Below are 144,179 nucleotides of genomic sequence, written 5' to 3'. Positions count from 1 at the left end.
CATCTGACCTTATTAAACTTGGATTCTATATTTAAAAATATTGCATTTACTTATTATTTATTTATTTAGTGTGTGTGTGTGTGTATGTATTGGAATGTAGAGGTCAGAGGACAACTTGTAGAAGCCGAGCTGCTTCTACCATGTAGATCCTGAGGATTGAACTTACATTGGCAGGCTTGTCAGCAAATATCTTTATTCCCCGAGCCATCTCACTTGTCCTTAAACTTGTATTCTAATGGGATGTTATTAGAGAATTACATTTTATGGTATGTCAAACAGCAATTACTTTTATGAAGAAGAAGAAAACCATAGATGATATGGATTGCGGCAATTTTAAATGTAGTGGTCTCCAAGAACTTCTCTCAGAAGTAACATACGTATAAATTACAAGAGTTGATGGACTATGTCTTGAGGAAGACTCTATACCAGGAGAACAAGTGAAAATATAATGTTTGTTTTCTATTGGAGAAAGGCTTTGTGGTTAAAGAGTAGATGAGGTCCAAATGTTGAGGAGGGAGTAAGTCTTTGTAAAGATTAAGTTTTTCTCGGAGACACTGTAGGACTTTGCATAGATGAATGCTACGGTGAATTGCTTTGGACATTGAATTTAAAATAGACTTTACATTTGGCATGGGAGAACATATCTATAAGCAACCCCAGCATTTGGCAGGTAGTGGGAAGAGGATCAGTTTTCGGTGCCATCATCAGGGACATAGCAAGTTCAAGGTCAGGCTGGACTACAGGAGAACCCGTCCCAAAAACTAACAAACAAGTAAACAAATGACCAAACAGTGTAAGCAGGCAGAGTAGAATTAAGTAGATCAATCAAATGTTTCCTGCAATTTTGTGAGTGGCAGTGGAAATAGATTCTCTGTATATTTTAAAGTTGTTTCTGAGAAGAAATAAAGAAGTAATTGATTAGTAAAAGGCTAATGGAAAGTTTTGTGCTAAGGAGCAGGACTAAGGTCATTCATTACCTCTAGGTAATGTACCTATAGGTACTTTGCATATTGATCTCACTAAATCTTGGCAATAGCTCCACAAATGATTTATTGTTCCTATTTTAGAGATGAAAAGACTAAGGCTGTGAATCATTCCTTTACTTATTGTATCCTGAGGCACACTGGTCTTCGTGATAGTTGAGATAATGTGTTAGGACAGATGAACATGGAGGACCTTAAGAAGTCCTATAACAGGGCATGGTGACTCATGCCTGTAATCCCAGCACTTGGAAGGCTGAAGTGGAAGATTGCTACAAGTTTAAGGCCAGTCTGAACTTTATAATGAGTTCAGGCCAGCCTGGGCTACAGAGTAAGGCCCTATCAAAAAATGGAGGAGGGGTTATGGTGGAAAGGGGAAAGAGGACAGAAAAGAGCTAGAGAGAAGACTTGAGAAGGCAAGATTTTAAGGGACCAAACAACAGAACTATGATTGAAAACCAGGTCTGTTGACTGTCATATCAGAATAATTCTTTTCACTAAAAAGGTATTATTTTTACACATATACTCTCCTGTGTCTAAACCATCTCCACAATCAGCAAGTTGTGGAAATGAAAACAAGTTCTACTTCTATTTCACAAGACTTAGCTGCAATACTGACCACCTCCCTAAAGCCTCAAGGAGTAATCCTTCTCTCAGAAAGTTCTCTTCCTTTTTTTTGAGTCCCATTAGAGACTCCTGTTCCTAAATGACTGTTTGGTGTGCTTCAGAGTTATATGAACTCTTATCTGACTCTTTTTGGGATCTGAGCACTTAGACCATGGGATGATGTGTGTGAGTTCAGTAGAAAAGAGCACACTCTACTTGGCAGTTTGGGAAAATATTTATACACTGAATCAGTAAAGAACCTTTGGATGGTGAAAGGACCTTTGGATTGTGGATTGGAAACCTCAGTGACCCAATGACCTAGCTACAGGGACTAGGGGCAGGGGTGGTAAGTATACTGCCCAGTGTTTGCCAGCACTCTACTTCAGGACTCTCCAGGCTCTACCCCTCTCCCTCTCCCCCATCCCCCCCCCCATGTGTTTTGGAAAAGGGGAAACAAGGGATTTAGTGTATTTAAAAGCAACTTTTGATTTCTTTCTTTTTTTAAAATTTAAGTCAAATAATTTATTAGCACATAGAAACCTCCAGAAAAATATTGCTTTGCGGTCTGTTGGGAAGGAGCAAAAGCAGTGTGTGTACTTGGTCAGTGTCTTCAGTGTGCACTTCTAAATCCCAGCCCAGGGGTGTAGCCCCCGTTTTCTTTCTGTCCTGGAACTCACTCTATAGACCAGGTTGGCCTCAAACTCAGAAATCCTCCACCTGCCTCTGCCTCCCAAGTGCTGGGATCAAAGGTGTGCGCGCCACCACTGCCCACCTAGCCCTCATTTTCATAGCTACAGAATATGGTATTGCATCAGATGGGTGGGGTGGCCCTGCTACTCATTTTCTTTCTTTCTTTTTTTGAAAGGTAACTATATAAATTTTATTTTAATTAAAAACACACATCAAAGCAACCATTGATTTGGAGAAAAATAAAACAATGTATTTTAAAGGTTAACTATATACATTTTATTTTAATATATTTTAAAACACACACGTATGAGTAAACAGCATACAGACCAAGCTTTAAAGAATCATTTAATGTGTTGGCAGAACTGGCACAGAGAAGGAATAAATAATAGTGCTTTTGGGAAGAGTAGTGATGAATTGGGTCGGCAAGAAAGCCTCCTTGTGGACACAATTACAGAGATAACCTGTAGATGTGCAAAGTTGCTGAGTCTATGACAGAAATGGCCCAACCCACCCAGATAGCCTGTCTCTTTTTTTGTTGTTTTTTTGTTTTTTGTTTTTCTGTTTTTTTTCGAGACAGGGTTTCTCTGTGTAGCTCTGGCTGTCCTGGAACTCACTCTGTAGACCAGGCTGGCCTCGAACTCAGAAATCCACTTGCCTCTGCCTCCCAAGTGCTGGGATTAAAGTCGTGCGCCACCACCGCCCCGCCCACTCAGCCTCTCTATTTGGTTATCATCTACAGGGAATAGACTAGGCCTAGTGACAGTAAGCACAGGGATGGGAGACTGGAGAAAAACTGAGCAGGTCAGACAAGCATGTGTCATATACACCTCAGAGATTGCACTACAGAAACAACTGCTACTCTTTGGCAGTTGTCCTATTCCTGTCTAAGTTAGGTGCAGTTAACAGAACCTACCCAAGGCTGTTTGAAACATGTGAACTGATGAAAACGTATTAAGTCACCCCTGCCCCCTGTATACGGCAGTCTAGGCACAGAAAGCCACGGGTGGCTAACTGGGCAAAGATTCTCAGGACTGGATGTTGGTTGAATTGAGGATTCGAGAAGTCTGCTACTCATTTTCAACACTGAAGCTCAAGTCATTCCACGGTTTTCACTTTAATAGAACTCAAGAAGGTGGTGAGCTCTCAGGTGTCTAAATATACCCTTTACCCAAAGGAACCTTTGGTCCCCACTTCCCTGGTCTGCGGAGGAGGAAGGGCAGGCCAGGCAGGCAGGCATGAGGCACAAACAAGTCTTTATTGGGTTCACACTAGGAGTCCATTGGTCTTGAGGATCTCTGTGAATTTGCAGATTTTCTTCTTCACATTCTTTTCTGCCTAGTTCCATAGCCTCAAGAGCTGCTGCTTCTTCTGATAGTGGATCTTGGCCTTTTCCTTCTGTTTCTCCTCCAGAGTGCCTGTCACTGCCTGGTACTTCGACCCATGAGCCAGACGCCCCAGATAAGCAAACTTTCTGGTAGGCTTCAGCCGCACAACCTTGAGGGCGGCAGGGGTCACCATCCGCTTTTTCTTGTCAAAGAGTGGAGGGATCCCATCCAACACCTTGAGGCGTTCCAGGGCAGCCTGGCCTCTCTTGGTCTTGTGGGGCAGCATGTACAGTACAGTGTGCCAAAGAATGTGGCTTGGGCTTGGAAGTGGTAGGGGCCTCCAGAGGGTTTGGCATTCATCCACTTTCTGAGAAAGGCCAGATACTTTAACTTGTTTCTGTAGAAATTTCCAGAAATGTTGATGCCCTCACATCATACAACCACCACCTTCCAGCCCAGCAGTACCTGCTTGGACACAATGGCCACCAGGCTGCCCAGAAGATAGCCTTGGCCATCCAATACTAGAACTTGCCCCTTCACCATCTTCAGCAGCCGCCCGGGAAAGCTTGATTTCTTTCTTTAAACTATTAACCAGAGAGGCAGATTTAGTGCATGGAGTGAAATTTTCAGAAACATGGGTGGAATGGGGCCTCAAACCCTGATGACTCTCACTGTGGAGGTTAACTTTAAGGCCTGAAGGATATATTAAATGTGAAACTATTGATGGACCATGGGGATCATGATGGAACATGGCTAAACCTTTTAATGCTTAGGAGACTTTCATCACTTGGTAAACATTTTCTAAACCTAGATCAGTTGCTAGAACACTTCAGAGAATTTTCTATTCTATCTTATTGCTCACTATCTTCTCCACCTCACTGGCTTAGACTGAGACAAGGTTTGAGCCTTTGCCAAGGGATTTGAAGAGTAGAATGGTCCCTTCATTTTATAGAGCTATGTTGTCAGTCATAGGGTCCTTCCAGTCTTGAGTAGAGCACAGAGTTTAGAGCTTAAGTCCATCTCTCTTTGCTGGAATGGTAACTGAGGCTGAGAATAGAGCAGGGACTAACACAAGGCACACACTAGCAAACAACCCATGTTACTTGGAAAGCCAAGCATAGTTCACTACGGATCTCCATAAGGTACTCCACTTCTCTCAGCTTCAGTTTTCTTCTTTCTTTTCTTTGTTTTTTACTTTGCAACTTTCAAAAGTTGTTTTATTTAGGCATTTGTTGGACAGAACAACTCAAGAGACTGTAATAAGGGCTGTGCCTGCAATAGGATGAAACTATTTTGGCACAGGAAGGTTGATATATTGGGTGAAGTTTTGGAGCTTCACCTTTGTAATATAAACTTACCTATCTATGTTTGACTTGCACCTTTGTGATTGAGCGTCTTCAGGAAGGGATTACCATTCTTATTGAGCATAAAGAAAAAAAAAAAACCAAGTGTTTCTATTTAGTATTATATCCTGGGAACAAGTCCTTGAGTTAGTCAATTTCAAGGCTGATTCTTGGAGTAGATAAGTTAGCCAGGCTGCGCCTTGCTCCTTTCTCCATGCTGCGTATCTCTCCTCACTCTTGGCCTCGCTTCTCCATGGAACCTTGGCAAACCGAATCCTAGGGTTTCTTGGGTACAGCTTTCTCTTTGCATTTGCCTTTATGTTTCAATGCTGACTTATTAGGGAGCCTTATGAAAATCAAAGTTATCGCGGGGCGGTGGTGGCGTACGCCTTTAATCCCAGCACTTGGGAGGCAGAGGCAGGCGGATTTCTGAGTTCAAGGCCAGCCTGGTCTACAGAGTGAGTTCCAGGATAGCTAGGACTACACAGAGAAACCCTGTCTTGAAAAAACCAAAAAAAAAAAAAAAAAAAAAAAAAGAAAGAAAATCAAAGTTATCTTTCTTCTTCCTAGAAAAACGTTTCAGAAATTTAGTCCATTATCATCACGAGGGGTGGAGTGGGGGGAACATGCAGGCAGACAGTGCAGGAGAAGGAACTGAGAGTCCTACATCTTGATCTACAGGCAGCAGAAAGAGACAATCAGCTTCAGTTTTCAATATTATAAACGGGAGGTTTCCTCAGCAGATGCTGAGACCCACAGCCAAACATTAAGGCAAAGAGAGGGCCTTAATTAGAGGTCTCCACTGGGTCACTCTGGGAACCCTGAAGAAGAGGGGGAGGAAGAATTGTAGGAGCCAAGGGGTGGTCAAGGATACTGGGAGAACACAGCCCACAGAATCAACTAAGCAGAGCTCATAGGGGCTCACAGAGACTGAAGCAACAACTGAGAAGCCTTCATGGGTCTATCTCTGCAAATATGTTATGGCTGTTAACTTTGTGTTTTTGTGGGACTCCTAACTGGGAGTTGGACTGTCCCTGACTCTTGCATACTTGTGGGACCCTTTCCCTCCTATGGGATTGCTTCTCTTAGCCCTGATATGAGTTTTTGTGTCTTGTTTTATTGTGACTTGTTATGCTGTGTTCAGGTGATATCCCTGGGGGAGAGTTACTCTTTTCTGAAGGGAAACAGGAGGAATGGATGTGGGGGGAAGGGGAGACAAGGGAGGGGAAATGGCGATTGGGTGATTGGGTGTAGTATATGAGAGAAGAATAGAAAAAATGCTCTCTATAGCGATGTTGAGTAGATTCCAAAGTTGGGTGGATTCAGTGTACCTACAGTGTGTTCAGCATTTAAATAGCTATTATGCCTGCCATTCACAGAGTGGCTAGGAATGCAAAGCCTGGGCTCAGTGAATGGAATGCCTGCTAATTGGTTGAAAGCAGTTTGAACATCTCTGCCTGATGACTCTGTGTTCAAGCTTTTGCACTACAATCTACCTACCATTTTCATTTTTCTCCTTGAGCTTCTTGGTGCCTTGATGTAGGTAGTGCTCACCTGAACTTCATCTTCTGACAATCTTTATCATTCTGATGAACATTTGCACTTCCTGGAAAGAATCCTTGAGAGAATTAGAACCACTAAGTGTTGGTCAAAGCAAGACTAAGGTATGTTTTTTTTTAAATTTTTATTTTTTTTATTAATCATTTTGTTTAGATTTCAAATGATATCCCCCTTCCTGGTTACCCCTCCACAACTTCCCCATCCCATTCCCCGTCTCTCCCTTCCCCTTTGCCTCTTTGTTGGTGCTCTACCACCCACTCACCTACTACTGCTCAGCGGTGGCTCTAGCATCCCCCTACGTGGGGCATCAAACCTCCACAGGACCAAGGGCCTCCCCTCCCATTGATGTCAGATAGGGCCATCCTCTGATACATATGTATCTGGAGTCATGGATCCCTCCATGTGTACTCTTTGGTTGGTGATTTAGTCTCTGGGAGATCTGGATGGTCCAGTTAGTTGATACTGTTCTTCCTATGGGGTTGCAAGTCCTCTCCTCTTCCTTCAGTTCTTTCCCTAGCTCTTCCATTGGGGTCCTAGGGCTCATTCCAATGGTTGTCTGTGAGCATCTGCATCTGTATTGGTCAGGTGCTGGTAGAGCCTCTCAGGGAACAGCTATACCAGGCTCCTGTCAACAAGTGCTTCTTGGCATCACCAATAGTGTCTGGGTCTGATGTCTGCAGATGGGATGGATCCCTAGGTGGGTCAGTCTCTGAATGGCCTTTCCTTCAGTCTCTTGTTCCATTTTTTTTGTCTCTGTCTTTCCTTTGGACAGGAACATTTCTGGGTTGAAGTTTTTGAGATGGGTGGGTGACCCCATCCCTTAACTGGGGGCCATGCCTATCTACTGGAGGTGGTCTCTACAGGTCCCATTTCCCCTTTGTTGCATATTTTGGCTAAAGTCATCCTCATTGGATCCTGGGAGCCTCTCACTTTCCTGACTTCTAGGATGTTCTAGTGGCTACCCCAGTTCCCCATCACCCACTGCTACATATTTCTTTTCCATTTCCTGACCATCTGTACTTTTCTCCTGTCCCTTCCAATACCTGATCCTGCCTCCTCTTTTCCCTCCCCCTCCTCTCTCTTCCCCAGGTCACTCCCTCCCTCTACCTCCCTTGATTATTTTGTTCCCCCTTCTAAGTAGGACTGAAGCATCCACACTTTGGTCTTCCTTCTTGAACTTCATATGGTCTGTAAGTTGAATCCTGGGTATTCTGAGCTTTTTTCTTAATATCCACTTATCAGTGAGTACATACCATGTGTGTTCTTTTGTGATTGGGTTACCTCACTCAGGATGATATTTTTTAGTTCCATCCATTTGCCTAAGAATTTCTCGAATTCACTGTTTTAATAGCTGAGTAGTACTCCATTGTGTAAATGTACCACATTTTCTGTATCCATTCCTCTGTTGAAGGACATCTGGGTTCTTTCCAGCTTCTGGCTATTATAAATAAGGCTGCTATGAACATAGTGGAGCCTGTGTCCTTGTTATATGTTGTAGCATCTTTTGGGTATATGCCCAGGAGTGGTATAGCTGGGTCTTTAGGTAAAACTATTTCCAATTTTCAGAGGAAAATTGGAAATTTTCCAATGCCAGATTGATTTCCAAAATGGTTTTACCAGCTTACAGTTCCACCAGCAATGGAGAAGTGTTCTTTCTCCACATCCTCACCAGCATTTGCTGTCACCTGTGTTTTGGACATTGGCTCTTCTGACTGGTGTGAGGTGGAATCTCAGGGTTGTTTTGATTTGCATTTCCCTGATGACTAAGGATGTTGAACATTTCTTTAGGTGCTTCTTGGCCATTTGAGATTCCTCTGTTGTGAATTCCCTGTTTACCTCTATACCCCATTTTTTAAATAGGGTTATTTTTGGTTGTCTAGAGTCTAATTTCTTGAGTTCTTTGATTATTTTAGATATTAGCCCTTTATCAGATGTAAGGTTGGTAAAGATCTTTTCCCAACCTGTGGGTTGCTGTTTTGTCCTATTGACAGTGTCCTTTGCTTTACAGAAGCGTCACAATTTTATGAGGTCCCATTTGTCAATTCTTGATCTTAGAGCATAAACCATTGGTGTCCTGTTCAGGAAATTTTCCTCTATGCCCATGTGTTTGAGGCTCTTTCCCACTTTCTTTTCTATTAGATTCAGCATATCTGGTTTTATGTGGAGGTCCTTGATCTACTTGGACTTGAGCTTTATACAAGGAGATAAGAATGGATCAATTTGCATTCTTTTACATGCTGACAACCAATTGAACCAGCACCTTTTGTTGAAAATGCTGTCCTTTTTCAACTGGATGGTTTTGGCTTCTTTGTCAAAGATCAAATGACCCTAGGTATGTGGGTTCATTTCTGGGTCTTCAATTCTATTCCATTGCTCTTTCTGCCTGTCTCTGTACCAATACCATGCAGGGTTTTTTTTTTTTTTTTTTTTTTTTTTTTTTTTTTTTTTTTTTTTTTTTATCACTATTGCTCTGTAGTACAGTTTGAGGTCAGGGATGGTGATTCCCTCAGAAGTTCTTTTATTGTTGAATATAGTTCTCACTACCCTGTATCCAGATGAATTTAAGAATTGCTGTTTCTGTCTCTGTGAAGAATTGAGTTGGAAGTTGATGGGGATTGCATTGAATCTGTAGATTGCTTTTGGCAAGATGGCCATTTTTACTATATTAATCCTGCCAATCCACTAGCATGGGAGATCTTTCCATCTTTTGAGGTCTTCTTCAATTTCTTTCTTCAGAGACTTGAAATTCTTGTCATATAGATCACAGCAAGTTATTTTATATTACTTGTGACTATTGAGAAGGGTGTTCTTTTCCTAATTCTTTTTGTTTTTCAAGACAGGGTTACTCTGTGTAGTCCTGGCTGTCCTGGATCTCACTCTGTAGACCAGGCTAGTCTCGAACTCAGAAATCTGCTTGCCTCTGCCTCCCAAGTGCTGGGATTAAAGGCGTGCGCCACCACTGCCTGGCACTGTTTTCCTAATTCTTTTATAGCCCATTTATCCTTTGAGTAGAGGAAGGCTACTGATTTGTTTGAGTTAATTTTATATCTAACCACTTTGCTGAAGTTGTTTATCAGCTATAGTTCTCTGGTGGAATGTTTGAGATCACTTAAGAATACTATATCATCTGTAAATAGTGATATCTTAACTTCAATTTGTATCCCTTTGATCTTTGTTGTCTAATCACGCTGGCTAGAACTTCAGGAACTATATTGAATACTGAGAAAGTGGGCAGCCTCGTCTTGTCCCTGATTTTAGTGGGATTGCTTCAAGTTTCTTTCCATTTAGTTTTGATGTTGGCTACTGGTTTACTGTATATTCCTTTTGCTATGTTTAGGTATGGGCCTGGAATTCCTGATCTCTCTAATACTTTTAGCATGAAGGGGTGTTGTATTTTGTCAAAGGCCTTTTCAGCATCTAATGAGATGATCATGTGGGTTTTTTCTTTGAGTTTGTTTATATAGTGGATTATGTTGATGGATTTTCATATATTTAACCATCCCTGCATCCCTGGGATGAACCCTACTTGATCATGGTGAATGACTGTTTTGATGTGTTCTTGAATTCGGTTTGTGACAATTTTATTGAGTATTTTTGCACTGATATCTATAAGGGGAATTGGTCTTTAATAGAGGGATCTTAAGTGATAACCTGAGAGGATAGAAATGGTTAACTCTAAAATAAAAAGAAAAATGTAGGTCCTGGCTGGTTGCTGGAGGAACAGAATCAAAAGCCCAGTTCACAGAACATGTAGGTATTCCTGGTCAGAACTTAAGCATTTGTTTCTGCAAATTTCCATCAGGTGCATCAAAAATTAAAGACATTGAATGGTTTTCAGCCCTGTTTTACAGGCTAGTAAAGGGAAAGGGGTAGGACTGTAAACTCAGTGAGATCTGGTAACTGTCCTAAGGTAAAAAAGAAGAGAGAGGGGGAGAGGGGAGAGGGGAGAGGGGAGAGGGGAGAGGGGAGAGGGGAGAGGGGAGAGGGGAGAGGGGAGAGGGGAGAGGGGAGAGGGGAGAGGGGAGAGGGGAGAGGGGAGAGGGGAGAGATCGATCCAGCACAAAGCAGCTGCTCAATCACCCTTTAGTCTTATGGCAGTGTTAATGCCTGTCCTGGGATTGGGACTCGGAAAATATAAGTTAGGTACTATGGCCATATTTGTTGAAGACAGTGTGAGAAGGAAAAGTTGCAAGACTGTAATAGAAAAGATCAGTTCTGAAGATGAACATGCCAATTTACTGCAAGGTTGAGAAGGTACTGATGTGGGAACAAAATGACCAATGTAGAACCCCTCTCACAACTTCAGCCATCAACATTTCACACTGTAGTGGTACATCACTGAAACTATAGTTTTAGAGTTTGTTTTTGATACCTATATTGTGTGAGTGTTTTCCAATATATGATGCATATCAACTGATATAGGATTATATAGAATATTTTCACTGCTCTAATGGTCTAACTTTTGCCTGTTTATCCTTATTTATCTCTATCCCTTAGCAACTATCAATCTTTTAAATTAATTCTGTTTGGACTTTACTAAAATGGCATATAGTCAGAATTATATAATACATAGCATTTTCAGATCATCTTTCATTAAATAATACATGCTAAAGTTTTACCATGTCTCTCAAGGCTTTGTACCTCATTTCTTTTTAGCAGTAAATAATATTTCATTATTTGAATATGCTGTAGTATATTTATCCAGCTGCCCACTAAAGGACACCTTGACAATTACAGGTGAAGCAGCTATATCCATAAGAAACTTTTTGTGTAGACAAAAGTTTTCAGTGCATTTTAGCAAATATCAGGAAACACAACTGGTGGCTTTGTGCGACAATAAACTGCCATAGTATCTTCAAAAGTGTCTCTACTGTTTTTCTTTCCTCTAGCAACATATGGGAATTACAGGTAGGTGTTCTACATCCCTGCCATTATTTGATGTGGTGTTGTCAATGCTCTAAAATTTGGTCATTGTAAGTCCATAATAATATATGATGTTGAACTTGGTTTTTTGCCATGTATCTACCTTTTTCAGTGAGTTGTTCAACAGTGTTGCTCATATTAAAACTAGATTGTTTTCTTATTGTTGAGCTAAAAATTACAGTTATTTATTTGTGCATTGTGGAGAGGGTATGCCGTGGCATATGTGTGAAAGCTAGATAACAACATGGAGGAATCGGTTGTCTTCTTCCACCATGTAGGTCTTAGGGCTCCAACTCACTCAGGGCTTTAGACTTGGCAGCACATATGTGTAATTGCTGAGCCATTTCATTTGCCCTCATTGTGGAGGTTTAAGAGATGACTGTTGCATGTTTTTAATAACAGCTTTTACTGCATATGCATTTTCTAGTTTTAATCTTGGTTTGTGTCTTGTCTTCATATTCTCTTGACATTATTTTCTACATCATGTAAGTTTTAATGTTCAGCTTATTAAAATATTCATTATGTCTATCATGTTCCTGATACTGTATCTCAAATATTGCCACCTTACCCAAGTTCATTTAAGTTTTTTCCTTGTTGTCTTTAGATGTTTTATAGTTTTATACTCAGGTGTTTGTCTAAGCTATTTTTTATAATCCAGTTCTGCCTTGGTCACTATAGATTTCTGTGAATTCTTGATGTCATCTAGTGCCAATATTCCAAGTTTCTTTTTCTCTTGCAATGCAGATATTTTGGGCTATAGGGCTACACCCTGAAAAACTTCATGAATTGAAAGTATTATACACTGAAGATATATTTGAAACAACTAACCTGTTGAAAATGATAGCTTACCCATCTTAAACATACCAAGAATACTTTCTATAGCCTATAGTCAGACAAAACGATTCCATACAAGTCCTACATATTAGACTTGCATGTAATTTATTGAAAAGATTAAAATTCAAAGTTTGAAGTATCAAAGTTTGTACTATGGTCTAGTTGAAAAATCACATCAATTTAGTTGTTTTTATGCTCTGGTTCTTCCCTTTAGATTAAGAAAGTATTTAATTTCTTTTTTATTTGGCAGGAAACCACATTTAGGAAACTTTAGATATTTTAAAGAGAACTTGGACATTTACAAAGTTGAAAGTTTAAAATCTGTGGGACTTTTTAAAATTACTCTGTATCTTGTTGTTGCTGTGATAAAACACCACGACTAAGACAATTTATAGAAGAAGGAGCTAATTTGGGCTTACAGTTCCAGAGGGATGAGAGTCCATCATGGTAGGGAAGTGGCAAGTCTGGAGGCTGGAGTAGGAAGCTGAGAGCTCATGTTTTGAACTGCAAGCACAAAGCAGAAATAGGAAACAAAAATAGCATGAATCTTTAAACTTTCAAGAGCTGTATCTATTGACACACTCCATCCAGCAAGGCCATACCTCTCAAACTTCCCAAACAGAACCATCAATTGAAGACCAAGTTTCAAATGTATGAGACCATGGGTGCCATTTCTCATTCAAACTACCACACACTACATTTTATATTATAATATTAACATGAGATTTGGAGGGAGGAAAATAAAAAGTTAAGAAAGAAAGGGAAGTTTATGGTTTAATCATGATATATCTGTATGCCAAGTTGATAAAGGATCAATGTTGCTTATTTTTAGAAAATTGACATATACTATAGTTATCTGAGAAGACAGAACCTTAATTAAAGAATTACCTTCCTGGGTGGTGGTGACGCACGCCTTTAATCCCAGTACTGGGAGGCAGAGGCAGGAGGATTTCTGAGTTCGAGGCTAGCCTAGTCTACAGAGTGAGTTCCAGGACAGCCAGGGCTACACAGAGAAACCCTGTCTCAAAAAACCAAAAAAAAAAAAAAAAAAAAAAAAAAAAAAAAAAAAAAAAAAAAAATTACCTTCATCAGATTGGCCAATGGGCACGTATTTTGTATATTTTCTTGATTAATGATTGACATGGGATGGCCCAGCCTACTGTAGCTGTATCACCCCTGGTCAGATTGTCCTGGGTTGCGTAATAAACCAAGCTGAACAAACCATAAAAAGCAAGCCAGTAGGTGGCATTCCTCCATGATCTCTGCTTCAGCTTCTATCTTGCATTCTTTCTTGCCTTGGCTTATTCTTTCTTTCTTTCTTTCTTTCTTTCTTTCTTTCTTTCTTTCTTTCTTAAGATTTTATTTATTTATTTTATGTATATGACGAGTACACTGTAGCTGTCTTCAGACACAGCAGAAGATGACCATGGATCCCATTACAGATGGTTGTAAGCCACCATGTGGTTGCTGGGAATTGAACTTAGGACCTTTCAAAGAGCAGTCAGTGCTCTTAACCACTGAGCCATCTCTCCAGCCCTTGCCTTGCCTGCCTTTCTTTCTTTCTTTCTTTCTTTCTTTCTTTTTTTTTTTGGTTTTTCAAGACAGGGTTTCTCTGTGTAGCCCTGGCTGTCCTGGAACTCACTCTGTAGACCAGGCTGGCTTCGAACTCAGAAATCCGCCTGCCTCTGCCTCCCGAGTGCTGGGATTAAAGGTGTGCGCCACCACCGCCCTGCTTGGCTTTCATATAAGAAGCAATAAACCTTTTCCTCCCATGTTGCTTCTGGTCATAGTGTTTGCCATAACAGAAACCTAACTACAATAGTAACCAAATAATAGCAATGTCCTGTGTTTTTTTTTTTTTTTTTTTTTTTTTTTTTTGGTCCCCCTAGGGCCTCCCTTACCAATAATTAGTAAAGGGATGTTCTGTTCTTGGCACTGAAATTTCATTTAATGATTCATATCATTTGGGAGCAGTACTATCTTCCCATGGAGGGTATTTCTGCTAAAAATGTGTTTTAATAGTATATTGTATTTTAAATCAGTATACTGTTTTCTCTCTCTCTCTCTCTCTCTCTCTCTCTCTCTCTCTCTCTCTCTCTCTCTCTCTCTCTCTCTGTGTGTGTGTGTGTTTGTAGCTAGGTTCAGTTATGAAGAGGGAACCTCAGCTAAGCAAATGTGTCCATAAGATCTAGTCAATGGTTGACTTAGGATTTTACTGCTATGAACAGACAACATGAGCAAGGCAACTCTTATAAGGACATTTAATTGGGGCTGGCTCACGGTTTCAGAGGTTTAGTCTGTTATCATCATGGCAGTTAGCACGGCAGCATCCAGGCAGGCATGGTGCAGGAGAAGCTGTCTTTTTTTGTTTTGTTTTTTTTGTTTGTTTTTCGAGACAGGGTTTCTCTGTGTAGCCCTGGCTGTCCTGGAACTCACTCTGTAGACCAGGCTGGCCTTGAACCTTGAACTCAGAAATCTGCCTGCCTCTGCCTCCCAAGTGCTGGGATTAAAGGTATGCACTGCCACCACCCGGCCGGGCGGTGGTGATGCACGCCCGGCCGTTAATGTGGCTTAGATCAGCATCACTCTGTTAATCTATAGTTATTATCCATTTGTAGTTCTTGTTCTGAGAACTTTTGGTTTAGTTTCATAGCCTGCTTTTTAATTGGGTTGTTTCTTCTCATGATTTTTAGATTTCCTCCTAACAGATGGCTAGGTGGCCATCTTCAATTTGATTGACAATTTCCTTTGCTGTATAGAAGCCTTTAAATTTCATGACTTACCTTGTCAACTGTTAGACTTTGTTAACAATGAGAGTCCTGTTCAGAAGTCCTTGATTACATCTCTAAGTTGAAACATTTCACCTAATTTTTGTCCTAGCAGTTTCATAGTATTAGATAATATTGAGATCCTTGATCCACTTGGAGTTGAGTTTTGTGTAATATGAATGACAAACATCCAATTTCTTTTTTCTGCATGTTGAGACCCAGAATTCCTAACACTATTTGTTAAAGAGTTGTCTTCTATGATGTGTATTTTTGGTATCTTTGTCAAAGATCATGTTGCTGTAATTGGGTAGACTTTGTATTTGGGTATTCTAGTCCATTGATCTATGAGTTCCCGTTTGTGTCTGCACCATGATGTTATTATTATTATTGTGGCTCTAACATATGATTAGAAATCAGACAAAGTGATACCTCTTGAAGTACTGTTTTTATTGAAGATTGCTTTGAACATCTCACAGCTGCTTTAGCAGAAGCTGCAGACCCAGAGTAGAGACAGGATTGAACTCCAGATTAGTTTCACAAGCAAGTGTGAAGTTCCACATCTCTTACTTCACAGAAACTGCAGACACATGATAGGGACTGGATCTGATTCAGAGTAAAGCCCGTAGATAAATGGGGTGTTCTACAACTCACAGTAAAAGCTTCAGACCCAGCCAGGAGGCTCACACCTACACAGAGGAAGATAAGAGATAGTCTCTAGCCCTAAATACCAATCCCAAAGAGGGCAGATACCTCAACCCCTACTACAATTTTGTCTTTCCCCTGAACATTGCAGAAACCATCACTAATAGAAAAAAAGAGAGCTGGACTTTAAAAGAACAAATACAGAATTATGAAAGGAAGGAAGAAAAAACATGAAAAAACAAGATAGCATGTTTTTCAAAAAATGACTAGTCCTATAGAAATGGCTCCTAACAATAACAATTTGGAAAAAAAGTTTCAGAATAATTAAATTTAAAAGAATAATTGAAGTAGTCTGAAAAATGTAAAGAACGCATAAATGGACCCCAAGAGAACAGAACCAAAGCTGAATGAAATAGAGAAGTAAATTCAAAATAGAAAACTTGAGTTCAGTAAAAAGAAATTGTTGAAGGAAAAACAAACTCAAATGATGGGTAGAAATAAAAAACTCAATAAGCCAAAATAAATGCTCAGTGGAAAGCCTCCCCAACAGAATGGATTGTGTGGAAAATAGAGCTGGAATATAAAGTACAGGAATTAGATCATTTATTAAAGATAAATGAGGAGGGGCTAGAGAGATGGCTGGGAGGGTAACACTGACTGCTCTTCTAGATGTTCTGAGTTCAATTCCCAGCAACCACAGGGTGGCTCACAACCATCTGTAATGGGATTTAATGCCCTCTTCTGTGTCTGAAGACAGTGACAGTGTACTCACATAATTAAATAAATCTTTTTTAAAAAATCAATGAGGAATTATAAAAATATGAATAGAAAGAACATGTGAAAGTTCTGGGACACCATGAGAAGACAGATCTTTGAATTATGCTCATAGAAAGAAGAACTCTGCAACAAAGGCATAGAGAAATTTTCAATAAAATCATAGAAGGAAATTTCCCAAACCTAGAGAAAGAGATGCTCAGACAAGTTCTAAAGAAGCCACAGAAGAGTAGATAGATAGGACCAGAAAAACAACTTTCCATGACATGTTAATAGTTAAAAACACAGACAAAAGAATATATTGAAAATTGAAAGAGGGAAAAGTTAAATAACTTAAAAATCAGAATGACTCTTGATTAGTCAGCAGAAACGTTGAAAGCCAGAAAGACCTGGAAAGATGTATACAAAGATCTGAAAGCCCACAACTGCCAAACTGTGCTGAATTGAAGGATAAATAAAAAGTGTCCATGATAAAGATAGACTAAAGGAATTTATGCTTACTAAGCCAACTGTGCAGAGGATACTGGATAGAATATGTCAATCTATAGGGAAGGATAGCCACAAAAAGTTGCCACAGGAATAAGTAAACAAAACCAGGACAATCGAAAGAGATTTAAGAAAACCCCACAAAACCAACAAAATGTCAGGAATCAAGACAAAACTGTCAATCGTAACTCTTAATATTAATGGTCTCATTTCTCCAAATACAAAGATATAGACAAGAAGATTGAATTAAAAACCAGGATCCATTAGGCTGGATGCACATGGTGCAGTCTTTAATCAGGAGGAAGAGACTCATAGATCACTGAGTTCAAGGCCAGCCTGGTCTATAGAACAATTTGAAGGGTTACACGGAGAAACCTTTTCTCCAAAACCAACCAACCAAGTAACCAAACAAAGAAAAAAACAACTTAGGATCTATCTTTTTGATACTGCTAAGAAACACATCTCAGCACCAATTATTGCCACCACTGTAACTTCAAAGAATGAAAAATGATATTGTAAGCAGAAGTCCTGTTCCACAGAAGGGGATTTCATGCCTGGTACTGTAATTCTGGTCAAAACCCTATGCTTAAGGAGGTCATAGGCTCTGAGTAGAATCTTTTTTGTTGTTGTTGTTATTTTTGCTAAATTGTTATGCTGTCAAAATACCTTCTAAATATTTCTGTTTATACCCATAGACCCTTGCTGATTGATTTTTAAAATGATTTATTTATTTTATGTATATGAGTACACCATTGCTCTCTTCAGACACACCAGAAGAGGGCATCAGACCCTATTGCAGATGGTTGTGAGCCACCATGTGGTTGCTAGGAATTGAACTCAGGACCTCTGGAACAGCAGTAGGTGCTCTTAACCACTGAGCCATATCTCCAGCCCGATTGCTGATTGATTTTAAGGTTGGCCAGAGAAGCTTTTTTTTTTTTTTTTTTTTTTTAGCAGACAGCAGCCAATTGCAAGAGGCATAATTGGTCAAAGTACTGTGAATAAAAGACCGAGTGCTCAGCCATAAAGAGGACCATCTATTCCTTTGGTTATGGTTTTTTTTTGCCATCATATAAAAGTCAAGATTAGTTTTTCTATGTCTGAGAAGACTGTCTGTGAAATTTTGATTGGTATTGTAGTGAATTTATAGATTGCTTTTGGTAAGATGGCCATTTTCACAAGATTAATTGTTCCAATATGTGAGCATAGAAGGTCTTTCCAGCTTCTGGTGTCTTCCTAAAAGTTCTTTTTTTCTGTGTCTTCATGTTTTCACTGTCAAGGTCTTTCTTTCCCTTGATTAGGTTTATTCTTAAGTGTTTTACTTTTGGATTGAAATTGTTTTCCTGATTTCATTTTCAGTTCATTTGTCATTAGCATATAAAAAAGCTTATGTGTTTTTAATTTGGTATCCTACCACCACTTTAATGAAAACAGCTCTAAGAGATGTTTTTGGTGGAGTCTCAGGTCTCTTATGTTAAAACCACTTAGGGGTGTCTTCTTTTCCTACTCATATTCCTTTTATTTCTTCCTCTGCTATTGTTCTAGCTGACTTTAAGCACTATAATGAATAGGAGTTGAGAGAGTAGGCACTGTTGTCTTGTTCTTGATCTTAATGGGAATGCTTTGAATTTTTTTTTTTTTTTTTTTGCCATTTAGCATGTTGGCACTCATTGTATACAGCCTTTATTATATTGAGGGATGATTTCCTTCTATTCCTCATATCTCTATGATTTTTTTGTTCAGTATTTTTGTATAATCAATTTTTTAACATGAAGAAATGCTGAATTTTGTCAAATGCCTTTTCTGCATTCACTTAGATGATCACATGATTTCTGTCTATGTGCCGAGTAACATTTATTAATTTTACTAAAATATATTGAGCTATTTCTACATTTCTGTTATGAAGCCAACTTGGTTGACTTAGATGATCTTTTGGTGTGCATTTTGCATCTATGATATCAGAGATACAGGTCAACCAACAATCAACAATTTTCCATTTTTCCTTTTCTGGATATGGGATGATTATCATTTTCTGGTTTTACTGTCAAAATAATCCTGGCTTCATAAAAAGACTACTCAAATGCTTTAGACTATAGGTGGCATTTCAAAGTATTATAGGATCTTGCATGCTCACAGCTGACCTTGAATTTGTTTTGTAGTTGAATATGACCTGTTGTCTCTACCTCCTAACTGCTGGTATCACAGTTATGCGTTAGCATGTCTGATTTTATGTGGTGCTGAGGATTGAACCACAGGGCTCATGCATGTTAAGCAAGCATACTACCAACTGATCTATAGCCACAACTCTTGATTTATATTTGTTAGTTTAAAGGTACTAGAGACTACATCCAGGATCACACAGAGAATAGGTATATAGTCTTCTACTGAGCTATGTCCTTATTCCCTAATTTTTAATCAAGGACAGATATCACATGATAATCTCAATAGATGCAGAAAGTCTTTGACAAAATCCAATATCCTTTCATGAGAAAAGATCAGTGGAAATCAGTAATGGAAGAAACGAATTTCAGTATAATAAAAGCAAATCTATATAGTCAACATTATACTAATTGGGGAAAACTGAAGCATTTTCATTAAAATAAGGAATAAGATGAACATATTCACCTTCTTCAATATGCATCTTAAATATATTTTATTCAATATAGTGCCTGAAGTCTTAACTAAAGCAATGAGAGAAGAAAATAATGGAGATACAGATAGGAAAGGAAGAAGTGAAAGTATCCTTATTTGCAGTGATATGATTCTATACATAACATCACACCAGAAAACTCTTAGATCTGACAACTACTTTCAGTAAAGTGGCAGGATACAAAATCAACACACAAAAGTCACTAAAATTCAAATAACACGCATGTCGAGAGTTAAAGCAAGAAAACAACCCTATTTGCAGTTGTCTTAAAAATATCTGGGGAGCTAAAGAAATGGTGTAATGAGTAGGAGCACTGGTAAGTAAGATAAGGAACAAAGTTTAAATCCTTAGAAACTATATTTAAAGAAGCAAACAAACCATCGCTGTTAGGGGCAGAGACAGGAGATTCACTGGGATTTGCTGGTTACCAGCCTAGTGACAGGCTTAATTTGAGACCCTGTTTCAAAGAAATGGGTGGATGGTGATAGAAGCCAAACTACTCTAGATTGTCAAAGTGACCCTGAACATAATGTTGTAGATACTGAGAAGGCTAAGCTCATTCCAAGACAGGCTTCCAATTGGCAGTTAAGGAGACTAGGCCTAAATCTTTGCTTCCAAGAACTGGGTAATTCCAGCCAAGCCCAGGCCTCAGAAGCTGCCCTGCCACCTGGCCTGAGGCAAGGACAATGAGTCAGCAGCAGTTTCCAGACCTCTCCTGCAAGTTTCCAGCCCCAACACCCCAGTAATGGAATGTCTGTAGAGATAGACCCAACAGATTAACATAGAGGCCACCTACCCCAGAATTCTCTAATGTGCTTTAAATCAGTCTTGCAAGCTCACTTGGGTATCTCTATTCTGGTAATGGGAGACCCCAGCATGCTGGATTTCTGCAAAATAAAGCATTCTTTGCGCCAGGCAGTGGTGGCCCACGCCTTTAATCCCAGCACTTGGGAGGCAGAGGCAGGCGGATTTCTGAGTTTGAGGCCGGCCTGGTCTACAGAGTGCGTTCCAGGATAGCCAGAGCTACACAGAGAAACCCTGTCTCCGTAAAAAACAAAACAAAAAACATTCTTTGCATTTGAGACTTCGGTATCATTCTTTGGTGAATCATGAACCCTTACAATATTATATACCAAACCTGATTTCAAGTTAAACTGTACAGCTAGGGGACCATACATGCCAATGGTACAAAAACCAGACAGGTAGATAAATGGAATAAGCCCACAGAAATACAGCCAACTATTAAAAGGGTGTAAAAAATACATTGAAAAAAGTCAGTTTCTTTACCAAAAGATGCTGGGAGAACTGGATAAGCATATAAAGGAGAATGAAGCTAGAGCTTTAGCTCCTAGTCTATAGGAAAATCAACTCCAAGTCATCAGAGTCTGTAATGGAATAAACTCTGAGACGCTCATGAGAAAAAGCAGAGGGAATATTTTAATATATAAGCACAAGCAAGGACTCCTCCTGAATACTTTACTTGCTCGGAAAATAAGCCTAAAAATTGACAGATCGGATTCAATGAAATTAAGAAAGTTCTGTTCCACAAAGGAAACAATTGAGTGAAAGGCAGCCCGAAGAATGGGAGAAATTCCTTGCCAGCTATGCCTCCAAAAGAGGAATCCAGTAACTCAATGAAATAAGCAGATAGTTCTCAAAGTACAAATGGATAATAAATATAGAAAAGTGTTTAATTTTACTAGCTGTGATAGTTAATATTGATTGTTGATATGACAAGACCTAAAATCATCATGGAAACTAAGCCCCTGGGCATGTCTCTGAAGGGTTATCTAGATTAGGTTAACTGAGATGGGAAGATCCAAGCAAGCCATGGAAGGCTTTGGAGACTAGGGTCCTGGATGCATAAATTGGAGAAAGATAGCTAGATTGGGTGTGACTAGCTGTCTCACGCTCTTCCTGTCATGCTTTCCTCAATCTATTTCCTCAATATGTGGGCCAAAATAAATCCTTTAAACTGTTTCTGTCAGAGCAACAATAAAAGCAAGGAACTCAATAGTCACCGGGAAATGCAAATTACTATTACATTGAGATTCCATCGAATTTGAATCACAGTGCATCAGCCGGGTGTGGTGGTGCATGCCTTTCATTTCATCACTCTGGAGGCAGAGGAAGGCAGATATCTCAGGTCCCCTCAGGCCAGCCTGCTCTACAAAGCTGAGTTCCTTGACAGCCCAGGGCTGCCTAGAGACACCTTGTCCCAAACCACTCCCACTCTCTGCCCCCCCCCCCCCAAAAGAAAAATAAACAAGTAACAAGGTATGCTGATATAGAAGTAGACAAAAGGGAACTCACACAGTGGAAGAAAAAGAGGAGTTGGGTGCTTGAGGACTGTTGTGGGGTTGGGTTGGGGGGGTCACTAGTAATACTTATAAAGTCAAGGTTTTTTTCTATTTCCCCCAAACATGATATGCGTGTATGTGTGTGTATGGGGGAGGGCACTACAAGCATTTATAAAGCTGTGGATGTGAGAACTGCAATTTGTTTATTCCTCCTCCCCCACAAGACATGGTTTCACTATGTCTCACTGGCTGCCCCAGAACAGTCTGTAGACCAGGTAGGGTTTGAACCCAGGAGATCACCTGACTCTGCTTTCTAAGTGCTGGGATTAAAGGCGTGAGCCATCACCTCTCAGCAAGAGCCAGAAGTATTAAGCTCACAGAGTCTAGCCTCCTTGAAAGAAAAAATAACTGCCACTGAACATGACTTGCCTTGTGGTGTGAAATGAATTAGTAACAGGAATAAAACCCAAAATCTCCATCTTAGAGTCCAAGACCTTCCTGCCTTTTTTTCCATACTATCTTCCTTCACAGTAGGCTACATCTGGCCCTGCTTTGAGACCCCATCTGGAGGTAGGAAATAGGCTGAATGAAATGTAAAATACTTTGTGAATTTTGAGATTCATGGATCTTATGAAGGAATGCAAAGCAAATAGCACAAACTCTGAGTGATACTGTGCTGATCTGTTTTTTCTCAACTTGACATTAGTTAATTGTTATCTGGGAAGAGAGAACCTCAATCCAGAAAAATGCCTCCATCAGATTGGCCTGTAAGCAAATCTGATTGGGGCCATTTTCTTGCTTAATGATTGATACAGGCGTGTCCAGCTCACTGTGGGTCATGCAACCCCTGGGTAATATTAAAAAGCAAACTGAGGCCAGGCGGTGGTGGCTCACGCCTTTAATCCCAGCACTTGGGAGGCAGAGGCAGAGGCAGGCGGATTTCTGAGTTCGAGGCCAGCCTGGTCTACAGAGTGAGTTCCAGGACAGCCAAGGCTATACAGAGAAACCCTGTCTCGAAAAACCAAAAAAAAAAAAAAAAAAAAAACCCAAACTGAGTAAGTAAACAAGCCAGTGGGCAGAGAGCTCCTCATGGCCTCTGATTCAGTTCCTGCCTTGAGTTTTTGCTCTGACTTTTCATGATGGACTGTATGCTGTAAAGTTAAAACAAATCCTCTCTAAATTCCTTTTGGTCTTGTTGTTTATCATAGCAATAGAAAAACTAGAGCAGATACTCTGAAAGCTCTGGTGTAGTTCTGGATGCTATAATTACCAAAGAAATAAGTATAGCAATAAGTACATCATTATTCATGAGTTATACGACCTGAGTCCTTATGACTGCAGTTTCCAGCAGCTCAGGTCTGGAGAGTGCTTGACCATGAAGATAGGGGTGTTGGTCTCTCGGCTGCTGCTTTGATGATCCATGCTGCAGAGTGCTTGGTCTCTTGGCTGCAGAGGAGGCCTGAACGGAGGATCACGCTAGCCAGTCATGGCTACCAGTGTGATGAAGTGCTCTGGCCGGGGTCTCCTCTTTTATGCTTGAATTGGGGTTACTTCTGACATATACGGCAGATAACCAGATGTGTCTGGTGATCTGTGGGCTATGACTTCATTGCAGGTGGACTTTTGGTTATCATAATACTTTAAAGCATGTCCAAACTTGTTTTCTGTACTTGTCCAGACTTGTTTTCTTTCCTATTACAATATGGAGTCAGCTCTGTTAAGGACCTGCTCCTTACAAAGATCATACCCAGGTCATCAGGTTTGGTAACAATTACCTTTACTGCCTGAACCATGTCACCAGCCCCCGTGCATGTTTTTGAAAGGAACAAGCTCCTGAACTATGGCTATTGCCCAAATATTCAGGGGAAGCATATAAATTTTTTGAACAATAATTGTTCTCTTATTGGGAATTTATTCAAGTTAATGAAGAGAATTTGTTTTAAGGTAAGACAAATGTGCCATAGTATTTAGCTACATCTTCCATAAAGTCAAGTTGCTATATATTTATCATTTGTTGATCAGAAAACTAGATAATCTGTTGTATATGTAGAATTCTTAGTAGGCTGTAGAGGATTCATAAGACATCTTCACATGAGACCTTACCTTTGCTTTTGTGAATCTCTGGCTTTCAGAAAGGTACATGATTATTTTGAAATGGTACCAAATTGCTGTAGTTATAAGCTTATCTACTTCAGTCCCTGAAACCAGCTTCTTAAACATTGTCTGTCTAATTCCTATTATTTACACACTAATATTTTCTGTTTGGGATGTCTTTTCCCCTTTCACTTACTGAAAGCCAACGCCTTCATTAATAACACCTCACATACAAAAGTTACCTATTAATTGATTACTGAGTCAATAGAAAATGTTCTTATAAAGTCCCAAGGATCAAAATATCTGGCCTGGTTATTCTTCAACACAATCCATGTAGTCATTGTGTTTTTTAAATGTCTTACACATTTTATTCTGCCATCATCTTTTAAAAACTAAAAATGCACATATTTACATTTATCAGTGCTCTTCTCTTTAAATATTTTTTCACTTCTATCCCCCAGGCTCTGGTTTCCATAGTATCCATTTTCCATGAGAGTATAAGAGGTTCTGTGTCAGACACTGGCTGGGCTGACTCACCGTTAGTTGCATAATTTCTTCTAGGACTTTTGTAACAGATACAATACACATAAACAGGACATCTTTTGTTTGTTTTTTTCTTTTTTCTTTTAAAAATAAGCATATTTCTAGGTTCTCACATTTTCTTTGAATATACTGCACAACATTTTATTATTAAGAAGGTATTATGTCTAAGGCAAAAAATGTTTTGTTGTGTTTGTCTCTACTCAGGAGGTGCTAACCATGGGTGCCTTGCCCACAGTATTCTTTACTAAAATAAATATTATTTTCTAAAAGATGTACTTGTTGTCTGTGTGGCTATCATCAAAGAGGACAGAACAGATGAGCTCCTAGGATCCAAGTTTGAAATGAAAACAAATTGTTTCTAAAATGTCCAGTTTTTATGTAACATGCCCATTGTTGAAAAGATTCTTCCAAATAATACCAAAAAGACTCCTCAGTGACTGTCTCCGTGAGAGAACTGAGATAGTGTTAATCTCAAAGATGGGAGAAGAAAACCACTGACCTAAATCATCGTGGCCAAGTTAAAGCAAGCAATTCATTAAAGCCTTTAAATTCATGTATACAGGCTGCCTCTCTCCTAAGGAGGGGTTCAAGAGGTCAACGTTGGATGTGTAAGGTTAGATAAAGGTGGGCATAGCCCAATTCTTGAGAAACAAAGGTTTAATTATAAACAGGAGCAAAGTTAGTTTGGCTTTACTATAAGATGGCTTTTAAGCCTAAGCAGGCTGGTTCTTCAGTAGTATTTTTCAATTTTCCAGAAACTCAAAGGCTGCCTGCAGCATACTTCTTCCCTTTCCCTCAGAGAAAATTGGATGCCTGCTGACATCTTGTATGATTTAGGTTTGTTGGCACAACTGCAATAAAATATTACAGCATCTGCTGTGATCTATAGTCCTTTTTTTCTTCAGATTCATCTAAAAGATTAATAATAATTCCCCAATAAGCTCCTCCAAAATAAAAAAAAAATCTATTCTGTGAGAAACATTGTAAGAATTATGGTTGACAAGTGCTACCCAATGTGCATGTCCTTGAGGAAGTGGGATTGCCTTGCCCATAGTTATGTGAGCATTGCCTGCTGCTTTATTGATATACAGATGATCATAGATTCTGCATGCATCTGGAGTGAGGGATGAATCAGCTTCCTTTGGTGGGAGTGTTGTTGATGTGCTTTTTAAAGCACTTTTGCATAGTACATCTTGAAAAAGATGTTCTTCTGCTATGTCAGCTGCCACATCCTCTGTCAAACTCTCTGCTGTGCTGAAAACTCAAATAATTGCCAGTCTATGAATTCAACTATCTGTAGACACAACCATTTTCTCTGCTAAATCCAGTGTTCTTCTCCAACTGATACTTCGTGTGGTGACAGTTATTGCTATGCTGATTCTCAACTTGCTAGAAAAGTCCTTGTCTACTTCATAGTCATACTTTAGTCATTTATCTCAATATGCTGACAATTGTTTATACCCATGGTTTTACTTCATGAAATCATACCTTTACACTTCTAAAAAAATATTTTATTTTTTGAAATTAAAATATAATGACATCATTTTCCCCCTTCCATTTCCTCCCTCCACTTCCTTCCGTGTAACCTTTTGATCTCTCTCAAATTTATGGCTTCTTTTTTAATTGTGTTTTATAACATAACGTAAATATATAAACTCAATCTTCTCAGTATATATCATGTTACTTGTATATATATAGTTTCAGGACTAACCATTTAGTATTGGATAACCAACTGGGGGCTCTTCCCTGGAGAAGACAATTTCTCTTGCTCTCAGCATTTCTTAGTTGTATATAGACCTCTGCCATCCTTGTTCAGGTCTTATTTAAGTAATTGTGCTGATGAGACTTCATGGGTGTAGTTGCTTCTTGACATTTCTAAGAAACACAGTCACACAGCGAACTTTGTTTCTGTGATTCTTACCTCCCTTCTGCTCACCCCCTTTTGCTATGATCTCTAAGCCTCAGGCACAGGAATTGTGTTATGGATAGACTGGTTGGGGCTGGGCATTAGACAATCACTTGTTCTCTGAAGTTTGATTAGTTGTGATTTTCTGTAATGGTCTCCTGTTACAAAGAGATATTTCCTTGATTAGGGGTGGGATCTATACTTATATGTGGATATAAGGTTAAATATAAAGTAGTTAAGGATTATGCTGGTTTAGTAAAGTATTGGTTATAGATTCTCCTCCAAGATCCATGACTTCATTAGTCCCAGATAGTTGGTTGGTTCAATACCAACCATGATTTATTTCCCTTTTGCTGAGCAGGTCTTAAGTCTAAATAGAGAGCTGTTGATTACTACCAAGGTAGGTGTCCTGCTGTTGCACCTGTAGGATTATTGTGCAATGCTGGTCATTGTTGTAGTTCACAGACATCACAGATAGGTAGTCCTCCCTTCTTTCCTCCCTTGGAAGTTTTCATGGCACCTACTAGTACTATAAATGCCTCAGGGAGGCTTTCAGGTCACATTCAGTTCTGATCTTCTGTGTCTTATGTCTGACTTATATGGTAGCTACAGCAATGTAGACTCACCTTTGATCTCTGGGAGGAAATCAAAGGCAACAACAATAGCTTATAATGTTTTTGGAGTCTTTAGGACAACTCTGACCAACAACTCAAATGGAGGCTTCTCATGCTTGTTGGGTTGTTTTTTTGTTTTTGTTTTTTTGTTAGTCTATGGCTCTTGGGTGAACCATTGTTAGTATGGAAGGGAAAGTAAATAAACAATATATAAATGTATATGTATGTATTATTTGTAATTTTAAGTAACTAAATAATGATTCTCAATGACTTTTTCAGACACCCTTATAGTTATTTCACCCTCCTTCTGTAACTTTAATTTTTTTCAAATCTTATTTTAAATGATGTTTTTTAACCATCCCTTGTAGCCCATCACCCACCAGAGGTAGTGGAAAAGAAAGGAGACAAAAAAAGTGGACCTGTTTGGAAAGGTTCTTTGGAGCAACTCCACTCTGTGTTGTCTGGAAATGTGCTGTTCAGATTACAGGTTAGGAGTGGCAGCTCCATCCACTTCCAAACACCTCACGGATACACTAGTACTCTAGTTCAGTAGAGTTGGGATAGCATCCACTAGTCATAGTGGTGGCACAACCTAGCAGAGACAGCCAGGCCTCAACCTTGGCTGGAGTCAGCAGGAGGGACCTGGAGGAACACTAGGAGAAGTTCTCAGCTGTGCCTCTCTCAGGGTAGTGAAGGTCAGGGAAGACTTGAAGCACACGGGCATTGCACAGCTAGCTCTATAAGCTTCTTCATGTGTTTGCCCCAGCAAAACACTGTCCAACCAACTTTCCAAAGAACACTTAAGTTTCCACTCCACCCTTCTATATTTATCATCCTCCCTTTCCCTAATTAAAGCCCCCTCATTTTCCCTGAATAACTTATATACTGCTATTTCCCTCTATTGCCCCCCTAACATGACCCCCCTTTCCTTTCCTGTTTTCTGTAGTTACTCCAGTTTGTATACTAACATCTGGCAATTTGTAGCTAGGAAGTATTGTCTTCTTTTGTCTCTTCTGGTTAGTTTTAGTCTGAAATCGATTTTGTCAGATATTAGAATAGCAGTTCCTTTCTTTCCTGGTCCCATTCGATTGGAGTGCTTTTGTCCACCTTTTCACTCAAAAGTAGCATCTATCTTTTTTTTTAAACACCAAATTTGAGAGTATCTTTATTTGAGGCTTTCAAGTCCCTAGAGTTGCAAACAATCCATTAGGGTTATAGCACTTAGTTAAGGCAGTGCAAATAAATTAAGACAAATAGTGGTGAAATGTGATGAAGAATAAGCACAGAAGTGTGACCGGATTTGACATGGATCTTTGATCCAGTGACATTTAACGAAAAACCAGTCTCTGAAAATATGAGTGAATGTGTGGAGATGTATGGATGGAGATTAGATACTCTTATTTGAACAATTACTGACTGAAGCAAGGCACATTGTGCTTATCGTTTCTCTTTTTTTATTGGATATTTAACATCTATCTTTGAAGCTAAGATTTGTTTCATTTAGAGAACAAATAAACAGATATTGTTGCTTAATCCATCTATCTAGTCTGTCTCTTGATTGGAGAATTGAGGCCATTAATATTTAAAGGTATTATTGGAAGGTGTATGTTGATTGTAGTCATTTTGTTGTTGACTTTTGGTGTTGTGTTTTTAGGGTACAGTGTAATTATGGCTTTATCTGTTTTCTTTCTATAATATTTTGGCTGTGCTTATTTCTCTCTTCATCCAGATGTATCGCTCCTGTATTTTCCTTAGTTTTGGTCTGCTGGATATGATTTTTTTTCGAGACAGGGTTTCTCTGTATAGCTTTGGCTGTCCTGGAACTCACTCTGTAGACCAGGCTGGCCTCGAACTCAGAAATCCGCCTGCCTCTGCCTCTGCCTCCCAAGTGCTGGGATTAAAGGCGTGTGCCACCACCGCCCAGCGTGGATATGATTTTTTTAGAGGCTGTTTTTATATCATGGAAAGTTCTTTCTCCTTCACCTATGTCAGATAGTCTTATTTGGTACAGTAGTCTAGATTGACAGTTGTAGTCTTTTAGGACTTGGAGTGCTTTGCTTCAGACTCTTGGTTTTCAACGGTGCTACTGAGAAATCAGCTGTTGTTTTTATGGACTTTCTTTTATATGTGACATGAGTTTTTTTCTTTTGAAGTTTTCCATACTCTTTCTCTGTTCTGTATACTTAGTGATTTAACTATGATAATACTGTGGGATTTTCTATTCTGAACTTGTCTATTTAGTGTTCTGTGTATTTCTTGTATCTGCATGAATATGCCTTTCCTTATTTTGGGGAAGTTTTCTTTGATGATCATGTTGATGATATGGTCTATGTCATTGACCTATTGACCTGGGTTCTTCTTCCTCATATATGCTTATAATTTGAAGGTTTGTTCTTTCATTGTGTCCTATGTTTCCAGAATATTCCTTTCCTGTATTTTAAAAAGTCTTTTTTTTTTTTCATATTATTTGCTTATTTGGTCTAGATCCTAAACTTTATCTTCAAGTCCTGATCTCTGTCTTCTGCTTGATTCATTCAACTTATAAGGCTTTCCTTTGAGTTTCTTTTTTGTTTGTTTGTTTGTTTTTTGTTTTGTTTTTTCGAGACAGGGTTTCTCTGTGTAGTCCTGGCTGTCCTGAAACTCACTTTGTAGACCAGGCTGGCCTCGAACTCAGAAATCCACCTGCCTCTGCCTCCCAAATGCTGGGATTAAAGTCGTACGCCACAACCGCCCGGCTCCTTTGAGTTTCCAAGTTGGGTTAACAGGTTTCTCAATTCTATCTTCATTTCAGCTTGGCTGCTTTTCAATGTTTCTATCTCTTTATTAAATTCTGTTTTCAAATTCTAGACTACTTTTGCCATTTTATTCAGTCTCATGTTTGTGCTTTCTTAGTCATAACTCAGGCATTTTTTTTTAAGTTTATAGAGCTATTTCTTTGTATCCTTTTTAAACTCTTTGACTTCTTTGAAGCTTATGATTATCCTTTTAAAATTGTGTCCTTGGGTTTATCTGGTTAGTTCTCATTGGGGAACATGGGACATATAGGACTAGTAAATTTTGGTGTGTATATGTATATAAATACTGCCTTGATCTTTGATATTGATTGTATTTTTGTGATGAGATCTGAACACACAGAATTTTTTTTTTTTAGTTCTGTGTCTGAAATGGACAGAGCAGTTTGGGGCAAAGCAGAGAATATGTGAGCCGAGTTGGTTCTAAAGGTTATATAGAGATTAAGTGGAAGGAAGTCAAGTGGAAGGAAGTCAGATGAACACAGGGGACTGAGTTGGCAAGCAATGTGAATCATGGTCTTAGCCTGGAGTTTGGGGTGGATCTGGAGAATGAGGAGAGTTTGTGGAGAGGAGAATCTGTTGGATTTACCAGGTCAGACCCTGGTGTAAGATATGCAGGACCTGGCTTGACAAATTGTGTGTGTCACACGAGGGACCTTTAGATAGGGACCAGCACAATCAGGATGGCCAGACTAGGCCAGGGCACTGATGTAGGATCTTGGCTAAATCTAGGGGTTTGAGGAGGCTATGTGGATGGGAGAAAGGATAAGGGAGACACACCTGGCTAGACCCTGGCACAAAATGCACAAGGTCTGGCTGAATGGAAAGATTAAATATGATGTACAAAGTACCATAGATTGGAGAGAGTTGGGTTCAAATATGTATGTGTATGTGTGTTTGCCACATATATATGGTATATATACTGTGTATAGAGTACTTTCAAATCTCATTGTTTACCATATATATAGTATATATGGTATATATATATGCCTGCCATATATGGAATTTATATAATATATATACACTAAATATATAATAAATCATGTATATTATATATGGTAAACAATGAGGAGATCTGAAAGTATTTTACCATAAGGTTTTGGGTAAGTAAGGAGACATGTAGACATATCTACTAGCATAGCTTGAATTACTTCAAGCCAAAAGAAGTATAGTTTTTGTTGATTGGTATCTCAAATATTTTGTATTTTATTGTAAAGAACATTGATTTCCCTTGCTTATTGAAGATAACATATTTGTTTCCTTGCAATTCAGTAGGTGGCTATTATAGGTGACTCACTGTTTCAGCTCTTGTTTTTTGTTTTCCTTTTTCTTTCATGAGTCATCTTTCTCTTCAAGCTAGAATATACTTTAACGTCCTTAATAAATAGACCCTACTGTTCCTTGGAGACTCTGTTCCTCTATTGTTTAAAATGAAAATAAACAACTTGTATGGAATAATTAACTGATTAGTGAAATTCTATTTACATCCTGCAAAGTAACAGAGTGCCCCTGTTTATAGTTATTTCCACAATTCTAATTAGTGTCTTTTTAAAAATTAGACTTGGATTAGAAGCTTCATTTTGCCACTCATTTGCCAAATATTTTTCTTTTATTGGATATTTTCTTTATTTACATTTCAAATGTTATCCCCTTTCCAGGTCTTCCCTCTGGAAACCCATTATCCCATCCCCCCTCCCCCTGGCTCTCCACCACCCACCCATCCACTCCTGCCTTCCCGCCCTGGCATTCCCCTACACTGGGGCATTGAACCTCCTGAGACCCAAGGCCTGCTCCTCCCACTGATGTCCAAAAAGGCCATTCTCTGCCACATATGCGGCCAGAGTCATGGGTCCCTCCATGTGTACTCTTTGGTTGATGGCCCAGTCCCCAGGAGCTCTGGGGGGTCTGGCTGGTTGACTCTGTTGCTCCCTCCATGGGGCTACAAACCCTCTCAGATCCTTCAGTACTTTCTCTAAATCCTCCATTGAGGACCCCATGCTCAGTCCTTTGGTTGGCTATGAGCATCAGCCTCTGTATTTGTCAGGCTGTGGCAGAGCCTCTCAGCAGACAGCTCTATCAGGCTCCTGTCAGCATGCACCTCTTGGTATTCACAATAGTGTCTGGGTTTGGTTGACTGTATATAAGATGGATCCCTAGGTGGGGCAGTCTCTGGATGGCCTTTCCTCCAGTCTCTGCTCCACACTTTGTCTCTGTATTTGATCCCGTGAGTATTTTGTTCTCCCTTCTAAGAAGAACAGAAGCATCCACACTTTGGTCTTCCTTCTGCATGAGCTTCACGTGGTCTGTGAGTTGTATCTTGGGTATTGTGAGCTTTGGGGCTAATATCCACTTATCAGTGAATGCATATCATGTGTGTTCTTTTGTGATTGGGTTACCTCACTCAGGATGATATTTTCTAGTTCCATCCATTTGCCTGTGTTGCCAAATATTTATTGACTGTTCTTTTAGGATTCTCTCTATTGGACTTGAGAGATAAGACAGAACCCATGCTTTCAAGGAGTCACAGGTCCAATGTGAACTAATTTGTAGTTAATTACAAACAACAAGAAATATTTGTAATTAATGCCATAATCACTGTGACAGCTGGGTGTAAGGTGCTGTGAAAGTTAACAGGGACAAAGTAGCTAACTTTGACTATGGACAAAGTATAGGAATAGTTAGTGGGTGGCTGTGTGATGAGGAAAATGAAGGAAAGGATGGAGAAATAGTGAAAGGTGGGGGATGCTTTGCCAAACATGACATCCATACTAAATGTCAGACAGAGAAATTGAGAAAAGAAATCCCTGGTAGAGAAGTTATGTGAAAAGATACAAATCATGGTTCATCTTTGAACTCAGTGACTGCTTTGAGCTCATAGACAACAACACGTTTAATCACACCCCTCTTCCACCATTTCCTTCCCCTCACTTGGTAAGGATTGTTGAGCTACAGTTATGGACATAAAAACTTGGGGTAGGAGTGGTTGTGTATGCCTGAAATCCCAGCACTTGAGTGCCTTAGGCAGAAGTATCTTGAGTTCAAGGCATGCCTGGGATATAAAGTGAGACCTTTGAGGGAAAGGGGGAAAAAGAGGGTGAAGGAGGGGGAGAGATACATATATACATATATACATACATACATACATACACACACACACACACACACAGACAAACAGACAGGTAGATGGAGAGGTGTTCATATTTAAGATTAAAGTTCAGAGCTGGAAGCCAGGAAGTTGTGGAACACACCTTTATTTTATTTATTTATTTATTTATTCATTTATTTGTTTGTTTATTTTTTGGTTTTTCGAGACAGGGTTTCTCTGTGTAGTCCTGGCTGTCCTGGAACTCACTCTGTAGACCAGGCTGGCCTGGAACTCAGAAATCCACCTGCCTCTACCTCCCAAGTGCTGGGATTAAAGGCTTGCGCCACCACTGCCCGGCATTTTACTTTGTATTTACATTGTATTTTACTCATTCACCCTCTTTCCACTTCTCCCCTTTACTCTTCCTAGATCCTCTCTACCCTGCAACTTTGTGTCCTTTTTAAAGATAATACACTGACTCTGATTTGTACAACCAATCTATTCCATGGTGTAGGACCATTAACTGGGAAATGGTCACTCTACAAGGAGCTACTCCTTAAAGGAAAACTGAGTCTCCCTCCCCTAGAAGCTATCAACTATCCATAGCTCCTCAGTTAGTTATGTGGGCTTGTGAAAACCTCCCCTTTATATACTACAATGTTGACTGGCTTCATCCTGGCCACACAACCATAGCTACATGTGAGTTAATGATTACAGCAGTTCTGTCATGTTATTTCCCTTGGTCCTCCCCAACTTCTGTCTTTTACAGTCTTTTCAAAATTATATCTTGTCTATATTATTTGTGTGTGAGTAATATATGGCCAGAAGATTTTCTTTTTTTCAAGGCTAAACACTATTTCATTGTGATATATGTGTGTGTGTATGATATTGTTGTATATACTTTTACATATTTATACATATACATGTTAACTTTCAGACTATTTTTGTTCTTTAACAATTTCATGCATGCATAATCTGTATCTTGATCCAATGAACTCCTAAGTCCCTCATGACTCCTCCTAGGCACCCTCCAACAATTCCCCCTCCTACCTTCATGTGATCTTCTTTAAAATTAGTTTTTCATCATATTTGTTTGTTTGTTTATTATTTAGTGTGTATGTATTCAGGTAAGCAGGCTCATGCATGGACGTGTCTAAGTATGCATGTGGAGGTCAGAGAACAGCTTGCTGGATTTGGTTCTCTCTTTCCACAGTGCAAGTCCCTGGGATTGAACTCAGGTTGTCAGGATTGACAGCAGATGCCTTTACCAGCTGAGCCATCCTACCAGCCCACCTCCTTTTCCCTTCCTAAAAGTTATCTCTTGACTGGAAGAGAGCATTCCATAGTATTCCTCCTTGTTTTCTGGTTCTTAAATTCTTTCTCTTCCTTTTTTGAGACATTCCCTGACTCTTAAAAAGCAGGTTGACATAGATGTCTCATTTAGGGCTGAGCTTTCAACAGTCATTTGTTCTCAGTCTCTTGTCTCAGAAGTTAATGTCTACATTAACTACTGCCAACTGCAGAAAGAAGCTTCTCTGGCTAAAGTTTAGAGCTACATTAATTTGTGGAGTGCATTGCAGGCACAGCTATGCTGAGCTATGCTGAGCTATGCTGAGCTATGCTGAAAGGTGATATTCTCAGAGCCCACTGGCAGGTTCCACAGGATCCTGTATGCAGGAGAGGTGAGTAAGAGCCACTATTCTCTGCAGCTTGTGTTCTTGGGGTTGTGTGCTCAGAGGTCTCCTTCAACTTATTCAGGCTGTCGGAAGAACATAATTCCCATGGCTACAGAACTCCTGAAGGCTACATCTCCATTTATATATTTTTTCTTTTCTTTTTTTTCTTTTTCTTTTCTTTCTTTCTTTCTTTCTTCTTCTTCTTCTTCTTCTTCTTCTTTTTTTTTTTTTTTTTTTGGTTTTTTGAGACAGGGTTTCTCTGTGTAGCCCTGGCTGTCCTGGAACTCACTCTGTAGACTAGGCTGGCCTTGAACTCAGAAATCCACCTGCCTCTGCCTCCCAAGTGCTGGGATTGAATCCATTTATATTTCTTTTCTACTTATCTATGGACATTTAGGTTTATTCCCTATGTTGGCTATAGGAACTACTATATCCAGATATTGCTTGGGGATACAGATTTCATACTTTGGCAATATATAACAAGAAGTACAAAGGCTAGACTATACAGTAGTTTTATTTATATTTTTAAAGAACCCCCTCATACTGTTTGACCCAGTGGCTGTATTTTTCTTGAAGTTTGTTTTATTTATATTTTAAAAGAACATCCTCATACTGTTTGACCTAGTGGCTATATTTTTTTTGAATGTTTTTGGGTTTTGAAACAAGATCTCACTATGCGACCCTGACTAACCTGGAACTCACTATACAGACCAGGCTGGCTTCAAACTCACAGAGACCCACCTTTTTTCTGCCTCTTTAATGCTACAATTAAAGGTGTGTGCCACCATACCTGGCTCATAATGGCTATTAAAAATTAAATTTTTTAATAGCTCCAGAATCTCTTGAGTGACTTTTTAGTTCTGTTTACCTCCTATTGGCCGTTCTTAGTCCCCTTTCTTCCTAACAAGTCCTCCTACTTTCATGTTTTTCTGTGTGTGCAAGTGACTCACACAGCTTAGTTAGTTATCCTGACTATTTTAACTTACACTCCCCTCAACACTGGGTAAATGTTGTCTTTTCTCCAAATCCTCTGTAATACTTACCCTTTACGTTTTTTATAATAACGTAACATGTTGTGAGTTCTCACCTGCATTGCTCTGATGTGTGTCATTTTAACAGAAAGGTTTATTAGGATATTTTCCAGTTTTTAGTTTACTTTATTTTGTTTTATAAAGATGATTATTTGGGGGCAGTTGTGAGGTAGTTATATGATTATTGATCTATATACTATCTGTGATGGTTTGTATATGCTCGACCCAGGGCACTATTTGGAGGTATGGCCTTGTTGGAGAAGGTGTGTCACTGTGGGCCTGGGCTTTAGGACCCTCAACCTAGCTGTCTGGAAGACAGTCTTCCACTAGCAGCCTTCAGATGAAGATAGATGTAGAATTCTTAGCTCCTCCTGCAGCATGCCTGCCTGGATGCTGCCATGTTCCCACCTTGATGATAATGGACTGAACCTCTGAATCTGTAAGCCAGACCCAATTAAATGTTCTTGTAGGAGTTGCTTTGGTCATGGTGTCTGTTCACAGTGAATAAAACCCAAACTAAGACATTATCTATAAATGTAAAATTCATTGCATGTAGGTGAAATATAGGATACTATACAAAAGAGCACTTAAATGCATATTATTTTATTTCCATAGATTGATTGGGTAATATAATTTGATACATATACAAAACATGTAATGATAAAATCATGGTAATTAGCATATTACTTTCCTCACTATTATTTTTGTTTGGAGTCTGTGAGCTCCTATCATTCAGTTTTTCATAAACTGTATAACATGTTATTGTGAGCTGTTTTTGTAAAGTTCTGGAACTTTAGGGACTAAACCACCAACCTAGGAGTACACATGGAGGGACCCATGGCTCCAGCTGCATATGTAGCAGAGGATGGCCTTGTCAGGCATCAATGGGAGGAGAGGTCCTTGTTCCTGTGAAGGCTGATGCCCCAGTGTAGGGAAATTTGAGGATGGGAAGGCAAGAGTGGATGGCTGGGTGGGGGAACACCCTCATATAAGCAGGGGGAGGGGGATGGAATAGGGGGTTTTGTGGAGGGGGGAAACCGGGGAGGGGAACAACATTTGCAATATAAATAAAGTATCCAATAAAAAATGAACATTAGAACATAATAAATTTATCTTCCCATCTTTGAGTATCCATTATCCAACCTCCCATTAGCCTCACTAACTTCTTCCTCCTTGGTCTCTAATAATAACAAATCTATATTCCAATTAACTGTAAAATATTCATATGAGAGAACATGTTATTCTGATTTATTTCACTTGATGTAATATCTTCCAATTGCATCTATTTAGCCACAAATAATAGAATATCATCTTTTATGATTAAATTACATTTTATTGTATTGGTGCATACCTCTTTTTCTTTATTTATTTGTTCATGGGCATCTGGGATATATATATATATTTTTTTTTGTTTGTTTTTTTTTTTTTGTTTTTCGAGGCAGGGTATCTCTGTATAGCCTTGGCTGTCCTGGAACTCACTTGGTAGACCAGGCTGGCTTCAGACTCAGAAATCCGCCTGCCTCTGCCTCCCAAGTGCTGGGATTAAAGGCGTGCGCCACCACAGCCCGGCTTCATATTTTATTTATTGTGAATAGTACTGTAACAAAATGGAAATGAAGGTATCTTTCAGATACAGTAATATCATTTAAATTGGATGTATACTCAGAGTGATATAGCTAGATCATGTAATACATCTATTTTTAGGTATACTGGTATACTGCTTTATATTTCTTTTAAAAATGCCTAGGAGTTTTCTTGCCAGCATCTATTTTTTTTTTTTCATGAAAATAGTGTTTTGAGCATATACCTGTAATCCCAGAAGTAAGGAAGCTGAGCCAGGAGGATTACAAATTTGAAGCCAATCTGGGCAATATAGTGAATTCCAGCCCAGCTTGGGTTATGTGTATCATGACCCTGTCTTGAAAAACAAACAAACAGCCTCCCTCAAATGCCACAAAAAACACCAGCATAAAGTCGAGGATAGAGACACACATCTACAATTCCAGCATTTGGGAGATATTGAGGCAGGAGGATTAAAGACTCTAACTTATCTTTGGCTATATGTAGCAAGTTCAAGACCAACCTGAGCTACCCCAGAACCTGTCTCAAAAACAATTAAAAATGATATTAACTATGATGGAATTGATAATGTGACAGAATGTCATTGTACCTTTGGTTCACCTCTAAACACTTTCATGCATTTATTGGCTATTTTTATCTCTTCTTTTGATGATTTGCCCAATATAAATGTCACCAATTGATTTTCTTTGGGTTATTTTGTTAAAAACCCATCTTCTGATGCTCTCTGTGTTAATTCTCTGTGCACAGGCTTTCTCCATTTCCACAGTTGTGTTTTCACAGCACCAGTGCCTTGGTTTGCTGTGTAGACACTCTTACCATCTTATTTGCCATTTTTTTTCCGCTCTGTGTTCTGTGCTTTGGCATCCCATCCAGAAGGCTGTTCCATCACATCTATTGAGATCATGCTTTTCAGTGGTAGTTTCAGATCTTATGTTAAAATATTCTATTCATTTGTGTTGATTTTTGGTATGGAGAAAAGGGGTCAGGTTTTAGTCTGCTTGCTATACATGAATCAATAACAAGTTGAAATCTTTGTTAAAGATCAGTTGGTTATAAATGCAGTTATTCCTAGGTTCTTTATTCCATTCAATTGGTCTATGTATCTATTTATACACCAATGGCATGCTTTACTTATGGTTACTATAATTTTAAATATATAAAACTTGATACTTTTAAACTTTGTTGTCGTTTTCTTTAAGGTTACTTTGGCTATTTTGGGACTTTCTGCTTCTATATGAATTTTAAGATTATCCTTCTAGCTCTGAACAGTATCATTAGTGTTTTGATGGTGATTGCATTGAATTTGTAAAATTTTTGGATAATATGGACATTTTAAAAATAATAATGTATCTGGTTTATCTTTATATATATTACTTCATTAGAATGTTGTACTATTGCTTTGCTTTTGATCTGGGGCCTCTCTATGGGTCTCAGGAGAGTTTTGAACTTGTGATTTTTCTGGGTTGTACATGAACATGAGGATGGGAACTATGTGGTAATTAAAGATGCTCATCTTATGGTAATCAGGAAGCAAAGAAATAGGAAGTGCCATAGCCTTCTTCAACGTACATCCCCAGTAACCCAATACTTCCTAGTAGATTCTCCTTAGTGTATTCTATTACCTTCTAATAGTTCCACAAGGAGAATTAAGTCTTTAATACGTGAGTCTTAGGGGCAGGAGTGATTCTAGATGGGAAACTACAATACTTTGCTTCTGGCTCCCAAAGGCTCACATCCATGTCATATTCATATTTCAAGGTGTATTTAGTCCGTCTCCAAGAATCCTCGGAGTCTTAAAACATCCCAACATTGCTCAATGGACCAAATCCCAAGTCTCATCTGAAACTCAAAGTAAGCTCTTAGCTGTGAGTGCATGCAAAAATCAAAAGACAAAATGTGCACTTCAAGAAGCAATGGCATAGAGCAGACATTCCCATTCCAAGAGAGGAACAGGAAAATATAAAAGATCAGGCCAAACAAAATCAAAATGTGCAGGCCAATTAGTGAATCCTAAGTGTATTCACCCACATGTATTCAAATATTGACACCTGGCCCATGCTGAGAATAGGGTTGGGCAGTTCCACTATAGCCTTGCTAGGTGTAGTTCATATGACTATCTTTTCCAGTCAGTTTCATGTGCTTCCTTTAGACAGCTGCCCATGCCGCTGACATCTCTTTTCTTTCAGGGGTCTCTGCTGATGCTATGGCTTTACCTTCACATCTCCACATACTACCTTTTCAATGGGCTGCTTGTGGCACCTTTAACCCTGCCACACACTGCCTGACCTCCTTAAAGGGAGACTCACCAGCCTTTCATTGTCAAATATCATACTAGTTGTGGGCTCATTTCTTGTTTGCTTGATTTGTTGAGTTGTATTTTTTTTTTATCCTTGAAAGGACAATGAATCCCGTCCAGAGGCTTTTTTTTTTTGCATTATTTAAGATCATCAAGTAGCTCTGTGTTCATCAGCTTCTTCTCTTACTTTTCTAGATGCAGCCAGTAGAAAGCTAATCTCACTATAATCATTACTTTTGGAAAGATATTTTAAGAGATCATTACATAGGCATCCAGATCTTGCCTTTTATTAATATTTGACTAAATATTAATAAAAGGCAATATATTGTATATCTCTATTGCTTCATCATGGCATGGATGCTCTATTACCCCTTTTAGCACTGAGATTAGTAAATTCCAGAAAAAAATAAAACCAGAACCAACTCAGGAAATAGCATCAAAATTCAGAAGTAATTTTTTGAGGCTGGCACTGCAGGCCACGAGGGCAATTTCTTTCTCTTTGGGGAAACCTCAATGTTTTCTTTAAGGCCTCATTAGACAAACACACACAACCCCCCCCCACACACACCCATACACCCACACCCCTGTATCCCCCACCCACCACAAACCCTGAAATCTACAAAACAATGCAAACAATGCTTAAATAAATCTAAATGACACAAATAAGTAAACAGAGAAGTGACATGTATCCATGGATTGAAAGACCAATACTAGCTTGCTTGCTGGTCTCCGTGCCTTGTGACACGCAGTGGCAGGGCTTTAGGTTTTGTTGCTGAGCGCCACCCCCAACCCCCCTGCGGCGAGGTGAGGTTGTCAGGGCAACCAATGCGGAGCACCAGAGTGCGGCAGCCAAGCTGTAATGTCTGCTCTACTGCAGCGCTCTCAGCCTTCAAACAGTACCTCAGGGCGAGCCTTGCAGATCAACCACTGTCAGCATTCTCTGAAAATCTAGTAACAATGATGTACGATTGTAGCTGGAATGTTATCCCCTCCCAACAACAGTGTACTTTGCAATGTGGCAAGAAACATCTGGCTGAAACAGTTGAAGTCCACATCTGCTTGCGAAATTCTCAATAGGTGCTGGTGTCTGTGAAGTACCCGAGTTAGACAGGGAAGATCTATGCTCCTGCAGATTAGTCACCACCGACAATCTTGTTTTGCGTTAGGAAAATGAGGTGTTCTGTCTTTCCGAAGATACTTCATTGTGGCTGTCTGCGTTTGTCAGTGTGAAACTCGCTGCTCCAATCTTATTATCCTTGTTTGCTTTAGTCTACCAAGCTGTGACCTACAGGTGCCAGCTGTGGAAGACCCTGGCTTGTACTTCCTCTTATTAGAAGCTTCAAGGGCACAATCCTGTGTGAGAGGCCAGCACAGCACCTTGATGGTCTCCTGTCACGAAACCTTCACAAGACAGTGAATGATAGTGGGGGAATTCTTAGAGTTATTACAGCTGGCAGGGGTTCCTGTGCTTCATGAATTCGTGGAAAGAATTGCAGTGGTTTCATTTACATTATTCAGGAAGGCAGTGCTTTGTTATGGAAACCTCCATTTTTGGTTTTAGAGACTTGCAGATAATATAGGGAGATGATAACAGAAGAAATTGGGGTTCTTAGTCTCCTTAATAAAAGCATTTAAGGTAAACTCCAATGTAAGCTCAAGGACAGTTTTATTAGAGTCCAAAAAAAAAAAAAAAAAATCCATGTCAGGCAAGCCGGAAATGGCAGCAGCTGCCCAGAGGAGAAGGCAAGAGAGAAGGGAAAAAGCCACGTCATTGAGGTTGTTATGGAGGTTAGTCAGACACACGGTGGGGAGCGGAGGTTTAGAGAAAGAGTGACGTGATGAGGCCCAAATGTCAGAAAAGAAGAGTACTTAGCTTTTGGCCAGCATCTGAAAGAGACAGAAAAAAAAGAAAAAGCAGAAGCTGTACCTGAAGGTCGCCAGACCCAGTGGAATGTCATGGTGGCCAATAGGGGTTGCTCTGAGGGAAGGAGCTGGGAATTCTGGGAAGAAAAAATACAGTGGTTCATTAAAGAAAAAATTATTTTGCTTATTTCTTTAGCATGCCTTAAGATAAGCCCAGCTTCCCAGGAATGGCTCTCATTTGGGTAATTGAGCCAGCACAACTGGGATTTTATATCTCTACCCAGGCCAGAGAGTCTATTCTTTCGACCAGAATAAGTTTTCTCTTAACGGGAGTTTACAGATGTTCTAACAGTCTGTCTGTGAGCAATATGCCTTAGTGAAGGAGAGAGGCCTCTTCAGTGACATTGTCTTTGGGAATGTTGTCACTTAAATGCTCCTGCAAAATTATTGAATGTCTGTAGAGGGGCTGTGGAAACCACCAGCTTTGGTTTGTTGCTGAAAACAGATGAGGTCTGTCACGTACACTCAGAAGTTGTAATCAGTAGAGTTCCTCAAAGTGTGGGACCAATTTGTGGTGGGAAAGTGCATGCTGAACTGGGCAGTGATCAGAACTGGAAGGTGACAGGAACTGGAGTATTCCAAACTGGCTTACCCTGCCTTTGTAGGAGGGCCAGAGCAAATTTCCAGGGCCTTTGTTTGCTGGCTGGCAGACAACTCAGAGAGATTAAAGGGCAATCAAGATGAAGTCTGTAAGCATAGGCATTTGGATGGTAGTCTTTAGGTCCTAAAAGACACCAGGATAGTCCCATGGCTATGTGAAAAGCCTCCGGGAGGCTGTGAGACAGTATCACAGTATCATTCCCTCAGTACTTGCCAGAGAGACACTAAGCAATCCGTGTGAAGTGAAGGAACTGAGTGGCAGTTCTTATCAGCGTGGAGAAAGATAACAGTGCTTCTAAGCAGAATTGTTTAAAGATGGGGGGGGGGGAAGCTTGATAACAATCTCTGTGTAAATCCAAAACAAACAAACAACACCCCTCCCCAAGATTTGGCAGTAGAACAAGTGGACTTTCAAGAGAGTTCTCAGCTGACAACTTCATCTGTAACTTGTGTGGCTCTTTTTGATCTTTGCACAAATCTCCTTCCTAAAAACAACTGATCTGTAGTAGAAACAGTTTTTCTTTGTATATTAGAAGATAGTTTAATAAATAAATAAATAAATAAAAATAAGCATTCTATTAAAAAAAAAAGATAGTTTAAAAATAGCAAATTGTTTCATAACAGGAAAAGTGTTTCTAGGTCCTGATCCATTGTTGGTAATTAGTAATTCATCAGTATCAGTTTTGTTAAAATTTGAACTAGTTACAAAATTCAGACTAGTAACCCAGGATCATTACAAAAAGATTTACTTACTTTTATGTGTTTATATTTTCTTTGGCTGTATTTGGCATTGGTTACATTGGGACTAAAGTTACAGGCATCTGTGAACCACCATGTGGATGCTGGGAAACAAAGACCAGTAGACTTGCAAGAGCAACAAGAACTCTTAACCACTGAGCCATCTGTTTAATTTTTCTTACCTGGCTTGTCAAATTGCTCTTCATCCTTAATTATGATAGTTACAGACCAAAAAAATTTCATACAATGCTGTGTGGTCACACACGCTTGCCACTTTCGCCAAAGTTTGGGGTTTCTAGAAATAATGTCAGACTTTGTAAATATTTGGGATGAAGCGGCACTTGTCCATGAAAAGGAATCAATATAACCCTCATTTTTGGACCATGGCTTTTAAAGACATTAATTTTTTTTTTTTTTTTTTTTTTTGTTTTTCGAGACAGGGTTTCTCTGTATAGCCCTGGCTATCCTGGAACTCACTCTGTAGACCAGGCTGGCCTCAAACTCAGAAATCCTCCTGCCTCTGCCTCCCAAGTGCTGGGATTGAAGGCGTGCTCCACCACTGCCCCGCTAAAGACAGTAATTTAAGTAGGAGACTGATATCTATGGCTTTTTCTTATCTTTTTTCTTTTACCATTTAGTAAAGCCTGACTGTAGGTTATAGTTTTAGCATTCCTATTAAACATTAATTGCTGTGAGAATGGACAAAAGTAAACACTTTATCAGGATTTTACTGCCACGAGGAAGGATATTTCTAAATCATTGACACTTGGAAAAAATTAATTCTGCTTTCCTCCTCTGTTTATATAGTACAATAAATCCCAGCTTATATTCTTCTATGGAAGATATACTCTTATACATGTGTGTGTAGAAATGATAGAGCTGTAACTAGAGGGACAGCATGAGATTAATTTTTAAGTACTCTAAAATTATATATTTACTACACCTGAGAAGACAGAAAATAGTGTATATGTTACACATTATAAAGGACTTGTCTAAGTTTAATGGAAAATTCTCAGAATCATATTAGTTAAGTTTTTGAAACAGCAGTGTCAGAGAATTCCATTAATAACTAGCCCATAAAAATAGGCAGATATTTTTATACAGATATGTATGCAAATTTTTGATTTGACTAGCTTATACTTACTAAAATCTTTACATAATGAAATGCAATGATGAAGTATAAGAACAAACATGTGAAGGGAGAGAATGTTCTGGGGTTAAGAACATTTCCTCCTAAATCACAGGGGCTGGAGTTTGTGGAACAAGCCTGCTATTCTGTAAACACCTGGGTTTTTTGGTTTGTTTTGGTTTTCTTGGTTTTCCAAGACAGGATTTCTCTGTGTAGCCTTGGCTGTCCTGGAACTTACTTTGTAGACCAGGCTAGATTCAAACTTACAGAGATCTGTCTGCCTCTGTCTCCCAAGTATTGGGACTAAAGATGTGTGCCACCCACCCCACTAAAAACCTGTAAATCCATCTGCAGTGCCCTCTCTGGCCCTGTCCATGCACACTAGCACAACATGTGAGCGTATACTCACACAGACACATTCATACCTATACATAAATAAAATGAATCTTAAGAAAGACAGAGACCGGCTCGGGGAGGTGGTGCTAGAGTTAGGGATGGCAATGTTTAAGAGCACTGATTGCTCTTCGAGAGGACCAGGGTTCAATTCCCAGCAACCACAGTGCTCCATTGTTCCTTAACTCCACTTTCAGTGGGATCTGGTGCCCTCTTCTGGCCTTTACAGGCACCATGCACACATCTATTTTAAAGACAAACATGCAAGAAAAATACCCAGACACATAAAAATAAATAAAATATCAAAGAAGTTCAAAGACCAAAAGATCACTACTGGCCAAAGCGTCTATTGTGGTAATTATAGATAGACCTAGAAGTGGCCTTTTCCCAACTAAATGTACATTCTTCCTTAACATATAAGAAAAGTAAAATCTCACAGAGTAGTAGAATTTTTTTCAATAACTTTTACCAGTGGCTGTTATTATAACATTAATAAATGAACTTTACATTTCACGGAATAAAACTATAATGACTGTAGGTTATTTTTTGTTTCAATTTCTCAGCTGGGTAATTAAGACACACCTGAAAACAAAGGGTTATTTTTGTTGTACCTCCTCCCACAGCAGATTGCTTTTCCATTTTTAAGTGAACCTACATACTCAAAATGAATTTATCATGGCATTGTCATACATGTGTTGTTATACTTTGTTTTCATCAATTCCCTTCCCCATCTGCCTCCCACACTCCCTGCCTCTCCTTAGTCTATAACTTCTTTCTTAGTGTCCACATCTGCTTTTATGTCACATATATTTCATTACTTTCTATTTTCCTCCTTCTTTCTCCCTCTCTTAAGTCTGCTTCCTCTCCTCTCACAGTCTCTTTTCTACTTTTCTAAAACACACACACACACACACACACAGAGAGAGAGAGAGAGAGAGAGAGAGAGAGAGAGAGAAGGAGACAGAGAGACAGAGGCATTCTACATATGAGATAAACATGCAGTATTTGTGTTTCTACCTGTGGCTTATTTTGCTTACATAATGATCTGTAGTTCAATCCATTTTCCTGAAAAAGTCATGATTTTGTTTTTTTTCAATGCTGAATTGAATCCCATTTTAAACCACATTTTTTTTTCATCTATTTATGTGTTGATGGCAGTCTAGGTTGATTCTATTTTCTAGCTATTGTGAAGAGAGCATCAATGAATATGCATATGGAAATATCTTTGGTAGGCTCTAGAGTTGTTTGCATACATGCCCAGGAGTGATATAGCTTACTCATGTGGAAGTTCTATTTTTTAGGGTTTTTTTCCCCCCAGAAAACTTCACACTGTCTTTCATAGTAGCTGCTTTATATTTCTACTGACAGTGTATAAGGGTTCCTCTTTCCCTGTGTCTTTGCCAGCATTTGTTGTTACTTCTTTTCTTTTTCTTTCTCCTCTCCCTCTTCCTCTTTTTTCTCCACCTTGTTTTTAAGTGGGAGAGACTTGATTATATTTGTTTTTGTTTTGTTTTGTTTTGTTTTGTTTTTTTGGTTTTTCGAGACAGGGTTTCTCTGTATAGCCCTGGCTGTCCTGGAACTCATTCTGTAGACCAGGCTGGCCTCGAACTCAGAAATCCGCCTGCCTCTGCCTCCCAAGTGCTGGGATTAGAGGCGTGCACCACTACCGCCCGGCCTTGATTATATTTGTAAGCCTTTAGGAATAAAGCAGCTAAGAGTGGAAAACAAAGGACTAAAAAAGAAGAGAAGCAAGACTTTCTCTTTTTCCTTCATCTATCTATCTATCTATCTATCTATCTATCTATCTATCTATCTATCTATCTATCTTTGTAGTACTGAGGATTAAATACCAAGCCTCATGCATGCTAGGCAATCTTTTTACCACCAGGCTACATCCTCAGCCCATGTCATTTGTTTTCTTGCTTACAGCCACTTTGACTGGGATGCGATGGCATCTTAAGGGAGTTTTCATTTAGAATTCCCTGATGGCCAAGGATGTTAAATTTTTTTCAAATATTTATTGACTCGTTGTATTTCTTCTTTTGATATTTATCTAACATTAGGTTGCTTTTAAAGTAAAATTAAAATATACTCGTCATTTAGACTCACTGATATTTATATGTATACATATATGTGTGTGTATCTGTATATCTGCAGCCTATTTATCCTGTTTTTTTTAATCTTTTATCCCCTTGTCTTGAAACATAAGAGGTATTGATTATATCATTGAATTTAAGTGTATTAATATGTATTACTTCAGAATAGTTAATTTATAAGATGAAAGGAGATGTGTAAATATCAGACGAATTCCTCTTTTAGAGAAGGAATTAGTGCATGTTTCATTGTTCAAGATGGGTCCTCCTGTTAGGAGAAGTTATCCTATTATTGACGTTGAGATTAAGTGTTTTTAAGGTGGTCTAAGTAATTACCCCAGATGAGAGACAGACCAAAGTTCAATTTCACCTTCACTGGAACCTAGTTTAGTGAAACCATTGGCTTTATTGGGCTTTCTCATGGAAATTAGTGTGGTGATCTCTGAGAAGCTGTGTTGTGGAGGTCTGACCTTAACTAACCCTTGACTTCCTGTGTATAGTAAAGATCTCCCAAGAGCACCTGCAGCTTGGGAAGGAAGTAAATAGCTGGAATGCCAAGGGAGGTCTTTCTCGGTGAATGTCAATAGCCCCCATTACCATTACTATGGCATCTTTTTATACTCAGAGGAAAAAAACACTATGCACACACTCAAATGGCTAGAATGTTAATCTGAGAATTTTTCCTTCAGAAGCATGAAGCATGAAGCGAGGACTAAACTCATTCATCCAGTTGAAGACTTAATTTGATGGAAAGCCTGATTCTCAATGACTAGAGAAAATAGCTTCTATCTGACAGGTTCAAACTAGGTTATTGATTATTCTTCCAGCATTAGTTAAATCTTACTGCATTAGCTAGGAAAGAGTCAAAGTTGTAAGTATAAGGATGGCTTGCTGAAGCTTTATGTTCTTAATTAATTTGTGGACCTGGAGAGATGGCTCAGTGGTTAAGAGCACTTTCTGCTCTTTCTTCCTCTTAGCACCTTCTTTTCTAAGAAGAGAGAGGACTTGGGTTTGGTTCTTTGCACCCACACTGGTTGATGATGAATTCCTGACTTCCTGTAACTCCTGCTCCAGGGATCCAACAATTCTGGTCCCACAGGCACATACACATACATACACAGAATTTAAAAAAATACTTTTTTGGGACTGGAGAGATGGCTCAGTGGTTAAGAGCACTTGCTGCTCTTTCAGAGGTCCTGAGTTCAATTCTTAGCAACCTCATGGTGGCTCACAACCATCTGTAATGGGATCTGATGCCCTCTTCTGGCCTGCAGGCATATGTGCAGGCAGGAGGCACTGTACACAATAAATAAATCTTAAAAAAAAAATTCTTAAAAAAACAAGTGTATACTGCATGAGTTCAGTTCCTAGAATCCATTTTGGGAGGAATACAAATATAGTTATTATAGAGACTATTACAGAAGTTCTCTAATGTAGCCGCCCGCGGCCACAAGTCAACTGGATTCACCTGAAAGGGGGACTGGGAATGAAGGGGGAAGGAGGGCGAGAAGAGATGAGGCCAAGACAAAGTTCTCTGATCAAGGCCCAAAGCTTTAATGTTCAGCTCTCAATTTAAAGGGGAAGACCCAACCCACAACCCCTCCTGGTTCCAGATGGGTGGGATAGTCCATAGTCCATTCCAAGTCACGCCGGGAGATGTCTCAAGGCAAGCCCAGGGGCAGTTCTGCTTCTGTGTTCCGGGCAGCCAAGGTGGGTAACTCCACCTAGATCCCGTCACTTGACCTTGTTGTGGTAACCAAGGTCTCTTCAGGCTTGCTCATGGTGGGGGGGAAGGTACACTCTAAAATTCAAAAATGTCTGATTTCATCTGGCTATCCCACCTCTGGATACCTATGCAAAAGCAATGAGATCAGTATGTCAAAATGGTAGATACATTCAAGTTTATTAACAGCTAGGATACTAATTCATATATGTCCATTAATGGAATAACAAATAATATATACTACTATAATGACATTATAAAGTAAAATATATACAATAGATTATTATTCAGTCATAAATAACAATGCAATTTTTTTTTTTTGCAGAAAAATGTATAGAACAAATGGCATGTCATTAGCTGAAATAGATTACAAGTGCCAAGTGTTCTTTCTTATATATGGAAGCCAAAATGTCAACCTAAATATAGAATAGTGTTATTAGAGGTTAGAAAGTATGAAGAGAAGAAGATAGTCAAAGACTGGTTGGATTTGGTGATAGCGGATTATGTTTTTGTGTTGAAATATCACACTGTTCTAATAAGTTAACTTTAAGTTCTAATAAGTGAACTTAATAAGTATTAAATAATTAACATAAAAATTTAGGTATATATGGGAAGACAAGTGTTTCTTTAGCATCCTGATTTTGAGTTCTTTGACTATATACCCAGTAGCAGGATTGCTGGATCATATGGTAGTTTTGATTTTTATTATTTTTTTTTGTGGAAGAAACTTTAATAGCATTTTCATAATGGTTATGTTTACATTCATATGAATAGCATGCAAAGGTAATCTTCTGGATTCTTGGTTTATTTCTTCTCTTTTGTGTTTTTGATAGTAGGCTTTCTAAGAAGTAAGGTAATATTTCAGTGTGGTTGTTACTTTTGGGTTCCTGATGAAAAATGATGGAGACTACTTTTTGCACAGTTGTTAATTTGTTTGCCATCTTTTATTAATATCTATTCAAGTTCTTTTGCCACTTACAAATCATATTTTTTTTTCTATTGAATTTGTTTCTGTTCGTCCTGTAGTAGTTTTATTCCCAGGGAGATGTATGGGTGGGTACCTGTAGATTAACTCTTCATTCTGTTGGTTGTTCCTTTTCTATGCAGAAATCACATTTTTTCAAACAAATACAAAACAATATTAATTAACCCCATGGTCCACCACCATCATCAGCTTAGTAAGCTCCTTCCTACTCATCTCTCAAAGTGGAGGGATTTGAAGACATTCTCCAGAGACAGGACTTGGTTTAGATTCAGGAGGATCTGGCATTCATTTGATTTTTTTTTTTTTTTTTTTTATTGCCCAGCAACAGACAACATCTATTCAGGACTTAAGCTTAGTGAAGCAGTCCTACAGCTTCTGCACTATCTGTCAAATGGTGTTCTCCATTACATTTTGCAGGAGTTCATGTAAGAAGGCTTTGTTGACCATCATGTGGCCCTCCTGGTGGGAAGAAGTTACATTCTCCACTCCAATGTCACTTCATTACCCTGCCCCTCTTATTTCCTCATTTAATCAATCTGAAGGTGACACTCTTACCCATGTTCCCTAAGGAGATTCAAGACTCACTTTTTTTTTTTTGGTTGTTGTTGTTTTGAATGCTGATGCTGTCCCCTATCCCACAGGAAATATGAGGCCTAAGAAAAGACCTTCCTACTTTGTCTAGGGTTTTGAGGTCTTATCTGTCATATTGGAGCAACAGACTCTTTTAACATTTCACATGGCTTTGATATGCAGCAGGGTTCCTCCTTAGCCCTCCTTTCTTCAAGGGTTATAGTGCAAGGAAAGGTGAGGATTTTCGCAGCAAATAAAAGGGCTATCCTAGTCTTTATTGTTTTTAGGAGATAAAACCTGTTAGAAGGGAGGTGTTTATGGCCCACTGGCTACACTGGAATAATCCTTACTAGTTCTTTTCTCTCATCAATTTGGGTCTGGCCTCCGATTGATATATAATTGAGGATAGTCTCCTAATCTTTCCAGGAGACCTGGATTCTCTTCTTTTTATCTGAAGAACACTGAGAGGAGGGAGCATGGGTTGCTGGGGGGGTTTCTCTGTGAGAGAAAGAGCTGGGACACAAAATAGCTGTGTTATCTATCTATTGTTCCCCACAGTCCTCACAATTCCATCACTGTTTTTACTCAGGAGGAGGCTTGAAGCTCATGGTGTATGCCTGTGTGCAAGTACATTTTAAAAATATCCCTGAACAATTTTCTTGCTTCAAAATGTGTGCAAATGAGATGACATTAGAAGTTCAAGAGAAAGCTCAGGATTTTTAAATTAAAAAACAAAGCAAAACCAACCAACCAACTAACCAACCAAACAAAAACAACAACTTTTTTTCTTAGATCAAAAAGTTTAGGGAGAGAGACCAAAGATGAAATACAATAACCATAGTAACATATGCGAAGTAAACAGTTCCCATATTCAGGACCAGAAAACCTTGACAATTCAGCTAGGTAACTTAAAACTGCATGCTGCACATTCCTTGCCATCTTTCCTTAGTAATCAAAGACTTACCTATCAATGGCTTGGGGTGGGAAGGAGAAGGAAGTGATAGTCTAATGTAGAATTTGGTTTATGTGCTTTCCTTCTATTATTTTGAGCACCCTTTAAAAAGTATGTATGTATGTGTGTGTGTATACATGTGTGTGTATTTAAACTTAATTATAAAAATATTGCAAATAAAATGTCACACACTGAAAAAAGACTCAAAGACTCAACTAACATCTGTACAGTTAGAGCAGCCATTTCAAACCAAAGTCACAGAGCTTCACGTTGGATTTTATACTTTCACTGCTGAATATATTTTATGCACTTATTCACCACCAAAACAGCACAAACAACCATGACAGAATTAGAACCAGAAGAACAATTAGCTTTATGGCCCCTTCATAACTCATGTCCATTACCTGCATTCAGTCTTTCCTCATCCCATGATATTTAGCCTTTCTTGTTCATTTTTTCTTCATGTTATACTATACCCGCATGTACATTTGTTATGAATATATTATTGCCTAGATTCTGAATATGAGGGAGAATATGTGGGCTTTTTTTCTGAGATTATATGACTTAATATTACAAATTCTAATTCCATTCATTTTCTTACAAATTTTGTGAGCACATCTTTGTTTTTCTTTGTTATTATCTTCTATTACTATTTCTGCATCCATAGCACTGCTCAGTTCTTCATGCTTCCTACTAGCCCTTCATGAAGGTTCAGCCTAAGTATTGACAATGAGCTTAAGTCAGTTTTCTTACATATAAAACAAGGCTGTTGAGTCTCAAGGAAGATTGGATTCTCAAGGGAGAATCTGTGATTCTAAGCTCAGCATTTTCTAAAAGAAGAAAATGAGAAATCAAGTTGAATAAAATAGAATTTGTTAAAGATGCAAACATAACAGTTTCTCTAAATATATGGTTGAGATGGGATACCAATGATTACAGTTTGAGAAAGGATTATTTTTTTTAACTTTTATTAGCTAAGCAAAGATGATTTAACTACTTATTACTCTTTGGCCTTTGGAAAAGTAGGGCAATAAAACATTACTTGCCATCAGAAAATTAGCAAGTGATTAATGTGGGAGATGGAAGTTAATAGCAGTCTTTAAATATTCAAAGATTTATCAAAATAGCATCAGCAAAGATTGAAGTAGAGTCTTCCATAGAAAGATCTAAAAAGGACTGGGAAAGTGTTTATTTTTCCCCCATTAGTGTTTGTTATGTCTGCTATTAAATACACTTCCCCCTTTTTCAAATACATAAACAGAGAAGACATACTTGATTGGGTAATAGTTTGTTTATGAGACAGGCTCTCACTATGTATAGCCCTGGCTGTCCTGGAATTCATTCTGTAGACCAGGCTAGCCTCGAACTCAGAAACTCACCTGCCTCTGTCTCCTGAGTTCTAGGACTAGCTCAGGCTGAATAATTTATATGATGGGGGAGGGCAACTGATGGGGATAAACTCAGGGTTTGTCCCATACTTGGCAAATAATAACTTAGCAACATCCTTAGCCCTTGTAACACGCTATAGGATAAGTGTTTAGGAGCTCCTAAATTTGATAGTGCATTGGAGGAATTTCAAAAGCCTACATTCCTGGCCCCACTGTAGTCCAAGTGAATCAGAATCCTGGCATTCAAAACCAAACAGCTAGGACTGGAGAGGTGGCTCAGTGGTTAAGAGCACTGACTGCTCTTCCAGAGGTCCTGAGTTCAATTCCCAGCAACCACATGGTGGCTCACAACCATCTGTAACAGGATGTAATGCCCTCTTCTGGTGTGTCCGAAGACAGGAACAGTGTATTCACATATAAACAGCTAACAAAACTGATCTAGGGCTTGCTATGTGTATATCCCTGCAGTCTTTCTGTCACATAGGGTAAGCATTGATGAACGGCTGGAAGATATGTCTCCTACTTTTCTGCTGATAAAGGTTTTGTTTGGAAATGTTTCTTATGAAACACATTTAATTGGGAATCATGTATTTCATCTGACAAATCTACAACATCCACAACAATATCAGGAAGATAGCTCTCTAGATTATTCCCTTGCAGAAGTAACCCTGGGGACAATATTCATGGGGCTAAAGCTAAGATAAATGTTTCTAGGAGCAATACTCTTTTTTTTTTTGACAACATGTCAATTTATTAGAAAAAAAGTGTAAGATTTTCAATTTGTTAATATTTTACTTGTAAGCTTTTTACGCATTTCAATTATTTTTTTTAAGAATTAAGAAACAAAGAGGATGAAAGATTTTTTTCTAGACCATCTGTCTGAATCATTAAAATTAAATGAAGCCAGTGACCTATACTCATGGGTCTAAATTGTTTTCAGACAGTAAGAGGCAATTAACTCTTCTGTTGTTAGTTAGTGTTTTAACATTTTTCAATTTCTTGACATAATCACTTAGGCAGCACCAAACCAGTTAGAATTTTTCACTAACTCAACTTCTCCAAAGTACTTCGGTATACTTTTTTCCTTTATTAAAAATTTTCCAGTTCTGTACTTTCTGTGTACAGAGAGCATATTTAGACAAAGGGCATACAATTCTTACTCAAATTTACTCAACATTATTTTTGCATCACACACACAAAAATTTTTTTTCCACGAAGGCACCTTTTCATTTCATATGATTTGTACTCCAATGTGTTTGTAGTAAAAATACAATTAAATACGAAAATGTAGCATATAAAACTTAATGCAGAGCAATAAACGTTACCATCTATCCACAGGAAAGCTGCTATATCGCCTATGCAAACCATATCTGAAAGTAATCTTTTACAACCATATTGAAATACACTTTGCAATCTTTTTTTTTTTTTTTTTTTTTTTTTTTTTTTTTGCTTTTGTTTTTCGAGACAGGGTTTCTCTGTGTAGCCCTGGCTGTCCTGGAACTCACTCTGTAGACCAGGCTGGCCTCGAACTCAGAAATCCACCTGCCTCTGCCTCCCAAGTGCTGGGATTCAAGGTGTGCGCCACCACTGCCCAGCCACTTTGCAATCTTTTAACTGTAGACATCGGATGTTTCGTCCTTCACATCATCAGCTGCATTGAGTTGCCGGCACCTGCCGGGATCCACAAGACAGGAAAACTAGCAATAGCCGTCATTTCTCAAGGTTCGAGAAATCTGGTCCACCCTTTGTGTAGTTCCCTGAGATTTCTGCTCCACTAAAGTCAAAACCAGGATTTTCTTTCTGGAATCGCTCTAATGTAAGTTTTCTCTGCATTTGGTCTTGCACCCAGGGCTCAGCTGCATATTCAGATTCTAGAAGAGAAGTCCAATAGTTTGCGGCATCTCTCTTGTTTTTTTGTCAGAACAATTCGGACCATTTTTCTATCCTCCAAAGTCCATGTTTCTTCATCAGCAATTGTAGAATCAAACAATTTCCCCTCGCCACACCCAGCAGTCATCCTTCTGACACTGTGAATTTTAGGGCTTGGGGTGCGGGGAGGCCACAAGAAGGAACTCGGGACAAGCCCTGGCTTGCTACCTTGAGGATCTCGCGGCCACCCCTAGGAGCAATATTCTGATCAACAACCTTGTAGTTCAGTTTCTGGGAATAATATCCCCAGAATCACTATTTTCTTTTTTGTTTGTTTGTTTGTTTATTGAGACAGGGTTTCTCTGTGTAGCCCTGGCTGTCCTGGAACTCACTCTGTAGACCAGGCTGGCCTCGAACTCAGAAATCCACCTGCCTCTGCCTCCCAAGTGCTGGGATTAAAGGCGGGCGCCACCACCGCCCGACCCAGAATCACTATTTTCATGGACTGTATCCACAATCAAAACTCTAAGACAGAGGTTCTTAACAGTTGTAATGTTTGTAGTTACATCTTGAATGCTAGCGAAGTGAAGCACTGTGAAGTAATAAAGTCATTCAGAGAAAAAGATTTATTTATTTTATGTATATGAGTACACTGTTGCTGTCTTCAGACACACCAGAAGAGGGCATCAGATCCCATTACAGATGGTTGTGAGCCACCATGTGGTTGCTGGGAATTGAACTCAGTGCTCTTAATCTCTGAGCCATCTCTCCAGCCCCATCCAGAGATACTTTAAGTGGAAGGAGATGAATACTCTTTCTTTGCTCACAATATTTTTTTTTCTTTTACCAATTTGGGAGACCTAAATTCAGACTGAGTATCACATTTTCTTAGAAAGAATATTTGTAACCCCTCCCTTATGCTCACACTTTCACTTAGTACATACTCTTTATACCAAGGTATGAAATTAAGTAAAGTCCATGAATCTTATTTATCTCTGTGTGCACCAAGTATAACAACTATTCAGATCAAATGTAGAATTTTCTATCACCAAGAAGCTTTTAATGCACATTATCCTAGAGATAAATTATATTATCATAGGTAAATTTTGCCATTACTTTTATGTCATGAATGCACTCATACAGTAAATAAAATTTGTATATTGTTTATTTTATTCAGTATAACATTTGTGACATATATCTATCTTGTTAAATAATCACTGATTTATTTTTGTTTTTTTTTTTAAAGACAAATTTTCTTAGTGTAGCTCTGGCTGTCCTAGAACCCTGTAGACCAGGCTGGCCTTGAACTCCCAGAGATCTGCCTGCCTCTGCCTCCTGACTTCTGGGATTAAAGTGTGTACCATCAGGTTTATTTTTATTCAAAAAGTTACTATCTGAAGACCTAATTGCAAATCAGAAAATAGTACAATTGGGAATTAAAAAAAAACTTATTGATTCTTTGTGAGTTTCTCCTCATGCACCCTATTCTACTCATCTCCCTGTCCCCTTGTATCCACCGTTCACCCTTTCGACCTCTCCTTGCCCTTCATCATGACCCCAGGTAGCAGGGCTAGCCACTTACAACAAGTTATTTCTCCCCATCCTTGAGTCTTTAGTTCCTTCTCTCTTCATGATGCTCAAGCTGCTCCATCTCTTTCTCCCCCATCTGACTATCACATCCTCACACACTGTGGTGGCTCCCACTGCAGGCTGGCCATGCAGCTGGTAGGCCCCTGGGTGTCGTCCTCCATTCATGGCCAGATGGCAAGCAGGTATCTATGGCCCATCTGTGCCAACCACTGGAGGGGTGGTCTGTGGGTGGTATGGTGGTCCATAGGTCTCTGTCTGTCTTCCTCCTCCCCTGCTGCACTACCTGGATTTGATTTGATTTGGTTTTTATGTGTCCTAGGCATAAGGCAGCTTAGGCCACCAAGCCAGGCATCAAGGTAGGATGAACAAAGGACTGCCATCTGCTCTGCCCCTGTCTGATATAAAAACAGCACCACCAAGAAGGCATCTCTTTGCCCATTGCCAGGGTCTCAGGAACTATTTTTAATTGTAGTTGTTAACACATCAAGGCTTAACCCTGGTATTTTAGGGTTTTTTTTTTTTCTTCTTCCTGCCTTCAAGTAGTTTTGGATATTTGAGACTGGGTTTCTCTGTGTAGCCCTGGCTGTTCTGGATCTTGCTTTGTAGACCAGGCTAGCCTCCATTTCAGAGATCTATCTGCCTCTGCCTCTCAAGTGCTGGGATTAAAGGTGTGAAACACTACTGCCCTGCTAATTCCTATTATTGACCTTTATTACATTGTGTGAATATGCAACATAATGGTTTTAATCATTTTTTTGATGAATTTTCTCCAGTTCAGCTATTAATAACAAAGCATCTTAAAAATTCTTATAAACATTTTTAGTGGGTAGATACATTTATTTCTCTTGAGACTATAAACAGGACTGGAATTGTAGAGTGAGTATTTGTGTTGAAATTTCCTAGATAACAAATCAGCCATCCAAAAACAATCTATTTGTGTTTCTGTTACCAATATGAACCTTGCTCCATGTACTTGCCAAAATTATGATTCTCATATTTTTATATAATCATATAAATGCACATACTATTTGGATATGGATTTTCTCCATACCTAAAGTTGCTTAATGTGTTTTCATATGTTTATTGACAACTTGTAGATCTTTCTTCTGAAGGGCCTGTTGCGGGTTTTTTTTTTTTTCCATTTTAACAGACTTGCTGTCTTTGTCTTTCTCCACAAGGTACACTTCGTACCCACATATCTGTCATCAGTTTCACATCATCATGCACATGATGGCTTAGGTGTAATTGACGATGGCATTGTCTTCCCATAGTGTACCTACTTCTGAGTCCACACTAGCAGAATCATTAACTCCAACATTTCAATGAACAGTATATTTAAGGCAGTATAGACTTTGTCTTTGATTACCCCACCTGTGTGGTGGCTGTGAGACCAAGTAGGAGCAGGGCTTCCATTCTCAGCTGCATTTTGGCAAGAAACTGAATTTATATTCCACCAGCAGCAATAAGATAGCAGTAGGTAGCAAGGTGCTTTCCCACAGCCTGGTTTCAGTTGAACCAAGTAGAGTTAGTTAGCAACTCTCCTTCCCCTCCAATGGTCTGGGGCCTATGGGGAGCACAGCATAACTCCTGGCCCAGAAACAATGAGATGTCAAGGAGGCACCTCAGGAGAGGGCAGAAGAGTGTGAGTGGGACCTCACATTGCTTTTAAGAGTTAGCATACCCAATAGTGTTCCCAACTCCTGTCCTCACCTCGCAACAATGTAGTTAAGGGAGGTGGCATCACTTGCTCTTCCACAGACCTAATGTCAATAAAGGCCAGGTGGAAGATGAGATTTACTATCTTCAACCCAGCAAGAGGCAGCCTGAACTAAACTTTCACTCCTAGGAAGCAGTGCCGGTCAGAGAATTTTGTTGCCAGGATGCAAAGGTCACACACTTGGAAATGGAAATTCCTGAGAAACCTATTGAGTCTTAGGTCAACTGACAACCTGTAGCCTCTCGTCCCCATTTGGGTTCCAGCTATAACCATCATGGAACATAACAAAGTGACAAGTTATGCTAAACCTTATTTAAATTCAGATAGATGATTTTTAAAAAGTTGTATGCATTTTGGGGAACTGTCTTAAGATATGGCATCATTCTGTTAGAAATAAGCATTTAAAAAAAATACCCTTTGTTGCCACTTTACTTACTTGTGCTCAACCATCCACAATTGTGTATTTTATTTAATTATTTTTTCTGTTATTTTTGATATATATGTGTATATATGTGTGTGATTATCTTCCCAGGCCCTGGAATATTTTACTATGTATGTATGTATGTATGTATGTATGTATGTATGTACTCATACATGTATTTATTTGCAGCCTGGGAATTGAGTATTCTTTCACCAAACTACATGCTTAGCTCTTTACTTTTTAGATAGCATTTCACTAAGTTGCCCAGGTTGTGTTTGAACAGCTCTGACTTCAAACTTGAGATTGGAACTCAGGACCTCTGGAAGGGCAGTCAATGCTCTAAACCACTGAGCCATCTCTCCAGCCCCAGAAACTTCCTTTTATTACAATATTAAAAAAAACTATCCCAAACAAAAATAGCATCAATAAATGTCAAATAATTATGGATATTTTAAAATGAGCAAAATATCTACTTGGAGAGTTTTAGTATTTGGAAAATTAAAGTATGCCATGTTCTGCTTTTCCTTGGACATGTGTTACAGTGCTTTATTGCCTAGCTTCAAAGACTGGCTAGGAAATAGCACTGCAAGTGACACATAGCCCTGTGATTTTAGAATACTGAAAGTAAAACCAGACAAAGCTCAATAATTCATGTAAGTTGTTAGCTTTTCAGTGACTTCCGTGGCTTCATCTAGTTTTTACATAACATAGATTCAATTTAGTCCTTGAAAATTTTGAAAGAATATACTAGTTATTATTTAATCCAAATGCTTCTTAAGTCATTTGGGAAGAGGGTTACTTCATATAATCCATATGTTCATGCAATTTACTTACAGTTATAATTAAAATTTTCATATATTGGAACATAAATTTTCAAAGAGGTTCGATAAAGTTGTGTCATTTAGAATTATTCAAAAGTAGTAAAAGAAGCCGGGCAGTGGTGGCGCATACCTTTAGTCCCAACACCCCGGAGGCAGAGGCAGATGGATCTCTGAGTTCAAGGCCAGCCTGGTCTACAAAAGAGTTTTCCAGGACAGCCAGGGCTACATAGTGAAACATTGTCTCAAAACAAACAAACAAACAAACATAGTAAAAAATAAATATTAGAGGCAAAAATTAGTTCTTTGCTTTTTTAGTTTGACTTCCATAAATTACAGTGAGATACTGTTCTCGTTTACTAATTACAACCAAGGATAGGCAACAGGTTTTTATTTTGTTAACTATAAAAAAGCTGTGTTTAATAGCCACTCCGTCAGTGACACTGGCATGGAGTCCAAGCATCAGTTAAACACGACTCCCATGCCAGCCCCTGATGTGACACCAGCTGCTGTGACCCCAATACCAATAAACTTGGCTGTTGCATCAGAGTCCCAGGAGACAAAACTGGTCTGGAACTCTACCTGGCCACTTGGCGAGGGGAGCTGCTTCAAGAAAGGTGTCTAGATGGAGCCTATGCTCTACTCGGGATGCAGGCAGGCACAGGCCTAATTAGACCCCTGCACAGGAGCAGATCAGAATTTGAGAAACTATCACCTTGGTGGTCTGCAGGTTTTCAGACTTCTAACAAATTGTACAAAGCTGCCACCTGGTGGCCTGAAGTGGTCTTACCAGTACTGGAATTAAAGGGATACATTTAAAAATCTTGGAGGTGTGTGTGTGTGTGTGTGTGTGTGTGTGTGTGTGTGTGTATGCATGCATGCATGCACATACAAACAAGATGTGGATGTCAAGTGCCTTACTCTATCACTATCTATTATTTTAGAAGACAGAGACCCTCCTTGAATCTGGGGCCCACCAACTGGCTAAACTGACTAGCCAGCAAGCTCTTGAGAGTTCCTGTCTTAACCTTCAGTGTTGGGATTACACACATGCATTGCTATTCTTAGCTTTTTAAAAAAAATTATTTTATATGTATTTGTGTTTTGTTTGCATGTGTGAGTGTCAGATTCCTTGGAACTGGAGACTGGAGTTGCAGACAGGTGTGAGCTGCCATGTGGCTGATTGTGGTGAACCACCACGAGGTGAACCCAGGTCCTCTGGAAGAGCCCTGCTGAGTCAGGGCTTCAGCTCCTATTCCTAGCTTTTTATGTGAGTGCTGGAGATGTGAAGTCAGCTCCTCATGCTTCTACAGTGAGCACTTTACCCACTGAGCTAGCTTCTGAGCTCTCTGGATGATTTTTAAAAAATTAATTAATTAGTTCTTTAATTAAATTAATTGATTAGTTAATTAACTTTACATCCTGTTGCAGCTTCCTCTCCCTCCTCTCCTCCTAGCCCCTCCCTTCACCTCTCCTCCCCTCCATCCACCTCTCCTCCCTTACTCCTCAGAAAAGGGGAGGCCTCTCTTTGGATAATTTTTTATGCGCAAATTCATGTCTCATATCTTGGAGCCATGTTTATGAGTGAGCAGAATAACAGATAACAATAAAGTTTATAAAACACTGAGTGAAAGATCCACTGTTGACTGAAACACATGAGCCATTATATGAATGGGTCCCTGTCAGTGCTCTTGTTCCTGGTGCACCCTCAAGGCCTTCTCTTTTCACAGAACATATTTCCAATTCCCCCTTTCTTCTCTTTTGAATCTGGAAATTACGCAGGGTATCTTCCATTTGGCAGGAGGACCAGGAGTTCAAGGTTATCTGTAACAATATACCAAGTTTGAAGCCACCCTGGGTTATATGAAACCCTGTCTCAAAAACACTAAAAAAAATATATTTTGTTTTGGTTAATAGTATTCCGAAGTTACGATAGATAATAAACATGTCAAAAGCTTTCTTCAATATCATTCACCTCAAGAGAATATATATAAAAACCAAATGAAAGGAGGAAACAGCTTAATGCGGGAGTACTTACTTACCATTGGGTTTATCACACCTTTGTCAGAAAGGATAAGATTAAAAGTTCAAGAAACTGGGAGATAGTGTGGTAGTTTGAATGAGAATGCCCCCATAGGGTTACCTATTTTAATACTTTATCCCCAGTTGGTAGCCCTAGTTGAATAGGCTTAGGGGCTGTGACATTTTTGGAGGAAGTAAGTCACTGAAGGTGGGCTTTGAGCTTTTAAAGCCTATGTGCCATTTCACATTTGCTCTCTTGCTTCCTGCTTGTGGTTTGAGATGTGAGCTCTCAACTGTTCCCGTCACTAAGTCTGCCACCTCTGCCACCCTTTCCTGCCTTGATGGACTCTAACCACCTAGAAGGACAAGTCCAAAGAAACCCTTTATTCTATAAGTTGCCCTGGTCATGGTGTCTTATCACAGTAATAGAAAATTAAGGGAGTTGGTACCAGGGAGTGGGGGACTGCTGTTGACAGGATTGACTATGCTGATTATTGGAGGGATGTGGAATTTGAGACTTTGTACTAGAGTAGTTGAATGCTGTAAGCAAGGATTAACATGTCATTCTAGTAGGAGCTTGGAGGACAGTTGAGCTGAGAGAAATGTGAACTATGGAAGCCTACCTAGTTAAAGACGTTTCAGAGGGAAACACTATCACCAATTAGACTAGTACCGTCCTTGTGATATTTTCACAAAGAATACGGCTACTTCCTGCCCTAGTACTAAAAATTTTCCTAATTAAGTTAATTAAATTTCCTAATTAAATTAATTAGGTTATTTTTGCTTATTTCCTTTGGTCCCTGGGCCTTAAATAGGCTGACTAACTTTGTGAAACAACAGATAGATAATCTGATAGCAAAATCTATTCAGATACATTATCATAAGTTAGCTATGGAGGACCACAAGATGCTAGATGAGGATGTTACTCTATCCAGAGTGCTCCCAAGTCCCATCTCCACCCAACCTAAAAGAGGGGACTTCTGCCCCTAGACCAAGCAGAGAGGGGCCACCCAGAACCCCCTCTGTCTGGCGATCTGAATTCTTGCTTAGGCTGTGAGGCTAAGCACTGCAAGGGAATACAAATAAAAGTTAAAAATATGTTTCTGGGTTCCCTGAGGTACAAGCTTGACTGCATAGGGGTTGATGTCAAAAGTATCCCCTCTCCAGGAAAAAGACATCGGACGGGTATGGCTCTCATGCTTCACTGGACAACAACAGGAGGACTGGAGCTATTACAAGATCCCCTTTAATTACTGGAGGTCAGGCCTCTATCCCCGCCTTGGCAAGATTAGAATCGCCACAACCCTTCTATAAGTGGAGAAGGGAGGAGATGTCAGGGGCAGCCCTGCTTATACACCGAAGGCCTAAAATCAGCCATAAGCCTAAAATCAGCAATAGGCCTGACATACATGCCAACACAGTCTTTGGTCTCTATGGAAAAACACTGAAACAGATGTCTATAAACTATTGTAAACAGGCAGCTTTTGTGGAAATCTACCAACTTGAGTAGTTATAGACCTTGTAAATAGGCAGCCTTGGCGGATAGTACCAACTTAGATAAAGACAAGTGAAGCATAGGCAGAGTCATAGTGACCTGACCCCTGAACCTTCACCCAGCTGATACCCTGTTCTAAAAGCTATCTGTACTCCCCCTGAATATCTATGCTCCTGTGTCATCCCCTTCCCCACATCCTGCATTTTTGTGTTTATAACCCCTGTGTTAAAAAGTAAAAATTATGATTGATAATAATAAAAAAAAGAAAAACAAGAAAAAAAAAAAAGAAATGAAAAGAAAAGAAATAACACACAGTGTCCCCCTGGCTCTGCTGACTTAGCTTCTGACAATCCATTTTCTTGTTCTCAGAAATACTTTGAATTATAAAATGTTATTGTGGTTTTTGTTAGTATGCTGGGTAAAATAATTTTTATTGATTTCATTTTAAATTTCAAAGTTTGTAGTGAGTTAAAATGTCCTTCAACATAATTATAGGTCATATTTATTTTCATATTGTAAAATGCAAGTTAATCTGTGGAACATTTTTTAAAAAATGGATTCCTTTTTGAAAATTTCATATATGAGCACTGTATTTACATAATTTTTTCTTTCTCTCCTTCCTCCCACTCTTCCCAACCCCCAATGCTTTTCAAATATATCTTATTTAATTATTGTTCATATATATATGTATATATGTATACATGTATAAGTATGTATATACAAACACTGATAAATAAAGTGTTTGGGGAAAAAAATTTCCTACTGCAAAATTAAAAATTTTTTTAAAGGAGGGCATGGTGGCTCATACCTTTAATCACAGAACTTGTGAGGCAGAGGCAGGCAATCCTCTGCTACATATGCAGCTGGAGCCATGAGGTCCCTCTATGTGTACTCTTTGGTTGGTGGTTTAGTCCCTGGGAGCTCTGGGGGGTGGGTCTGGTTGTTTGATATTGTTGTTCTTCCTATGGGGTTGCAAACCCCTTCAACTCCTTCAGTCCTTTCCCTAACTCCTCCAATGGCGTCTCTGTGGTCAGTCCGATAATTGGCTACAAGCATCCACATCTGTATCATTAAGCTCTAGCAGAGCCTCTCAGGAGACAGCTATATCAGACTTTAATAGTGGTGTTTGTTGTTGTTTTAAGAAGAAGTCCGACCGCAGCTCAGAACAGACCACTCCAGACCATGCGGTTCCAAGGGGGGGGGTAGGTTTATTCAGGGGAAAGGGCAAAGGTGGGGAGAGAAGAGAAGTAGAGGCCGGCCATGTATTATTGTATGAAGCAGGATTGATCCTGTTTTTGCATCAATTGTTAGTTTGTGTGTTTTTATTATGGAATTGAGTCCATTGATAGTGAGAGATATCAATGACCAATGATTGTTAATTCTTGCTTTTGTTTTTGTTGGTGGTGGATGTGTTTGTGTGTTTGTGTCAGTGTGTGCTTCCCTCATTTTGGATTTGCTGGTGTGAGATTATTTTCTGTTTTTATGGGTATAGTTAACCTCCTTGGGTTGGAGTTTCCCTTCTAGTAGCTTCTGGAGGGCTGGATTTGGGATGGATATTGTTTAAATTTGATCTTATCATGGAATATCTTTCATCTGTAGTCTCTTAGAGACTGCAAGACATTTATCAGTCCACAGGCCCTTCTAGCTTTTAGAGTCTCCACTGAGGTATGTGTGTGTGTGTGTGGGGGGGGGGAGCAGCATTCGAGCAGCTCTGACTTTCCATGTTACTTGTTCTTTTTCCCTTGAAGCCTTTAATATTGTTTTTCTGTATGTTTGGTGTTTTGATTATTATGTAGCAGGGGCACTTCCTTTTCTGGGCCACTCTATTTGGTATTCAGTGTGCTTCTTGCACCTTGATAGGTATCCCTAATTTTAGGTTAAGTAATTTTTCTTCTATGATTTTGTTGATAATGTTTTATGTGCTGTCAACCTGGATTTCTTCCCCTTCTTTTATTCCTATTAGTCCTAGATTTGGTCTTTTCATAGTGTTCTAGGTTTTCTGGATGTTTTGTGCTAAGATTTGCTTAGATTCTTTGACCCAAGTATCTATTTCTTCAATTCCTGAGATACTCTCTTCCATATCTTGTATTCTGTTGGTGAGGGTTGCCTCTGAGGTTCCTGTTTCATTTCCTATATTTTTCTTTTTTAATATTTATTTATTTATTTTATGCACATGAGTACACCATTGCTCTCTTCAGACACACCAGAAGAGGGCATCAGATCTCATTACAGATGGTTGTGAGCTACCTTGTGGTTGCTGGGAATTGAACTCAGGACCTCTGGAAGAGCAGTCAGTGCTCTTAACTACTGAGCCATCTCTCCAGCCCAGGATATTTTCTTTATTTACGTTTCAAATGTTATCCCCTTTCCTGGTTTCCCCTGCTCCCCCAAGCCCCTTATCTCATCCTCCTCCCCCTGTTTCCATGAGGGTGTTTTCCCACCCACCTACCTCTCTGCCCTGGCATTTCCCTACACTGAGGCATCAAGCCTTCACAGGACCAAGAGCCTCCCCTCCCATTGATGCCCGACAAGGCCATCCTCTGCTACATATGCAGCTGGAGCCATGGGTCCCTCCATGTGTGCTCTTGGGTTGGTGGTTTAGTCCCTGGGAGCTCTGGAGGGTCTGGTTGGTTGATATGGTTGTTCTTCCTATGGGTTGCAAACCCCTTCAGCTCCTTCAGTCTTTTCTCTAACTCCTCCATTGGGGTCCCTATGCTCAGTAAAATGGTTGGCTGCGAGCATCCACCTCTGTATATGTCAGGCTCTGGCAGACCTCTAAGGAGACAGCTATATGAGGCTCCTGTCAGCAAGCACTTCTTGGTATCCACAATAGTGACTGGGTCTGATGTCTGTAGATGGGATAGATCCTCAGGTGGAACAGTCTCTGGATGGCCTTTCCTTCAGTGTCTGCTCCACTCTTTGTCCCTGTATTTCCTTTAGACAGGAGCAATTTTGGGTTAAAATTTTAAATGGATGTTGGAGATTGGTGGGGGCTACATCCCTCAACCAGGGGCCATACCTAACCTCTGCATATGATCTCGACAAGTTCTTTCTCCCCATTTGGTGGGTATTTCAGCCCCAGCATCCCCATGGGGTCCTGGGAGGCTCTTGCTTTCTTGGCATTTGGGACTTGCTGATGGCTAACCCCTGTTCCCCATTTCCCATTGCTACACACCTCTGTTCAATTTCCTGACCCTCTGTATATCATCCTCTCATACCTGATCCTGCCCCCCTTTTTCCTCTTCCCCCTCCTCTCTTCCTTCCAAATCCCTTCCACCCTTTACCTTCCATGAGTATTTTGTTCCCTCTTTTAAGAAGAACTGAAGAATCCACATTTTGGTCTTCCTTCTTGAGCTTTATATGATCTGTGAATTGTATCTTGGGTATTCACATGCCAGTTTCTTGACAAAAGTCATTCCCACCTCTCTATCAAGCATCATGTGACTGATTGCCTGTAAAAGACAGGAAACAGCTGATGGAGAGATGGCCCAGTGGTTCAGAGCACTGACTGCTTTTATATACAATAAATAAATAAATAAATAAATAAATAAATAAATAAATAAATAAATCTCTCTGGGCAGTGGTGGTGCATGCCTTTAATCCCAGCACTTGGGAGGCAGAGGCAGGCGGATTTCTGAGTTTAAGGCCAGCTTGGTCTACAGAGTAAAAACCAAAAAGGACAGGAAACACACTTGATATGGCTCATCAGGTTCCTGTGCAATTGTAGAAAGTTTCTCAATTTTTCTTTCAGAATCTGGTATCTAACTCCGTGCTTGCAGTGCCAAAGCATTTATTTGTCTGTGACCCTCAGGCGGATATGTAATATGTCATTGAGCATCAATATACACGTCTTCTCTTGAGAACATTTCAAATTATGGATACATTGTTTTATTGGTTTCATAGCTCGGTTCTTATATTTTCCTGAATAATCAGACATCTATAGTAAATATTCATCCACAGTAAGACAAGCTTTTGCCAAGAACTTTCAGTCAGACAGAACAAAAGCAGCCCCAGAAGTAGAATAAAGAAGAGACAATATAGAAGAAACAGTTGGCCCACTTTGAGCACAAACCAGCTTAAGATCCTTAAGAGTCTTAAATGGGTATGTTATTTCTAACTCTTTGCCCTGGGTTATTAGGATCAGATGTTTCACTTACTAGAAAAAAAGAAAATTCTCTCACCTCTTCTCCATCTCCTGGGCATGATGCAGAGCTTCTTGCACTGGAGGCCTGACTTAGAAGGTATTAATTCTCTTACCTGGAGATGAGAAATATCTTTAATAATTTCAGTAAGAGATGAAGAAAGCAGCAAAAAAAAAAAAGTGTTCATGCTATCAGGAACTGTACATGATGGATAGGGGTTAGGAGAGGAAGAGATTGGAGCTAGAGGGCAGGGAGGTAAACAAATTAGCACAAGGATGAGGAGGAGGACAGTCAACTTCATCATAGAGAGACACTAGACAATATATCTTTAAGTTCTAATTTTTCTTCTATTTCCAGCTCTAGTTCCATTTTTTTTATCACGTTTATTTTTAATTTTAACTGTGTTATTTTTATTACTGATTTCTTTCTTTCTTTTTGAAAAAAGATATGTTTTATTTATATGAGTACTCTGTAGCCATCTTCAGATACACCAGAAAAGGGCATCAGATCACCAAGTGGATGCTGGGAACTGAACTCAGGACCTCTATAAAAGAGCAGTCAGTGCTCTTAACCACTGAGCCATCTCTCCAGCCTGGTTTTTTTTTTTTTTTTTTTTTTTTTTTTTTTTTTTCTTTCAAAAGCTGAAAAACATCACTAGGAATTTTCTTGGGTTCCCTTGCATCTAATTCTTCCTGAAGTGCTCTTCCTAACTAGGACCAAGTTCTAGAATCCAGAGATCCCTCTTCAGGGAAAGAAGGCAGAGTTGCTAATAAACTCCAGGAATTTCATTAACTGATAGTGTCCTGCTTTAACTCCTTCCTCCAACAACAAAATTTGCAGAAATTCTGCAAACAAATGTCACTTCCTCAACCCTACCTGCTCCTTTTTTACCTCCAGTGAATTAATCTCCTGTCTTAGTATTCCAAAATCCAGGAATTTCTCACCTTAATTTTTCGTTTTTCTCTTTCTTAAACTCCCATATTTTAGATCCCTGTTCAGGCAACACCTATAAGTGTCAGCATTTACTTACCAAACTAGGGTATTCTGATTATGAAATAAAATGGGAATGTCATTTATCAGGTACAGATTGTAGGGGTCACACTAGAATGAGGCTGTGACAAATTTATTATAAGCCATTAGGCTTTCCCTTATGAGAAACAGAATACAGTAGAGGTTCCTAGGATCGATACACTTGTAGTTGCCTGGATACAATGACATTTACAAGCTCTACAGGAGATACAAGATTAATATCTAAGACCAATTGTCCTGTCAAATTACTATATACATTATTGACTTTTAGGGAACACAGAGAAATAGAGTCAGCGTGAATTGGTTCACTGCCTGTGAGAGTGTCTTGGTTTCTTAAGAACTGAAAGGCACAAAAGAGCCTCAGGTGTCACAAACTCTAACCTGAATAACCTATGACACATGTCTCTCAGGGCAGTTAGACTAGGCCAACTGCATGATTTTCTCTAGATATGTTACTGACAGGAAGGCAATTCAATGGCTGATTAAGAACAGGGTTTGTAGCATGGACTTCCTGTTTCCACAGTGCTGATGTTTCCAAAAATTATTCTTCTTCAAGTTGCTGGACATATTCACTACTTTTGTAGGGAACTCACTAGAAATGGCCACTCAGACATACTTTATAGCCAATAAAAATCTTTATTGCAGCAGGCTGGAACTATACTTAGGAATTTGAAACTCAAGTATAGCTCCTGGTATTTAGGTTATTTGAAGACAAAAACCACATCTTGCTGCATAGGTAGGTTTGTGAAGGCAAGCTGCGTAACAGAAGATATGATAAGCAATTAGTTGATAGTGGAGGTCCTCTGTAAAGGAATCAAACAGTTTAACATAATCTAAGATAAACAGTTATCTGGAGGAGGATGTCTGTACAAAAAGTCAATTTAACAGAAGCTGAGATAAGCAGTCATCTGGAGGTTTGAAAAATCAAGCAGTTTAGCAGAAGCTAAGATAAACCAACAAGGGAATCTTGACCTTGGGTTCCTAGAATAGTATTTTAGTATTTTACACAGGGCTTCTCATCAAAGAGATCAAATTCTGGTCAAACCTAAAGTGTTCTCAGAAAGAATATAAGATGTAGGAACTTCTACAATGTCTTACCTTGTGATACTTTGTCAGATAAAAGAATCAAAATAAGAAAGCAGATTGGCTTTCTGTGGTAGTTTGAATAAGAGTGGAACCCATAAGCTCATATTTTAATGCTTAGTCATTAGGGGGTGGAACTAGTTATGAAGGATTAAAAGGGGTAGTCTTGCTAGCATGGGTGTGGGCTTGTTGGAAGAAGTTTGCCATGGGTGTGTGTGGGAGGGAGTGGTAGCTTTGAGGTTTCAAATGCTCAAGCCAGGCCCAATGTCACTCTCTCTTTCTGCTGCCTGTCAATCCAGATATAGAACTCTTGACTTCTCCAGCGTCGCACCTGAATGTTGTCATGCTTCCCACTATGATGATAATGGACTAAATCTCTGACACAGTAAGCCAGCTCCAATTAAATATTTTTCTTTTTAAGAGTTACAGTGATCATGGTGTCTCTTCACAGCAATAGAATACTTCCTAAAATATCTTCTCTCAAGGACTTTGGTAAGGCTCATGCCATTATTGTGGATGGGTTTAATCCTGACAGTTGCTGCAGGATTCTGAGTGCGCTCAACTCCTAATCCTAAGAGACAATATAACCTAAGCTTTCCTTTCTTAGGAGGCTGCAATAGCAGAGATGCTTTCTTGTTCTTATTGAGGTCAAGGGAGGAAAAGTAGTAGAAGTGTTCAGCCAGACCCTCCAAAATTTCACTCCCAGGCTTGTCAGCCTAGTTGACTTTCCCACTCTGTCCTCAATTCAGCATGCAGACTGTAGCTTATGTAGTCAGAGAAGAAATGCTTTCATTAAAGAAGAACTCTCATTTACACTCTAATATGTCTCTTTCTATGTGCTTAGATACTGGGTGGATAAGATACAGCAGTGTGTGTGTGTGTGTGTGTACATATGTGTTTATGGGTAAATGTGCACACATATTTTCATACATTAATGAACATGCGAACATCTGTATGAATGTAGAAAAATAGAGTACCAATCCCTAGTATATTAATTTTAAGAAAGAGAAGACATGAGAATTAATGACTAGCAATATTTTCTTCTTACTATGTTGTATCTGTTTATCTTCTTTTTTTTTAATATATATATTTTTTGTGGGTGCAGCGAACATTTATTGATGGTATTTCAGAGAGTAGGGAGGGCTCCCTAGGCTCCTCCTGTTGTTGTGGGGTCTGGGAAGGGAATTGTGAGGAGATGCTCAGTGTTGGGGACAGGGACTCCTCAGCAAGGGCCTCTCTCTCCTTCTCAGTGTCCTCGCTGGAGTGGGTGGTCCAGGGTTTCTTACTCCTTGGAGGCCATGTAGGCCATGAGGTTCATGACCATGTTTCTGTAGCCGTATTCATTGTCATACCAGGAAATGAACTTTACAAAGTTGTCGTTGAGAGCAATGCCAGCCCCAGCATCAAAGGTGGAAGAGTGGGAGTTGCTGTTGAAGTCACAGGAGACAACCTGGTCCTCAGTGTAGCCCAGGATGCCCTTCAGTGGGCCCTCAGATGCCTGCTTCACCACCTTCTTGATATCATCATACTTGGCAGGTTTCTCCAGGCGGCATGTCAGATCCACAACGGACACATTGGGGGTAGGAACACGGAAGGCCATGCCAGTGAGCTTCCCGTTCAGCTCTGGGATGACCTTGCCCACAGCCTTGGCAGCACCAGTGGATGCAGGGATGATGTTCTGGGCAGCCCCACGGCCATCACGCCACAGCTTTCCAGAGGGGCCATCCACAGTCTTCTGAGTGGCAGTGATGGCATGGACTGTGGTCATGAGCCCTTCCACGATGCCAAAGTTGTCATGGATGACCTTGGCCAGGGGGGCTAAGCAGTTGGTGGTGCAAGATGCATTGCTGACGATCTTGAGTGACTTGTCGTATTTCTCATGATTCACACCCATCACGAACATGGGGGCATCAGCAGAAGGGGCGGAGATGATGACCCTTTTGGCCCCACCCTTCAAGTGGGCCCCGGCCTTCTCCATGGTGGTGAAGACGCCAGTGGACTCTACGACGTACTCAGCACCAGCATCGCCCCATTTGATGTTAGCGGGATCTCTCTCCTGGAAGATGGTGGTGGGATTCCCGTTGATGACAAGCTTCCCATTCTCAGCCTTGACTGTGCAGTTGAACTTGCCATGGGTGGAGTCATACTGGAACATGTGGACCATGTAGTTGAGGTCAATGAAGGGATCGTTGATGGCAACAATCTCCACTTTGCCATTTGCAGAGCCGAAGGCAGCCCTGGTAACCAGGCGCCCAATACGGCCAAATCCGTTCACACCGACCTTCACCATTTTGTCTACGGGACGAGGCTGGCACTGCACAAGAAGATGCGGAGATCTCCGGAACAGGGAGGAGCAGAGAGCCTCTGTTTATCTTCTTAAGGAGGCATGTTTATTTTCATTACTTCCATTATCTGCATTTAATATGGCATATGCAAATTTACCCACTTTAAAAAACAATTCAAAATGATTTGAGAAGGAAGGAAAATAAACTTTTATTTGCAGCCAACAAGATTGAATATGTAGAAAGTTTAAAAGATTAACAACAGGTGCTTGCTTTAGCAGCACACATACTAAAATTAGAATGATACAAAGAAGATTAGTTTTGACTAAGATGATAAACAGATTTATGAAACATTTTACATTTTTAAAGCTTAACAAAATATGAGGATATATTAACAAATATAACAGAAAATCTGGATCTAAGTGTAAAAATATTGACTACTTTATTTAAACAAAAACTATAAAAATAACTCAAAAGTAAGCTATGCATGTTGACATAGATGACAGATTTGTAATCTCACCACCCTTGAGACCAAGGCAGGAAGATGTATAGTAAGAAGTTATCTCAAAAAGCAAGCCCCCTTAAACAATAAGACACAACCAAACCAATAACTGAACAACCCAACTCCTTCCTGAGTGAGTGGTTGTCATCTAGGCTTATTGTTGAATTCATTCCTTGGAACAGACAAAAATTGTACATCTTGGAAAGATGACCCACTCAGGCAGGAAAGGGAAGTGACAGTTTGAGAGTGAGAGGCCACTGACAGATGCTAACATCTTGAAGATCTGAGGCAAGAGAGCGAAAGTAGAGATCTTAAGCGATCCAAGACACAAAGTAATGCTTATGGATCCTGGGGCAGTATGCTAAAGCAATCCCAATTCACTTGAGAGGGAGAGGAGAGATCATGAGGGTCCAGGACACAGAATAAAGGTTAAAGATCTAAAGCAGGAACTCAACTGGGACACACCCTAGACCTAATGTAGAGACCCTATGGGTCCCAGACACAAAGTTACAGCTATAGATCTGAAGCAGGAAGGGAAAGCATCAACCTCCTAGAGTGAACTAGAGATTCTGAAGGTTCCTGACAAAAGTTAGTTACAGGTTGACGGGCAACAGTAGAATACTAGCCTCAGAGAGAAAAATGAAATGTCAGACTTTATTAGAATAAATAGCTCAAGGGAATATGAGGGGCTCCAGAGGTAGAAGTCTGCCAGGGGCCTCTGTATTGGACCTTTTATAGGATATTTGGGGTGTTCTCTGCTCAGACTTCCTTTCATCTTTTATTGGTTCTGTCCAGCATAGTCTTCCTTGCTTAGGCTCTTTTCTCCCTGACCACCATTTTGTAGTGTTTGTAGTCTCACAGGGGTGGGACAATCCCTGAAATAAGGAGTAACTTTTTTTTTAAGGAGCCAGATCTTGTTTCCCAGATAAGCCCAAGTTCTACTGGTTTCTCTTCAGTACTCCCTTTCAGAGGTTGACACCTAATTGCTGTAGGGATGGGAGTGATAATTGCTCTGACTATGTCCTGCTAAGAGCGGGTGTTTTAGGGTGTTTCTTAGTTAGAGTTTCATTGCTGTGAACAGACACCATGACCAATTCTTACAAGAACACCATTTAATTGGGGCTGACTTACAGGTTCAGAGGTTCAGTCCATTATCATCAAGGTAGGAACATGGCAGCATCTAGGCAGGCATGGTTCAGGAGGAACTGAGAGTTCTATATCTTCATCTGAAGGCTGCTAGTGGTAGACTGGCTTCCAGGAAGGTAGAATGAGGGTCTTAAAGCCCACGCCCACAGTGACACATCTACTCCAACAAGGCCACACCTACTCCAATAGTGCCACTCCTAGGGCTGAGCATATACAAATTATCGCTGGGCCTTTTGAAGTCAGACTGAAGGCATTTTGTATTCTGATATTGCTACAAACCTGTGGGGGCCAGAGAGTAAAATGTGGTGGTTTGAATAAAAATGACTCCCATAGGTTCATAGGGCAGTATTAGTGGCACTATTAGGAGATTTGGCCTTGTTGGAGTAGGTGTGGCATTGTTGGGGGAAGTATGTTACTGGGATGGGCTTTAAGTTCTAAAATACTCGCTGGGCAGTGGTGGCGCACGCCTTTAATCCCAGCACTTGGGAGGCAGAGGCAGCCAGATTTCTGAGTTCGAGGCCAGCCTGGTCTACAGAGTGAGTTCCAGGACAGCCAGGGCTACACAGAGAAACCGTGTCTCGAAAAACCAAAAAAAAAAAAAAAAAAAAAAAAGTTCTAGAATACTCAAGCCAGGCCTAGTGAGAGTAACTATGTCTTCCTGTTGCCTGCTGATCCAGATGTAGAACTCTTAGCACCATGACTGTCTCCTTCCCCCCGCCCCCAATGCTTCCCACCATGATGATAATGGACTAAACTGTAAGCTAGCCCCAATTAAATTTTTTTTCTTTATAAGAGTTTCCTTGGTGATGGTGTCTCTTCACAGCAATAAAACCCTAAGACAAGTGTCAATTATTCTAGTTTAGAAGTCAGCTACTGTGTTTCTTCTAGCACCATCACCTCATGGGAAGCACTAAGAGACAAGGCTAATGAAGAGAACTCTTTAGTAATTTAAATTTTATTCAGAAAGACGAACTCTGTGTAATAGGCTAAACTGTACACCAGAGCCTTGTAATACAGAGGTGATGCCTAGAAAGTTCACACAAAAGATCTGTGAGAATAACTGTGCTATCTGTTATTTTCTCCCAACAGTAAATGCCACTTCCTGTATATCAAACGTACTCTAGGATGGGGGTAGAGATCAGAGGTCAAGTCTGGATGAAGTCAAGGTCCCATTCTCACTGGTGGCTAAACCAGATGTCACTCTCTAACAGTCTAGGAGGGAACTATAATCCCATTGGGTTCTGTTTTGTAAAACTTCCTAGCAATATCCCATGGGTTCAAAATGGGTACTCTGGCTAATAATTATACCTAATCCTGTGAGTCTGACAACTGAGACCTTAATCATTTCACTTAGTTAGGGAACATGGGCATTTAGATGTCATGTTACTTTCCAGAAAGAAGATGTACCCTAAGTGGCAAATAAGCAGACTTCGCCTCTGCATTCGGGAGACTTGGGGTATTGGCCCATGGACATCTCAGATCCCATCCAAATTAAAATATTCAAGCCCAGACCTTGTTGGCTTAAATGCAATCTCTCTCCCAAGTAGTGGTGGAGGCATATTCCTAGAAAATCCATTCTGCATTCCTTACCCATTTCTCTAACCCCAAAATTTCCTTCCTTAAGGTATTCCGGGACTTTCCCCTCTTCCTGAAATAATAGGCTGACTTTATGTTTTATCCCAGCTAGGGAGGCCTTTTCTAAGGAAATATTTCTGTTCTGAAGTGACCCAATGTAGTTGCCCTGAAATCTCTAGGCTTTTACTGATCTCCCCTAGTGGGTCCTTACTATAATGAGAGGCTACAATTGTGGGAGAACCTTAATCCACTGTTTCCCTGGACCACACCTAGGATACCTACCATAGAAACTGGGTCTGCTGAAACTCTGTGACCTTAGTGGTAGATCTAGAACCTGGAAATATCTCATTGGAGCGTAAATATGGTAAATAACACTCTGGGTGTGCACTGGGGCTTCTAGCCCTCAAAGTAAGACTAACCCTATGATCCCTTTGTAGTCACTGCTCCATCCAAAGTACAGGTAAGATTGGTTTAGGGAGATGGGTAAGCCCAGCAGGCCACACCCAGCAGCTGGACTCATTTAAGAGGGAACTCTATTCCTATCTCTCTGTACGGCTATTCTTTTGGGTCAGTACTATATGTTACAATGGACTTTACCTAGATAAGTAGGTTCATGAGCCCTACACATGGTTATCCCTGACTGGGAACGGATCTTACAATCTGGTAACCATTCCTGCCCAAGGAGACTTTTTTTTCTTTTTTTTTTATTGGATATTTTATTTACATTTCAGATGCCATCTCCTTTCCCCATTTCCCCTTCCTAGAAAACCCCTATCCCATACCCCCTTCTCCTTTTTGCTTTTATACAATTTTTTAATGTTAACCAATGGCTTTATAAGTTTGGTAATGCTCAATATCAATCAGAAGTGTAACCTAATACCCAACCTAGATATATCAACTATCTTTGACTGGCGGAGACATGTGAACATCTGCCTTTATGTCTGGCCCCCCTCTTTCTTTCTCTCTCATCACCTACCTCCTCCTCTCCTTCTCCTCCTCTCCTTACTCCTCCTACATATCACCCTTCCTGTTAAAATAAAACTTTTCTCTCAAAATACAGTTAGAGCATAACTATACCAACTTATGTCAGCAAGGTGCAAGATAGACCTAATACCCAGTTCATCATTTTGTTGACTAAGCAGAACCTCTGTCATCTCTCCTAAAGAAAAGACTTAGTTCTGAACCTGGCTTTTTTTTTCTTGGCTTTAGAATGAATGTCAGCTGAAAACCATCCTCTCAAATCTTTTCTCTCAAGGTAAATAGCAAGGATTGGCTATGAGACTATAAGTTTTCAACCCCATCAGAAATCCAGAATGACTGAGTTAACTGAAATTATGGGAAGCACAAAGCATAGCTTCTAAAACTTAGCCAATTTATAGAGACCGCTGAACACCTGGACAGTCCCTATATATACTACAGAACATTGGAGCATTCAATCTTCAGCCTTCTGGCCCAGGATCATCTGACAGACCTAGTGATGCAGAATTATTAAGGGCTGATTACTCTGTCTAGGCAGATAGCAGTATCTGCTACATCCAAGATTAGTGGATCTTCTCCCTAGTGATATGGGGGAATTCAGGACTTTCTAGTGTGGGAGAACTAGGTTCTAATGATGCCAAGTACCCTGGGTTACTGATGCTTATGTTTTTGTGCTTACCTTTTGCCATCTGTATCTCCTTAGTGCTACCTGCCCTGTCCCTGACTAGAGCCTGTCTTTCCTATTATCTTGGTTGTATCAGAACTTTGTGGGGTGGGCATAACTACTGGGATAAGTGCTGGGGCCTAGAATCTGCTCAGTGCTCAAGTGCAGACAGGATGCTGCCCAGGTTAGAGCTCTGGGAGCCCGTTTCCTCTGGGTTCTTAGATATTGGGGACAGAGCTGCCACCCAAGATCTGCTCAGTGCTCTGGCCCAGACCGGAAGGAACCAGTGCTCTGGGCAGGGAGTGACTTCCTGGGTCCTTGTAGGTCCCAGTTACTCCCTGTTTGGGGTGAGCATTGCTGTCTGCTTACCTAAGATACTGCCTGGGTTAGAGTTCCTGGGAGCCTCACTTCCTCTGGGTTCTGTGTGATTGGGGGTAGAGCTGCCATCTTGGATCTGCTCAGTTCCTGGGCCCAGACCAGAAGGACCTGTTTACAGATTTTGTGTTCTTCCACTCACTTCTTCCCACCTCATAACCTTCTCAGAGAGAAGCATTGGGTACGTAGCAAACCTTCCTTACATCTATGTTTACAACCTTCCCCAGAAAGAAAATCCCTGTTTTGACTATTAGGATAGAGTTACTGCTTTCTGCATGTATAAGCATCTAATTATTTATTACAAACATTTTTTTGTCATGACATAGCAACAGTAGCTTTTACTTTTACTTGCCCTAACTGTTCCTAAGGGCACCATCACAGTTAGGGGGTCAGCCTGACCCAGAATAAACCCTGGGAAGACATTTTGAGATAAATGTGCTCAGAGAAGGGTCAAATCCCATCTCCAGAAATAAATTCTCAGTGAGCTTAATCTGTGCACGACAATTCACACCAATATTGCTCATGGCCAAATGGCATTTACTTACCTATTGAACTGAATTCAGAGGTTTTCACTAGATGGAAAACTCACTGTTCAGTCCAATGATATCTGTCTAGATGCAAAGGACTTATCTTCTTTATGATCTGCCTAGAGTTGTCAAAATGAATTATCTGCTGGATCATATATCAGGAATGGAAACAGAGAGCATCTTCTTCCCTTTGAGGGTGCTATAAGAGAATGCTTCATCTTAACCCATCACTTTTTAATCACTTTAAACTTTATCAGGTCACAGGTTGATAGTTTCTGCACCCATAACTGAGCGGATCAAGCTGACAGAGGTTTATCTGCCTTCATTAGTGTCTAACCTGATATCCCCACTGCTAAGTCTCAGTGTACCTAACTGCATAAAACCCTGCATCCACAATCATTTTGTGTATGTTTGCAAATGGGTGAAGGCAACCTAAGGAAACGTAGTAAGCATCCTCTCCTTTTTTTGTGTGTGCAGGTTTTGCAAGTCTTTTATTTATTTATTTTTTATATTTTATTTACATTTCAGATACCATCCCCTTTCCCCATTTCCACTCCCTAGATAACCCCTATCCCATGTCCCCTTTCCCTTTTTGCTTTTATACATTTTTTAAAGCGTTAGTCAAAGGCTTTATACGTTTGGTAATGCTCAATCAGAAGTGTAACCCAATACACAACCTAGATATATAAACTGTCTTTGACTGGTGGAGACACATGGACATCTGCCTCCATGCCCCCCACTCTTTCTCTCTCTCATCACCTTGCTTCTTCTCTCCATCTTCTCCTCTCCTTACTCCATCTCTTCCTCTCGGTACTCCTTCCCCCTTAGCTCCTCCTACATATCACCCTTCCTGTTAAAATAACACTTTTCTCTCAAAATACAATTAGAGCATAATTATTCCTATTTGTACCAGTGTGGTACAAGATAGTCCTAATACCCAGTCCATCATTTTGTTGACTAACCAGAACCTCTGTCATCTCTCCTAACTAAAACACTTAGTTTTGAACCTGGCTTTTTTCTTGGCTTAGAATAAATGTCAGCTGAAAACCTTCCACTCAGATCTTTTCTCTCAAAGTAAATAGCCAGGGTTGGCTATGAGACTATAGGTCTTCAACCCAGTCAGAAATCCAGAATGACTGAGTTAACTGAAATTATGGGAAGCACAAAGCATAGCTTCTAAAACTTAGCCAATTTATAGAGACCGCTGAGCACCTGGACAGCCCCTATACTACAGAACGTTGGAGCATCAAATCTTCAGCCTTCTGGCCCAGAATCATCTGACAGACCTTAGTGATGCAGAATTATTAAGGGCTGATTACTCTGTCTAGGCAGATATAATCAGTCGACTATTCTGCAAGTGTGTCCTTTTCTGGACAGTAATTTGTTTGTAGATGGAAAGAGGCAATTCTTGCCTTGTGGCTGTCTCTGCACAACTGGAGTAACTCCAAAGATGCTCAATTTCTTCTTAGAATCCAAGAAAGGAAGCTTTCAGCAGCAGACAGGTCTCTAATCAAAATGAACATTAATATAGAAATGTTTGTAACATCAATTCTGTGGACTTCTGACATTTTGAAAACCAACTATCCATGTAAGGCAATCTGGACTGTTGTCTGTTAACTCCTCTCAGCTATTTCTAAAGAAAATATAGAAAACACCCTAACAATAAACTCAAAGCCATGAATTTGCTATAGTCCCTTAACTCACAGGCTAACCATCTCAAATCTGTTTTTAAAAAAGTTAAAGAAGGACTGAGTCTAAGCCTTGTATTCCTAAATGTGTTATACAGGCACAACGCCCATGAGAGTATCAATATTCATCTCCCTTTTATATCAATAAGAAGCTTGTATCAATGAAAACCTTAAATTTGAAATCACAGTAAAATTTGTACTATTTAAGAAATTATATCTTCATCTTGATAATAATTATACAGATTTCTACCAATAGGTTATGGCTATGTAATAAACCCTAGCTAATCACTCCCTGTTCCACCAAAACCACTACTTTTCCCTAGAAAGACAGCCCAATATTAACCACCACAATCCCCAAGCCCAGGGAATAGGGGCACCAACTCTTCATTAACTTCTTCAAGCTGATTATGGGTGTTGAGATATTAGAAGAGGGGTGGGGGGAAGAGTAAATTGATAAGCCTCTGACGCTGTGTCTTCACTGAATCCAGATGGAATTCCAGGACATCGGAGGTTTGAGTGGGTCTGCTCAGTATGCTTGATGAGTAGATACACCGAGGCTGTGTATTCTGCAATATACAATTCTCAGAACAAGTTTTAGTATCAAGAAAAAAAAAAACTTTTTTCCTAGAGGGCTGACATTTTTTTAAAGCTGTTGGTTCTAACAACTTTTCTTTTTTTTCTTTTTTAATTGGTTATAATATTTATGTTTCAAATTTTATCCCCTTATCCCATTCACCCCACCACCCAGGAACCCCTTATCCCTTCCCCCCTCCTTGTGTTTCTATGAGAGTGTGATTTTCCAGTTTCTATGATGCTGTTTCCATTAACATAAACTGCCTCCTAAATTTCTAAATCCTTCCATTTGTGTTATTAAATCTCCTATTTTTCTTTCTTTTTTATCTTTTTTCTCTTTTTTTTCATTTCTTTTTAAAAATTGGGTATTATATTTACCTTTCAGATTTTATCCCCTTACCCCACTTCCTCCCACCACCCAGAAACCTCTTATCCCATGCCCTCTCCTCATGCTTCTATGAGGCAGTGCCTGTACCTACCCCCCCACTACCCCGTCCCCACCCTCACTTCCCCCCCATTCTGTGTTCATTTTTTATGGGACCAAGAAATTCCTCTCCCACCTATGCCCAACAAGGCCATCCTCCCCTACATATACCGCTGGAGTCTTGGGTCCCTCCCTATGTGCTCCCAGGCTGGTGGTTTAGACCCTGGGGGGCTCTGGTTGGTTGGTATTGTTGCTTTCCTCCTGGGGTCACAAACCCTTTCTGCTCCTTCAGTCTTCTCTCTAAGTTCTCCATTGGGAAACCCTTGATCATATCAATGGTTAGCTGTGAGCATCGTCCTCTGAATGTGTTAGTCTTTGGCAGACCTCTAAGTAGACAGCTATATCATATTCTTGACAGCATGCACTTCCAGCCATCCACATCAGTGTCTAGCTTAGGTGACTGTACATGGGATGGATACCCAGGTGGAATGGTCTCCTGATGGCTCCTCCTTCAGTTTCTGTCCCATGTTTTGTTTCCATATTTGCTCCCTTGAGTATTTTTGTTACTCGTCCTAAGTAGAACTGAGGCATCCCCTCTTGGTCTTCTTTTTTCATGTACTTCATGTGGTCTGTGGGTTGATTCTCTGCTATTTCAAGCTTTCGGGCTAACATCTGCTTAATAGTGAGTAAATGCCATGTGTGTTCCTGTCGTATACTTCTCTTGGGTATATTAGCTTCTTTTTGTTCTAACGCTTTCAGGTTTGCTGTCAAGTTGTTAATGTATGCTCTTTCCATTTTCTTTTTGTGGGCACTTAAGAGCTATGATTTTTCCTCTTAGTACTGCTTTCAATGAGTCCCACAAGTTTTGATATGATGTGTCCTCATTTTCATTTAAATCTAAAAAGTCTTTAATTTCTTTCTTTATTTCTTCTTTGACCAAGTTATCATTGAGTAGAGCATTGTTCAGTTTCCACGTGTATGTGGGCTTTCTGTTGTTTTTGTCCATGTCAAAGATGAGTCTTAGTCCATGGTGGTCTGATAGTGTTGCGCCCCACTCGACCAGCAAGGAAGACGCGAACAACCGGATCCTTCTCAACAGCAGAAGTGCTCTTTTAGTTTTCAGGAGGAGACCCCGAATGCCCAGGGCGAGCTGCTTATATACCCTCAGCCCTGGGGGGGGGGGAAGCGCGTGGAGGTTCGCGATTGGTTAGAACTGCAGTGCCTCATTAGCATACCCCGCCTGGGAGGGGGTGATTGGTCAGGATCGTGGTACCCTGCTCAATTGTGGTACCTCATTAGCACACCCCATTCGGGAGTTGACGCATGCACAGTGCACTATTTACTAGTAGCGGATACCAGAGACCAAGGCCGGCGCCATCTTGACCGGCCTAGTCGGGTCGGCGGCCTACATGATAGGGTACAAGGGATTATTTCAATCTTTTTGTATCTGTTGAGGCCTGTTTTCTGACCAACTATATGGTCTATTTTGGAGAAGGTACCATGAGGTGCTTAGAAGAAGGTATAGTCTTTTGTTTTAGGATGAAATGTTCTATAGATGTCAGTTAAGTCCAATTGGTTCATAACTTCTGTTAGTTTCATTGTGTCTCGGTTTAGTTTCTGTTTCCATGATCTGTCCATAGCTGAGAATGGGTGTTGAAATCTCCCACTATTATTGTGTAGGGTGCAATGTATGCTTTAAGCTTTAGTAAAGTTTCTTTTATGTATGTGGGTGCCCTTGCATTTGGAGCATAGATGTTCAGGATTGCAAGTTCTTCTTGGTACATTTTTCCTTTGATGAATATGAAGTGTCCTTTCTTTATCTTTTTTGATTACTTTTGATTGAAAAAACGTTTTTATTTGATATTAGAGTTGCTACTCTAGTTTGTTTCTTGGGGCCATTTGCTTGGAAAATTGTTTTCCAACCTTTTACTCTGAGGTAGTTTCTGTCTTTTTCACAGAGGTACGTTTCCTGTATGCAGCAAAATGTTGGGTCCTGTTTATGTATCCAATCTGATAGTCTATGTCTTTTTATTAGAGAATTGAGTCCATTGATATTAAGAGATATTAAGGAAAAATGAATGTCGTTTCCTGTTATTTTTGTTATTGGCGGTGGTGTTATGTTTGTATAGCTACCTTCTTTTAGGGTTGTTGGAAGATTACTTTCTTGCTTTTTCTAGGTTGTAGTTTCCCTCTTTGTGTTGGAGTTTTCCACCAATTATTCTTTGAAGTGCTGGATTTGTGGTAAGATAATGTGTAAATTTGGATTTGTCATGGAATATTTTGGTTTTTCCATCAATATTGATTGAGAGTTTTGCTGGGTAAAGTAGTCTGGGCTGGCATTTGTGTTCTCTTAGGGTCTGTGTGATATCAGTCCAGGATCTTCTGGCTTTTATAGTCTTTGGTGAGAAGTCTGGTGTAATTCTTATAGGTCTGCCTTTATATGTTACTTTACCTTTTTCCCTTACTGCTTTTACTATTTTTTCTTTGTTTTGTATATTTGATGTTTTGTTTATTATGTGACGGGAGATATTTCTTTTCTGGTCTAGTCTATTTGGGGTTCTGTAGGCTTCTTATGTATTTAAGGACATCTTTTTCTTTAGGTTAGGGAAGTTTTCCTCTATAATTTTGTTGAAGATATTTACTGGCCCTTTAAGTTGGGAGTCTTCACCTTCATCTATACCTATTATCCTTAGGGTTGGTCTTCTCATTGTGTCCTGGATTTCCTGGATGTTTTGGGTTAGGAGCTTTTTGCATTTTGAATTTTCTTTGACAGTTGTGTCAATGTTTTCCATGGTATCTTCTGCACATGAGATTCATGATGTCTTCTATCTCTTGCATTCTGTTGGTAATGCTTGCATCTATGACCTCTGGTCTTTTTCTTAGGTTTTCTATCTCCAGAGTAGTCTCCTTTTTTGATTTCTTTATTGCTTCTACTTCCATTTTTAGATCCTGGACAGGTTTGTTTAATTCCTTCACCTGTTTGGTTGTGTTTTCTTGCATTTCTTTAAGGGCTTCTACCTGTTTACCTGTCTTCTCAAATTCTTTGAGAGTGTTATTTATGACCTTCTTAAAGTCCTCTAACATCATCATGAGAAGTGATTTTAATTCTGTGTCCTGTTTTTCCTGTGTGATGTGGTGTTCAGGGCTTGCTATGGTGGGAGAACTGGGTTCTGGTGATGCCAAGTAACTTTGGTTTCTGTTGTTTACGTTCCTGCACTTGCCTTTTGCCATTTGTTTAGCTCTAGTGTTACCCTCTCTCACTGGTTCTGACTGGGGACTGTCTTTCCAGTTATCTTGCTTGTGTCAGAACTCCTCAGGGTCCAGATGTCTCTGTGATCCTGTTATCCTGAGCTCCAGCTGCTCTGAGTGCAGTGTCTCCTCTATGATGTCTCAGGGTAAGGTGTCTTCTTGAGAGCAGACCAGCTAGGTGTTCACTGCTCTGAGTGCAGTGGTTCCTCTAGAATGTCTCAGGATAAGGTGACTGCTGCTCTGGGTTCCGTGGCTCCTCTAGGATGACTCTGGGTATGGTGTCCCCTGCTCTGAGGTCGGTGGCCTCTCTAGGATGTCTCAGGATATGGTTTCCACAAGAGTGCAGGCCCACTGGGTGTCTGCCTCTCTGAGGACACTGACCTCTCTGGGCTGACTCCCGATGCAGTTTCCACAAGGGTATAGACCCACTGGATGCCTGCTCTCCCCCCCTCCCCCATCTGGAGAAGAGCAGAGGAGGAGTGGAATTCCACAAGGGCGGGGTTTGGGTACCTGGGAGGGTTGTCCTGAGAGCTTTCTACTCCCAGCTGTGGCTCTGGTGCATAGGGCAGTGTGCAGCTGGCCCTACCTGCCTCCCTGAGCACACTGGCCTCTCAGGGATGTCTCAGGATACAGTTTCCACAAGGGTGCAGACCCTCTGGTTGTCTGCCTCCCTGAGGACACTGGCCTCCCAGGGATGTCTCAGGATAAATAAAGTCTCTACAAGGGTGCAGACCCCGCTGGGTGTCTGCTCCAGCTACTGGGATGGATCTGGAGAGGGGTGGAAGGAGAGTGAAGTTCTGCAGGGGCGGGGTTGGGTACCTGTATGGGAGACCTGCAAGCTTCCTACTCCCAGATGTGGGTCTGGGGCATAGGGTGGTGTGCCACTGGCCTTACCTGCCTCCCTGAGGACACTGGCCTCCCAGGGATGTCTGAGGATACAGTCTCCCCAAGGGTGCAGACCCCGCTGGGTGTTTGCCTCAGCTACCGGGATGGATCCGGAGAGGGGTGGATAGTGGAGTTCTGCAGGGGCGGGGTTGGGTACCTGTAGGGGGGTCCTGCAAGCTTCCTACTCCCAGCTGTGGGTCTGGGGCATAAGGCTGTGCACCACTGGCCTTACCTGCCTCCCTGAGGACACTGGCCTTCCAGGGATGTCTGAGGATACAGTCTCCCCAAGGGTGCAGACCCTACTGGCTGTCTGCCTCAGCTACCAGGATGGATCCGGAGAAGGCGCATCCTCTCCTATAAAGCAATATAGGAGGGCTAGTTTCCCTTGCAAAATGTAATAGTATTAGTATATCAGGAGGAGGCTAGGAGGCTAGGAGTCAAACTCAGACCCCTGGAGACTCCTGGGATTTGGGGGACATGTCTCTAACAGAAGTAAAATGGGCCACAGAGACTCTGGAGTATCTATAATCAAAATGGGAGCATCCAAGTAGAAATGAAAGTGTGATGGGGAAATATCCTTGGCCTTTAAAGAAAACACTTGAGTTTTTGATCTTAGCCATTCTGATTGATATATGGTGGAATCTCTGTTTTAATTTGCATTTCCCTGATAACTAAGAATGTTGAACATTGATTTTTTTCCCCCTCCTCATTAAGGTGTCTTGTTCTGCTTAGTGCCTACCTTCACAAAAGAAATATACCTATTTCAAATGCTTCCTGTGTCCCGCTTGAAAGCACACACAGAAGGTCCTTCATTTATCCCAGGAACTAGATCAGAGGAAAGAATGTTTGCCTATTGAAGCAGGCATTATCACGGACAGCTACACTTCTAGAAGGTTCTAGGCGGAGCACAGGCCCAGAGGTAGGAGTAGGAAAGAGCGGGAAGGACCGGGAAGGACTGGGGTCACGAGGCTGTTGGGGGGGAGGAGCCAGCAGCCGGGGAGGTTCTAGTCTGTTCTGCCTCGCGGCAGCCGCCCCTTCTACTTGGTCACGTTGAGCCGCTCCCGGGCCTGGCAGCTGCCCAGCGCCTGCAGCTTCCAACCTCTCCACCATGGATCCCCGCAAAGTGAGCGAGCTTCAGGCCTTCGTGAAGATGTGTAGGCAGGACCCGAGCGAGCATCCTGCATACCTGCATACCAAGGAAATGCGCTTCCTGAGGGAGTGGGTGGAGAGCATGGGGGGTAAAGTACCACCTGCTACTCAAAGCTAAGTCAGAAGAAAATACCAAGGAAGAAAAAGAGACAACAGAGGAAAACATAAAGACAGAGGAGCCATTGAGTGAGGAGAGCGATCTAGAAATTGACAGTGAAGGTGTAATTGAACCAGACACAGATGACCCTCAGGAAATGGGAGACGAAAATGCAGAGATAACTGAGGAGATGATGGATGAAGCAAATGAAAAGAAGGGGGCTGCCATTGAAGCTCTAAATGATGGTGAGCTCCAGAAAGCCATTGACTTGTTCACAGATGCCATCAAGCTAAATCCTCGCTTGGCTATTCTGTATGCCAAGAGAGCCAGTGTCTTTGTCAAATTACAGAAGCCAAAAGCTGCCATCCGAGACTGTGGCAGAGCTATTGAAATAAACCCTGATTCAGCTCAGCCATACAAATGGCGAGGGAAAGCACACAGACTCCTGGGTCACTGGGAAGAAGCAGCTCATGATCTTGCCCTTGCCTGTAAACTGGATTATGATGAAGATGCCAGTGCAATGCTGAAAGAAGTTCAACCTCGGGCTCAAAGAATTGCTGAATATCGGAGAAAGTATGAGCGAAAACGTGAAGAGCGAGAGATAAAAGAACGAATAGAAAGGGTGAAGAAGGCTCGAGAAGAGCATGAAAGAGCCCAAAGGGAAGAAGAAGCCAGAAGACAATCTGGATCTCAGTTTGGCTCTTTTCCAGGTGGTTTTCCTGGGGGAATGCCTGGTAATTTTCCTGGAGGAATACCTGGGATGGGAGGGGCCATGGCAGGAATGGCAGGAATGGCAGGAATGCCTGGACTCAATGAAATTCTCAATGACCCAGAGGTTCTTGCAGCAATGCAGGATCCAGAAGTCATGGTGGCTTTCCAGGATGTGGTCCAGAACCCAGCAAATATGTCAAAATATCAGAGTAACCCAAAGGTTATGAATCTCATCAGTAAATTGTCAGCCAAGTTTGGAGGTCAATCATAATCAAAGCCCTTGCTGAATGAAGAACAGCTTAGCTCACTTACTGGATGTACAAACCAGTGTACCTCTGACCTCACCAGGAGAGCTGGGGAGCTTTGAAGATAATCCCTACCCTCTGCATCAAATTCGGCTGAGGCATTTTACAGTGGTTTGCCATTAGAGTGTTCATTCAGATAATGTTTTCCTACTAGGAATTACAAACTTAAAACATTTTTCAACCTTAAACATATTTTTAAAAAATTTAGGGGATGTCAATTCCTACATTTTTCTTTACTAATCTTTTTGGGTTTCTCCTTTTGAATTACTGGGCAAGGAAGATGAATGTGGATGATTTACAGCTTTCGTGAATGAAATAAAGATTTGTTAGTGGGAAGCAAATAAAACACATTTAAGGTGATTGAGTTGGACATATGGTTACTGAAGCATCTTGATTTGTCTTTTTTAATGTTTTATTTCAAAATGATCTATATCAGTAAATCTTTTGGGACCACCAGTATTTGGATCTGACCTTGGTAGGACTGAAGTGTTGGGCAGAGCAGCAACAGTCCTAGGCTTTGACCTGCGTAGGCTGCATTTCAATCTTGAAAACTGCTTTGGTGTCGATTTGTTTTTTAAGTGTTACAGGGGAGTTAGATTACGTAGCTCTGCTGTTGTCCGTTGTTTCAAATAAATGTTCCATAGCATTCCCACATAGAGAAAAAAAGTGCTTTCTGTTTTGTCAGAAATTACCTTTCCTGTTAGAAATTACCCATCTGCTTGTCATCCTCTGAATCTTCTTGAGCTAAAGGTAGTCTTTTCAGTAACATCATCACTTCTGTCATTCACAGCATAATGGTGGAAGCAGATTCGTTACTAGTTTAGTTTCATATATAATACATAAGGTAATTATAGGCTCATATCTCTAATAGCTAGTATTTTACTTGGCCATGGGGTTGCTTGTTTAAATATTAAACTTTTGCCCTTGTGAACTCCTGTCCTATCAAAAGTCATTGGAAGGAAGGATTCCCTTTGGTTTTAGGTATGCTTATGAAATTAAGAAACAATTGAAATATTAGAGTTTATGTGAAGTGTACATCTTTGTATTTGGAAGTGTCTAACTTTATAAAAAAAAAAAAAGAATGTTAAACATTTTTAAAAAGTGCTTCTTGGCCATTGTAGAATCCTCTGTTGAGAATTATCTGATTAATTCTGTACCCCAATTTTAAATCAGGGTATTTGTGGTTTTGGAGTCTAACTTCTTGAGTTCTTTAAATATTTTGGATATTATCCCTCTATCATATGTAGGGTTGGTAAAGATCTTTTTCTAATCTGTAAGCTGCTGTTTTGTCCTATTGACAGTGTCTTTTGCCTTACAGAAGCTTTTCAATTTTATGAGATCCCATTTGCAATTCTTGATCTTAGAGTATGAGCCATTGGTGTTCTCTTCAGGAAATTTGCCCCTGTGCTTACGTGTTCGAGGCTCTTCCCCACCGTCTCTTCTATTTGATTCTGTGTATTTGGTTTTATGTGGAGGTTCTTGATCCACTTGGACTTGAGATTTGTACAGGATGATATATACAGTTCAATTTTTGTTCTTTTACATGTACACTGCCAGGATTTTTGTTTTGTTTTTATCACTATTGCTCTGTAGTACAGCTTGAGGTCAGGGATGATGATTCTCCCAGAAGTTCTTTTATTGTTCAGGATTGTTTTGGGCTATCCTGGTTTTTTTTTTTGTTTGTTTATTTCTCCATATGAAGTTGAGAATTGCCCTGCAAAGGTCAGTAAAGAATTGTGTTGAAATTTTGATGGTAATTGCGTTAAACCTGTGGATTTTTTTTTTATAAGATGGCCATTTTCACTATGTTAATCCTACCAAGCCATGAGCCGGGGAGATCTTTCCATCTTCTGAGATCTTCCTCAATTTCTTTTTTCAGACACTTGAAGTTCTTGTCATACAGATCTTTCACTTGCTTGGTTAGGTACACCAAGATATTTTACATTATTTGTGGCTATTGTGAAGGGTGTTGTTTTCCTAATTTCTTTCTCAGCCCATTTATCATTTGAGTATAGGAAGGCTACTGATTTCTTTGAGTTAATTTTATATCCAGCCACTTTGCTGAAGTTGTTTATCAGCTATAGGAGTTCTCTGGTAGAATTTTGAGGGTCACTTATATATATTATCATATCATCTGTAAATAGTGATACCTTGACTTCTTTTCAATTTATATCCCTTTGGTCTCCTTTTGTTGTCTTATTGATCTAGCTGGAACTTCAAGTACTATATTGAATAGATAAGGAGAGAGTGGACATCCTTGTCCCTGATTTTAGTGGGATTGCTGCAAGTTTCTCTCCATGTAATTTGATGTTGGCTGTTGGTTTGCTATATATTGCTTTATGTTTATTTTATTATTATGTTTTATTATGTTCATTATGTTTTATAATGGCATGAATTCCTAATCTCTCCAAGACTTTTAATGTGAAGGGGAGTTGGATTTTGTCAAAGGCTTCTTCAGCGTGTAAGGAGATGATCATGTGACTTTTTTCTTCATAGTAGCCTTATTCATAATAGGCAGAAACTGGAAGCAACCCAGATATCCCTCAAGAGAGGAATGGATACAGATAATGTAGTTCATTTACACAATGGAATACTACTCATCTATTAAAAACAAGGACATTATGAATTTTTCAGGCAAATGAGTGAAACTAGAAAATACCATCCTGAGTGTACTCACTGATAACTGGATATTAGCCAAAAAGTACAGAATACTCAGGTTACAAACCACAGATCATAAGAAGCTTAACAAGATGGAGGGCCCAAGTGGGGATGCTTCAATCCCACTTAGGAGGGGGAACAAAATAATCATGGGAGGCAGAGGGAGGGAGGAACTTGGGTGGGAAAGGGGAGGGAGAGGTGAAAGAGGGGACAGGATCAGGTATGGAGGGGGAAGCAAAAGAGAAGCCCAGAAGGCCATAAGAACAAAGGGAAATATGCAGCTTCCATGAGTTGTGCCAGAGGGAACCTCTAGAAAGTCCCAGAGACCTGGGATATGAATGGCTCCCAGGACTCACTGGGGGTAACCTTAGCGGAAACACCCAATAGTAGGGAAATGGAACCTGAAGAGACTAACTCTAGTAGATATATAGGGTCCCCATTTAAGACATGTGGTCACCCACCCATCTTCAAAATTCTTGACCCAGAATTGTTCCTGTTTAAAACAAATAAATGCAGGAACAAAAATGGAGCAGAGACTGAAGAAAAGGCCGCCCAGTGACTGGCCCCAACTTGGGACCCATCCCATGGGTGGTCACCAAACCCTAACACTATTACTAATCCTGTATTGTGCTTGCAGACAAGAGCCTAGCATGTCTGTCCTCTAAGAGGCTCTACCAGCAACTGACTTAGACAGATGCAGTACCCACACCCAACCACTGAGCTGAGGTCAGGGACCCCTATGGAAGAGTTAGGGGGAGGACTGAAGGAACTGAAGGGGATGGCAACCCCATTGTCAACTATCCTGGATCCCTGGGAGAGTCCAGAGACTAAGCCACAAACCAAAGAACATACACGGGCTGTTCCAAGGCCCCTGGTACATATGTAACAGAGGAATGTCTTGCTTTGCCTTAGTAGGAAAGGATATGCCTGAACTTGTAGAGACTTGATGCTCCTGGGAAGGGGAATGGGGAGATCACCCTCTCAGAAGTGAAAAGGAGAGGAGATGGGGTGAAGAAGTCTGTGAGGGGGTCCAGGAGTGGGGGCAACACTTGGGATAAGTAACACAATTAAGTTAAAAATTAATAAAAAAGTAAAGAAAAATAAGAAAACATTTGTTCCACAGACTCCAGCTAGCATATTAGGACCTAGCTGGTACTCCCTGGCTAATTTGAAGGTAGTCCTGAAAGTAAGGAAACAGTTGTCCACAAGGTACCTCTGACAGATTTCTAAGTCTTTTATTATATTTGAGGCTCCCCTAGGAGACCATTTCTCATGATTTCCTTGGTGGTATCAAGGCCAAACTCCCTGGCAGGAAAAAGATCATAGTCTTTAACTTACGATTTTGTAGGAGTAAAGAATCTTGGGTGAGGGTAGCCTTTCTTTGTCCACATTCTCTAGCCAGGAGGAACATTTCTAGTATACAAAGGGAAATAAGTAGTGTGTTCTAGTCTGTCCCAGGAGGATGCTGGATCAAGTTATGGGACTTCCATACCTATCTATGGCTCAACTCTTAACATCTTCCCATTTTCCCTTCCTTCCACCCATGAGGCTGCTGGCCTGCAGGATGCTGGGTCCCAAAGCAAAAGATTTTCCACTTGAAAGAAAAGGCTCCAAGAGAAAAGAGCAAAACAAGCATCCTCTGGTCCATGAAGTGTTCATTTTAGAAAGGAAATCCCAGGGGATGTTAAACATACTGGCCACCCAGCTACTCCAAAGAATACCTATAACTACTGTAACTCTCCCAACATTAGAATTCTGGTGTAGCATGCGATGGTTGAAGTAAAAAATGAGGTAGGAAGAGATAATGATGAATCTTGGTCCTTATCAAAGTTCCATGTGGAGATTTTGAGTTTCACTTTTTAGAAATGTCTATGATCTTTTCACATGGATAGGCAGAAATTTTTGGCCAAAATCCGGTCAGGTTTCCATAAATAAACATCTAAGCATCAATGAAACCAAGAGGTTGAGTGGACTTGTTAGGGGTGGAATAAAGCTCTCGCACCCAGGGTGTGTAATAGGATCTGATGCCCTCTTCTGGTGTATCTGAAGACAGCAACAGTGTACTCATATTAAATAAATAAATCTTTAAAACAATTATATTCAAGATCCCCACAATTCTTTTTCTACTTTATAATAGTCATTTTAATAACTTTTTGGAGATCTTGAGAGGCAGAGGAGCTAAACTAGAAGAAGAAAAAGATAAAAAGCTCAATCTAAGGCTATGTCAATTGTGTGATGCATTAATCCTAGAAAATCCTATACCACCATCTAGTGGTCACCTGGTTCAGAATAAAGGAACCAACACAGCTTTAGACTATCTCTCCTGTTATTGTTCTCAGAGAGAGCCTTAAAATCCTAGGTGATAAGCTTTCCCTGAAGCACCATTGGAAAGGAGAATGCCCCTCTCATCTGTGAGAGAAGGCCAGCCTCCACTCAAGGACTTTAGTCTTTGTTCAAACATGAAAAAGAAAAAAATTTCTTAAAAAATACAGTGAAACCATGTTTATGTTCTTAAACATCTGGCAACAACAAGCAAATCACCGTAAGACTCTGAAAAAAATAAGTGAAGGCCATCTTCAGAAAATACTTGCTTATTCAATGAGGAACTGAAGTGAAGCTACACAAAGGTGTCAATGGTACCATAATCAGTCTTTCTGTGTAGCAGGAGAAATTAGCTTCTCACAATAGGCTAGGACAAATATCAACTCTTTCCTGACCAGATAAAGCATTAAAAAAATAAAGTTTAAAAATAAAATAATGCTTGAATTTAAACTATGCTGCTGTCCCTAGTTCTCTATCTTAAGCAGCACTAAGGAGGCTACAAGAGGAAGAACACATCTCATAGTAGCTGTTATGATGTCAGACATTCTGTAACCTCTGAACTCTGCTTCTAGACGACTAGATCTGCTGTTGCCTTGGGATTTCCACAATAAAGCTCTTGCCAGTTGAGTCAAAATGAAGGCTCTACTTTGGCTTTACCAAGTTTTGTGTTTTGTTTGCTACTGCTGTGCTGGTAAGTCATCGATACCTGGACATCTTCATGTATTTTTCTGTCCCATTTATGTCCAAAAACCATTCTTCTGTTCTCATCTTTATTTTACTTATTCCTTTCTGAGTTAGTGCAGCCTCCTTCTTCACCACCTCCTCTCATTCTCTTGTCTGTCTGCTATATTTATACATCCACTTCCCTTCCTTTTACTTTTTTCTCCTCTCTCCCATGACTTTCTGCCCCACCTTTTTAATTTTTCTGCATCACGTGTGATGTCTTTATCTATCTTTCCTCACATAAACCTTACTTTCATTTAGTTTAAATGCTCAGAGGAAAAAAAAATGTAGCATCACGTCACTGTCATGATGGAAATACCACATTCAAATCTACTCACATAGAAGATCAATCACACATGCAAAAGAAGTTAGGACACATTGAATATGCAACAGAAACTTTCTAGCTGAATTTGAGTATATTAACTAAAAACTCAGTATTGAAAATGTTTTTAATGTTATGTTCATCATCCTTATTCCTATCATACCCCCTTTTCAGTGCCCCAAATGCCAGGAATGAGTGAAAGTGCAAGCTCATTGATTGGAAATGTACCACCAACGAATAGCTACATTGATATACCATGGTTGGCATCTATGCCTGGAAATTGCCAGGGTATTGTCCTGACTCCATGGCTGATTCTTTCTACAGCTAACTGTCTGAAGGAATCGTGAGTATGGAGGGGAAAAATGTTCTTAGGTCTTCTTAGATATGGTTAAGTGAATTTTCTTTTTCAGGACTCCTGTTAGTGGCTTATTCAGAGAAACTGGAGAAGATGCTGATAAGAATCACTTTCTGATATTAAAATCATGTAAATGGACTAGTGGTTAAATTGTGCCTGTAATCAAATCTGATGCCCTCAGTTTGATTCCAGGAAAGAGAATGAACTCCTGCAAGTTGTTCTGAGTGCCATGCACTTGCTGTCACTTATGTATTATAAGGGTCTGAAAATCACTAAAGGAAGACTCCAGATTCAGAATAGTATGCAAAAACAAACAATGCTTATTCTGCAGAAACATCCAGCATGTGTGTGGGGGGGTCAACCATTCTCTAAAATGGCGACCCCAGACAAAGGCACGCAGGCCTTCTTATAGGGAACCAGGGAACTCTCTAGAAGGATAGGTGATATAAAATTTCATTAGTGGGTGCTAGGACGTTCATAGGTGGTCAGTAGTCTACATTCCTATGTTATGAACATTCAACCATGTAATGAAATAGGGCTGTCCAGCGCAGATGACCCATTCTGAGATAAGATACTATGTCCATTTTAGCAGAATAATAGTTGTAGGTTCTTGTGGGTCTCCCCACTCTCATGGATTGTTAGCTGATCCAATACATAAGGGCAAAGGGAGCAGAGATGTCAAACAGGGGGTTCAGAAGCCCGTGAGTACATGTGGTGAATAAGCCACACAGGGACCGGAAGTCAGTAGGCATCCCTCATTTGCTTGGGCTATGTGGTGGAATGAGGTGGCCAGTAGGCAAGCAGGTGGGTAGTTTATGTCTCAGGGTTCCTATTTGGAGTTCCAGATTGGGCTCTATGTGGTCCTAGATTGTTGCAGGGCAAGGTGGGTTGTTGTAGCAGGTGGCGGAGACTAATAAGTACCCGGGCAAGTGGAATGGCTTTGGTTCTTATCTCTGTAGTCTTTAGTAGCAACGTAATTTCTCCTTACGAAGCCACATAAAAACCCAATAGAATTATACATGAATCAACAGTTGTTTTTCCATGAAAAAATTTATTTAAAATTTACTCAGGGAATGCCAAACATTTACAAGTGGAGAGAAAAGTAAAATTAATCTCATACACTCATCACTCTATTTCAGTAATAATTACCATGCCATTTTTCTTTCCATTGTGATTTTACCCATATAATTTGATTTCAATCCCTTAAATAAGTGGGCTTTTTGTTGAAAACAATTTTTTATACAATATATTCTGATCATGGTTTCTCCTCCCAGATTCTCTCTACTTTCCCCAGCCATCCAGATCTATGCTTTCCTTCTTTCTTGATGTGTTTATAAAAAGATAGAGTATGTTCTGTGGGTGTGTGGAGAGGTATGGGGGAAGGGAATGTCTCAGCTGGCCCATGCAGAGCCATCTCTTCCCCCTGAGGGACCAGTCACACACCCACACCGGTATTGCATAGAATAGAGCTTATTCAGGGCATGGGGAGGGGAGCCAGGAGGGTAGTAGAGGGAGAGAGAGAGAGAGAGAGAAAGAGAGAGAGAGAGAGAGAGAGAGAGAGAGAGAGAGAGAGAGAGAGTCAGAGACAGAGAGACAGAGAGAGAGGAATAGTAGAGAAGTAGAGAGAGGCCGGCCATGACCACATGGAAAGAGGGGGAAGGGAAGGGGGGAGGGGCAAGGGGACAGAGAGAAGCTAGAGGCAAGAGATCAAGAGAGAGAGGAGGGGGCAAGCCACCCCTTTTATAGTGGGCCAGGCCTACCTGGCTGTTGCCAGGTAACTGTGGGGAGGAGTTTACCTGGCTATTGCCAGGTAACTCTGGAGGTGGAGTTTAGACAGAATACTAACATCTCTCTTTCTCCCTCTCTTTAGAAAACAAACAGGCAAAAAAAAAAAAAATCCCACAAAAAACCCCAAAAAAGAAACAAAGAAAAAGCACATGAAACACACACACACACACACACACACACACACACACACACACACACACACACACTCACACACTCACAAACAAAACAAAACAACCCAAATTGAAAACTGTATAAGAAAAGCAATATGAGACAAAAAAGTCTATAAAAATACCATTGTGGTTTTTGTTGGTGGTCTACTGCTGGTCAAACTCCATTGACAAAAACTTAAGTTTTCCTTTGGAAGAGGTTGTCAATTGGATAACTCCTTGGTTATCGATGAGAGGTTGTGTCTACTTTCCCCTCTCAGCATTGGGACTCCATCTGGCTTGAACTTGTGGAGATCCTATGTATGCTGCCACAGGCTCTGTGGGTTTCTATGTTTTAGCCCTGTTGTGTCTGGAAGACACTGTTTCCTGGGTGTGATTCATCACAGAATTACCTCACCTCATTTTCTACATAGTTTTCTGAGTGCTAAGGGGAGGGGTTTGATGGTTATATACCATTTAAGACTGAGTGTAAATGAAAGGAAAATACAGGACTACTCCAAGATAAGGTTGAAGAGAAAGTTTTTATTGTAGATATGAGGGAGATACAGTCAGAGGCATTAAGAAGAGTTCAGAGCAGGCATAGAAAGAAGTAGATTGAACATGGCCAGTAGACTAAACTGGGCCATGAGAGAAGAGAAAGGAGAGGAGAGAGAGGAAGAGAAGGGAGCAAAGGAGGGCAAAACAAAGACAATTGAAAGTGGAGCCAGGAGAGCACATAGCCAAAATGGCAGGTTTCTTAAAAATAGGAATTAGAAGTTGGGGGAAGGGAAGGGAAGACCAGCTGTTCATAGAGGCTTAGGTGGTAAAGGTGAGAAGATCTGAGAGGAGCAATAAGTAGGCACCCCAGGTAGCCTTTTGTCCTGAGGTTTTGACATTCCAGCCTTTTTGTCAATGACAAAGGCAATATAATCTCTTGTAATTGCTTCTTTGCAGAAATTAGGAAGTCATTGTCCAGAGGAGGATGGAAGACATTTGTTTTTCCTGCTGCCTAGATCCTGTGGAACCATCTGGGGCTAGCCTCTTTGGAGCAGTCTGGGATGCAGGTTCCTAAGAAATACCTGGAGCTGACTGACACTTAGGAAGCATTTAGTTTACATCTGCTTTCAGCAATTCCAGGGAACATCTGTTTTGATTTGGAGCAGTTTGCAATCTGCAGTTCATTGGAAATCTGATGGGACTTGCCTAGACTTGCCAAGTTCTTGGAAACAGAGATTTAAGTCTACTTTCCTGAACTCCCAATTTGAAGCCTGCCATGGAATGAGCCTAGCCCGTCTCAGTTTAAACTCTTGAAATTTTCAAGTCTTAGTATAAAAGTAGCAAAGCAAAAGGGAAAGCAGTCTGAAATACTCATTTTTCACATACCTTGCATCACTTTCTTATACCTTTACAACCCTCTTTTATAGTTTAAATTACTTTCTTACACCCTCACACCTTCTTAACATTTCACATCCTTAGACCTTTACAACTTGCAATTACATACATTAATTTACTTTCCTAGAGCCCCACAACTTACATAAGCTTCAAAACCTTTTCTTTCCACCCCTTTACCTTGAGATACAAGTTGCTGATTTCTGGAAGCAGTCATTGTAAAACAAGTTAATTTAAATAAGGTAATAGTTAAAAAGTTACATTGAAACTTGCCAGCAAGATAAAATGTGTCTTCTTTCTCAGCATGAAACCTAGTTCTAGAAAAAGGGGGCCTGATTTTACACATGAAATGGTTGACCAGGCAGCTGCTGCTTGGGGAAGGAGCTGAGTGCTTACCACTGTAAAACTCACCAAGCTGTAGATAGCCATCAACATCATTAGATCTGAGAAAAATAAATTACCCGAATAATCATCCAAATGTTTTCTATATCATTGGAAATGACATTCTACTACCTGAAAAGTTACCCTTGGCTTCCAGATGATGGTCTTGATAGTTTTGTTGGGAGCAGAAGTGAAAGATTCCCGAGAGGGGAGTCCCTTACTCAAGTCTCAGGATGTCACGCTACCCAATAATTCACAAGAAACCGATCTAGATACAATCAGCAAGAGGTATATTTCGAGATCAACTGGCTGATGGTCAATCCATAACTCAAGCAGGAGCAGAGGAATTGACAAGACAGCCTGGCTAGGGGAGGTCTTACGTAGGGGTAGGGGAACCCACAAACCAGGGTGTGTGTGTGTGTGTGTGTGTGTGTGTGTGTGTGTGTGTGTGTGTGTGTGAAGAGGTAACTAAGGAAACATAACATAAAAACAGTGTAAAGTCCCAAGAAGTCCCAACCCATAATTCAGTCAGAGTCATGCGGAAACATCTTGCACACTCATCTTTTGCAAGAATGTAACCTTGCCCAACCATCCTGCTTTGGGCTTTCCCCACCCGCAGGTGGGTTCTCTTCCCTGAGGTCTGAGGAATGTTAATCAGCTTCTCTCTCTTCCTCTCCTGAATGTTAATCCAGCAAGTGTCCTCTGACTCAGGAGTAATGTACTCCTCCTGGAATGTAGAATGTATCCCAGGGCAGTGAAGACCTAAAAATCTTACATTTAGCTCTTGGTGGAACTAGTGAACCGGCTGGCCTGCATTTTTTTTTTTTTTTTTTTTTTTTTTTGGCTCAGGTCTAGGCATCATAAAAACTTTCTATACTTTTCATAAGTTTTCTATATCTTTCAGAAGTAGTTGATCTTTGGCTGTCACACAGAACAGCATTCCATTTTCCGCTGCCAAACAAGACGTCATCAGCTTTCAGCTGCCAGACCCAGAATGTCTCAGAGATTTTCCTTTGGAGGAGGAACTTGGGGAAAAAAGTGAGGCAGACAGATTAGGGCAGTCAAGCTAACAATGTCCACAGTTTGGACAGAACTCTGGCACTAGGTGAGGAGGCATGAAACAGTTTTTCCAAGTAGTTAGCATTACCATAATCTAGGTGGAGTCATTTGTGTTTCACGGTCTTCTTTGGAGACCTTAGGTCTGTCTATCACTGGAAGCTTCTCATAAAAACTTCAAATGCCACATTCAGCAGATCTCTGGGGGAGTTTGAGGACCATCTATTATTACTTGCTTTTAGTTACTTGCTTTAGGTTTAATCTTGAAAACATATACAGAAGGTTAAATAAACTTTATGTGTATAAAATGAATTAGCATTATTGTGAGCATGGTTCTGAGCGTATTAAAGCATTTGATCATGAAGTGACTGATCACTTAACTAACTTGCATGTATTACGTATATTTAACAGTTTACAAGTTGGTAGCTTTTATAAGATTAGTATTTCATAGCTTTATCCCTGTTAAAAACTTGAGTTGAAGATTTAATTGAAAAACTTTTAGCATCAAAATAAAACTTTAAACTGTAAGTGTAGTCTACAGAGAAACTGAGAACTTTATAAAACATAAACATAGCCCACATAAAGACTAGAAACCTTATGCTTCTGATCCTTTTATAGCATATCCTTATAGACTATCATAGACTTTTGTATGATTCAGAGTATCTAAATAGCTAAATGTTAACAAAGTTAGCAAACATATTTATCAAACATATGGTGTTCCTTAAAAATTTCTAGAAGCCTGGTATTGAACAGTTAGCAAAGATACAAATAGTTGGACATATATCTCTTAAGTCAGTTTTTTAGATTTATTTATTTATATAATATCTATGAGTGCTCTGTCTGCATGTATACCTGTGTAGCAGAAGAGGGCATCAAATCCTGTCACAGATGGTTGTGAGCCACCATATGGTTGCTGGGAATTGAACTCAGGACTTCTGGAAGAGCAGCCATTGCTCTCAACCACTGAGCCATTTCTCTGGCTCAGACAGGTCTCTGTTAATCTGAGTAGACTTTTTTAACCTTAGGAATTGATCATACAAAAATCCAAATTCACATTCTAATCCCCTCCCCATCTCTCCATAACTATACATACTGTTTTTTCTTTCTTGGGAGAACTTCCTCTCTACTCTGGTTGCTTATTCTATACCTATCTACTGTGGTTATATTAATTAGAGTATACCTATCGAATGCTTAAGAGCTAACATCCACATATAAGTGAATACATACAATATTTGTCTTCTTGTGTCTGAGTTATCTCACTAAAGTGATTTTTTTTCTAGTTTCAACTCTCAATCAGATATGTAAGGTAAAACTTGTTTCCCATTTGGTAGGCTTCCACTTTCTCTGAATGACAGTATTCTTGGCCTAATAGAAGCTTTTCTGTTTCATAAGGGCCCATTTTTCAATTGTTGATCTTAGTACCTATGTTATTGGTGTTCTGTTCGGGAAGTCTTTTCATGTGCTATTGATTTCAAGGCTATTGCCCACTTTTTCTTTTATCAAGATCAGGGTATCTGGACTTATGTTGAGGTCCTTGATCCATTTAGAGTTGAGTTTTGTGCAGGGTGATAATTATGGACCTATTTGTATTCTTTTATATCAGGCCATCCAGTTTGACCACTACCATTTGTTTAAGATTCTATATTTTGGTGCTAGAGAGATTGTTCAGTAGTTAAGAGCACTGACTGCTCTTCCAGAGGTCCTGAGTTCAATTCCGAGCAACCACATGATGGCTCACAACCATCTGTAATGGGACCTGATGCCTTCTTTTAGTGTGTTTGAAGACAGTTACACTGTACATATATATACATACATATATATGTACAGTGTATGTACATATGTGTCTGTGTGCATGTGTGCATAATGTTTAAAAAAAGATTCTGTATTTTTTCCAGTATTGATTTATGGCTTCTTTATCAAAAATTAGGTGTTGATAGGTATGTGGATTTATGTCTGTGTCTCCAGTTCCATTGATCAACGTGTCTATTTTCTTGCCAGTACTATGCTATTTTTATCACTGTAGCTCTATAGTACAATTTGAGGACAGAAGTGGTGACCTGTCCAGCATTTCTTATATTATCCAGGACTGTTTTAGCTCTCCTGTGGGTTTTTAAAAAAATTTTATTTATTTTATATACATGACAAGTACACTGTAGCTGTCTTCAGACATGCCAGAAGAGGGCATCAGATCCCATTACAGATGGTTGTGAGCCACCATGTGGTTGCTGGGAATTGAACTCAGGATCTCTGGAAGAGAAGTCAATGCTCTTAACCAGATTGTGGGTTTTAGTGTAAGGTTTTACTCTAATCTTGGTAGGAGTGAGACTCTTCAGTTCTTCTTTGGTTGTAGGTGCCAGGGGCTTTGTTTTCTCCTTTCCCCTTCTGTTGTCTTTGCCTTTTCATAGTAAATACAGCATGTATTCATGTTTTCCTCACTTACTGTTACACTGAAGCCCAGTTTCTGGTCTTTCTATTCACTGTCTCTATGTTTTGTGGTGGGGTCTTAATTCATTGATGGATTTTCAGCTCATCTCTCTTTTTTAAATTGACACACCAGAAGAGGGCATCAGATCTCATTACAGATGGTTGTAAACCACCATGTGGTTGCTGGGAATTGAACTCAGGACTTCTGGAAAAGCAGTCAGTGCTCTTAACTGCTGAGTCATCTCTCCAGCCCCTTGCAGGGCTTATTGTAGTAGGGTTGTTGCTGTGTTCTGGTGGAAGCTTATTTTCTTGGTTGTTAATGTTTATGCTTCTGTGCTGATGTCTAGGAGTCTGCTGTTGGGTTGATTGAGGTGATTCTAGTGTTGCTATCTGGCTTTATTTTTGTTAGGTGGGTGGGTATTCTATTCCTTGGTTTCTGTTGTCCTGTCCCTCCTTTGACAGTCTAGAGTTTTTGTTCAGTGGGTCTATGGGTCTGGAGGAAGGTGTTGGGCCTCTTGGTGGTGAAGCATGGCTTGTGCTGGCACCACAACACGTGATGGGGCTGCTTGATAGCCTGTCGGGGCACCTGCAAGCTGCAATCTCTTCCACCTTCATGATAAGGATTTTTGTCTGTGTCAGCAGTGGTTAAATCCCAGTACTTTTGGTATATGTGTGTGCCACTGAGGGAATAGTAGTACAGCCAGATGCCAAAGTTCTTCACAGGCAGGACAGGGGTGACTTCTTAAACACCTGCCCGAAGTACACATTCTCCCTGGATTACTTCTTCATCCTCTTCAGCTGTGACATGAAGTACCAGAAGCAGGACTTGACAACCACATGTTTGGGGTGCAAAGATGCACATTCGTACAGTAGCAGTGTATGACACTCTGGGGTTGGCAAGCATCACCTCACACTCCCAACTTGTGCCCGACTCTTTCAGGGCAGTGCATCCTCATTCACAGCCACTCACAAAAGGCCTCTCATCCTTTCTTAGAAAAGGTGTAGTGGCTGTGGTTTTCATGGTAGAAAGTGCTTCTTCATGTCAGTTGATGGTAGAAAGGAGTAGAGGTGGGCTAAAAGGAAATGCTTAGAGGGGCTTCAGGAAAGAGCCGAAAGGATCCTGTTTAAACTGAGAGGCAGTGTCCCTGGGAATTGCATGTGTGATGAGTAGATGGGATATTGCAAGTAAATTGCAGTAGGACAAAGAATAATCTGGAGAAACAGCTGTGAATGGACTAGGGGGACTTAGGGTCTGAACTAGGATCTGGAGTCTCCAGTTAATAAAGTTGAGATGGGAGAAGAGACACTTGTTACCAGGATCAGAGTAAGAATGGAGAGATCCTAGTGGAGGACAGGAACATCAGAGTGAAGAACTTACTGGAGTCCCTGCCAGTTTTGGCCACTATGGTCCCTGGGTAGAAAGTGTTTTGAGGTTTGAGTGGGGGTTAACTTAAAGGAACAGAGATGGGGCACAAGGAGGAGGGCAGTGGAGTGGGACCACTGGAAGGAGGAAATCTGTGCACACAGCAAGGATTGATGGAGTGGCCCAGGGAATAGAGATAGGGCTGGAGGACAGGCCCCTGCAAGCATGTTGCTGTAGGGCTGGGGATGAGATGGGAGAGGACAGAAAGGAGAGTGAAATCATCTACCCGAATCCAGGACTAGAGTGTCCACAGCGGGACCCAGGTAAAACTTCTTTCTATGTATTCTTGGCTGACAGAAGGCCGGGTTCAAAGCAAGTTCTGTGGAGTCCTCAGGGATTGAAGGTAGGGTGGGAGGAGAGGTACATCAGAACAATCTGTTACAGGGGTGGGGGTAAGACTGGAGAGGGCAGAAAGGAGAGTGGAGAGTGCCTACCTGAGTCTCAGACTATTGTGGCCACTGGGGATCCAAGGTGGATAATCTGGGCTTATTTTTAAATTTGGAGAATGCTACATCTGAAATGGGGTTTGGATAGCCTTCCCTTCTCTTCTCGATTTATGGAATTCATTAACATCCAAGTATAAAAAGCAAGTTTTTGAGAATCAAATAGTTGGTGGTGGAAAAGTAGAACTATAAAGGAACCAAAGGCTAATAGGAGTCCTTATATAGGCATGGTGTGGCCTGGAATTAAGATGTCAAATAAATGAAGAACTGGGTTATTTTATAACTTTGAATTTGACCTATGCTGCCAAGCAATGCCTTTTATAAGATATTATATGGATGATCCTTTATTATAATCAATTAGATTGTTGCGTATCCTTTTCTTACCCTAGGAAACCGTTACACCTGGACATTTCAGGAGTAAATGATCCAGAAAGTATTCCACATGGCCAAAGAATCTGCCTCCACCCCAAGTTTAATCTCAACGATGTAAATGAGCCAGTGAAAGCAGATATTGGCTTGGTCATTCTTGAAGAGCCTATCTATGGGGATGAAATACCACTATCTCAGTCCTCTAACATATCCTTGAAGAGCTGTTCTAAGTGCCAGTACAAAAGCTGTCATGTGTATGAATATCAGAGTAAGTAAAAGGAGTCATGTTACACTATTTTGTGGTATTGAATCTAGGAATATGACTCATTTTCTAAAGAAATTACGTCTCTAAAGAGGGAAAATAATCTAGAGAAAGTAGTAGGTGTCATTACTGATGTGCATATCACATCAATCCACTGGAAGATAAACTGCACCATAAGAAAGGAATGGGCTCTACCTAGGTGTAAGTCTCACCTCTTGTTACAGAACTCTTTCTATATCCAGGTATTTCTTGTTGCTGTGATAAAAGATCCAACAGAGATGATTTGAGACAGTATAAATTTATTTTGACTCATGCTTTTAAGAAAGTTCCATATTTGGCTGCTTGTCCCTGTGTACTGTGGAGAACACTGTAGCAATTGAAGCATGTGATAGAGGTGGTTCTTCACTTCTTGGTGGTCAGGAAGTAGAGAGAAGGGAAGAGTATAGGAAAGAGCAAGAGTAAATAAGATATCTGCCTAAGAGTATGTCCCCAGTTAACTACTTCTTCAACTAGGGTACACTTGGTACTTTTAACTATATCTCAATACTGCTATCATATTATATCTAACAAATAATTTATTATTTTGTTCAGAGTGGTCATGAGCTAAATGTTTGGAAATGCTATAAGATGTGTCCAGAGGTGGGCTTTACTTAGGTATCCCAAGGTCTTTCTTAATCCAATCAAGTTTATAATCAAGACTAACTACTGCGCTGGGTAGTGGTGGCACATGCCTTTAGTTCCAACACTCAGGAGGCAGGTGGAGCTATATGAGTTTGAGGCCAACCTGGTCTACAGAGCAAGTTCAAGGACAGCCATGGCTATACACAGAGAGACCCTGTCTTGGCAAAAACAAAACAAAACAAAACAACAAAAGACTAACCATCACAACAGTTTGAGGAAGGTGTGGACAGTTCAGAAAGTACAAGAAGGTAAGAAGATATGTAAAGAGAGAAGAAAAAGGAAGGAGGAAAGGAAAGGAGGGGAAGAAAGGGAAAGATGACTGTCTTGGGAAGATTATGTGACCGAACTGAGAGTGGTAACAAACTGAAGTCTGAGATATGGTGCTTTGTGTCTCAGCATTATCCTTTATGTATGCCTTTAGGTAGCAAGAAGCTTGGAACCACTAGAGTAAAGAAGATAGATGTGCAGCTGCTAGATTTCTCAACATGCTACCACCAACATTCCTATCTAGAGAAGACTGTGGGCTTGTGTATTCAGAGTCAACCACGAGAAGACTGCTGGGTAATCATATACCAGAATAATATTAAGAACCAGAAGGAAATGCAAAAATGTACAATTATATGAATATGCAAGTAAATGTTAGATAACAGGACATAAGGAAATTGGTGTCAGGCAAATGTGTGAATATGGGAAGTTTCATTAGATATTCGAGTAGCACAGAGTTTGCACAAGGAAGACTTTAGAAACAAAGGAGAAATATAAAAAAGAATCAATGGGCACAAATACATTTTATCTTACTGTTTTAAATTTTATTATAGTCTCTCTATAGGTACTATACTGAACATTGTATGGCTTAAACTTAGCTGTGTAGAGGTTTAGAAGACACAGATACAACTCATTCCACCTATTCATGTAGAAAGGCTGTAGACAATAAAGCCCTATGCAAGAAAATTTGTAGGTACTAAAATATCTTTGACAATTTGAAATCACACATACAAATATTATTGAAAGACTTCAAGGAAAGAATTGATTTGAACTGTGGAGATCCTGACTGAATTACTGTAGGTTATGACCAGCCTTGAGTGCTAAGTCTTTAGAGATAAGAAATACTTAAGTAAACAAGAATGAATGGAACACTGTTCATAACCCTGTTTCAAATTGAGGTCAGGGAATAACACATGCACAGCTATATAGAGTTAGTAGCTAGGTATTATAGAGGATCATCGCAAGGGATGAGATGAATACCAGTACTATTTCTGGAAACATATTGATTATCAGGACTCATGTTAGTATCTAGAAACACACTTGCAAAAGGACTTTAAGCAAGCACTGAGGGGACTGCTGTTTAGTTGGTGAGATAGAAAAGAATCAGCTGAGGTCAGTCCTTAGCATGACAGTCTGATAGTGGAGATAAAGGAGCCAGAGTAGATACAAACATCAAAGGACTTACAGTAGTATGGTGGTGGTAGGAAAGTTATTCATAGTAACAGCACCCAAAGCTCACCTTCTTGTACAGAGGGCAAAGTGTAGTAACCCCATAGGACAAATAAATACAGAAGATATCTGCATAGTATGAAATTGGCACTGAGAGTAGAAGGGAGGTTAATTTAAGATATGTTGAAGTTAATATTTCAACGACTACTTAAAAATACGTAGCCATTTACCAACTAGGATAAGAAGTATAAAATGATATGATGGTATTGAGGTCAAAGGAAGCAGAATAAGACAAGTCTAAAAAATGTAAAAATATCTTGGTTTGAGAAGAAAAGTGATTTAGATCATGATCTAGGAGAGAAGTGAGAGACCAATAATCATGGGGCAGATTCTGCAGGTGTATTACCTTATAACATAAACATGCTGTATTATTTAGAGAACAGGGAGACATGCAAAGATTTTGACAAGAGAAATGAAGTGACAAAATTTATGTTCTGAAGTTTACTCATAGTTGGTATGAAAATGCTCTGAAACGGAAGACCCAGTGAAGAAATGTGAAACAAAAATTTACAGACTAAGTATCTGAACTAGGGTAATGACAGTTACGATAGGGCAGGTCATGTTCTCATGAGTTTATATGTTTTTGAGAGGTGGTTAATAATAAAATAATAACAGAAGTGATATTAAATATTTTGAGTACAATACATCAGGATAATAAACACAGATCAGAGTTTATTACAACCTTGAATTCTATCTGCAATCTGAAAGAATTGGACTCCAAAGACAGTATTAGCCTAAAATACTTGCAATATATGATAGAAGTAAAAGTTTTTTGTCTGTATGATCCTATTCAATACAATAGGCAATCAGAAAAGACATTTGTTAAAAAATTAATAAAAGTATTTGAATGGAATTATGCTAGAATTGATGGAGCTAGTCATTTGAATATCAGAGTAGTGTTACATGTGTAGTGCATAGAAAAGACCAATGCAAAGATTTTGATGTGTAAATATGTCTGGAATATTTCAATAACAGAAAGGACAAGCGAGGTGGCTATAGCATCTTAGCCAACAGCGGCAGTAGGTAGCATCAAGGCAGTAATATGGGTTTCTAAGGTCTTATAAGAGATTATGAGAACTACACTTTTAACATTGTTAAGACTTGAAAGCACTCCTTGGGGAGTTTTTAAGCAGAAAGATGTATTTATTGGTTTCTCTTAGATTTTAAGAGGATAAGTTTGGATGCTGTTAAGATCAGATGTGAGAAGGACAAGAAGTATGCTTTTTCATAAAGATACTATATTTCCTAACAACAATAAAAGCATTCCTAGATGACAAAGTTATTTAATTATTAAAATGATTTTAGGGAAATTATTTAAAGTATCAGAATCATTATTTGTTGAGATACTAGTAACATAGTGTGGAGGAAAGAGAGGCACTAAGAAGGATGTCAAGTTTTGTATTTTAATTTTTATTTTTTTATTCACTTTTCATCCCGATTACAGCCCCCTACCTCCTTTTGTCTCAGCTCTACCTTTATAACTCCCCCCCCCCCACTGCTCATTCCCTTCTCCTCAGAGAAGAGGAGCCTCCCTTGGATATCACCCCTCAAGTTTTTTTTGTTTTGTTTTGTTTTGTTTTTTGAGACAGGGTTTACTCTGTGTAGTTCTGGCTGTCCTGGAACTCACTCTGTAGACCAGGCTGGCCTCGAATTCAGAAATCCATCTGCCTCTGCCTCCCAAGTGCTGGGATTAAAGGTGTGCGCCACCACCACCCGGCCAAGTTTTTTTTTTTTTTTTTTTTTAAACTTGAACTTTTGGAGGGGTGTTGTGACTGTCACTAGGAAAATAAAGCAAAAGGAAGATTTCGTATGAAGATCAGTGGTTCTTTGGGGTTTTAACATTAAGTTTGATATAACTCTTAGAAATCCAAGCTCAGTGCTGATAAAGTGGCTGACCGTAAGAATTTGAAAATATATAATTAGTACTGACATATTCTATATTCTCTTACCATATGTTTTAACTATATATGGCCATGTCTTACATTGGTAATTTTTGGGAGCTGCTTGATAATGAATATTATTTGGATTTTCCCCTCCCCCTCACATAGTATATGGTGTGTATACACAGTAGACTGCATGAGTAACATATATTTCTTGGTTTCCTTATTCAGATACAGAGAGCCAGTCCTGTCCTATGCCTCCTAAAAAACCACTGGGAACTAGTGGGCCTCATACATAAGACTTCAAGGATATGTCAAAATCCCACAGTCATCATTAGAACAGCTCCTTACTTTTCCTGGATAAAACGATTCATCAAAGCATCTAAGAAGCTACTGAATCCTACTTCCTCCTTACACTGTAGGACACTGTATGAAAACGAGCATGTTCCCCAAATCAAACATAGCCTTAATTATATCCCAATGGCCTTCTATAATTCCTCCTTGAGGGCTTTACAAGGAAACTTAGGTATATCTCCACAAACCAGACAGCCAAACAATGTACCAACAATCTTTAATTTTAGTAATGTGAATTATTTGGCTGATAGTCATAGATTGTTCCTTGATAAAAGCCAGACCCCACAACCTGTCAAGTTATTGCCTGTTGCTGGACTTCCAGAAAATTCTGGACAACTTTTAATTCCGTATCCTCAGAATTCTCCTCCATATAATATAGGCAATTTAAGAAAATCTCCATTACCTCAGCTTGTTTCTGATACAACTATATCATATACTTCTCCTAAGACTGATGGTGCTAATCCCTGGGGTTCTACAGTATATAATAGTGATGAGTCTGTTAATAAAATCCTGGCAGATATAATTAAACAATTGAGTCCATCAGAAGATGGTGGAGTGGAGCCTGAAAATTTCCATGAGGATAATATGACTTTTGCTTCTTGGATGGAAAATGCTACTGATTTAGATAAACCCAAGAATCTTTTGACGGCTCTATTAAATGAACCTCAGAATCAATATACAACTAAGGCCAACTTACCACCAAACTTCTCTTTATCTGAAGGAGAGGCACCCTGGGGACTCTTTACTTCAGATGCAGCTGTTATCAAAACAGACCCGCTCATGGAATCTCTACTACAAAATGAAATGTTTAATATGCCTCCTTTGGAAAAAAAGGATTCCCAAACTCAAGATCAACCAGTTACTGATTCAGTAAGAGCTCAAAATCATCCTGTAACTGATGCCAATAGATTGATGATTCTACCAATGGACAGCATAAATATGCCTTTGACTCCTAAGTTTACCTATGAATCTTTACCTATTGATCTTGAGGCTCAAACTCCTCCATATTCAAATTAGTACAGTACAGTACCATCACAAGGCCAGTCATCATTTAAGACCCTGATGCAGCCTATAGTTGAAACTAAACCCCAACTGAAAGCTGAATCTGAGACAGCTAGACACCCAGATTAATCTTAGCTTAAAGTATCTCTAAGGTGAAGTAGACATAGTAGAAATTCTTGTATGTATTGAAGCTCACACGTTTATTGAGACAAATTACCTTTAGTCCCTTGGAACAACTTATGGCCTCATCTCATTTGAAATGTTGTTTGTCCTTATGGAAAATTATATAACAAATCTTTTTTCAAAAAATTAAAATAAAAACAAATAGAAAAGCAAATAGCTTTTTTTTGTTAATTAGATCTTGTTTTGTTCCAGACTTTAAGTTTTAAGAGGATTCTTTTTACAAGTGGATCAATTTGATCTTTTGAAAGCTTACATGTTGAAAATTATTCCAAGATAATTGAAGAGTCACACAGCTTAAAACCACCACCAGGGGCTAGAGAGATGGCTCAGCAGTTAAGAGCACTGACTGCTCTTCCAGAGGTCCTGAATTCAATTACCAGCAACCACATGGTGGCTCACAACCATCTGTAATGAGATCTGATGCCCTATTCTGGCATGCAGGTATACATATGAATAGAGCACTTCACATTAAAAAAATCTTAAAAATTCATACAAAAAGTTAGCTGTGTAACCAGAGTCTGACATATTCAGAGGCAGATGCTCACAGCTAACCATTGATCTGATCAAGGGGTCCCCAATGGAGGAGTTAGAGAGAAGACTGAAGGAGCTGAAAGGGTTTGTGGCCCCATGAGGAGAGCAACAATACCAACCAACCAGAGCTCCCAGAGTGTAAACCACCAGTCTAGGAGCACATAGGGAGAGACCCATAACTCCTTCTGTATATGTAGGGGAGGATGGCCTTGTCAGGGCATAGGTGGGAGAGGAGATCCTTGGTCCCATGAAGGCTGGATGCCAAATGTGGGGGAATTTGAGGGTGGGGAGGTGGGAGTGTGGGGGTAGGTGGGGGCACATCCTCATAGAAGCAGGAGGAGGGAGGATGGGATAGGGGGTTCCTGGGTATGGGGGGGGGAGAAATGGGGTAAGAGGATAACATCTGAAATGTGAATAAAACATTCAATAAAAAATAAATAAAATTTAAAAAGTTAGCTGTGCTACATTTTTTCCTAAATTGTAAAATTTTTGAAAAACTATAGCTTAATATCATAATCAGAATATTAACATAGATACAACTCATCCATTTTATTTATAATTTTTGTTTTATTTGTACTCATATATATGTTTATATATATGTATATATATGTTTATTTTGTAATTTTCAATGCAGAAGACTCATGTATACATCTTCACAGTCATGAGATATAATAGTTCTATTGCCATAAAGCTTACTCATGTTACCATTTTATAGTCACATCCACTGCCTTCTCACAAGAATGTTGTCACTAATCCTTTTTTTTGTTGTTGGATATCTTATTTCTTTACATTTCAAATATTATCCCCTTTCTGAGTTTCCCTTCCACAAATCCCTTATCCCATCCCCACTTACCCTGCTTTTAAGAGGGTGCTCCCCCACCTACCCACCCACTCCTGCCTTACCTCCTTGGCATTTCCATACAGTGAGGCATCAAGCCTTCACAGGACCAAGGGCCTCCCCTCCCATTGATACCAGATAAGGCTTCTTTAGCTCCTTCAGTCCTTCCTCTAACTTCTCCATTGGGGTCCATGTGCTCAGTCCAATGGTTGGCTGTGAGGACCCACATCTGTATTGGTCAAATCTGGCAGAGCCTCTCAGGGGACAGCCATACCAGGCCCCTGTCAGCATGCACTTCTTGGGATCCACAATAGTATCTAGATTTGGTGTCTGCATGTGGGATGGATCCCCAGACAGACAGGGCAGTCTCTGGATGGCCTTTCCTTCAGTCTCTGCTCCATTCTTTGTCCTTGTATTTCCTTTAGATAGGAGCAATTCTGGGGTAAAATTTTGGAGATGGGTGGGTAGCCCCATCCCTCAAATAGGGGCCATACCTAACCTCTGAATATGATCTCGACAAATTCTCCATTCCCCTTTTGGCGTATTTAAGCTAATGTCACCCCCATGGGGTCCTGGGAGTCTCTTGCTTTTCTGGCATCTGGGACTTTCTGGTTGCTACCCCCAGTTCCCCATCCCCCATTGCTACACACCTCTGTTCAATTTCCTGACCCTCTGTACATCACCTCCATCTCCTCTTGTACCTGATTCTGCCCCTCTTTTTCCTCTCCTCCTCTTCTCTTCCTCCCAAGTCCCTCCCACCCTCTACTTCCCCTGATTATTTTCTTCCCCCTTCTAAGTAGGACTGCAGCATCCACACTTTGGTATTTCTTCCTCTTGAGTTTCATCTGGTTTGTGAGTTGTATCCTGGGTATTCCACACTCTTTGCCTAATATACATTTATCAGTGAGTACATACCATGTGTGTTCTTTTGTGACTGAGTGACCTTACTCAGGATATTTTCTAGATCCATCCATTTTTCTGCGAATTTCATGAAGTCATTATTTTTAATAGCTGAATAATACTCCATTGTGTAAATATACCACAGTTTCTGTATCTATTCCTCTTTTGAAGGACATCTGGGTTCTTTCCAGCTACTGGCTATTATAAATAAGGCTGCTATGAACATAGTGGAACATGTGTCCTTGTTGTATGTTGGAGCATCTTCTGGGTATATGCCCAGGAGTGGTATAGCTGGATCCTCAGGTAATGCTATGTCCAATTTTCTGAAGAACCACGAGACTGATTTCCAGAGTGGTTGCACCAGCTTGCAATCCCACCAACAATGGAGGAGTGTTCCTCTTTCTTCACATCCTTGCCAGCATCTACTATCACCTGAGTTTTTGATCTTAGCCATTCTGACTGGTGTGAGGTGGTATCTCAGTGTTGTTTTGATTTGCATTTCCCTGATGACTAAGGATGTTGAGCATTTCTTAAGGTGCTTCTCGGCCATTCGAGTTTCCTCAGTTGAGAATTCTTTGTTTAGCTCTGTTCTCAGTTTTAAAAAAGGGTTATTTGGTTCTTTGGAGTCTAACTTCTTGTGTTCATTGTATATATTAGATATTAGCCCTCTATTGGATGTAGGATTGATAAAGATCTTTTCCCAATCTTTTGGTTGCCATTTTATCCTGTTGACAGTGTCCTTTGTCTTACAGAAGCTTTAACATTTTATAAAGTCCCATTTGTTGATCTTAGAGCATAAGTCATTGGTGTTCTGTTCAGGAATTTTCCCCTGTGCCCATGTGTTTGAGGCCTTTTCCCACTCTCTCTTCTCTTAGGTTCAGTGTATTTGGTTTTATGTGGAGGTCCTTGATCTACTTGGACTTGAGCTTTGTAGAGGGAGATAATGCACTAAGTCTCTAAAATGCACCTCAGTGACAAAGACAGACACTACCTCAGAGTAAAAGGCTGGAAAACAATTTTCCAAGCAAACAGTCCCAAGAAATAAGCTGGAGTAGCAATTCTAATATTGAATAAAATTGTTTTTAATCAAAACTTAACCAAAAAAATAAGGAAAGATAGACACTTCATACTCAACAAAGGAAAAATCTACCAAGATGAACTCTCAATTCTGAATATCTATGCTCCAAATGCAAGGGCACCCACATTCATAAAAGAAACTTTACTAAAGCTTAAAGTACACATTGCACCTCATACAATAATAGTGGGAGACTTCAACATCCCACTCTCAGCAATGGACACACCATGGAAACAGAAACTAAACATAGACACTATGAAACTAACAGAAGTTATGGACCAATGAATTTAACAGATATCTATAAAACATTTCATCCTAAAACGAAAGAATATACTTTTTTCTCAGCATCTCATGGTACCTTTTGTAGAGGGAGATAAGAATGGATCAACTTGTATTCTTCTACATGATGACTGCCAGTTGAACCAGCACCATTTCTTGGAAATGCTGTCTTTTTTTCCAGTGGATGGTTTTAGCTTTTTTGTCAAAGATCAAGTGACCTTAAGTTAGTGCATTATCATTTCTATTTACAACTAATTAGTATTTCATAGTGTACAAACACCAAATTTTCATTATTTATTTATTAATCATAGAACATTTAGGTTGTTTTCATTTCCTAACTATTATGAAAAGAGCAGCCATGAACACGGCTGACCAAGTGTCTGAGGCATCGGATATGAAGTCCTTTGGGCATATGCCAAGGGGCAGTATAGCTGGGTCATATGGTAGATTTATTTTTTAGCATTTTGAGAGTCCTCCACAGTGATTTCCATCTTATTCAGGTTCCAGGCCCGTATTTCAAACGGGTCACTTTTTGACTCTTTTTTTTTTTTTTTTTTTTTTTTTTTTGTTGTTGTTGTTGTTGTTGTTGTTCTTTGTAGATCCTGGATATTAATGTCCTGTCAGGTGTATAGCTGAAAAGATTTTCCATTTGTCTTACTTTGGGTTTTACTGCTGTGAACAGACACCATGACCAAGGCAACTTTTATAAAGAACAACACTTAATTGGGACTGGTTTACAGGTTCAGAGGTTCAGTCCATTACCATCAAGGTGAGAGCATGGCAGCATCCAGGCAGGCATGGTGCAGGAGGAGCTGAGAGTTCTGCATCTTCATCTGAAGACTCCTAGGAGAATACTGGCTCTCATGTGGATAGGAGGAGGATCTTATTGCTCACCCCCACAGTGACACACTTTCTCCAACAAGGCCACAACCTCCTAATATTGCCTCTCACTGGTCTAAGCATGTTCAAACCATCACAGTGGCAGTCGAGACAGGAGAAGCTGAGCTAAGCCAGGGTAGATATTAGGAGACAGAAGAAGAATCCACAATCAGGGTAGCAAAAATATGAAGAAAATAAAATAAAAATTACAGTTGGTATCCAACATGAAAGGCTGTTTGAAGAAAAAAGAAACATTAAAAGACAAATGGCCACCTGTGTGGCTAGACAGAATGGGAGGTTTGATTTCAAGTACCATAGAGTAAAAAGGCAGGAAAAGATGAGATGGATACTTGGTTTCAAAAAGTCTGCAAGGGTATTAGCTGAGGCTTTTATTGGGACAAGCCTCACATGGTTTTCAGCAGCAGTTTTTTCTCCTTTACCCTCATTTTGGGCTGTTTTCTGTACAAAAGAATAGCTGAGCAATTGGAAAAAGTCAGGTAGAATTAGAGAAAAGACTGGCTTAGCAATTGGAAAAGAAGTGGGTGGAATTAGACAAGCCTGGGAATAAAAAACATGAAGGAAAAATGTCAAATACAAGAGCTAGGAGAACAAATAAGTTCATTCCCAGTGACTGAATCAGAGAAAGGGAGTTTTCCCCAGGAAGAAAAAAGGGACAGAAATGTGTCAAAGATCAGTCAAGTCAAGGAATGGAAAAACAGGAAGATGGTCAGAAGAGATAGACTTTTTCAGGAGACTGGGTTAAACCTACAACACCCTTTGAGGACAGGCAGTTCTAGGTCACAAAATCATGAAAGCATTCCCAGTAGTTATATAACATATACCTGTTAATTTGGATAATCCTCAAAGTTATGATGAAATAGGATGGTGTCCTGTAGAAGTGATGAACCTAAGATGTTTTTAAAGAGGCAATGCAGGGGGATGCACTCTCTATGTGAAGCAAACTCTAAATAAGTGGGGTACTCAAAATTAAATGACTCCCTAAGTAAGCCTGGAGAATATTGGTAACAGCTGTACTAGAGCCCGCCCCTTAATTGTAATTGGTTGTCATGATGAAGAGAAGCCAGGAATTTGGAACCTCACCATAGAGCAAAAGGAATTACTATAGTGAAAAAAAATAGTTGATAGGTGAAGGTCATTATGCTGATATACAAGAACAGGTTCAATTTGAAGACACAAGCACAGAACAATGTCATTTAGCAGCTTTAAGAGCTTGGGACAAAGTTGAGGAGGCAAGCTGAAGTCCACCTCATTTACAAAAATTATACAAGGCTCAGGGGAAGCCCTTACTGATTGTTTTTTTTTTTTTTTAAACTGAGATTGATCTCAGCAGTAAATAAGATCATATCTGACCCAGAAACAGGACAGTTGTTGATAGAGACACTAGCCTTCGAAAATGTGAATGCAGAACGCAAAAAAGTCATCAGACCACTGAAGGCACAGGCAGTGTCCATAGATGAACAGATAAAGAATGTGATTGATAATGGTGCTAACGTATACCATGCTAATATAATAGGCCAAGCTATAGCTAGAGGTCTCCGATATCAAAAAGTCTGGTGCTTTCATTGTGGGAAATATGGACATTTGAAATAAAATTGTGAACAAGGCATCTTAAAGGATCATGTATTTTTTTTTTTTTTTAAATATAACTCAGAAGGAAAGTATAGGCTTCCAGAGGTGAGTCGATAATGTGGCAAAGGTTTCACTGAACAAATGAGTGCAGGTCCAAAAGAGATATCCAAGGCAAATTTTTGCTGTTGAGCACCAAAATGGGAGAGGAGTGGTCTAGCTTGAGGCCTCTCAGCAAAGAGTATGAGCCATTTACCTTTTGTCAGCCAGGCAATAACAAGCAGGTAGAAAACCAGCAAGTCAGTACTGCAGACCTAATGCATGGTATTACAGACAGTGCTACTAGGGCATTGTAGTGGTTTAGATAGGTTTGTCCCCCATTGACACATGTGTTTGAATATGCTTGGCCCAGGGCGTGGCACTATTAGGAGACATAGCCTTGTTGGACTAGGTTTGGGATTGTTAGAGTGAGTGTATCACTGTGGGGGTGGGCTTTGAGACCCTCTTCCTTGCTGCCTAGAAGACAGCCTTCTCCTGGTTGCCTTTGCAACAAGATGTAGAACTCTCAGCTTCTCTAGTGCCACATCTGCCTGAACACTGCTATATTCCCAACATGATGATAATAGACTGAACCTCTGAACCTGTAAGCCAGCCCCAATGGTGTCATGGTGTCTCTTCACAGCAGTAAAATCCTAACTAAGACAAATTGTTTTGTTTCCTTCAACTGTTTGTTTTTTTCTTGGCTTTCTTTAAAGGATTTATTAATTTCTTTCAGCTTTTTCTTTTTTTAAAAAAAATTTCTTTAAGGGATTCATTCACTTCTTTAAGGACCTCTATTATCTTCATAACATTGATTTTTAAGGTCTTTTTCCTGTGCTTCAGCTGTGTTGGAATATTCAGAGCTTGCTGTTGCAGGACAGATGGGCTCTGGTGGTGACATTATACCTTGCCTTTTGTTGGTTGTGTTCTTCTGCTAGTGTCTGGTCATCTGGGTTTGATTATAGGTCTAGGCACTCATTTTTGTTTTGTGTTTAAAAGATTTTTTGTTTTGTTCCTTGATTTCTGTTTCCTCTCTGGTCTTCTGGCCAGTGTGGCCTGTGATTGGACAGAGGGTCTCTGTTGGCCATAAGTCCAGGTAGGCCACTGACATCAGTGGATATCTGTTGTGGATAGCCCCAGCCTTGTATTTTGATGCCAATTCCCCTTTCCTGGGAAGGGCTGCAGAGGAGGAGTGAGTCAGTACACATGTTACTTCTTGTGAACCTTCTGTCCACCTTAATTTGTAAAATTAAGGCTAGAGCCAGTGATTGGTCAGTAGAAGGGGAGGTGGAGAAAAAAAGGCTTGGGGGAGGAGAGAGAAAGAGAGAAAGAGAGAGAAACTGAGCAGATCCAAGATGGCAGCTCTGTCCCCAATCACACAGAACCCAGAGGAAGCGGGGCTCCCAGGAACTCTAACCCGGGCAGTATCTTAGGTAAGCAGACAGCAATGTTCACCCCAAACAGGGAGTAACTGGGACCCACAAGGACCCAGGAAGTCACTCTGGGCCTGGAACACTGGTTCCTTCCGGTCTGGGTCAGAGCACTGAGCAGATCTTGTGTGGCAGCTCTGTCCCCAATCTCCAAGAACCCAGAGGAAGCGGGGATCCTAAGTGCTTTAACTTGGGCAGTATCCTGTCTGAGCTTGAGCACTGAGCAGATCTTGGGTGGCAGCTCTGCCCCCAATCTCCAAGAATCCAGAGGAAGTGGGGATCCCAGGTGCTCTAACTCAGGCAGTATCTTAAGGTAAGCAGATAGCAAGGCCTGCCCCAAACAGGGAGTAACTGGGACCCACAAGGACCCAGGAAGTCACTCCCAACACGGAGCACTGGTTTCCTTTGGTCTGGGCCAGAGCACTAAGCAGATCTTGGGCTGCAGCTCTGCCCCCAATCTCTAAGAACCCAGAGGAAAACGGGGCTCCCAGAGCTCTAAACTGGGCAGCATCCTGTCTGCACTTGAGCACTGAGCAGATTCTGGGCCCCAGCGCTTACCCCAGTAGTTACACCCACCCCACAAAGTTCTGATACAACCAAGATAATAGGAAAGACAGGCTCCAGTCAGGTACAGGGCAGGTAGCACTAAGGAGATACAGATGGCAAAAGACAAGTGCAAGAACATAAGCATAAGTAACCCAGGGTACTTGACGTCATTAGAACCTAGTTCTCCCACACTAGAAAGTCCTGAATTCCCCATATCACCAGGAAAGCAAGATTTAGATTTAAAATCACTTCTAATGATGATGATAGAGGACTTTAAGAAGGACATAAAAAACACTCTCAAAGAATTTGAGGAGAACACAGGTAAACAGGTAGAAGCCCTTAAAGAGGAAACACAAAATCCCTTAAAGAATTACAAGAGAACACAACCAAACAGGTGAAGGAATTGAACAAAACCATCCAGGACATAAAAATGGAAGTAGAAACAATAAAGAAATCACAAAGGGAGACTACCCTGGAGATAGAAAACCTAGGAAAGAAATCAGGAGTCATAGACACAAGCATCACCAACAGAATACAAGAGATAGAAGAGAGAATCTCAGGTACAGAAGATACCATAGAAAATAACAACACAACTGTCAAAGAAAATGCAAAATGCAAAAAGTTCTTAACACAAAATATCCAGGAAATCCAGGACACAATGAGGAAACCAAACCTAAGGATAATAGGTATAGATGAGAGTGAAGATTCCCAACTTAAAGGGCCAATAAATATCTTCAACAAAATTATAGAAGAAAACTTCCCTAATCTAAAGAAAGAGATGCCCATAAACATACAAGAAGCCTATAGAACACCAAATAGACTAGACCAGAAAAGAAATACCTCCCGTCACATAATAATCAAAACACTAAGTGCACAAAACAAAGAAAGAATATTAAATGCAGTAAGGGAGAAAGGCCAAGTTACATAGTTATAAAGTTATAAAGTTATAAAGGTAGTTACAAGTTATAAAGGCAGACCTATCAGAATTACACCAGACTTATCACCAGATACTATAAAAACTAGAAGATGCTAGACAGATGTCATACAGACCCTAAGAGAACACAAAGGCCAGCCCAGGCTACTATACCCAGCAAAACTCTCAATTACCATAGATGGAGAAATCAAGATATTCCATGACAAAACCAAATTTACACAATATCTTTCCACAAACCCAGCATTACAAAGGATAATAGCAGGAAAGCTCCAATACAAGGAGGGAAATTATACCCTGGAAAGAGCAAGAAAGTAACCCTCTTCCAACAAATCCAAAAGAAGTTAGCCACACAAAGATAATTCCACCTCTAATAACAAAAATAACAGGAAGCAACCATCACTGTTCCTTAATATCTCTTAACATCAATGGACTCAGTTCCCCAATTAAAAGACATAGGCTAATGGACTGGATCGATCCATTCTAAAATCTCCAGCCTGAGAACACAAGGGGGGGGGGGGACTCATGGCTCTACCTGTATAGGTAGTTAAGGGTGGCCTTGTCAGGCATCAGTGGAAGTGGACAGCCTTGGTACCTGAAAGTTTGGATTCCCTAGTGTTGGGGAATTGCAAGAGCAGGGAGGCGGAAATGTGAGGATGTTGGGAGCACACTTTCATAGTAATTGAAGGGGGGAATGGGGTAAGGGTTTAGGCATCAGTGGAAGTGGAGGGCCTAGGTGCCTGAAAGTTTGGATTCCCTGATGTTGGGAAATTTGAGAGCAGAAAGGCAAAAATGGGAGGATGATGGGAGCACACCCTCCAAGAAACTCCCAGAATTATATGGATTAGACATGACAGAGGCAGGCCCCGAGAAGACTAGACTCCAGAATTCAAACAAAAAATTATCTTGATACTAAAATTTGTTTTGAGAATTGTATATTGCAGAATACACAGCCTTGGTGGTATCTACTCATCAAGCAAGTTGAGCAGACCTGCTCGAACCTCTGATGTCCTGGAATTCCAGCTGGATGCAGTGAACACACAATGTCACAGGCTTATCAATTTACTCTTTCCCCAACCCTCTTCTAATATCTCAACACCCATAATCAGCTTGAAGAAGTTAATGAAGAGTCAGCACCCCTATTCCCTGGGCTTGGGGACTAAGGTGGTTAATATTGGGCTGTCTTTCTAGGGAAAAGTAGTGGTTTTGGTGGAACAGGGAGGATTAGCTAGGATTTATTGCATAGCCATAAACTACCGGTAGAAATATGTATAATTGTTATTAAGATGAAGTTATAATTTCTTAAATGGTACAAAATTTACTTTGATCTCAAATTTAAGGTTGTCATTGGTACGAGCTTCTTATTAATATAAAAGTGAGATTAATATTGTTACTCTCATAGGCATTGTGCCTATATAACACATTTAGGAATACAAGGCTTAGACCTAGTCTTTCTTTAACTTTTCTAACTGATTTGAGACGGTTAGCCTGTGAGTTAAGGGACTATAGCAAATTCATGGCTCTGAGTTTATTTTTAGGATGTTTTCTATATTTTATTTAGAAATAGCTGAGAGGAGTGAACAGACAACAGTCCAGATTGCCTTACATAGTTGGTTTTCAAAATGTCAGAAGTCCACAGAATTGATGTTACAAACATTTCTCTATTAATGTTCATTTTGATTAGAGACCTGTTTTCTCCTGACAGCTTCCTGTCTTGGATTCTATGAAGAAATTGAGCATCTTTGGAGTTACTCCAGTTGTGGTGAGACAGCCACTAGACAAGAATTGCCTCTTTCCTTCTACAGACAAATCACTGTCCAGAAAAGGACACACTTGCAGAATAGTCGACTGATTATATCTGCCAAGACAGAGTAATCAGCCCTTAATAATTCTGCATCACTAGGTCTGTCAGATGATCCTGGGCCAGAAGGCTGAAGATTGGATGCTCCAATGTATGCTTTGTGCTTCCCATAATTTCAGTTAACTCAGTCATTCTGGATTTCTGATGGGGTGAAGATTTATAGTCTCATAACCAATCCTGGCTATTTACTTTGAGAGAAAAGATTTGAGAGGATGGTTTTCAGCTGACATTCATTCTAAAGCCAAGGGGGAAAAAAGCCAGGTTCAGAACTAAGTCTTTTATTTAGGAGAAATGACAGAGGTTCTGCTTAGTCAACCCACCTTAGTTCCTCCTACATATTACCCTTCCTGTTAAAATAAAACTTTTCTCTCAAAATACAGTTAGAGCATAACTATACTATTTATGTCAGTAAGGTGCAAGATAGACACTTGTGAGCTGCCGTGTGGTTGCTGGGAATTGAACCTAGGTCCTTTGGAAAAGCAGCCAGTACTCTTAACTGCTGAGACATCTCTCCGCTCATTAACATTTTTTAATTGTGGCAAAAATACATTATCACGCCAGGCGGTGGTGGCGCACGTCTTTAATCCCAGCACTTGGGAGGCAGAGGCAGGCGGATTTCTGAGTTTGAGGCCAGCCTGGTCTACCGAGTGAGTTCCAGGACAGCCAAGGCTATACAGAGAAACCCTGTCTCAAAAAACCAAAAAAAAAAAAAAAAAAAAAAAACCAAAAAAAAAAAAAAAACCACACACACACATTATCACTCATTGCTATTTATAGGTCTTCACAGTTTTCCTTAACAGATCTCTGCAAGTTTTCATCTTGCAGTACTGAAACTTTACATTCACAGACAACAACTCCCCTGTCTCCCATCCAATCTCTAGTAATGACCATTCTATTTTCTGTTTCTATGAGTTTGATTACTTACTTTACATGAGTTAAATCATATACTATTAGTTTTCTTGAGACTAGTTTGTTTCACTTTGTATAAAATGTTCAAATTTCATTCATTCATTTTGGAAGCTGAATTCTATTTCATCGACTGTTTAATACTACATTTTCTTATTCCATTATCAATTTTTAGCTTATTTCCAAAAGCTCAGAACTGTGAATGGTGCTATAAAGAACATGGGTATGCACAAGATCTCTTCAAAATTCTGCTTTTGATTCATTTGAGCATATATGTATCTTAGGGGTTAGTCTGGTGTTGCTATGTATTCAAATGTTAAATACTGTCATCCAAATCTGGTTGTCTCTAACAAGCAGATCTTCACATATACCAAATGATTTCATGCAAGTTTTTCTTGTCCTATTCTCAAACTGGTTAAATAAATGTGGCTACAGCCAATTATCTGGGAGAATAGAGGCAGGCAGGGCTTCAGTTACCTGGCTTGAGGTCATACCTAGAAACTGTGAATAGAAAGAGTATGAAGAAGGAGAGAAGAGGAAGGAGAAGGAGAAAGAAGATGGAGAGGACAGAAGGCCTTCGTTAGATGTGATGGACAATGAGCACATGGCCTACTGAAATGCCCCCTGAGGAAAGAGTAATAGAGCAGAGATAACCCCAGGGTGACTCAAACAGCAAACACTTGGGGACTGTCGTGGGGAATTAACAGTCTAGCATATTGTATAGAGTTCTCTAGAGTCACAGAACTTATGGAATGTCTCTATATATTAACAGAACTTATTGGTCTACAGTCCAACTCACCCAACAATGGGAAGTCCAAAACTGTAGTAGTCTCATGAGGTTAGATGTTTCAGTTGGCCTTCTATATAAGCTAGAATCCTGTTTTTTGTTTTGTTTTATTTTTGTTTTTCGAGACAGGGTTTCTCTGTATAGCCCTGGCTGTCCTGAAACTCACTCTGTAGACCAGGCTGGCCTTGAACTCAGAAATCTTCCTGCCTCTGCCTCTCAAGTGCTGGGATTAAAGGCGTGCGCCACCACTGCCCAGCAGAAGCTGGAATCCTGAAGAAGTAGAACAGATGCGACAGCAAGTGCTGTTTTTCCTCAAGCTGCATGGGGTTCAGGACTAGGGCAAAAATGCATGCTGATTTGGCACACATGATTCTGGGGATCATAACATAAGCTAAGACATGGCTGTGCTTCCCCAAACGAACCAAACAACATGTCAAGTGGAAGATTTGAACTCAAGTCTGGGATCTTCCCAAATGCTGCTCCTTGGAGATGCAGTTTAATTTCACAGATGCTAAAAGCCCCAGCTGCACAACGGTGAAACAGGCAAAGTCCTGCTGCTCAGAGAGCAGAAAGCAAGGCTGCATGCCTCTTGCAATCAAAAATATTTAGAGAACAACATCAATTAAGATTTCAGTGCTACCTTAAACAATTGGTTTCCTTCAGTGGGGGCTTCAGGGGAATACTGGGACTGCTTGGCCTAGCACATGACACATACATGATGCCTTGAGAATGTGCTTATACAGTAAATAGAAGAGGATTTAAATAAAGTTAAACATAGAAAGGGATATTAATTCAATTTATATAAAGAGAAAGGGGATATAAGTATATTAATCCACAGAAGGGAGAAATAAGTGGACATTGATGAATGAGTAAATCTAGGCTTTTGGTCTGAATGCTTAGAAGACAAAAGTAAGTACAATGATGTTTCTTGTGAGTCTGAGGCAAGCCTAATCTACAAACAAATCCAGGTCAGCTCTGGTTATACAGAGAAAGCCTTTCTTAATAAATAATAATATGTTTTTAAAAAATTTTCTGAATTTGCTGTTTTAACTTATCAAAATGATGGTGGTTATAATTTCCATGTTTATAATGGTATCTTAGGGTTTTACTGCTGTGAACAGACACAATGACCAAAGTAAGCCTTATAAAGGACAACATTTAATTGGGGCTTGCTTACAGGTTGAGAGGTTCAGTCCATTATCATCAAGGTGGGAACATGGCACCATCCAGGCAGACATGGTACAGGAGGAGCTGAGAGTTCTACATCTTCATCTCAAGGCTGCTAGCAGAATACTGACTTCCAGGCAGCTAGGATGAGGGTATTAAAGCCCATGTCCACAGTGGCACACCTACTCCAACAGGGCCACATTCTCTAACAGTGCCACCATCTGGGGTCAGCATATACAAACAATCACATTCCACTCCCTGGCCCCTATAAGACTTCTTCAAATATGAGTCTATGGGGGCCATAACTAAACATATCTTTGTCCTGTTCAGCAGGACATTAAACAGGGGTCCAGGGAGGTCACCTGAAAGAGAGCAGGAGTGGGGGTGGGGGTGGGGTAGCAGGGAAAGACGCAAAGAAGGGCGACCTGTCTATAGGCTGATCAGATCGCTATTTTTAATTTTTCACACACGGGTTATATACACAAAAAGGCAGGATGTGGGGAAGGGGATGACACAGGAGAGTAGGTGTTCAGGGGGAGTACAGATATCTTCCAGAACAGTGTGTCAGCTGGGTGAAGGTTCAGGGGACAGGCCACTATGACTCCACCTATGATTCACTTGTCCTAATCTAAGTTGGTACTGTCTACCCAAGGTCACCTATCTACAAGGTCTATGACTAGAGCCTGGCAACTATCTGTTTGTTTACAATAGCTTCTGTTTCAGTGTCTTTCCACAGAGACCCAAGACTTTGTGCTAGCAGGCTGACTTAGGCCTATGGCTGATTTTAGGCCTTTAGTGTATAGACAGAGATGCTCCTGACATATCTTACTCAGGACCAATCAGTTTAAAGGTTAGCTGATAATACTTTGCTTAGGAAGCCAACTGCTTCCCTCCTTACCCTTTAAACTTTTAAACTTGTTTTTTTTTTCCTGTAAAAAGTCTACTCTGACCCCCAGAGCTCCCAGGGACTAAACTACCAACCAAAGAATACACATGGAGGGACCCATGGCTCCAGATACAAATATATCAGAGGATGACCTTATCTGACATTAATGGGAGGGGAGGGAGTCTTGATGCCCAGTGTATGGGGATGCTAGAGTGGTGAGGTGGGAGTGGGTGAATGGGTGGAGGAGCACCCTCATAGAGGTGGGGGGAGGGGATATGAGATGGGGGGTTTTCAGAGAAGAAACCAGGAAAGGGGACAACATTTGAAATGTAAACAAATAAAATAACCAATAAAAAAAATCTTCAAAAAAGAATCTACTCTGAGGGCAGACTAGTACTGCAATTAGGTTCCCAAGTCCTTTCTGCAGTCCTGAATGTCCAGTATTATGATGTGCATTCAATAAACTATTCTTACTTAACTGATATCAATGTTTATTTAGTTTAAGTAGCAATTCCTAAACTCCAACACAAATAATATATTTATTCCTTAAATTTCTGATGGGGTTGAAGACCAGATAGTTATAGTCTCAGAATTAAACTTAAGTTCGTTAGGATTTAGGGGCAACATTTTGGATGAAAATAAATAAATAAAATAAGATGTTCTAGGTCTACAAAGATGTTTTTAGAATTTTAATACTGGTTAAGATAATAAATGATTAAGATACAAAACTCTAAACTCATTAAGATAGGATAGATGGTAAAATACCTTGTCTAAGTTGCCAAATACAAACAGACTATACTTTTTTTCACTGTCATAAGCACTTTTTTATTGGTTATTTTATTTATTTACATTTCAAATGTTATTTCCCTTTCTAGTTATTCCTCCTTAAGCTCCCTATCCCTCCCCATGCCCCCTGCACCACTCACTTCTGCCTCAGCACCCTAGCATTCCCCTACGCTGGGTCATTAAGCCTCCACAGACCAAAGGCCTCCCTCCCAGTGATGCCAGATAAAGCCATCCTCTGCTACGTATTCAGCTGGAGCCATCAGTTCCTCCATGCGTACTCTTTGGTTTGTGGCTTACAGACTGCACTTTTAAAATGTAACTCATACCTAAAAATTTCCACAATTATTTCATAATTGTTTCTACCATATGTTGTTTATTATTATAAGAGAAAGAGCTTTTTTGTCATGTAATATATTTTATTATTTCATTTGATATTATTTTTAATTATCTTTAATCTTTTTTTACATTCCAGTCTATCCCTCTCCCAGTCTACCCTCAGACAGTTCCTCATCCCATTCCCCCTACCCCCACCCCCCATCTCCAAGAGGATATCCCCCCTCACCCCACCCTGCCAGGCCTCCCCACTCCCTGGGGTTTCAAGTCTCTTGAGGGTTAGGTATATCTTCTCTGACTGAACCCAGACCATGAAGTCCTCTGCTGTATATGTGTTGGGGGCTTCATATCAGCTGGTGTATGCTGCCTGGTTGGTCGCTCAGTGTCTGAGAGCTCTCAGGGGTCCAAGTTAGTTGAGAATGGTGGTTTTCATATGGGGTTGCCCTCCTCTTCAGCTTCTTCCAGCTTTTCCCTAATTCAACCACAGGGACCTCTGGCTTCTGTCCATTGGTTGGATGTAAGTATCTGCATCTGTCTCAATCAGCTGCCTATTTGGTCTCTCTCTCAGAGGGCAGCCATATTAGATTCCTGTCTATAAGCACACCATAGCATCAGTAATGGTGTCAGGCCTTGGAGCCTCCCCTTGAGCTGGATCCCAATTTGGGCCTGTTACTGGACCTCCTTTCCCTCAGTCTCTTCTCTATTTTTGTCCCTGCAGTTTTTTTTTTTTTTTTTTTTTTTTTTAAGACAAGAACAATTCTGGATCATAGTTTTGATTGTGGGATGGCAACTCCATCCCTCCATTTGATGCTCTGTCTTTGTATTGGAGGTAAACTCTGCAAGTTCCCTCTCCCCACTGTAGGACATTTCATCTAAGGTCCCTCCCTTTGAATCCTCAGAGTCTCTCAACTCCCAGGTTTCTAGCACATTCTAGAGAGTTCTCCCCACCTCCCCACATACCACCTTCTAGGTTGCCTGTTTCCATTTATTCTGCTGGCCCTCAGGGCTTCACTCCTGTCCTCGAACTCCAATACCTGACCATGTTCCCCTCTTCCCCTCCCTGTCTCCTCTCCCACCCAGGACCCTCTCTCTTTCTGCCCTCTGTGATTGCTTTCTTCTCTCTCCTAAGTGGTATTGAAACATCCTCACTTGGGTCTTTCAGCTTAACATTCTTGAGTTCTGCGGATTGTGTCCTCCATATTTTTCTGTACTTTTCTGGCTAATATCCACTTATTAGTGAGTACATACCATGTGTGTCCTTTTAGGTCTGAGTTACCTGACTCAGGATGCTGTTTTCTAGTTTTATCCATTTGCCTGCAAAACTCAGGATGTCCTCATTTTAATAGGTGAATAGTACTCCATTGTGTAAATGTACTACATTTTCTGTATCCATTCCTCTGTTGAAGGACATCTGGGTTGTTTCCAGCTTCTGGCTATTATAAATGAGGCTGCTATGAGCATAGTGGAACATGTGTCCTTTTTATATGTCAGGGCATCTTTTGGGTATATGCTCAGGAGTGGTATAGATGGGTCTTTAGGTAGAACTATTTCCAATTTTCTGAGGAACCTCCAGATTAATTTCCAGAGTGGCTGTACCAGTTTGCAATCCTACCAACAATGAAGGAGTGTTTGTTCCTCTAGAAAGAATTGTTGTAATCAGAGAAAAAAGGGGAGTACTGGTTGCTTCCAGAGACTGCACAGACATAGACCCAGGTGATGCTATGTGACCTTTCCCCCCAAGTTATCCCGGATTGGTGAATAAAGATGCTGACAGTCAATAGCTGAGAAGAGACATAGGTGGATTTAGGGTTCCCAGGCTTGGGGTCAAAGGAGAACCAGGAGAAGAAATAGAAGAAAGTGACTAGAGAATAAGCTACATGGGGTAAGAATCTTAAAATATGTGGATTGGCTAATTGGAGTTAAGAGTAGTCCAGACAAAACATGGTAAATTATATAATGGCTGGGAAATAGATTTAATAGCATAGAGGATAGACATCTGTCCAGCTCTTGTGCCAATTAAGGCATATTATGAATATAAAGTTTGTGTTTGTCTTTTATCTGGGAACTAAATGTTCAAAGGTAGTGTAGAAACCCTGCATTGGAATTAAATTTTTCTACAATATACATGCAAGCAGGAGAATAGAGAAGCTTTCTTTTTCCAATGTCCTTATGTAGGTCTCCAGCAGAAGGTGTGACCTAGGTTAAAGGTGTGGACCACCAGTTCTGGATTTGGAATTTGCTCTGACCCAGGCTGGCCTTGAACTCAGAGATCTGTTTGCTTCTGTCTCCTAGGATTAAAGGCACGTATTGCCTTGCTTGGGCCTAAGCTTTTCATGGCCACTATGATTCAAAATCCAGATTAAATTTGTGTGTCATTCTATGTGAAGATCCAGGTCTAAAGCTTGTGTCTTCAAGCCTCAAGATCTGGGTCAGATGTAGTCAAGCTGACAACCAGGAATAGCCATCACACAGATAGAAAAATAGATTAGGGGTAATTTGCCCAATAATTGTACTAAAGATGATTTTAAAACTCCATAAGACTGCCTTAATTATCAGGGGGCTGGATGGGTCAATATTAATAACTAATGGAGTTATTAACATTTAAAAATACCATTTACATATATACTAGTGAGAATGATGATTCACTGGGTTTGAATTTTTAAGAGACTTTTATAATTTTTTCATAGTAGTATACCATTTTACATTGCCACCAACAGTATCTAAAGGTTGCAATTTCTGAACATCCATGTCAACAGTTTTTACAAGTTTCATCTGAATATATATATTTGTTAGATAAACATCCAATAGAAGGCCATCTAACTATACAGAGTTTTGTAAGACCACAAATCACAATTTTTGAACAGTCTACAGCATGAAATGATTGTTTTGTACATATAATGTACAAACATGATGGTGATTCATATGGGAGTCATTCTAGGCTATATGTGTTTATGTGTGTGTGTGTGTGTGTGTGTGTGTGTGTGTGTGTGTGTGAATTCCCTGTGACCATGCAACAAAAATTACACAAAGTATGAATTTGTCTATGATTTTCTTCTGAAATCCATTGCACCCATAAAATACACAGATGACAGGTTAGTATACTGAAGCCAAATAATAACAAAACAGAATAAAATGTTTTTTACATGAGTGTGATGTTAGATCTACAAATTCTAACAAACAGTATCTTGTTTTTCCATATAAGATACATTATTTTATACCTGCAGCACAGAATCACCACAGGATGCAAGAGCTTCTGAGATGGTTGCTAAAAGGGCCTGTCAGTCCACCTTAGAGAGAGCTGCTTCTGCCTCCCTGTGAATTGTGGAAAATTGAAGGCTGGGTTGCCCTTTGGGTTAATAAGATTGCCGACTTTGGTCATAGGGTTCTCAAGGTCCTTTTCTTGTATGTGTTGGGCATGCCCTATCCTATGATGGCCACAAATGTCCATTATGAGAATTCCAATATGGGGGCAAAATAAAGAGCCACAGAAAAATAGTTAAAAAAGCAATGACTGAAATGTTCCTCAGCAGTTTACACACAGTGATCCAGGCTTCAGTTGTTTCTCCTGGTCAAATGTGTTTACCCTTCATATCACACAGCATGTGCATTTGGTGAGCTGACAACAAGTTCATAGGTGAAGAATGTATGCTTTAGTCAGCCTGACTGCTTGAAGGAAAAAGCTTTCTTGTAAAAGATTTGAACTTGTAGTATGAAATGTTAAAAAAAAAAAAAAGCATCAGAGCATATGGAAAACATGCTTTATTGCATGTACAATTGCATACAAGCTTCCAAGTCCTTTGTTGTTTGTATATATGATTTCAGGGATGACTACTTTGTCATACTGGGTTCACATCTGGGAGAGACTAGTTCTCTTTCTCAGTAGTCATTAGTTGCCTGTTCTTTGTCTAAGGGTAGAACTCTGTGAGATTTTCCCCCCTTTGAGGTAGTATATCTATTAATGTTGTTATTGTTAAGTTCTTGTTTATGCAGCCATTTCTAAGAGAGAGTCTCAAAGCACACTTCTTGGTTCTCTATTTCTTACAGTCTTTCTTCCCCTTCTTCTGAGATGTTCTCTGTTAGCTTGTTGTGTTGAAGATGTATCTGTTGGATCTGGTCTCCCCATGATCCATTGATCTCAGTATGGTTTGTGGTTGTGGTTTTCTTTAATGGTTTCCATTTTCAAAGCCAACGTGAGGAGGAGAGTGCTTATTACATCTTGCAAGTTTAGAGTCGATCATCAAGAAAGCCAGGGCAGGATCTCAAGCAGAAACCCAGAAGTAGGATCTTTTATTCTTGGCCTGCTTTCTATAAGCAATACTGTGCTGGGTACACAGGGGCTGTTAGGCACAGAGCAGATTGCACAGGAAGGGAGTTTGATGTTACTAAGTTATTTGCTGCTTGGTTCTCATTTAAGTGGATGAATAAAGTCCAACTTCCAGGACTGGTTTTGAAGACAGAATGAAATAGTGCATAAACAGAGATGGGCATGAAGTAAAACAGGGGCCGAGGCCCCCTTGCATGAACCTGTATCCCTATTCTGCCCAAGGCTCACTCCATAGAAACATATTCCTTTTTTGTAATATGCATTTTGAGGATTCTGCTATTCTTATTTCCCTGGCTTTTTGGGTCTTATCGCAGCCATTTATGTACTTTTAGCACGCTAGCTTCTGTTGCCCCTAATACTCTTACTATAATGAGTAAGTTCTTCATTCTTCAATACCAACAATGCTCTCTTTTGTAAGTATTTCAAGGCTGCTTGTTTGTGAAATAAAACCTTACACATGTCCAAAGTGCACAGAGATATGGAGCAGGGAGATTAGAAGTTTGTATGAAGGGTTTATTAAAAAAAAAAATACCCATTTACCAAGCCAATCAATACCCCAAAGGGAAAGAAAACAGGATCAAAAAAAAAAAAAAAAAAAAAAGATTGGTCTCTCATTCACATGCAATGTTGTTTACAGTAGAGTTGGAGCAACCTAAATCCCTTTCAACAGACAAATGTGAGCCCTAGATATGCACATACAACGGAATGGTTTTTTAAAATTAATTAACTTATCATATGCATACAAGCACAGTATAGTCATCAGATCCACCAGAAGAAGGCATTGAACCCCATTACAGATGGTTGTGAGCCACTATGTGGTTGCTGGGAACTGAACTCAGGACCTCTGGAAGAGCAGCCAGTGCTTTTAACCACTGAGCCATCTCTCTAGCCCACAATGGAATGTTTTTAAGCTTTGAAATAGAAGAAAACACTACTAATAGTCACAGGATAAATGAACCTTCAGGACATTGTGCTTTAGAGAAATTAAAAATAGACTGGGAGAATTTACTTTTGTTCATGTTAAACTTGATATTGTTAAAATGCTGATTCTCTATAAATTGATCTATTAATACAATCTATTAATACTATATATATATATATATATATATATATAGTGAGTTAGATATGTTGATGCATGTTTATAATCTCAGCACTCAGTGAGTAGAGGCAAAAATGCTGCAAATTTGAGGTTATCCTGGTCTCTATATATAGTTCAAGGCCAGCCTGGGACATATAGTGTAACCGGATCTCAGAAACCAAGGAAGTATATAAACTATGTATAGAATTGCAAAAGTATTAAAATAGCCAAAGTTATTTTGAAAAAGAAATGATGATGGACTTGTAATTTACAGTAAAAGTTAATTCAAGATGTGATAATCAAGACAGCATGGCAATATGGTAATGGCACAGACAGAATGATAAAACAGAAAATCTAGAATTCCTTACATCTATGGGTCTATGATTTTGAAGATTTCAAGGCAAGTCAAGGGCAAAAGAAACGAATGCAAGATTTTTGTAGCTAAGCCAAGGCTCCTAAAACAACATACACAAATTAGCTCAAAGAGAGATACATAGATCTACATTGAAGACCTAAAAGTATAAATATTTAAGAACAACAAAGGAGGAAGTCTTTGATACTTTAGATTACGTGGATTTCTTATGACAGTAAACAGTAAATAATAAAATTGAGCTGGGAAGATGCTACAGGCTGGCAATAAAGTGCTTGTTGCTCAAACAGGAGGACCTATGTTCTGATCTCCAGCCATCTACATGAAAATCAGCTGCTGCAGTCCCGGGGAAAAAGAGATAGCAGGATCCTTGGAGCTTGCTGGCCAGCCAGTCTAGCTCAATCAGTGAGCACTAGATTCAATGAGAGACCTTTTCTCAAAAACTAAGTAGAGAGTAATTGAGAAAGACATCTGATGTCTATCTCTGATCTCCACATATATATGCATGCATTTATACCTGGATATATACTCATGTATGCACAAAAATGATAAAATAAATCTTATCAAAATTAAAAGTATTTCAAAAACACTATTTTATTGGACACTAAAAGATATGCAACATACTGATAGAAATCAACATTTTTTTCTCTATCGATCCATCAGTGAACACTTGGCCTATTTCCAAGTTTGAAAAAGTTTTTACATATATCTTTACCTGTATGTATGTAACACATATGTGTCTGGTGTATGCAGAGGTCAGAGAGAAAGTCTGATGACCTGGAACTGTAGTTACAGGCAGTTGTGATCCACCATGTGGATGTTAAGAACCAAACCTGATGCCCCTAGAAGAACTGCAAGTGCTCTTACCTGCTAAGCCATCTCTCCAACTCTGTTTCCAACTTTTTGCTAATGTACATGTGCTGCTCTGGACATGGGTATGCAAACATCTGAGACTGCTTTCAAGTTTTTCAATAAATATACAGAAGCAGACTTGCTTGATCACATGATAATCATGTTTAATGTTTTGAGGTATTGCCATACTGATTTCCACTGTCCTTACTCTTGCCACAGCTTGCTATTTTATGTATTTTAGGCTATCCCAATAAGTATGAAATTGTATCCAGTTATGATTTTGTCTTATACTTGCATAATTAATGATATTGGTCATATTTAAAAAACAAGTTTTGAAAATTTTGTTTATTATTGGATGGGTATCATCAAGGTGAGTTCTAAGGAACATGTATGGAGGCCAGGGTGCAACTGTATAGAGTAAGTTTTCTCCTTTAACATTTGCCTGGGTTTAGGAATCAGTTTGCCAGGTTTATGCAACAAGCACCTTCACCCACTGAGATATCTTACTGCCCCCTACCTAGAGGAAATTTTAATTTACTACATAGTCTTCTAATTGTATGAATATGCTATCATCTGCTTAACCATCTCTTTAGTGCTGATATTTGTATTATTTCCAATAAATTTCGAAATGTGAAACAAATTGTGTGGTTTTAAGAACCAAAATAGTACTTTACATTTGGCTTTTCTTTGTAAAATTCCTAATGGCTTTTGTTTTGTTTGTTTTGTTTTTTTTAAGACAAAGTCTCATGTAGTTCATGCTAACTTAGAACTATTATATGTGGAGGCTACCCCTGAACTAATGATTTTCCATCCCAGTGCTGTGATAACAGGCTAAAACTACACCACAAAAGGGAAAGTGGAAAGAGAGTTTAGGACTGGGGTATTATCCTATATGCTCACTAGTCACATAGCTGGCTCTTTTGTAACAGGCTTACACACACACACACACACACACACACACACACACACACACACACACACACACTTTACTCATCTGTCATCTCTCCCTCATCAGGAAATATGAGAATTTTCCAATTTAAAATCATACAGGTTGCGAAAAATGCAGAAACTAGGATACAGAATATTTAAACCACTGTCAGTTACATCATCCAAAGGCCATCTATGCTTATTTTGGGCAATTTTAAACCTCAAAGAATCTCTTTGTGGGCTCCTCCCCTACCCTCTTCTCTTCCCCAGAGCCTGAGGTTATAACCAGAAGGATAGACTAAAGACGATTGGGTGCATTGCCTATTTTTATTCCTTGTCACTGTTTCCATATAGCTCTTTTGAAATTATGAACGTATTGTATCATTTGAAAACGCAATAAATGATACTGCATTTCTGCAAAATTCCACAGGGTATAGGGTGGAAGATGAGCCATAGGTGGACGAATCGGCCATATTAGAGAACCTGGTAAGGCAAGTGGTGTTGAAAATTTGATTCATCTACTAATTTACTGGCTCAGGATTTGTCAATCACTACAGCCTGGCAAATGAGAATAGAGAAGAGTCCTGGGAGGGAAGGGGTGACGCAGCAAGCCGCATACACTTAAAAAAAAAAACCTGAGATACAATTGCGTAATCATACTGCGGCACCAGTTTCTCCACCCCCCGCCCCTGAGTGGCTGGAGCAGCTGCTTGTGGAGGTCTGCCCACTGCGGCTCTCTGCAGTCTCTAGCCTGTTCCTTCAGGGCCTAGAGGCGGCCTTGAGTCTCCGCCCAGACAGCCGGATTCAATTCTGCTATCCCAGCTTCAGCACCGCCTTTTATCCCCTCTTCCATCACTGCTGCAGTCCAGCCGCCGCTGCCTCTTGGTCCATCTCCGCCTGATCGTCGTGCATCTGCTATATTGGTGAGTCTTCCTGCGGAGGTCGGGTCTCCTGATCTGCCGGCTTAGCCACCATAATAAGTGCAGGCGATCTTTTGAAAACAATGGCCGAGTCAGCTGAACACAAGGAACTGTCTGAATCTAACCAAGAAGAGCTTGGTAGCCAGGTAATGGCGGAGGGGCCCGGGGGAAGTCAGGACCGCGGTGAAGGTGCCTCCATTGAGCCTGGAGATGGCGGGCAACATGGTGAAGAAACCATGGCTGCTGGAGTAGGGGAAGAGGGAAAAGGAGAAGAAGCTGCTGCAGGGTCTGGGGAAGATGCTGCGAAATGCGGAGGTACTGATGAGGACTCAGACCGTCCAAAAGGACTTATCGGTTATCTTTTAGATACCGATTTTGTTGAAAGTCTCCCAGTGAAAGTTAAATACCGAGTGTTAGCTCTTAAAAAGCTTCAAACAAGAGCTGCCCATTTGGAATCCAAATTCCTGAAGGAATTTCATGACATTGAAAGGAAATTTGCTGAAATGTATCAACCCTTACTAGAAAAAAGACGACAGATCATCAATGCAGTCTATGAGCCCACAGAAGAGGAATGTGAGTATAAATCGGACTGTGAGGACTATTTTGAGGAGGAAATGGATGAAGAGGAAGAGCCCAACGGCAACGAAGAGGGCATGGTGCATGAATACGTGGATGAAGATGATGGTTATGAGGACTGTTATTATGATTATGATGACGATGATGAAGAGGAGGAGGAGGAAGAAGATGACAGCACTGGGGCTACCGGAGGAGAAGAGGCAAACGAAGAGGATCCTAAGGGGATTCCGGATTTTTGGTTGACTGTTTTAAAAAATGTTGAAGCACTCACTCCTATGATTAAGAAGTATGATGAGCCGATTCTGAAGCTGCTGACAGATATTAAAGTGAAGCTTTCGGATCCTGGCGAGCCTCTCAGCTTCACCCTCGAATTTCACTTCAAGCCCAATGAATATTTTAAAAATGAGCTGCTGACAAAGACTTATGTGCTGAAGTCAAAGCTTGCATGCTACGATCCCCACCCTTATAGGGGAACTGCAATCGAGTATGCCACTGGCTGCGACATAGATTGGAACGAAGGGAAGAACGTCACTTTGAGAACCATCAAGAAGAAACAGAGACATCGCATCTGGGGAACTGTCCGAACTGTGACTGAAGATTTTCCCAAGGACTCTTTCTTCAATTTCTTCTCTCCTCATGGGATCAGCTTAAATGGAGGGGATGAAAATGATGATTTCTTACTTGGTCATAATTTGCGTACTTACATAATTCCGAGATCAGTGTTATTTTTCTCAGGAGATGCACTTGAATCTCAGCAGGAGGGTGTAGTTAGAGAAGTTAATGACGAAATTTATGACAAAATTATTTATGATGATTGGATGGCTGCAATTGAGGAGGTTAAAGCCTGTTGCAAAAATCTTGAGGCATTAGTAGAAGACATTGATCGTTAAAGCAGAGTAAATGCTTCTGAAATTAACTGCTCCACATGCAGTTACTGGTGACATAAGCAGTTAATATTGTCTTGTGTTCTGCATTTTTTCTTGTCATGCCAGTTTAAAAATTCAAATACTAATTAATCTGATCTTGCATTGTAGTGGTATGATGTTTTCAAGACATATAGACTGTGATAAATGATTAAATGCATTAATATAGTGTGTAGTATAATTCTTCTGAAGTCTTTGTGCCATGTATCTATTAATCTGTGGCTGTGAATATTACTAGAAGTGCTAAATGATATTATTTGTTTGCAAAGAAAATATTGGAAACCTACCTAAGGCTGCTTTGCTATTTTTCCCTTATCTTAGTGCTTTAGCCAATAGACTCAATTTTATTGTGCCTGCTTCATTTTGCAGTAAATATGCTATAGAATTAAAACTTGAATGCCCAAGAGGCCTGCATATGGTTGAGAATTTCAGACAAAATCATATTTATTAATGATAACAGCTAGTGCAAAGCTTCTGATTGTATGTGACTGTGATAAATAATAAAACTCAGTTTGAGAATTTCAGACAAAATCATATTTATTAATGATAACAGCTAGTGCAAAGCTTCTGATTGTATGTGACTGTGATAAATAATAAAACTCAGTTGTATTGAAATTACTGTTTATCATTGATGTATGAGTTACAGTATTTTCAAATGTTGCAAATATTGTCCTGTGTAATTGTGTAAACTGTGATTACAGTGTACATTTTTCTTTCATAATATACTGAATCATTCATTGAAATGGACGCTTCACCATTTCTGAAAATATGTTTCATATTCTGTTCATTCGCTGAAAAATAAAATGAATAAAAATTTCATGGTGTTATATATTCTAAAAAATGAAAATTTAAACCATAAAGGCAGTATGTTCATTGAAAGACACATATAAAAATATTAAAAATATACATTAATTAAAATCAAAAGACATATTCACCAAAGATGAACACCGTTAATATTTTGATTTATTTTCTACAAATTATTTTTCTACAGGTTATTTTTATGTGTTTCTACATGTATGCAAATTTACCAACACTGTCTAACATGCATATTCCAAAATTATTTATAATTGATCTAATTTTAATTTTCAGATTGAATTGCAGGGAAACAAAAATCCAGTAAATTCATTTCTACTTTATAATGTAAGTATTCTTTACAAATAACAGATTCCTATGTGCTCTTCTATATTTTAAATTTCTTATCTTTCTATAGTGTTATTTGTATATATCCGTTTATGACACTGGAGGGCAGCACTGACTAGAAATAGTAGAATAAGCTGCTCAGACTGTCCAGAGATAAATTTGCTTTTGTCCTTTGAGGACACTCAGATGTCCCCCCAAAAGACCTTTCCTTTTGACAAACTCTGTTGAGAATTACACCTATCCTCCTGGGATAAGAAACCTTCTTAGTCACTTTTGTATCACATAGAAGTTGTGAGTGGCAAGGAGATGCTAACTTTGTCTATTATTGTTTAACTATTGAATATGCCTCCTTTAAACTGTAGTCCAGAGAGGTAAGTTTCTAGCACTGCCTATTTTTCTTACTTCTGTCTGGTACAACTGGGGAAGAAAAAAAAAAAAGCTTTACCTTTCCTATTCCTTTCTAGGCAGGATTTTCAAAGCCAAGATCTTCTCCCAGATATGATAACAGATGTTCTGGTGCTTTTCTTTTGGATTGCAGTAAGTGGAAGTATATAGGGAAACAGACAACTTACTACCACACAGAACCAAGTGATTCTGCCAATGTGCATCCTGTAAATACAGATAATTGCAATTAAAAAGTCAGGAACATAAAAAATACTTTTAAAGCTGGGGGTGGGGGCATTCTCCTGTATTCCCAGCACTGGGAAGGTGGATATCTGAAGAAGGATCAGGAGTTCAAGGCCAGCTTCAGCTATATAAGGCATTTAATAATAGCTTGGGCTATGGTGAGACACTATTGTAAAAACAAAGAAACAAACATCAGGGACATGGGTGATTCTCCTGCTGTTTTGCAGAGCATGCCTAGTGCCTTGCAGCTTCCCATGGCTTTTCCTGTCGTCTCTGTGAGCTAGAATGGTTAATGTGCATTGTCTGGATTTACCCTGATAGCAGGCCAGGACCCCATTGCTATAACTTTCATGTTAGTGTCCTCTGTCAAAGGTATGTAAGGAATGCACTTAGGCTTTATCTAGGCTTTTTCAGAGAAAGATAATATATAGCACAAAGACTAGAATAGAGTCATAAGTGTTAGAACACAATGAAGACTTTGGTCTTTGTGTACTTTGGTGGAATATTTAAAGAAGTAGGAGGTTGCTGTAGATTGGATACTTGGCGAAAGTAGGAACCATTTATTAGTACTAGCTCAATAAAAATTAGCCATGGTGTATCTTGGAAAACCAAAGATAAACCAAAAGATAAAACTATAAGATAAAACCAAAAGATAAAGCTATACACTTAGTAAAACAGTTGAAGCCTGGCTGGCAAGATTGCTCAGCAGGAAAAGGAACTTACCACTGAGCCTGATGACCTAAGTTTGATCCTCAGAACCCCCATGGGCAGGGAGCACTCTTGCACATTGTGCTCTCACCTCCACAGATGCATGTGTGCATGCACACATAATGTAAAAAAAAAGATGCACACGTTTTAGCTTCTGTATGGGGGTATTTGATACTAAGAAGAGTGACATAGTACTCTTATTTTGCATATTCTTGGACAAATGAAGTGGCCTTGCTTTGTCTCATTTTATTACACTTACCAAGTAACCTTGTATAAGGTTATTATTCTACAAAATGAATTATATCCAACAAGAGACTAACATGGCTTACCTGTATGAACCAAGCTAGATTCTTGATACCAGGGATTGCTTTTCATTTCCCTTTTTCTTTCATCTTTTTCCCAGGGAAACAATTTGAGGCTCTCATTTCTCCCATAGCTTGATTTATCTTTAGTGCTAGATAGAGTCTTCCAGGCCTTGAGGTTAGGCTATCAATCTCAGGCCACCACATAGTCTTGTACTAGAGTTTAGGACTCAACTATGTTATAAATATGATTTGGAGGCTGAAGAGATGACTCATCAAGTAATAACACTTTTGCAGAGGACCCAGGTTCTGTTCCCAACCCCCATGTCAGGCAGTTCTCAGCTGCCTCCAGCTTCAGGGGATCTAACATCCTTCAGGGGATCTAACTTCCACGGGTACCTGCGCTCATACAGGTACATCCCCCACACAGACATATATTCTCACACATAATTGTTTTTGAAACTTGTGGCTGGAAAGATGACCCATTCGTTAAGAGCATTTCCTGTTCCTGAAAATAGGACCTGGGTTTAGTTCCCAGAAGCCATATCAGGTGACTCACAATCATCTGTAACTCCAGTTCCACAGCAATTTATCACCATCTTTTGGTCTCCCTGGGAACTATACATATAGCACAGAGACATACATGCATGCCAAACACCCACACATATAAAAAATAAAGAAATCTTTAAAACATTAAATATATATACATAATATATATATTTATGTATATATATACATAATATATGTATATATACACATAATATATGTATATATATATTACGTATATATATAATTTCACCTTAATTTTCATTTATCTATTTATTTATTCACTTTACATCCTGATTGCAGCCCCCTTGTCCTCTCAGTCCCACCTCACATCTCCTCCCCCATTCCTTCCTCTCCTTCTCTTTAGAGTCACAGCAGGACTAAAAGCATCCTCTCCCACTGAGGCTAGTCAAGACAGCCCAGCTAGGGGAAGGGGATTCAAAGGCAGTTAACAGAGTCACAGACAACCCTGATCCAATTGTTAGGGGACCTACATGAAGGCCAAGCTGCTTGCCAAAAAAGAAAGAAGGCCCAAGGGAGGATGCTTGAATCTCACTCAGAAGGGAAAATAAAATAGATATCAGAAATGATGGAGAGAAGGATCTGGTTGGGAGAAGAGGTGGGGAGGGGAACGAGGGTGGGGTTCAAGTATAGAGAGAGCAGGGTGGGGATGAGAGGGCTGGGAGAGAGAACAGAAATTGAAGCCAGAGATCTATACTTGTTTTTTTTTTTGTTTTTGTTTTTGTTTTTGTTTTTCGAGACAGGGTTTCTCTGTGTAGCCCTGGCTGTCCTGGAACTCACTCTGTAGACCAGGCTGGCCTCGAACTCAGAAATCCGCCTGCCTCTGCCTCCCAAGTGCTGGGATTAAAGGCGTGTGCCACCACCGCCCGGCTATACTTGTATTTTTAAAATAAATTATTCATGTGATTTTGGACTCCAGAAGGTTATTTGAGGTAACTGTTAGAAAGGGCTTCTGAGAATTTTTGTCCTCCTAGGGAAGAGTCTGAAAAACATATATATATATATATAATAAAATTCCTTTTTTAAATACATTATAATAAAAAAATAAGGTATTTGGTATTATATATCAGAGGGACTAGTCTTTAAGATCAGGCTATCTGCCAAGCAGTGGTGGCGCATACCTTTAATCCCAGCACTTGGGAGGCAGAGGCAAGCGGATTTCTGAGTTCGAGGCCAGCCTGGTCTACAGAATGAGTTCCAGGATAGCCAGGGCTACACAGAGAAACTCTGTCTCGAAAAACCAAAACCAAACCAAAACAAAAAAAACAAAGACAAAAAAAAAAAAAAAAAAACCCAAAACCAAACCAAAACAAAACAAAAGATCAGGCTATCTGAATTCTAATCCCAACCCCTGTAATAATGCATAGTTTTGAATATAAATAGTATATGAATCTATCTTTGTTATTTTATTAATGTTTGTATTTGTGAAATATTCAAAACTACACATTACTAAATTACTAATTAATAGCAAGTATCACCCTAATTATTTTCCAATGTAAATGAAGTAAAACTTCACACTTTGTATTTCTTTCTTGGTTTTTTTTTTTTTTTTTTTTTTTTTTTTTTTTTTTTTTGGTTTTTTTGAGACAGGGTTTCTCTGTGTAGTCCTGGCTGTCCTGGAACTCACTTTGTAGACCAGGCTGGCCTCAAACTCAGAAATCTGCCTGCCTCTGCCTCCCAAGTGCTCACACTTTGTATTTCAAGAAGTCTGCAAGATATCTGCAAATACTAAGATAGACTAAGTGCCAAGTTGAGCAGCAATACTTAAATTATTCACAAGACTAGTAAATTAGTTCCTTTTCTGTTGTTGAAACAATACACCACAATCCAAAGCAATTTATGAAAGGAAGTTTATTCTGGCTTATAGTTCTAGGGGGACAAGATTCTATCATGTTGGGGTAGCAAGGAAGCAAGTAGCAGACATGACAGCTGAAACAGGAAGCAGAGGAATTACATATTCAACTGCAAGCAGGAAGCAGAGAGAGATAACTGGAAGTGAAACCATAAACTTTCAAAGCCCTTTCCTTCAACAGGGCCACACCTCCCTATAAATGCCTAAAACATTGTCACCAACTGGGGATCAAGTTTTCAAATACCTGAGTCTATGGAGGACATTTCTCATTCAAACCACCACACCTGGCTTGTAAAATGGCTCATAAAGTCAGGTAATCCTGAGATTTTTCCATATTGTCAAGTATATTCATAGCTTTTAATTTGTGTATACTAAGCCCAATATTTATTTGAGGCCATTTCCTCAGTGACTGTGGCGGTTTGAATAAGAATGGCCCCCATAGTCTCACATATTTGAATGCTTAGTCACCAGGGAGCAGCACTACTTGTGAAGAATTAAGAGGTGTGGCCTTCTGGGTCTTCATGTGGTCTTGTTGGAGGAAGTTTGTCACTAGGGGGTAGGTTTGAGGTTTCAAAGGCCCAAGCCAGGCCCAATTTCTCACTCTTCCTGTTGCCTGCAGATCCAGATATGGCACTCTTAGCTATTTCTTGAGCGTCAGGTCTGCCCACATGCCACCATGCTTCCCATCATGATGATAATGGACTAAACCTCTGAAATTGTAAGCCAGCCTCAGTTAACTGCTTTCTTTGATAAGAGTTGCCTTGGTCATGGTGTCTCTTCTCAGCAGTAAATGAGTGACTAAGACAGTGACAAACAAATATATCATGAATCTCATAAATATGTGATAACCAGAGACAAATAGAATATAGAAAATAAAAATTATGTGAAAATTATATGCAATCTATAGGTATATAACATTTAAGCTTTGCTTAGCATATAGATATGTGCAATATGAAGTATGCTTTTGATTTATAAAACAGAAAATATTTAAAAAAGAAACAACACATCTGTGAGATGTATTTTCTTCACAGTATTCTCCCAATGACGCATTTTAAAACTTGAAAGGAATGGTCAAAATGAAGCAGTTTCTGTCTGCCATTTAAAAATAAACACTATTAATTATCTGTTGCTTTATCTATTCTGCATTCAAAGACAATAAAACTGGAGTTTAAGCAGACTATATATAGCCTACTTCCTCTATAATCTGCTTGCTCATATACTGTCACACCTCCACTGACTCTACATGCGTGGGTTTTTGTGTGCCTGCCCATTTCTCTGTGTGTGTACAGATAAGCCTGAGATGGAACATGAAGTACAACAAGAATGTGTGAGGAAGGGCATGGCCATTCTACATAAAGGATCCCAGCCTTCTATGGTTTTGCTCTTTTAGGAATATGAAGACTAGTTTAGCCTAACTTTTGGTCTCTGACTGTGAAGGCATGGAAGCATGTCTTCGAGTATGCCACTGAGTGGTGTGGGAGCATCACTAGATGCTAGCCAAAAGGGATGGGTGAAGCATCACTGTTCAGGCCCACATGCTTTATGAACCAATGCTTTATGTGTCAGGATAAATGTGTCTGTGGTTGGTGAGAAAAAGGTAGTCTTGATGTAAGCAGGTGCCTTAAGCAGCTTTGCAGAAGTCAGGGAATGTTTCCATGTTTTGGTTTTCCATTTTGAAGTCTAAAGTCTTCTCTTGTGCCCACCGAAGTGATCATAGGTAGTATAAAGAAAGATTGATGTTCATTTCTTGGCTTTTAGTTACGCTTAAGTAGAGAAGTTCAGGTGGCAACCTAGAGGGAATTAAAATTTTAATTGGAGTGTCTTAGAAATGGGCAATGAGGGAGATTTTAGATTAGTTCAGCTTTGATGTAACTAACATCTCAAGTACCCACAAAATAAGTATTCTTTTGATGAATGAAAAATGATTGTGCCTTAGTCCCAGGACAGAATAGGAGCTCATGTGTACAGCAAGTATGTACATATACACAAGAAATGGTACATTAAAAGGTTACTGCTTGTGACACCTGCAGAGCACATCCATGCCAATCCTCCTATAGATGCATTTAGAAGTCTAGATAATATGTGGGCATTACATAATCTGTGGGGCACAAAATCACATTCCAAGAATAATTTTATGGTTTTGAAGAAACTGAGGCCACATTTCTTGTTTTCTTGTAGTTCTTTCACAATCACTTAGAATTCTCCTTGTGTGATTTCATTCTTGTACTGTGTTTTGACAACAGTTCATCATTGAGGGAATTCAGGACAGGAACTCAATCAAGAACTGAAGTACTGGCTTACCTTCTTGATTGTACTCTGGATCACGATCAGCTAGGCTTCTGACACAATTCAGGCCTACTTGCCTAGAGATAGTGCTGCCAACCGTGGGTTGGGCCCTCTCACATCAGTCACTGGTCAAGATAATTCCTCACAGACATGGCCAGACCCCAACCTGATCCACTCAACCCCACAGCTAGGACTGTATCAGAGGACTCTAGGCGGTTTCTATTGACAGCTGAAGCTACCTAGAACTCCTTATCACTTGTCAGCCTGACACAAAAACACACCACTTAAAGCCAGAACCTTTCTTTCTTGCCTCCAGGAGCTCATGTTAAGATCAAAATATAAAACACAATTCAACTTTTAGATTTGAATTTTATGGTTAAGCTTTTGACTTGCATGTATGTCTGTGTACCACATGCATGCCTGAATGTGATGGTTGTGAACCACTATGTGGGTGCTGGGAACTGATCCCAGGTTCTCTGCAAGAACAAGTGCTCTTAACACCTACCTGAGCCACCTTTCTAGTCCCCAAAGGCCCAAATTTTATAAGTTCCACAATCTAAAAATTTTAGTTCTTTAAAAGTCCAAGGTCTATTTAAATATCTGAAGTCTCTTAAGTGTGGAATATGGTAAAATAAAACCAATATATCACAGAATTTATTATTCCTAAATGGAAAAAAATGAGTGTGCAGTTACAATGACATCAAAGCAACCCCCAAAATTCAGTGGTGTCAATCAAATCCTTTGCTTCATTACCTAATATCTGGAAATCACTCATGGTCATCTGGGCTCCAAATCACTACACTACTCATGCTATGCCATCTGCAGCACACACAACTTGTTTCAAACATAAGCTCAGGTTGGCTCTGTTTCACACCAACCACCATCCTGGTGAGCAACCCATGCTCCTGGTATCTCCAATATACTGGGGTCTCTTTACTCTTACTGATGCTTCACTTCACCAGTAGTCACTCAGGGTATCTCTACAGGGATTCCAACTCTGCCACAAAGTGCCAAGCCTCTACTGCTTTCTATGACTCCTTCATGACTTCAAAACCAATACCATGTGGGAGGCCTTACACATTATTTGCCAAGTTCTTTCTGCTGGCTTGTTGTATACCCTTGTCCCCCTTATGCTGATCCTGAGAAAATACTGCTCAGAGTTCATCTTCCCCCCACTTCCCTTCTCCCTTTCACTCTAGTACCACTTGTTCCAGCCCAAAGATTTTATTTATTTATTTATTTATTTATTTATTTATTTATTTATTTATTATATGTAAGTACACTGTACCTGTCTCCAGACACCCATAAGAGGGCATCAGTTCTCATTATAGATGGTTGTGAGGATTTGAACTCATGACCTCTGGAAGAGCAGTCAGTGCTCTTAACCTCTAAGCTATCAACTGTGGAGAACTTCCCTTCAACATCTTTATCACAATTTTTAAGGACTCTCTTCAACAGCTTTCTATCTGGATTCTCTTCTCTTTTCTTTCTTTCTTTCTTTCTTTCTTTCTTTCTTTCTTTCTTTCTTTCTGTCTTTTTTTAAGGGGGGCATGTTGTCACAGAAGCCTTCAATGTCTCTTGTTCTCAATTATGAATGTACAGTCATGAGCACTACTACAAAAGAAGCTTCCTTGCTCATAACAATCAGAGGTAGCATAGATCATGGACTTCCACATGGTTTCCAGTGGCAGCACAGACCATGGACTTCAAAATGGTTTCCAACATGGACCGCAGACATGCACATGGATTCCAGTAGGATCATGGATCGTAGACCTCAACAGCCTTGATCACAGACATAAACATGGTCTCTGGTAGCAACACAGACAGGGGACATCAACATAGCCTTAAGCAGTAACAAGGACTATGGCATCAACATGGCCTCCAGAGGGAGCTCAGACTACAGACACCAACATAGCCTCTGGCAAGTAACATGTACCACAAACATTAACATGATTTCAGTAGGCAGCCTAGGCCACAAATACCAACGTATCATCTGGTAGTAATAAAGACCATGAACATCAACATGGTTTCAGGCAGCATCACAGACCATGGACATCCACATGGCCTCTGGAAGCAAACTGGACCATGGGAATCAACACAGACTGTGGTGCCAGCATAGACCACGAACACCAGCGTGACCCTTAGCCATAGCATGGACCATGCAGGTCTACTGAGGAGTTGTAAATCAGAAAGTTAATCATATTTCCTCTTGGCTCTCTTGTTGCTTAGAGCCAGGGCAATTGTATGACTGGGCATTTGAGGGTAAAATCTATGAGAGCTTCAGGCTTCTGCACACCACCCTGAAGGCCCTACTCATTAATAACACGCTTATTTTCCCAGTGCAGCTGTGATCCTATGCTTGTCAGTTTCTCCAAGGCATCTTTTAGTTCTGCCTCTCTTCCCTGAGAACTTACCCTCCATTCTGCCATCTTTCTCACCTCTCCATTGCACATTCATCCTTCAAAGTAGGATTACAAACTGTTTATATATGTATATATCCCTCAAACAATTTTATAAGCAAATATTTATTGCAATGAGTCATTAGTCTGGTTCAAGATTTCTGGTTTCTGAAGCACCATAAATACTAGACTATTGCTGAGACTCATCTAGAATTACCTGTTGTTGCCCAAAGTCAGGGTGATTTTGTGGCTGGGTAGTACACTCAGGACAGGATCTGGACAAGGTCCAGGCTGCTGCACACCTCTCTTCCCTCAGTGCTGACTGCCTGGCCAACTCGCCCAGCATGACCATTATGCTTTTAGTCTGTGGGCAGTGCCACTGGCTCCCTGCTCTTCTTCCCCAGCAAAGTGGGCAGTGCAAGATTCAGCAACAGTCGTTCCATGTAGCTCCCCGTGGGCTGAGGACCAGCCCTACTTAGCAATGACAAGCTCCTTTGTCTGCATACCCATTGCTACTGCAACATCTCTGGTTTTGCCATTCTGTTGAGCACATGGCTCCACTCTGCCATCTTTCTTTCTGATTTCATGAGACCACTTTTAAAAGCATCTTCCCATAAGACTTGCCTTTTTTTAGTTGTTCATGAGATACTATACACTCTTCAGACTCATCTTCTGCTTGAAGATCCCTTGAAACCTCCATGGGTCCTTTCAGACTCCTTACAGATGCTCCAAGGTCCCTTGGGTGCTGGCAGCTGCTGCCATCTTGAATCCCAGGATGCAGAATTTAAAAGAACAACAAAAACTTTATCAAAGAGGGCAAAGAATTTAAGAAGATGCAAAGACATAGCTCAATGAACTTAAACAGATTGAATTTAAAAAGAAAATAACCCCTGAGTGATGCTCAAGAAAATACAAACATAAAGCTGATGGAAATGACATGACAGAGACAATCCAGGACTTGAAAACAGAATTCAACAAAGAAGAAATACTGAAGAGAACTCAAGCTGAAATTAAGGTGGAATTGAAAAAAAACAAAGAAAAAAAAAAAAACCAAGCCAACAATCCAACTAGAAAACTCAAGGGAAAGTGTTATGTCTAAAGAAGACCGATTGTTTGTCTCTGACTCTGGTCTCTGGAAGACAAGTTCCCAGTAACCGCGTTGAAATGACAACATAAACCTCATTTGTCCCCATTTAAGGATAAGGCCTGATTTTGAAAAGGAGCTGAAGGGGTTTGCAACCCCATATGAAGAACAATATCAACCAACCAGAACCCCTAGAGCTCCTAGTGACTAAACCACCAACCAAAGAGTACACATGGAGGAACCCATGGCTCCAGCTGCATATGTAGCAGAGGATGGCCTTGTCAGGCATCAATGGGAGGAGAGGCCCTTGGTCCTGTGAAGGTTCAATGCCCCAGTATAGGGGAATTCAAGGGCAGGGAGGTGGGAGTGGGTGGGTGGGTGATGGTGGTGGAACACCCTCATAGAAGCAGGAGAAAGGGGATGGGATAGCGGGTTTGGGGGAGGGGGGACTGGGAAAGGAGATAACATTTGAAATGTAAATAAAGAAAATATCCAATAAAAAATAAAATAAAAGAAGGC

At 40.0% G+C, this 144,179-nt stretch overlaps 2 protein-coding genes, 1 non-coding gene and 6 pseudogenes across 5 annotated transcripts; 4 read left to right on the top strand and 5 right to left on the bottom strand.

Annotated features, from left to right (window-relative positions):
* Window positions 1-3,539: 3,539 nt before the first annotated feature.
* Window positions 3,540-4,144, bottom strand: LOC117695307 (large ribosomal subunit protein uL13 pseudogene; annotated as a pseudogene).
* Window positions 4,145-25,277: 21,133 nt separating this feature from the next.
* Window positions 25,278-39,533, bottom strand: LOC117694973 (endoplasmic reticulum-Golgi intermediate compartment protein 2 pseudogene; annotated as a pseudogene).
* A 14,065-nt stretch (window positions 39,534-53,598) lies between these two features.
* On the bottom strand, window positions 53,599-54,010 carry LOC143435477 (nudC domain-containing protein 2 pseudogene; annotated as a pseudogene).
* A 1,748-nt stretch (window positions 54,011-55,758) lies between these two features.
* Window positions 55,759-55,902, bottom strand: LOC117695601 (small nucleolar RNA SNORA48). The gene has a single exon (XR_004604653.1). It is a non-coding gene; the product is annotated as a small nucleolar RNA SNORA48 (small nucleolar RNA).
* A 13,546-nt stretch (window positions 55,903-69,448) lies between these two features.
* LOC117694695 (glyceraldehyde-3-phosphate dehydrogenase pseudogene) lies at window positions 69,449-70,536 on the bottom strand (annotated as a pseudogene).
* A 190-nt stretch (window positions 70,537-70,726) lies between these two features.
* On the top strand, window positions 70,727-70,826 carry LOC117695557 (U6 spliceosomal RNA; annotated as a pseudogene).
* Window positions 70,827-84,122: 13,296 nt separating this feature from the next.
* Window positions 84,123-85,679, top strand: LOC117694694 (hsc70-interacting protein pseudogene; annotated as a pseudogene).
* Window positions 85,680-90,859: 5,180 nt separating this feature from the next.
* LOC117695408 (putative serine protease 29) lies at window positions 90,860-134,498 on the top strand. Of its 3 annotated transcripts, none has more exons than XM_076918579.1 (6): window positions 90,923-90,980; window positions 91,509-91,677; window positions 101,129-101,376; window positions 102,473-102,612; window positions 105,657-105,803; window positions 134,300-134,498. In XM_076918579.1, the coding sequence occupies exons 1-6, from the start codon at window positions 90,923-90,925 to the stop codon at window positions 134,468-134,470; spliced, it is 933 nt and encodes a 310-aa protein (XP_076774694.1). In that variant the 3' UTR covers window positions 134,471-134,498. The 3 variants fall into 3 exon arrangements, with proteins under 3 accessions (XP_076774693.1, XP_076774694.1, XP_034342174.1); XM_034486283.1 differs by lacking the exon at window positions 134,300-134,498 and adding an exon at window positions 106,258-106,302; XM_076918578.1 differs by lacking the exon at window positions 134,300-134,498 and having other exon boundaries at window positions 90,860-90,980; window positions 105,657-107,084.
* Window positions 130,919-133,512, top strand: Nap1l2 (nucleosome assembly protein 1 like 2). The gene has a single exon (XM_034486282.2). The coding sequence runs from the start codon at window positions 131,280-131,282 to the stop codon at window positions 132,660-132,662; it is 1,383 nt and encodes a 460-aa protein (XP_034342173.1). The 5' UTR covers window positions 130,919-131,279; the 3' UTR covers window positions 132,663-133,512.
* Window positions 134,499-144,179: the final 9,681 nt, after the last annotated feature.

The sequence above is a fragment of the Arvicanthis niloticus genome, chromosome X (assembly GCF_011762505.2).
Source record: "Arvicanthis niloticus isolate mArvNil1 chromosome X, mArvNil1.pat.X, whole genome shotgun sequence".
In the NCBI taxonomy this organism is placed as follows: Eukaryota; Metazoa; Chordata; class Mammalia; order Rodentia; family Muridae; genus Arvicanthis; species Arvicanthis niloticus.
Note: the sequence above shows the minus strand (reverse complement) of the source record. Positions and strands in the feature narration are given on the sequence as shown.

Coding starts and splice junctions, on each gene's coding strand:
- LOC117695408 (XM_076918578.1), top strand. CDS start 90,923: ATGAAGGCTCTACTTTGGCTTTACCAAGTTTTGTGTTTTGTTTGCTAC. Junction 90,981..91,508: donor TGTTTGCTACTGCTGTGCTG/GTAAGTCATCGA, acceptor CCCCCTTTTCAG/TGCCCCAAATGCCAGGAATG. Junction 101,377..102,472: donor TCATGTGTATGAATATCAGA/GTAAGTAAAAGG, acceptor GTATGCCTTTAG/GTAGCAAGAAGCTTGGAACC.
- Nap1l2 (XM_034486282.2), top strand. CDS start 131,280: ATGGCCGAGTCAGCTGAACACAAGGAACTGTCTGAATCTAACCAAGAA.